The sequence below is a fragment of the Scardinius erythrophthalmus genome (assembly GCF_964197995.2).
Source record: "Scardinius erythrophthalmus genome assembly, chromosome: 1".
In the NCBI taxonomy this organism is placed as follows: Eukaryota; Metazoa; Chordata; class Actinopteri; order Cypriniformes; family Leuciscidae; genus Scardinius; species Scardinius erythrophthalmus.
Window position 1 is genome coordinate 18,922,343 of NC_138221.1, and position 144,179 is coordinate 19,066,521.

A 144,179-nucleotide genomic window follows, 5' to 3' on the forward strand; every position below is an offset into this window, starting at 1 on the left:
AAACAAAGGTTAGGTAAATTGAGTATTTAAACTAAAGATAACCTTAGAAAAGATCATAGAACGATTGAATATGACTATGCTTATTTTAGTTACAGTCCTAGGAGGCTGTTGAAAAGATTATTTGCTTATAGTGAGAGTGAAAGAGACTGCATGGGATGGTACTCTGTCTGTTCTTCTGTTATCAGTCAGCCAAAGAAAGCTGAAGCAAAGTAATAATTATGCACCAAAACAATCCAGCTGACTTTTCTAAAATCAGATGAATAATGAACAGACATGCTTTGAAACTGGTTAAGAGGCCATAAAAACATTAGATAAAAGATACAGGAAAATGTAAGGTTAAAATGTCATTTAAAATTTAAATCTTTTTAGAGAAAAGATATGAATAAGAAATATGAGCAGTTCATAGTCAGGGATGAGTGTGAGTGTTAATTCATGTTTGTACAGTATGTGTTAGTTTAGGACAACTATTCTGTCTGAATAGTGTGTATAAATTTGTCATTAACCTCTGGAAAGAGTGTTTTAGCATTATAGATGGGTTAAGGCGAATGACAAATTTGAAAATAAGCTGAGGATTGTGAGTCAATCTGATGAGAAGGCAACACAGAACATAGGATGAGCTTTAAGTTGATTGATCATCGAGCTCTGTCTATTAATTATTATTTTGGTCATTTATGATGTGCAGTAGATTTGAATTACTTTCTGGACAGGTTTAAGTATTGATGTGTAAATTAGAATTGTGAAGTCGTAGATAGCCGTCAGTCATGTGTTGAGAAAAAGTTATAGATTTGACAGCAACAAACACGTAGGCTAAGTAAATATCAGATTATCCAGAGAGCCCTTAACAGTTATGTATTGTAAAAAAGGGGGAGATTGCTATTCGACTGACGTTGACGAAGTTAGCACACCACGACCTGACCTGACCAATTGATGACCTGGAGAATGTTCGTAGATGACAGTTGCTTAAGAGACCAAACAATAGGCCTGAAAAGCAAGAAACACTGTGAAACTAGGGGCCGTTGCCTTAAAACAATTTGATAAGAAGATGAAATTGTGGCTTTAAGTAATATTTTTATTTCAGAGGCAGAGAAAGATGTCTAAAAGAAATTTGGCTTAACCCTCTGGGGTCCTTCGGGTCCAAATGGACCCGAAGCGTTTAAATAAAAAAATGTAAAAAATCATAGCTTCATCGGAATGATCCGAAATTTGGTGACTTTGTTGGTACTTGGTATATGAACACCCAAAAAAATTGGGGACAGGATTTGAATAGTCTAAGTGGTTGTAAAAAAAATAGTCACACTCAGGACCTTCGGGTCCAAATGGACCCGCCATAGGAAATGAATGGGAAATTGGCAAAAATGTGACAATACAGAGTTTTTTTGTGCGTACAATCTACAAATGAGCCACGATCCAGAAAAAAAGCACACAACAGTGAAGGGGTGAATCTATAAAACATAAAGAGTGCAAAACAGACACATCCACACACACACACACACACACACACACAAACACACTTTTATACACATACACACTAATAAATTCAGATTACAAAAATCTGTTTTGAATTTTTAAAAATCACAGCTTCATCGGAATGTTACGAAACTAGGTGACTTTTATGGTATTAGGTATGTGAACACACAAAAAATATTGAGGTCATGATCCAAGCATGCTAAGTGGTCATCACACTTCTGCTCTTTGGTCAAAAATGACCCCCATAGGAAATGAATGGGAAATTGTCAAAAATATGAAAACACAGAGGTTTTTTTGCGCATACAATCTACAAATCAGCCAGGATGCAGAAAAAAAGGACTCAACAGTGAAGGGGTGAATCTCTAAAACATCAAGAGTGCAAAACAGACTAAATCTGTTCAGGCAAAAATCACTAGAATTCGCAAGCCTTTCTACAGAGAGCTGTAAATCCACTAGTGGTAAAAATGTGCTATTGCGTGATAAAAATGCTCAGTGTGTCCACCAGTTGGCGCCCATCTCATTTCAAAAATTGCTTTCATGAGGCCTAGGCTTGACTCTAAAATGAAATACAGCTTTAATAAAAATAAAATAAAAATTATATATATATAAAACATTTCTATTATATTCAATGGGAAAAAATGGGTCATAATTATTGCATAAATATTAATTATAAATCATAAAATTATCTCAAAACACCAAAAAAGAAAAGAAAAAATATTATAAAAAACAAGTAAAAAAAAAAAATGTAAGATTTTTTTATATATATATTAATCCCGCCCTCCGGGTCCATTTGGACCCGAAGGTGCCAAGTGTGACTGTTAAACGAAGGACCCCAGAGGGTTAAGGACAACGTTTGGGTTAGCAAACTTTATCCAAACAAATGTTACCAAATAAATATTAACAAATATTGCAGGTTTTTCTATAGCTCAAACAGTAGAGCGTTAGCGCTTGTAACACCAAAGTCATGGGTTCAATTTCCGAGGGAAAGCAAGAATTGATAAGAATGTAAATGTGTACCTTGAAATGTAAGTCGCTTTGGATAAAAGCGTCTGATAAAAGTAAGAGAATTTTATTATGTTAAATTTATGCACGAGATGAGTGTTGTGCATCAAGAGGAGGATGAATATGCTCATGGCGGGAACAAGAGAACGCACAGTAAAACAAGTGGTCAGATGAGTCTTTGAACTTTTTAGTATGGATAATTTGTATTCAGGCCACAAACAAAGACATTTCGGCCTCACAGGTGGGAAAACAGTAAATCCAGGGGGGGAGGGCTAAACCCATTGTCTTCACAGCAGGCTGAGAGGTTATCTAGCTTTGACCTCATCGGTATATGAGGACAGTAAAAGTCCAGGAGGGGTTTATTTGAAGAACTTTATTTGTATTAACCAGCTAGATCTGGTTTACTAAGGGGTTCACATTTGCTGAAAGCCATCGCACAGGTGGGAAGATAAATGTTGGGAGGACATTGGGTTTAATTGTGTGCATTGTTTGTATTTTAAGTGTGCTAATAACAAGAATTGTTTTGACAGGAAACGCCGGAGCAGATGTGGCAGCACAGCAGACAAAAGAAAACTATGTGACAATAACCTCAACATTTGTTTTTCTTTACAGAAGATGCAGACTTTTGCGCATGGCATGAGCAAAGTGAAGAAACAGTGCCTAACCCTGTGTAATGCCTAACTTAAAATTTTCATTTTGCAGGATGTCAGGATGGATTGAACCAAACAGAACTGATTCTGTATTGTTTTGTTAACATGAACAACATGGGTTGAATGTTTTTTTCAGGGAACAAGGACCCTGAGTGCTATTCAATGAGCAAGAAATTATCCGGTGATATGTTTCAGGTTGAAGATTTCACAGGTCACACCAAAGGGACGACAAGACACGCGCTCACTAACAAAATCACTTAAGGCCTCCATTCGCAGGTGACAGTAGACAGTAAATGACTCATTTCAGTGGGGGTGCGATCGTGATCAAAGGGAAAATCTTGTAAGGATTTGAAAATGATTGAAGGATGTTAGACCTGGGTCCAAGCATCTGACCTAAACTATACCAACCAACATCAACAACCTCACACGCCAGCGCAAAGAATAAAGTAGGGGATCAATGATATGTGCTAGAAACATATCTCCCCTGCCAACGTTGAAAAAAAAAAAAAAAAAAAAATCCTCTCTACGGCATGCAAAGTGTCATATTGGTGAAGATGGAACGTCCATGAGGCAACGAGATGATCAACATATCTGGAGAAAATGTTGACCAATTAATGGTTGAAGAAAAGTTTTGCGATTTTATTTGATTGAATCAAATTAGGGCTTAGTATTGATATACATGAAGGGTATAACTGTTCTTGAATTAAGACTTGAATTAATTCTATTCTTAAAGATTTAATAGTATAATGGGTTTGATTAGAAAACAAGAGTGAATTTTTTCTATGTTGTTTTATCAGAGAATGATAAAGAGGAGGAAATGTTGTGGAAAAATTCATCTTTTCTTTAACTTTATTTTCAACGATTTAACAAACGAATGCCATGCGTTCTTTGGCTGTATTTTGAGTTTCTTTTATGATATTGATACAGCTGCAGGGTGTGTGTGTGTGAGATTTCAGAGGTAAGGAGATTCCCGTGCTGGGGAGGGGTCAAGGGGGGTCCCTTTTGTTCCTTGTGCTGTGAAGGGTGACAAGAGATAACACTATAAAAATGCTGGCCAACCTCTGCTCTGGGTCTCACTCCACCTGCAGCTGGACTGTGGATGGACTGGGAACATTCTTGCAAGAATAAATATCTTTTAAGGACAATTTGAATCCTGATGTCTCTTATGCCTGATGCTATTTTGTTAGTTACTTGTTTTTGCCTCAACAGTCCCACTCTACATAGTGTTAAAATTAACACTGAAGCAGTGTTGAAGTTAATGAGATAATTAATTCAACACTGCTTCAGTGTTAACTTAATTATCTCATTAACTTCAACACTGCTTCAGTGTTAATTTTAACACTAACAAGCAGACTCACTGAAGGAAAGAGAAACAAGAACAGAAAAAAGAGAAATACAAGAACTACTGACTTCGAGCCATTATTGCACTTATTATTTTACCAGTTTGACTTTATTTCTGTCATACACATGGCCTTATTTAGATTCAACAGAAGTTTAGATGGTAATGTTTTATGGAATGTTTCGTTTCATGTCACCATTATGGTGGTCAGTGTTTGCTTTAGTTGGGCTGCTCTTGACCCTTTACTTTTAAACATTAATATTTCTTTGGCTGCTCCAACTCTGTGTTTATAAAGCATATGTGTTGTGACAAGAGAAACTGCGACTTTGGCTGTGTTTCCTGAAAGCATCGCAAGCCTAATTTGATTGTACAGACCATTTGTTGCAGTTGGTCTGCAATTAAGTAAGGCTTAAGATGCTTTTGGAAATGCAGCCTGGTTATGGTTTGATGATGAAATTACTAGTGACCTGATTCAATGATGGCACCCATCATTGTAATCTAATTATCCACATGTTTGATTAATTTTTCACTACAGTAGTTATTTCCAGCAATATTTTAATGATCTGAAAGTTTTAAAATCACACACAGACTTCAAGAATCTACATATGAATCTCAACAATGGTGACAATCAAACAAATGCTTAATGTTGCAGTGCATGATGGGAGCCACCAATCAGAACGCATCCATGGCTCCCATCATGCATTGCAGCATGAATAAATTATGCAGCTGAATTGTCCTGTAATTTTAATTGTTTTTTTCTGTTTGCTTTTATTTTGCTATTGTTTTGTTCTGACTTTAGTAGCTTGTTTTGTGATGTTCAGAGTTGATCTGTTCGTCACTAGTTTGTTTATTGTCACCATTGTTGAGATTCATATGCTGATTCTTGATGTCTGTGTGTTTAAACACAATAACTTCTTTGCACAAAGTATTTTCAAAATTTTTCATATTGCTGTTGGATCTCAAACTGTAGAATCTCAGAACTACAACCACCAATACTAAAATGAGGCATCAAGCATAGTCAAAGATTTAGACTCTGAATGACATCAGTGAATCAGGACACTACATGATGATAATGTCATTATCATCAAAACATATTGTGAGCAGATCATGTTTTCTCTTGCAGTAACAAATGTGCTTTATAAACACAATGATGGAACAGTCAGAGAAAAACTAATATTAACAAAATGAAAAGAGTCAAGAGCCCAACTAAAGCAAACACTGACCACCATAATGGTAACCTGAAAAGAAAACTTCCATAAAACATTACCGTCTAAACTTCTGTTTAATCTCAAGAACTTTTGTCGATGTATGACAGAAATAAAGTCAAACTGGTAATAATAAGTGCAACAATGTGTAATGACTCGAAGTCAGTAGTTCTTGTGTTTCTCTTTTTTCTGTTATTGTTTTTTCTCTTTCCGTCAATGATTCTGCTTATTAACATCAGGTGTCACCATTAATGGCCAATCACTTAATTAATCACTTAATTATCTCATTAACTTCAACACTGCTTCAGTGTTAACTTAATTATCTCATTAACTTCAACACTGCTTCAGTGTTCATTTTAACACTCTGTAGAGTGGGACCATATGTACTCTGAGCAGTGTTGATTTAACACTGGGTTTTTTGCTGTGCATCGCGTCCCGCCGAAATAGGCGTGGCCTAGGGCTAGAAATATAGCGTCGAGAGGCTGGTTCACTGATTTTCATCTCTTCAGCGGAGCTCACGCATCGCTGGACCCTGAGAGAAGCCGCATTTGCAGAGGAGGACAGCTGCTCTATCCTAGCGTCAGGAAGTGAGGATTGGTCGAGCTCTGTGGATCTCGCACCCCCTGCTCGTGAGTCGTCTGGGAAACGGGCTAATATTGAGTCAGAGCTGACTCAAGCTCTCTCAGACTGAGAGAGCTGCTCAGACTGCTCTCTCAGGCCGTTGAGAGCCTCGGCCTCGAGTGGTCGGCGCCCGTAGAGCCAGCACACAACCGACTGGATGGCTGTTTCCTCAAAGGGGACCATGTTGCAACACCGTCTAGACCCGCGCCGTTTCTTCCTGAGCTTCACGAAGAACTCGCGAAATCCTGGTCTGCACCCTTTTCAGCCAGAGTGAAAACTTCTGTTTCTGCAGCATTCTCCGTTGTCGACGATGCTAAAAACAGAGGATACCACTCTCTTCCTGCAGTAGAGGAAGCTGTAGCTGCTCATCTTTGCCCGCCCTCCGCTGGACGGCGCGCTAAGACTGCGCTCCCCTCTAAAGCCTGCCGCACCACTTCAGTTCTGCACGGCCGCGCTTACACCGCCGCTGGACAGGCTGCAGCTGCATTGCACACAATGGCCACGCTACAGGTTTTCCAAGCCAACCTTCTCTGCAAACTCGATGAGGAAGGACTGGAAGCTTTAAGCATTTCAGATTTGAGAAGCGCTACAGACCTCGCTCTTCGCGCTACTAAATCTGCTGCACAGGCCATAGGGCGGATTATGGCCTCTCTCACCGTTGCTGAGAGACACCTGTGGTTAACACTTTCTGAGATGCCGGACTCGGAGCGCGCTGCGTTCCTCGACGCTCCCATCTCCTCTGCTGGGCTCTTTGGATCGTCTGTCAAAGATTTCGCGGACAGATTCGCTGAGGTACAGAAAACATCACAGGCCATGAAGCATTTCCTGCCAAAGCGCGCTAGCGCCGCAACAGGTCGCTCTAAACAGCCGTCTGCTCGAAGCTCACAGCCGCAGCCACCGCCCGCCGCCTCACAGCGGCAACAGGCCCGAAGCTCGAGACCGCGCTCTCGCTCTGCTGGCCGCCGTCCTCAGCGTGGACCCCGGCCAAAGATCGAAATCAAGCCCGAGGCCTCAAAGTCGTCCTAGCCCTTCTAGGAAAACGACGGTGTTCAAGTCCCGCTGCGGCCAGACTTCCACCAAAACTACCAGCTCGCTCAGTTCCAGAAAATGTGACTGTTCCAGCTTATTTAGCAGTAAACAAGTCGGTAACACTGCCCGCTTGCCTGCTTACAAATGCCGTTTTCACGGCAACCCAGATGTATCCCTCAAAGAGTGTATTTCCTGGTATTCCAGCCATGGCCGATGGTGTTATGAGTGTAGAAAAAATGCCCACTATCACGTGCTCATTCCTACACACAAACACAGCTCATCACACAGAGCTCGCGCTCATAAAGTCGACTCAGGTCGATTGCGCATTAAATGTAGTGAATGTGCCCACAACTCAGTGCCCACAAACACTGCACACTGCATGTCTTCCGATTTCTGTAAAAACGAAACCAAAACACATACGGTCACAGACCAAAGGTGTATTCAGTGCTTCTCATGTGCCCGCTGTGTCGCGCCCACATGCACTCCCAGACAGGTCAAACCCTGAGGGGTTTCGCCCGCTCGCCTTCTCTCAGCTACTCGCTATAACAGAGTTAAGCGCGAGCAGGCTGCCTGCTGTCATCAGCGCGCCCCCTGCCTCGACTGCCGCAAGCACGGCACCTATGTCTCAGCACATAAGAGCTCTTCAGCCGCCACAATGTCACGGCCAGGGCGCAGATTTCATTCAACCCCTAGCTATTCATGCGGATGCATGGGCACAGCTTCCCGGGGTATCAGAATGGGTGCTGAACATTATAAAAAGAGGCTATTCGCTACAGTTCACTCGACGCCCTCGCCGTTGCGAGGCGCGAATCGAAACTACGGTAAAGAAGGAAGTAGCACATCTACTTCGAGCCGAAATAGCGAAACTTTTGAGCAAAGGGGCCATAGAACCCTTATCTCAAGCTAAGAGCGAAGGGGGCTTGTACAGCAAATATTTCCTGGTACCGAAAAAAGACGGGGGTCTCAGACCCATTCTAGATCTAAGACGGCTGAACAGAGCGCTTTCAAAGCACCCTTTCAGAATGATCCCTACCAGACAAATCCTCTCGCAAATTCGCAAGGGGGACTGGTTTGCGTCGATAGATCTGAAAGACGCGTATTTCCAAATACAAATAGCGTCACGTCACAGGCAATTTTTGAGATTCGCCTTCGAGGGCCAGGCATATCAGTATACAGTCCTACCGTTCGGCCTGTCTTTAGCACCCCGTACGTTCACGAAGTGCATGGACGCGGCCCTCGCTCCCCTGAAAATTCGGGGGGATGGGAGTTTTGAACTACTTGGACGATTGGCTAGTTCTGGCTCAGTCTCGGACAGAGCTCATAGAACACATGACCATTTTACTCGAGCACCTCGAGAAATTAGGTCTCAAAGTCAATTGGGCGAAGAGTTCGCTGTCTCCCAGTCAGAAAATATATTTTCTGGGCACAGACCTGAACTCGCTGTCTATGACAGCTCAGTTATCGCCACTACGCAGACAAAGGTTCAGCGCATGACGGAAAGCTTCCGCTGCGGCGCTGTGGTCCCGCTCAAACAGTTTCAAAGGATGCTGGGCCTCATGGCCGCAGCATCGCCAGTGCTTCAGCTGGGCCTCCTTCGGATGCGCCCTCTACAGTTCTGGCTACAAGCGCGTGTGCCGCGCCGAGCGTGGACTTCCGGTCGTATTCGCCTCAAGGTTGATCAGAAATGCGTTTCAGCTCTGAAACCTTGGACGGCGACCGACTGGTACCGGTCAGGAGTAAGCCTGGGGACTTCCTCGAGTGTGAAGGTGGTGTCCACGGACGCCTTCACCTCGGGATGGGGAGCGCTGCTCGAGGGCAGACCGTTCTTTGGCCTATGGTCAAAACGGGAAAAGCTTCTACACATAAACTGCCTGGAAATGATGGCAGTCGACAAAGCGCTCAGGCGCTTCTATCCCCAGATAGCAGGACACCACGTTTTAGTGCGTTCGGACAACGTGGCGGTGGTGGCCTTTCTAAATCACCAGGGAGGTGTCAGATCCCGAACCCTTCACAGGCTGACGGAACACCTCCTGGTCTGGGCCCAGCACAATTTGCGCTCACTGAAAGCAGCCCATGTGCCCAGCCACTTGAATTTGGGACCAGACAGACTGTCCAGGAACAATGTTCCAGCAGGAGAATGGTCCCTACATCCACAGACAGTCCAATTGCTGTGGAAGAAGTTCGGCAAAGCGGAAGTAGACCTGTTTGCATCTCAAGAAAACGCTCACTGCCCGATATACTTCTCCAAGAGCAGGGATGCGCTGGCTCACGGATGGCCCCGCTGCCCGCTCTATGCTTTTCCCCCCATTGCGCTCATAGCTCAGGTAGTAGAGCGGATCAGGGAAAACGGATACTCAGTGCTACTAGTAGCTCCGTTCTGGAAAAAACAGGTTTGGTTCCCAGTTCTGATGCAGCTAGCGAGCTCTGCCCCATGGCCAATACCTCTGAGGAGAGACCTCCTCACCCAAGCCAAGGGCTCGATTTGGCATCCTCGCCCGGAGCTTTGGGCCCTACACGTATGGTCCATCAATGGGTACCCAGGTCAGGTCCCAGGTCATTTCCCTGTCGGCCTTACCGGTTCCTGACGAGGAGAAGGACGCCAGTTTGCTCTGCCCGGTCAGGGCATTTAGAGCTTATGTGTCTCGCTCGTCTGTTTTCAGACAGACAGAGCAGCTATTTGTTTCGTTTTACGGGCGCTCTAAAGGGCTAGCTGTGACGAAACAGACCCTATCCAGGTGGATAGTTGATGCCATAGCGCTGGCATACACCTCTAAGGGCCTGCAATGTCCATTAGGTGTCAGAGCGCACTCCACAAGAGGCATGGCCTCTTCGTGGACTTGGTCTAGTGGGATTTCTTTACATGATATCTGTATGGCGGCAGGCTGGGCCTCCCCGTCTACATTTATCAGGTTTTATAACCTGGAAGTTCCCGCTTTACAAGCTAAGCTGCTTTCGGTCTAATAAGCCAGTACTATCTGCCCCGATATCGGCTCAGAATACTGGGAACTGCTCGAGCAATGCTCGCCGATCGATCATGCAGCCCTGAGGGCAATTGTAAGACCCATAATCTTCATCCGATCAGGCCAAATTTCGCCCTGACTGTATGGAACACTATTATCTTAAAGCACCCTGGTGGGATGCTACTTATTCAGGAATGATGCTTTTAGCCTCTCTTCTTGGACTCTCTGTGAGTCCCTGATGGTCATGTACCATATGGACCCCGGGCACGTGCCCTTGGGACTTTGGTATTGGATCTCAGCACGCACAGCGTTTTACATTGTGTTCCCCAAGCGTAAGTCTTACGCAGTACGAGAGAACCTCTCGTAAGAGAACGTACTCGGTTACTAACGTAACCTCGGTTCTCTCTAGAGAGGGAACGAGTACTGCGTACCCTTGCCGTGCCTGCAGTTCGCTCTGGTTTGCTCCGGCGATGAAAACCAGTGAACCAGCCTCTCAACGCTATATTTATAGCCCTAGGCCACGCCTATTTTGGCGGGACGCGATGCAAATGGGCGCGAAGCACCCCCATTGGTCAAGGCGTCAAGAGGGCCTTCTCGATAGGCTGCTGCAGTTGCCACAGGGCAGCCAAATGGCTTCAGTATCTCGCGGAAAGAGACTTTCCCCCTAAGCGTAAGTCTTACGCAGTACTCGTTCCCTCTCTAGAGAGAACCGAGGTTACGTTAGTAACCGAGTACGATTTAATTGTGTACTTCCTCAGAATGTAGGCAGACAATTTTTAGAAACACCTCCAGTATTACCCATCAATTCAAGTTAGATGTGTAGTTATCCTAGGGTTATGTTGGTAACAGTCCATGTTTATTTATTACTATCTTGAAATTAAGACGGTAGTTTCCAATAAATTACCTTGTCTTACATAGTTGTTGTTCATTGCTACACCCATTTATAGAGGGTTTATCAAATAATACTTACCTGGTAACTACCCCGCAGGAACAGTTTTCCCTAATGTCATGGCACATCTTAAATACTGGGTATGTTCTTGCAGATGTTTTTACAATTTACTCAGTAAGTAAAGTGCAACTGTACTGTGTAATAGAAATTTTACATTTAGATGTGTTCTTTTACTTTTAGATGTGTTTTTACTTTTAGAAGTGTACAACTTGTATTAACATCTTTCACTTTATTTTTACTCATAAGCATTTAAAGAAATATATTCATATAAGCTAAAGCACGTTATTAAAGATATGTAATCAAGTGTTTAGAAAAGCATAAGTTAAGACAAGCTTGCAGGGACAAAAATGTCCTGGGTGATAGACGACTTAGTAGCAAAGAGACTAAGAGTACTCAAGTGACCTATTGTTGGACTTCAAGTGTGAAAATATGTGCGCAGCTCAGATCAAAATAAAGATAGACAAAAGGTGTGAATTTTGAGCAGCAGCTAAAAACAGGAACTTGTAGTAGACGTGATATTGTTCTGTCTAGATATAATTTATGCCAGACAAAGATTTTGAGATGTATCCTTTTAAGGTAAACGAATGGTGAAGCCTAACCAGGATGTGTTTTGTGTATATAAGCTGGGCAAAAAGCAGAAGTCGGGGCCTTCTCATACCAGATGCGTTCTGTATGTGAATGTCAATTTCTTGCAAGAAATAAAGATCTTTATTAACCTTTGAGATGTCCTACTGTCTTACAATTATTATTTAAAGTTGAGAAAGAATTTCCACGACAACTGTAAAAGGAAGCCTTCACTGAAAAAATATTTTCATTCATCCAATTAAAAAAATGTAGGGTAATGGTTGAGCCAATGACTTGAGCCAATGAAAAATAAATAACTTGCCCTTACCAATATTTTCTATGTCAATGAAAACTATTTTATAACACTTGGCACAAAGCATATTTTTCTTATTGAAAAAAATCAATTAATTAAATTCTATTTTTGATCTAAACAAAAATATATAGATTTAATCAAAACAAAAATTCTCATTTAATAAATATGTATTAGAAATTATTTGTTTTCTCCAATTAAATATATATTGATTTAATAATACAATTATTTCTCATTTTTAAAAATTACAAGTTAAAGGTACAATATGCAAGAATTTTATATTAAAATATCCCATAATCTCAAGGCCAGTGTTATATATTTTGTTAAGTTGATTACTTACAATATCCCAAATGTTTCCAACTATTTTTAAATCGTGAGAAAATTGCGATTTTAACCAAGGAAACGGGGCATTAGAGCAGGGGGAAGCTGGGAGTCGCAAGTCAATTGCGTCATATCCGCGTTACCCTCGGTTTCCGCTCGTACTGCGTGGAGTCCTGGACAAATGCGGAAGTTGTAGTTGTAGCGTCTATCAAGCAACAAACGTTAGCTTGTTTCGTGCAGTCGTTATGGAACACAATTATTCTTTACCGATTGCAGCTGGTTCTGTCGACAAAGCATGCTTAATTTTATATTTTCCAAATGTAGCATTCGGTAATAGTTATGTTTATGTAAGGGAAGTATTATTGCTTTAGATTTGTGTTTAGTTTATTGACATTGTTTATCACATCTGGTGTTTATGGCCATGTAAATAAATATAGCATGTGTTATACATAAAGATTAATCAGTATTTTGGCAAATGATGTGGGTATGTTCGAATGTACTTTTACAACAATTGTTTAGAACACGTAAAACTGCGCCGCGTTATCACAACAGTGAATTCGACATACAGTAACATCTATGATAACCAATGTAGTATTAAAGGTGAACTAAGTAACTTTTTTACCTTAACTGAACAGCTTCGGAGTCATTGGAATGGTTATATTACTTATTTCGGGTTGAATGGTGGTCGTTTCGCACCCCCCTGGTGCCCGTGAGCGGAAAATTCGCACTTGCAACTTTGAGACGGCGGGCCGCCGGCAGCCGCGGCAGGAAGTATCGCGTGATATCAGGTCTCGCGATGTAAACAATTGCTTTACGGCCAAAAGAAATCTGCTCAAATACTGTCATTATTGCGCTCCCTCACGCTGTTCGAACCCGAATGAAGAAGACGTTTTAAAGAATGTCCCATCTGCTTTGATGTCGTTGATCTACTAGCCTCTGGTGTCTGAGAATCACCAAAGAGTTTTTACAACAGTGTTGTCAAATATCTATTCCGAAGCTGTGGGGGGAGCTCTAGAGAGAAACCTGCGAGCAAAAAGCGAGAATACAGCGAAGAAATCCCGAAGCTACTGAGTGCTGCTTTAAACCTTACTTTTCTTGCGGTTAATTCATTTTAATGAAATAAAAGTGTGATGAGGTTCAAGAGTCAGGAAGGAAGAAGACAGGGGTCGGCGTGACTGGGACTCGTACTTTATTAAAATAAAGCAAAACAAACAAAAGTCGTGCACAACGCGCATTCACCGTGACAACCGCGACGGCACAAAACAGTTCAAAAATGAGAGCTCGGATCCACCGGTTTTCTTTCTCTGCGTCCAATTTTCTCTTCGGTCTCTTTCTCCTTCCAGCGCGGCTTATAAGCGGTCTCTCCACGTGGATCACAGCAATAAGACACAGGTGTTTGTCATTTGCACTTGACCTACAACGCTCGTCTCTTCTCTCTCCCATTACAGATTGCGCTGAATCACGCCCCCCTTGCCACAAAAAGCATGTCATTATAAAAACAGAACTTAGCCTCATCCATGAACATGATTTTTCGATTCCCGTCTGACTGATTTACATCCACAGTGGAGTTTAAAATGACAGTTCCCATCATTCCACGCTCCTTCATGTCGTCATCAAGCTACGCCGTTGTTGTTGTTTGGATGCAGCGCCCTCTAGCGGCAAAAAAAATCTTGCATATTGTACCTTTAATAGAAATTATTTATTTTAAACAAACAAAAAGATATGGATTCAATAAAACATATTTCCCATTAAGGAACATTAATTAATCTTGTCCAAAATCAAATAAAAAAGACACATCATTTTCATTAAATCGATATTTATTGAATTATTATATACATTACTTCCACACATCCACAATTTCGTGTCAGATTTTTAACATTTGCGACAGACGGCAAGTCCCTCAGAACCTCTTGACCCTCAAGTATGATTCCAATGTTTGTGGGAATACAGCTTGTGCATCTTTGATGACAAAGATTTCCATGGTTTCTGCTGAAGAGTTGTTTCAGCCTCTTCCTTCTCCAACACCTGGAAAATAATTTAGGAAGGAGAAAAGAAAAGAAAAAAAGAATAAGGAATCAATACAGCTTGGGTTTCCCCCCAAATTAGTTTACATAATACTAATACTTCTAACTAAATATAAAATTTACTCCAATTTGTTGTTGACATAAATATAAGTTGCACAAACTTTCCAGCACATGGGACTCTGATTTTAGCTGAAAGTAATTGTTTCTATATTTGAAATTAGCCTTCAGACTGTTTTCAGACTTATATCTGAACATAGTCTGATGGCTAATTTTGAAGTGGACAGCCATATCTAGCGTTTTCACATCTCTAAAGTAATCTGGCCTTACCAGGAAATCGTTGATGAGGGTCCTCCACTGTTTCTCCCATGTAAAGGATGAGATATTTAAGTGCTCTTTGTAGCGGTGTCAGTATCCTGCATCAAGATAGTACAAATTTGGCATGAGGGTACATTATGGTCAAAAAACTTTAGCACAATATACGTTATCAGTTGATATAATAATCATCACAATATATGATTCAATAGTGTGTCAATCCTATTACTAACACCACGAAAAAATGTCTGCCCCCCCCCCCCCCCCCAGTGTCCTCTGGCTAGTACTACACTTTTTTGAAAACCAACAGACATCAACCGATTGGCGCCAATGCAGCAATACTTCCATAAATAAAAAGCATACAATCCATAAATAAATGACCATTGTGAGTGTCGACAGTCATAAGTGTTAGTTAACGTTACCATTAATCACAAGTCAAGTGAACGCCAGTCCTTTTACATGTAAGTTAATGTTAGCTCCTTAGTTGTTGATCAGGTTTCTACGGTTTTAACCAGAGAACGTCATTCTTATGACGCTGCATCGAGATAACGTTATGTTCAATGATTAAACGTTCACGTTAATTACCATTGTAAAATCAAAATAAGCCAGGGGTAAACGTATATGTTCCCTTTTGCAATCGGTCAGGAATTGATTAACGTCGACACATTAACTTTAACTTGCCTAACGTTAGTGTAAACTAAGCTAGTTAACACATTTTTAAACTAATGTAAGTTACATAACGATATCTACCAGATAAATTCGGAGCAACATGTCTTGTACAGGCTACTAAATATACAGCAGCACATTTAAATGGTTGTTTGTTTCACTTACTTCAGTTTATCCGCGATGAAATCTGATTCTCTCTGGAGCAGCAAAGTGATCCATGGAACGTAGAAGAGCGGTTACAGCGGTCTGCTGACGACTCGTGGTCGACGAGAAGATTTGTGTTTAATGCCCATGCGCAATCCTGTGTGTAACCTTGAAATTGTACATTCGTCGAAACAAATATTTCTTATTTGAGCTCTTAATGAAAAATATTTATATTTAACTATGTTTTGACCGAAAAAAAAATTATTTGAAAAATAAAACAAATAATGGTAAACTGAATTGAAAGACAAATAATTAATTGGATGAAATACTGCTTGAAAACCTTTTTACAGTGTTGTTTATTTCCATGGTATTACCGGAATTGTACCATATACTGTAACCTGATCATTCCCTTTTCCATATAAAAAGCCTGCGCTGACAAACTGGCCCCAGTCTTCACGCAGATCTTCAACAGATCATTGGAGCAGTGTGAAGTTCCCTGCTGCTTCAAACGCTCCACTATCATTCCGGTTCCCAAAAAAACTAAAATCACTGGACTTAAATGACTACAGACCTGTCGCTCTCACGTCTGTGGTCATGAAGTCGTTTGAAAGACTGGTGTTGGCCTATCTGAAGGACATCACTGGACCCCTGCTGGATCCCTTTCAGTTTGCTTACAGAGCAAACAGGTCTGTGGATGATGCAGTCAACATGGGACTGCACTATATCCTGCAACATCTTGACAGACCTGGGACTTATGCACGGATCTTATTTGTGGACTTCAGTTCGGCCTTCAATACCATCATCCCTGATCTTCTCACAGCCAAACTGACTCAGCTCTCCATGCCATCCACAATCTGTCAGTGGATCTCCAGCTTCCTGACGGACCGGCAGCAGCGAGTGAGACTGGGGAAACTCACATCCAGGACCCTCACCATCAGCACTGGTGCCCCCCAAGGGTGCGTTCTCTCCCCACTGCTCTTCTCCCTGTACACTAATGACTGCACTTCTAAAGACCCCTCTGTCAAGCTCCTGAAATTTGCAGACGACACCACTGTTATCGGTCTCATCCAAAATGGTGACGAGTCTGCTTACAGACTGTCTGGTGCAGCTATAACAACCTTGAGCTGAACACACTCAAAACAGTGGAGATGATCATGGACTTCAGGAGAAAATCCCCAGCACTCCCTCCTCTCATCATCATGAACAGCACTGTGGAAGCAGTGGAGTCATTCAGGTTCCTGGGCTCTACCATCTCTCAGGACCTGAAGTGGGCAAATCACATTGACTCCATTGTGAAAATCCCAGCAGAGACTGTACTTCCTTCGCCAGCTGAAGAAGTTCAATCTGCCACAGGAGCTGCTGATCCAGTTCTACTCAGCCGTCATTGAGTCTGTCTTAAGCACTTCCATCACTGTCTGGTTTGGTTCAGCTACCAAATCAGACATCAGGAGACTACAACGGACAGTCCGGACTGCAGAAAGGATTATTGGTGCCCCCCTGCCAACCCTCCAGGACCTGTACTCTTCCAGAGTGAGGAAGAGAGCAGGTAAAATCATCACAGACTCCACTCACCCTGGACACCCCCTGTTTGAACTGTTACCGTCAGGACGGCGACACAGATTACCTTTAACACTCAAGAGTGTTAAAGGTAATGAGCTCATTAAGTGATTCATTGAGTGATAATTGAGCATTATTGAAGACACCTGATGTTAGCAAGCAGAATCACTGAAGGAGAAAATCTAATTTTTTAAGGCACCGCGATGGTGATCAGTGTTTGCTTTAGTTGGGCTCTTGACCCATAAAGCATTAACTTTAACTTTTGTTTGGCTGTTGTATCTGAGTTACAACTCTCAGATGAACAAAGAGAAAAGGTGATTAGGTGATGTTGGTTATGATTTGATAATCATAATTTGACCTGAATATCAACTCTCATTTAGAGAGTCAGGTTTACCTTGTTGATTATAACAGCCTGTGATTCTACAGCAAGTTATTTTTATCATCATCAATATAATCCAAAATATTTCTTAAAAATTGTTCTGATAAAAATACTTAGAAAATTATTTTGTTTAGACACACTGACATCAATAATCAGCCTGTGAATCTCAACAATGGTGACAATAATAAAGCATGTTGCAGTGCATTCTGGGTGCCACCAATCAAAACTCATTCATGGCTCCCATCATGCATTGCGGTATGAATAAATCATGATCTGAATTGTCTTACTAATTTCCTTTTCCTAATTGAATATTCTGTTTGTCACCATAGTTGAGATTCATACACTGATTCTTGATGTCTGTGTGTGCCTAAAAGAATGATTTTGTTTTATCAGAACAACTTTTAAGAAATCCTTTAGACTAGTTAGAAAAAAAAAGATATTATGCTGTAGATTGTGTAGAATCACAGTGATGCTGTAATCAACAATATACATTTAAGTCAGAGATTACACTCTAAATGAGTTCAGTGATTCAGGTGAAATTATGATTAAGTCAAAACATAACCAACAAAACCTGATCAACTTTCTCTTTGTTCATCTGGCAGTTATAACTCAGATACAACAGCCAAACAAAATCTAATGTTTACAGTTTATGGGTCAAGAGCCCAACTAAAGCAAACTGATCTGCATAACGGTGTCTTAAAAAATTAGATTTTCTCCTTTGGTGATTCTGCATGCTAACATCAGGTGTCTTCAATAATGCTCAATCATCACTCAATTAATCACTTAATTATCTCATTAACTTCTACACTCTTGAGTGTGGACTCATATACACTCCCAGGAGTGTTAATTTAACACAGGAGTTTTTGCTGTGTAGAAAGAGCCGTAGTTAACTTACAAGCTGAGCCATATCGCATTAATTATCGCTGCCGATACGTCCGCGATATTGATGCGATATGGCTCAGCTTGTCAGTTAACTACGGCTCTTTGTAGTAAATGCCGCTCCATCTGAAAGCAGGTGATGGTGATTTACTACTAATCAAGGAACCGGCTTTACTGACGAGATGCGCATAACAATGTGATGCGATATATCGCCCATCCTTAGAAATAAACAAGGCTTCCTTTTACAGTACAGTTGCACTTTACTTACTGAGTAAATTGTAAAAACATCTGCAAGAACATACCCAGTATTTAAGATGTGCCATGACATTAGGGAAAACTGTTCCTGCGGGGTAGTTACCAGGTAAGTATTATTTGATAAACCCTCTATAAATGGGTGTAGCAATGAACAACAACTATGTAAGACAAGGTAATTTATTGGAAACTACGTCTTAATTTCAAGATAGTAATAAATAAACATGGACCGTTACCAACATAACCCTAGGATAACTACACATCTAACTTGAATTGATGGGTAATACTGGAGGTGTTTCTAAAAATTGTCTGCCTACATTCTGAGGAAGTACACAATTAAATCTGAGTTATTACCAACCTAAACAGGTAACACGTACACAGTACTTTGTTGAGTTGATATTTAACAGTGGTGTTTTTTTTTCCCTGGTATTTTCTCTGTAATTGCATACTAATCACCTTAAGTAATTACACACTAAAATACTATAATTTACCATGCTTACCAGGTAAATACTTAGTAAATAGATTGTAGTTTCTCTGCATTTACATACTTGTTACCTGTGGTAATTACCAATAACTAACTATAACTTACCATATATTTACCAGGTAAATGCCTAGTAATTAGGGGACTGTAAAAGGAAGGGTTACCAAAATGTGTTGAAATAAATGAATCATTTCATAATAATCAGAGTTGTATAGTCCAGGGGTCAAAAAGTAGAAGTCCTGCCATAGTTTATTCCACCCATGACTTCAGTCAGCTGATTTCACTAATTAGTTCTCTCTCCTGTCTGAATTAGAAAATCCAGGTGATTGGAACAAAATACTGAGGAGGACAGAGAAAAATGTCCAGGGTTTTTCTCTTTGATGAAATTTGTAATGCAACCTCCTAGTGGATCTTCTCTGTATGTGCATGTATTTTGTCATTCAGGTGTTTCTAATTAGCACCTATAAAAGAGGAAAGTGTTTGATTGTAAAACATACCCTGAAGAAGGCTGTTTGTGCCGCTACGCGTGGATTGTTTTTTTTTTTTTTCCCATGTCTTTTAAATTTTCTAACATGAAATAGCCAGTCAAATAAAGGCTTTTTATTAATTTCTAAAAGAAGAGTGCCTTGGATTTTCTTCTATTATTATTCACTGAATTCCCGACCCCAAAGAGCACCTTCTAAAAAAACTTTTTTTGAACTCCTTGAGCACCCTGGACATTTTTCTCTTTCCAATTATTAAGCACTAGGGACGTGCTTTTTCTGGAGTTGCTCTGCTCGGATCCAGTGGGCATGGTGGAGTCGTATTATTAGCTCAAGATGGAGAATGGAAGATACAATGCAGCATTCTCATATTCGAATGAGCAAGCCAACAACATCATTGTAACTCAGTCTTTACTCGATGACACAACAAATTCTCCAGGAGCTGAGCCAGATGTGAGTAAAAAATATTTTGAACTCAAAAGAATGGCAGAAAAAGAGATTAAGCTTCATTGGAGTATCGTTAATCTGTCTGATTACTGGCGTGAGGGCCGCATTCCAAGAGGCCTTAGAATAAAAAAGTTCCCCTCGTTTGGCATAGAAGACACTGATTTCAGATCAAAATGGGAAGCCATTTTGAATAAATGCTCATTAGATCTGATTCTGCTAATCATTGAACATAGTAAGAAAGAAAAAGAAGTGGTTCAAGAAAAAATCAATGAGATAAAAGTACAAATCTCCGGCATGAGTAATGATGACACAAAACTGCCATTTGAAAATAAATTGAAACAGGACCTTGAGAAACTTGCAGATTGGGTCAGACAACAAAAGATCAAGAAATTCAAGAGAGATGAAAACGACTATAAAGATGACAGAGTGTACAAGTGGACTAGACCTAATCACAGAGATAGACAAAGACAGAGATCTGTGTCCTTCAATTTTACTACGAGCGATGAAGAATCCACTTCGATCTCCAATATGTCTTCACCAGTTGCTTCTACCATGTCTGATTTTTTGGACGAAAGACCCAAACCTATAAAACCCAACATAAAAAGAAGAAAACAAGGAGAGGCCGAAAACGGTCAAGGACAAAGACAACAACCATGGACTCTCAGGGACCGGAACAAGAACAGACGGTAATCAACCTATCAAAAACATCTCTTACCTCTGACCATGTGAGTGTGTTGTCCAAAGGACTTTCTTTTTCTCCCACTTACCACACTAATGTGTTTAATACCAAGGTGGATCTATTTAGATTCTATCAAAGTCTCCACCTTAAAGTTTGGTATCATCAATATAATCAGAGGAATGACTGCACAGCACAAAGATCTTCCTTTAGACCAAAATCATACTTCATGCCTCCAATTTCGAATGCGACTTTGACTGCTTTTACAAAAAAGGTGGATTATGATATTGAAAGATTATTTCTATCATCAAACCAAACAAGTAGGGAAAATTTGACCAAATCCCAGAAACTTGCAATAGATCATCTGGCAAAGAATGAGTCTATAATCATAAAACCGGCTGATAAAGGAGGAGCAGTTGTGATAATGGACAGAGATAAGTATGTTGAAGAAGCCTTACGACAACTTAACAATCAAGACTACTATCAACGGCTGCGGTTCAATCCGATAGACAACATAAGAGATAAATTAAAAGCTCTGTTGCTCACAGCGAAGGATACTGGGTGGATTTCAAAACAGGAGCATGATTTCCTCCTATGTCAGCATCCTAGAATACCCACCTTCTATATGCTCCCAAAGATCCACAAGTCTCTCGAATCTCCTCCAGGCAGGCCCATCATATCGTCCAATGGTTCTCTCACAGAGCCAGCTTCGCAATTTATAGACTTTCACATTAAGCCATTGGCTCAACGACTTCCTTCCTATATACAGGATACCACTCATGTGTTGAAGGTCTTAAGCAATATGAGAGTTACAGACAATTGTTTTTTAGTCACATTTGATGTGGAATCTCTGTACACAAATATTGCTCACAATGATGGACTAAAAGCTTTACAACATTTCCTGGTGAATAGACCTTCAGACTCTTTGCCTCCCTCCGAATTCATCGTTCAGCTCACGGAATGGACACTTAAAAATAATGTTTTCCTTTTCCAGGACCTACTACATATTCAGGTTCGGGGCACTGCGATGGGTGCATGTTTTGCCCCCAACTATGCTAACCTTTTTTTAGGTCTGTGGGAGAGGGATTTGGTCTATTTAAACAGTTACAGTGACAAGATAAAATGGTGGGGGAGGTACATCGATGATATTCTTATGATCTGGGGTGGTTCTTATGATGAATTGTTACAATTTTATGATCACTTGAACAATAATGATAGGAATATAAAATTGTGTTTGGAACATTCCAAAACTAGTATTAACTTTTTAGATCTAACCATTTCTATTGGCAAAGATAAGAAACTCCATACTACTGTATATCGTAAAACAACAGATAGGAACACGATGTTAAAAGCAGATAGTTTCCATCCAAATTGGCTAAAAAACAATATACCTTTTGGCCAGTTCCAACGCCTTAGACGTATTTGTGACACTGATAATGAATATGAAGTGCAAGCTAAAGTCCTGTCGAACCGATTCTTGGAAAGGGGTTATCACACAGAAATTGTACAAAATGCTTATAAGAAAGCCCAGTGTATTTCTAGACCAGAGCTATTCCAGAAGAAGACAAAACGACCCTGTTTACAAAATCAGGCCTATTTTGTGACAGAATATAGCTCTTTGGCTAATCCCATAAAAAGGATCATACACTCAAATTGGAATCTCATTGAGAGTGATCCTGTTCTCAGAGAAGTGTTTTCTGCATCTCCAAAAATTAGCTTCAAGAGGGCTCCAACTCTGCGAGATAGGCTAGTATCTAGTCATCTTCCTGCCAAAAAACAGACCACTTGGCTTAAAAGACAGTTAAAAGGTACTTACAGATGTGGGTTTTGTAACCATTGCTCTAGTATTAAAGAATGTAAAGACTTCTGTAATTTCAAGACTGATAAGAGGTACAACATAAAGACATTCATTAATTGCAATACCACGTTTGTGGTATACAGGTTATCATGCAAATGTGGATGCTTTTATGTTGGCCGGACCAAGAGACGTCTCAAAGACAGAGTATCAGAGCATAAGAATGCCATTAGAAAAGCTAATTTAGATTACCCCATGGCAAAACATTTCTTAAATGTGCACAATAGCAATCCAGAAGGCCTAATGGTTGAGGGTTTAGAAACGATCGAAAAGAGTATTCGGGGTGGTGACCGTTTAAAATTACTTTTACAGAGAGAAACATTCTATATATATGAGTTACAGGCCACAGTATACCCTGGGTTGAATGAAGAAATAGATTTTAGTCCTTTTTTGTGAAGTGTTTTTTTTTTTTTTTTTTTTTTTTTTTTTTTTTTTGTGTGTGTATAGGCCTATGAGTATGTTTATGTATGTACACATGTGTTTTTTTTTTTTTCTATCTTCTTCTTCTTCTTCTTTTCTCTTTGATGAAATTTGTAATGCAACCTCCTAGTGGATCTTCTCTGTATGTGCATGTATTTTGTCATTCAGGTGTTTCTAATTAGCACCTATAAAAGAGGAAAGTGTTTGATTGTAAAACATACCCTGAAGAAGGCTGTTTGTGCCGCTACGCGTGGGTTGTTTTGTTTTTTTCCCCATGTCTTTTAAATTTTCTAACATGAAATAGCCAGTCAAATAAAGGCTTTTTATTAATTTCTAAAAGAAGAGTGCCTTGGATTTTCTTCTATTATTATTTACTGAGGAGGACTTTTACTTTCTGAACCTGGACTTTACACCTCTGACTACATGTCAGCCAAGAGTAAAGAAATAAACCAGAACTGGACCTTATCTGAGCCACAAAATCTGTGTATATTAAATATGGAGTCATCTCAGCCTTAATAAACCTGTTAACAAGCAGAATCACTGAAGGAAAGAAGAGAACAGAAAAAGAGACGAGCAGAAACACAAGAACTACAACTGACTTCAGACACAGCCTTAGATGAAATCAACTGAAGATAAAAGAAGACATTAAATCTGTGAAGATCTCAGCAGAGGAGGATTAAACAACTCCACAAACAGCATTACCAGCTTCACTTATTACTAACCAGACTGACTTTATTTCTGTCAGACGTCTACAAAAGTTTTATTGAGAATTAACAGAGGTTTAACTCTAATGTGGTTCATTTAAAGTCACCATAACAGTGATTAGTGTTTCCATTAGTTGGACTATTAACTCTGATTATATCTTTTGTCTTTTCTGGCAGTTGTGACAGTGTGTTTGTTAAACACATTTGCAGCAGCAAAGAAAGCTAAAGTGAAATGATATCAGGTGATGATGGTTACCTGTTGATGGTTTTATAATCATCATGAAGTATTCTGCTCCACTGACGCTTTTCAAATCTAACGATTGTATTCCAATAATATTTTCACATCATAAACCCTGAGGTACTTCATTAAAAGATACAGCAGTACTATAAGAATCAGTTAGAAGAATTTTATTAACTTAGGCACTAAATGTTACTCTACTATGATAAACATCAATAATCAGCATATTAATCTCAACAATGGTGACAATCAAAAATACCTTGCTGCAATGCATGCTGGGTACCAGCATAGTCCAAAACTCCCAGCATGCATTGCAACATGAATAAATTATGCAGCTGAATTGTCCTATTGTTTTGTATCATTTTAAATATTTGCTTTTCTTTTTTGCTGTTGTTTTTGTAGTGACATTTAGTAGCTTTTTTGTAATGTTCAGAGTTGATCTGTTTATCTGAATATTTTTGATTGTCACCATTGTTGAGACACGCGCTGATTGTTGATAAGTGTGTGTGTCACAATATAGGTAACTTTTATTCTCAATGTTGTTTAAAATTCTTTGTTAAAATATTTAGAACTGATAGGTATAATATTGCTTGATCTCATACTGCAGTAACACAGGGTTTCTGATTTTATTTGAACAAAACAACTTTATTATACAAATTACATCAGTGATTCAGGTAACAGCATTATAATTACAAAAGCCATCAACAGGTAACCAACATCACCTGCCCTGATTAATTTTAGTTTTCTTTGCTGCTGCAAATGTGTTTGACAAACACACTGTCACAGCAACCAAAAAAGACAAAAATAAATTTAAGAGTTAAGAAGCCCAACTAATGGAAACGCTAATCACTGTTATGGTAACTTCAAATTAAACATCTCAATAAGGAGTTCTGACAGAAATAAAGTCAGTCTGGTCAGTAATAAGTGAAGCTGGTAATGCTGTTTGTGGAGTTGTTTAATCCTCCTCTGCTGAGATCTTCACAGATTTAATGTCTTCTTTTATCTTCAGTGGATTTCATCTAAGGCTGTGGCTGAAGTCAGTTGTAGTTCTTGTGTTTCTGCTCGGCTCTTTTTCTGTTCTCTTCAGAGGTGTAAAGTCCAGGTTCAGAAAGTAAAAGTCCTGCTCAGAATTTTGTTCCAGTCACCTGGATTTGCTAATTAGCAGTTTTTCAGCCAGGAGAGAGAACTAATTAGTGAAATCAGCTGACTGAGTTCATGGGTGGAATAACCATATGGCAGGACTTCTACTTTCTGACCCCTGGACTATACAACTCTGATAATAAACCTACACTGTAAAAAAAAAACCCGTAAAAAAACGGTAATTTTCTGGCAGCTGGGGCGCCAGAAAATTCCTGTTAAAAAACGGAAAAATACTGTATATTTAACATTGGATTTCGGTACTATGATATAATGTTAATTTACCGTCCTATTGAAGTATTAATATCTGTTTTTTACACTGATAACCACCAATCACAGCAGTGATGAGAGTCACATGATCAATCAAAGCTCAACATAAGCAGTTCTTCCACAAGAGAGTTAAAACTAATATATATAGAAGCTGCACAGTGTCATTCACACAAACATTAAACACCATCATGGTAACACATGAAATTTTAAAAATGCAATAAACATTAATTTAACAACATTAAATGTAACATAAACCCCTAATGTACATAACTGATTAGAAAAAACAAAGAAAATTATGAAGAAACAAACATAGTGATTTCAACAAAAATACATCAAATGTGAAGTGTCACAGGGAATTGTGGGAATGTCAATTTACGGTTTTTCACTGTAAATGATACAATGAGTTGTTTTTTCACTTTCAAAAACTGTAAATTTAACGGTATGTTACAGTAAAATTACATTAAATGTACCGTTAGATCTATCACAGTTATTTACCGTATATAGTACGGAAACTTTCTGTTAACCAATTAACAGTTTTTCACTGTAGCATTTTTACAGTCTTTTACCGTTAAAATTACGATAATTTTTTACAGTGTAGGGGCCGTTCACACAAAGCGCACTTCTTCATTGAAATGCGTTACTATTACATTGTTTTTCTATGAAAATACTAGTCTGATGTGCAAAACTGTTCCGCTTGCTACTGCTAAGTCACATACAATAATCCATAAACCAATTCATGTCCTCATAAACCACGAGTAAACACACACAAATGTTGTAAAACGCGCGCATGACATGGTGTTCTAAAAACACTGCGCTCAAGTTAAAATCATTTCTACTTTTAAAAAAACTCTCGAGACCTTGTGTTTTTCCCCCATTTCACTGCCCATCTCACGTTTTTCTAAGCAAAAACGCGTTCTGTATGTATGCTCGTGATTCTTTAGCTCCGCCCACACGGCACGCCTCCAGCTGCTCGATTTTGTCCGGAAAGACTCGGTACAGCCTATCTTTCTTTTATGAATATAACAAAACTAAATACTTTTTGGAGATATGAAAGATGCAATACTACTCTATAGGTACTCAAGATTAACATGAAACTGAAACTGAGTGTTTCACCCCCCCTTTAAAACCCAATTTATTGGGTAAAACTTAGTACAAAAATCCACTTTAAACACCCGTACAGACCTCCGTCCTAATAACAACAAAACCGTCCAGTTCTTAGTGGACGTCCCATCTAAACATCATTTGAGTGCAGATCTGCCGGACTTGTCTGTCTCTAAAAACATGATCGATCAGAGGTCATTGATGTCTAATCTCTCCAATAATGTTCTCAGAAAATGAAAGTAGCAATAATGGATCTTAACAATAATATTGTTTTAAATCTGAAATGAAAGTAGAAATGATTGAGAGTGTTTGTTCTGCAACAGCAATGTCAAAGTCAGTTTCAGTTCAGTTCAATGTCAAATACTTTATTGGTGTGATTGTGTCTACAAACAATATTTTGAAATCATTACTAAAAAAAAAATGAATAATGATAAAAAATGAAATATACAATATAACAACAACAAATATCAAAGTATTAGAATAAGGTGTTAATCAATGAATAAAATACTATAAAAAACAATATATATATGTCTGTAATGTAATGTATACTGTAATATAGACATCAAGACAAGAACAAACTCAGTATTTGGTTTTCTCCATCACCTCTTTATATTTGTCTGTCTTGCAAAACAAACAGAATTAATGCAAACATTTCAAAGGAAAAATAGAGAACGATAGAAACATGAGCAAATAACTATTAATATCTCATTGAATGCTGTTCACTCAGATACACATTTGGAAACTCATTATATTTTTCCACATTTAAGAATTATAAACTAAGAATAATAAATATAAATTGGAAAAATTGGAGTTATGTAGGAACTAAAAAAAGGTGAAATAAATCAAAATGGTTATATTTTAGCTTCCTCAAAGTATCCTGCACTTTACAGAACTGTACAGTTTGCTTTTCCTCAAGACAATATCATAATGTCTCCACATGGGATGTTTTTTTACACAATATTGGAGCATGTTGAACACACATGACCGCTGCTTCTCTATGGTATTTGTTATGCATTTAGAAAAAGTAGTAGTAATAATAAAGAAAAGTTTCATGGACACTTGCACTTGTATGGTCAAACAAACGTTCCCTCTTTTCTTCTACAGATGATCATCCAAACACACCCGTAAAAGAAGATCAAACTCGACTCGCTGTGTTCAGTGCAATACAGCACGATCACTGTGATCAGTGTATGAGCCGCTCACTTTCACTATCCATTCATTTTTCCAAGATTCATGGTTTTTGTCTGTCCATTTCACTTTATATGTTTCGTCCGTTATTTCCTCTTTGATTTCCTCTTTGAGCCCAGAGTTTGTCTGATTATCTTTTCTATCCTCGAAGATCAGCCCAGATTCTGTCTGGATTTTTTTGATTGTCGCTTTGAATGGTTCCATTTTAATTAGAGATCTCTTTATGGCCTCTATCTTCTTCATTTCATCTGAGTTTTTACTGGGCATCGTATACCTGTAGCTTTGTAATTCCTTGCCATTGGGCATCTTATTGCGTTGTTGATCTAGTTCTTCCATGTCATTAGGCATCTTATAGCATTGTGGTGCTAGTACTTCCCCGTCATTATTCTCCACAATTATCACCTTAAACAAGTGAGTTGGCACTGCTTTCCCTCCCAAACACTCGAATTTCATATGCTTTTTGCTTTTCTTTTGATCATTATGATTTGCTTTCTCTCCCTCAGTGTTTTCCTCAGGCTTTTTTCTTTTCACTTGATCATTATGATTTGCTTTCTCTCCCTCAGTGTTTTCCTCAAGCTTTTTTCTTTTCACTTGATCATTATTATTTGCTTTCTCTTCCACAGTGTTTTTCACAGGCTTTTTTCTTTTATTTTGATCATTTTTATCCTCTGACTCTCTGTCGCTTGATAGGTACAGTGGTCCAGTGTACACATGGACGTTACGGACTTCTTTTTTCTCAGCTATTTTCCGACAAAGCTTCTCCAACGTTAACCAGATGCCAGAGTTAAAACCACCCTGCTGTGGTACAGCGTTGCTTATGAAATAAGTGTCTTTATAGGCTTTCTGACACCAGCTGTGATTGTGAGCCGCAGCGAGATGACCTCGGTCGTATCCCGTTTTCTCATACGTGTTCGTAGATGGCCGGAAGAGTGGATGAACTGAAAGATCATCTTTAAATTTCTTATCAGTAGTATCTACATTATTATTAGCTTTAGTACTCTTGTTCAATATCTCATACACCCATGCAGCATTCCTGGTTTGATTGTCATATAACGTAATGTAAAACATTTTGGGGAGTATTTGAGTAGGTGAAGGAACTTTGTCTATTAATTTGTATACCACTTTATTCTGACAGCTTTCAACGATGTCCATTGCATCTGTTCCTGAGGCCTTGCTTTCTTTGTTCTTTTCATATGTATCTGAGGTCTTGCTTTCTTTGTCCTCTGCAACTGTATCTGATATATAGCATTCTTTGCCATCAATCATCTCTGAGAATGGGATGCGTATGTAGACTGTTTCATTAGCACTGGGATCTCCTCCAGACTGCTGACTCTCCTTCTTCACATCAGTCTGTGCTTCTCTTTCACGCTCATCATAACCCTGACTTCTTTTCATCACCTGGAATAATATAGCAAGTGACCAGCATTTTTTTCCTCCTGAGAATCTGTGCATTTGTTTTGTTTTTCTCCAAGCTATGTTGATGAATTCCACTGGCCAGCAATCAGGCAGTGCATCAGCAGTAGGATAATACTTTTTATATGCCTTTGTAATATCTTTTTCATATTTTTTATAGTGAGAAAACTTTTTCAAATATGATGATACGTCCTCGGCTATTTCATTTAGTAGCTTTTTTGGTAACTTTTCTTCCTCTTTTTCGGAAGCTTTCTTTTTATCACTTCCAGAAGATTTAGGATTAGATGATTTACGTTGGTTTCCAAGCATCTTGAGACAGATGTAGAGCTAAAACACAAGCTCTTCAAGATCTTCTCTTCAGGCCGGGATAAAATAATGTGTGCTTCTGGAAGAGAAAAAAAAAAACTTTGTTTCAAAATTCTCCTCAATTTCAAGACTTAATTTCATTCAGAAGAAAGGGAAATATTTACTCACGTCAACAGCTGTAATCTGTCAGATAAACAGAAACTTCTGCTGCTCTGATTTCACTTCAGTTCTTCTGTTCTACACACAACAAACACAAACTTATTACGTATTAAAGCAGAACAACTTTAAAACTTGTTATGAAGACCAAAGCAGTTACTGAAAGTGCCACCATGAATATTATTGTGTGTACAGTTACCTTCCACATTATCACCAGTGTTTAGTCAAGTCACCTTTATTCATAATGGGCCCTATCATACACTCAGCTCAATGCGGCTCCAGGCGCGACGCAAGAAAAGAGCACGTTAGTAATGTGCGCCTATAGGCCTATATTTGACATTAAATGCACAAACCTCTTTATGTGTCGTTATAGGCTATTATTTGTCACAAGTTCACAACATGAGCATACACAGCAAAAAGTCCAGTGTTAAATTAACTCTCCTGGGAGTTTATATGGCTCCAGAGTCAGTGTTAAAATATGAGTGTTAAATTAACACTCAAGAGTGTTAAACTTAATGAGCTCATTAAGTGATTCATTGAGTGATGATTGAGCATTATTGAAGACACCTGATGTTAGCAAGCAGAATCACTGAAGGAGAAAATCAAATTTTTTAAGACACCGTTATGGTGATCAGTGTTTGCTTTAGTTGGGCTCTTGACCCTTAAACTGTAAACATTAGATTATCTTTGGCTGTTGTATCTGAGTTATAACTGCCAGATGAACAAAGAGAAAGTTGATCAGGTTTTGTTGGTTATGTTTTGACATAATCATAATTTCACCTGAATCACTGATCTCATTTAGAGTCTAATCTCTGACTTAAATGTATATTGTTGATTACAGCATCACTGTGATTCTACAGCATAAGAACTTTTTTTTCTAATTAGTGTAAAGGATTTCTTAAAAGTTGTTCTGATAAAACAAAATCTTTCTTTTAGGCACACACAGACATCAAGAATCAGTGTATGAATCTCAACTATGGTGACAAACAGAATATTCAATTAGGAAAAGGAAATTAGTAAGACAATTCAGATCATAATTTATTCATACCGCAATGCATGATGGGAGCCATGAATGAGTTTTGATTGGTGGCACCCAGAATGCACTGCAACATGCTTTATTATTGTCACCATTGTTGAGATTCACAGGCTGATTATTGATGTCAATGTGTCTAAATAAAGTAAGTTTCTAAGTCTTTTTATCAGAACAATTTTTTAGAAATATTTTGGATTATATTGATAATGATAAAAAATCATTTGCAGTAGAATCACAGGCTGCTGTAATCAACAAGGTAAACCTGACTCTCTAAATGAGAGTTGATATTCAGGTCAAATTCTGATTATCAAATCATAACCAACACCACCTGATCACCTTTTCTCTTTGTTCATCTGAGAGTTATAACTCAGATACAACAGCCAAACAAAATCTAAAGTTAATGTGTTATGGGTCAAGAGTCCAACTAAAGCAAACACTGATCACCATAACGGTGGCTTAAAAAAATTGATTTTCTCCTTTGGTGATTCTGCTTGTTAACATCTGGTGTCTTCAATATTGGTCAATTATCACTCAATGAATAACTTAATGAGCTCATTAACTTTAACACTCTTGAGTGTTAATTTAACACTCATATTTTAACACTGACTCTGGAGCCATATAAACTCCCAGGAGAGTTAATTTAACACTGGACTTTTTGCTGTGTAGGCTATAAGGAAATAATATTATCACATAATACAGTCAATTAGGGAGACATTTTACTTACACATTTATTCATATTTTTCAAAATTATATGGTTAAAAGTATCATGAACTAACATGAACTAATAGTTTATATTATCCATTAACATGGTAATTAAAAAAAAAATCCTCATTGTACATCATGATATCTTATAAATATATGCACAGAAAAGTGACTATTTAATAGTATTGTTGTTAAATATTGTAGAAATAGATCCAATCAAAATCCACGTGAAAATGGCTTATATTTAACAAAAGAAAATTATGTGTGTATGGGTAGTGCAACTATGACTGTTTAAGCCCCGCCCCTGCAGTGTTCAGGAGTTCAGTTCTGCAGTGGTTTCTACACAGCAAAATCCCCAGTGTTAAATTAACACTGAAAAGTGCGAATTATATAAACTCTGAGCAGAGTGTTAAATGAACACTGAAGCAGTGTTAAAGTTAATGAGCTAATTAAGTGATTAATTGAGTGATGATTGACCATTATTGAAGACACCTGATGTTAACAAGCAGAATCACTGAAGGAGAAAATCACACATTGTAAGTTACCATTATGGTGATGGGTGTTTGCTTTAGTTGGGCTCTTGACCCATATGTTTACTTTAATTTTTGTTTGGCTGCTGTTAGTGAGTTATAACAGCCAGATGAATAAAGAAAAAAAGTGATCTGATGGTTATGTTATGACAATCATCATTTGAACTTGATTAACTTCACTGAACTCAATGAGACCCTTATTTCTGACTTAGATTTATGTTGTTGATTACAGCATAACTGTGATTCTGCATATCTAGAATTTTAGATATAGTACAAAGGATTTCTTTTTTGAAAAAAAAAAAGAAAATCTTTCTTTTAGGCACACACAGACATCAAGATTCAGTCTATGCATCTCAACAATGGTGACGAGCAGAATATACAATTAGGAAAAGGAAATTACTAAGACAATTCAGTTCATAATATATTCATACCGCAATGCATGATGGGAGCCACTAATGAGTTGTGATTGGTGGCAGCCAGAGGAAAAGTTATTGTTACCATTGTTGAGATTCACAGACTGATTATTGATGTCTGTGTTTCTAAATATATTTATTTAAAAGTCTTTTGATCAGACCAATGTTTATTTATTTTGGATTATATTAAAAATATAGAAAATCTTATGCTGTAGAATCACAGAGCTGCTGTAATTAACAAGTTAAACCAAACTATCTCAATAAGTTTCATTTTTCAGATCATAACATGATTTTGTCTAAACATAACCAACACCATCAGATCACATTGTCTCTTTGTTCATCTGACTGTTATAAATCAATAACAGCAGACAAGCAAAATTTTAAGTAAACATATGGGTCAAGAGCCCAACTAAAGCAAACACTGATCACCATAATGATGACTTCAAAATGTGTGATTTTCTCCTTCAGTGATTCTGCTTGTTAACATCGGGTGTCTTCAATAATGCTCAATCATCATTCAAATATTCACTTAATTAGCTCATTAACTTTAACACTGCTTCAGTGTTCATTTAACACTCTGCTCAGAGTTTATATAATTCACACTTTTCAGTGTTAATTTAACACTGGGGATTTTGCTGTGTACCTCACGTACAACACATACGGAAAACTTAATGTGATCAGTCCAGTTGAGCACTTAATCCATAACACTGCTTCTCAATCAAAACGTATGATGTACAAAACACGGCAAAAAAACAAACAAATCTTTTCAATTGTCTCTAATCAAGCAAATTTGTACTTTATATGCAGTCCGATAATCATCCTTATTGAACGAGCTTCTCAAACACAACACAACACAACACAACACTATATAAATGGGCTCGTCTGGGCTTATCTGCTTGCTGCATCGATGAGGTGTATCCTACGGTCTACTCTAATGCATTAAAACCCGTTCAGCGCTTCCACATTTAGCATTTTAAAATCTCTAATCTGCCTATAACCTGCGTGAGACACACATGCACGTCATAAAAAAACAGGATACATTCTGAATAGCCCAAAACAAAACAAAAAAACATTCCCGGAAAGTGCATGAATTAGAAATGATTAAATGTTTTTTTTGTAAAAGTGAAATAATAAATAAATGTAAATGTGTAAAAAGTCAAACCTGAGAAAATGTGTGTTCCAAACAGCAAACTGTGTTTTTTTGCTGGAACTATAAGAGATGTGTCTTGTTTTCTTGAATTCTTCTGCTGTATTCTTTTGCCGTTACGTTCTGGGCTTAAATAAGTGTACTCATGATGCATGCCAGCCAATCAGGATCTGCATGTTACTGATATGTCAGATGTCTGCTCTCTCGATCCAGTAAATCACATGACTTTCAGAAAGAAAAAGAAAAAAACACACAGTATGGGTCTGGGCGGGAGAGTGTGAGGCAAGACACATAATCTTCTGTGTATACAAACCAAATGACTACTGAATGTTTGTCATTTTTATATCATATAGCTATACATTATTGTCATTTTGACACTGATTTGATGCTGTGGGAAGGATGTGCTTCTCCAGTTGAATCAGCTCACTCATAATATTCCCCCGCCCGCAGGTTGAAGCCTTTCAGGAATGATGGAAAAGACTTTGTGCTGCTTTTTTTTTGAGGTTCAGTTTGTAGTTATACAAACCATCCTTCCTCTGTCATTTACGCTGTTGTCTTCTTCTAGCACTCTTGCTCACTGTAGTCTTCGTCGGTCTGGTAGTTTCAACTTGTTCTCTTCACCCCTGTGTTTCACCCCCAACCTCTATGTTTGGTTAATAATACTACTAATAATAATTCGTTACATTTATATAGCGCTTTTTCTGAGACCTCAAATGCGCTTTACATTATCTACACTAATGTGCAGCATTCACTTGGATGATGCGACGGCAGCCATATTGCGCCAGAACGCCCACCACACACTAGCTTACTGGTGGAGAGGAGACAGTGATGAAGCCAATCAGTATATGAAACATTAAGTTCAGAAACATTAAGAAACATAATGTTTCTTAAGAAACATTAAGTTCAGGAAACTAACTTTCACAACTTTGCTTATCTCATCCTGTTTTTCAAAAAAAAGAGGAAGTCAAATGCATTTGTTTCTACTTTAACACCATTTTAAGAATTGCTGGTTCTTTCCTAGCAGCATTACATTTTTATATGGCATTCAATCTTTATATGGCATAAACTTAAAAGCAAGCAAAATAATATTTCTTTTAGACAGGTAAATAGCAATATCAACATTAATATCCAAAACAAGTTTTTCAGCTGGAGAAAATATAGTTCTGAAAGTAATTCCAACAATATCGTTTCTCTGTGTGGTTATCTGTGGAGTGAACTGTGCTATTCTTTAACCCCTTGACGCCTGAATTTATTTACAATTATATAAAAAAAAATTATTATGTGTGTTTCTGGCTTCAAGCTGATGCTAAATTAAGTTGAGATTGTTAATTTGTCAATAGCATATACACAGTAAATTCCACAGTGTTAAATCAACACTGCTCAGAGCAAGTATGGTCCCACTCTACAGAGTGTTAAAGTAACACTAAAGCGGTGTTAAAGTTAATGAGATAATTAAGTGATTAATTTAGTGATGATTTAGCATCATTGAAGACACCTGATGTTAACAAGCAGAATCACTGAAGGAGAAAATCACAAATTGTAAGTTACCATTATGGTGATGGGTGTTTGCTTTAGTTGGGCTCTAGACCATTATATGTTTACTTTAAATTTTACTGTTGTTTGTCTGCTGTTATTGATTTATGACAGTTAAATGAACAAAGTAAAGTGTGATCTGATAGTGTTGGTTATGTTTTGACGTAATCATGCTGCGATCTGAAAAATGAAACTTTTTGAGATAGTTTGGTTTAACTTGTTACCAGCAGCTTTGTGATTTGAATAGCATATGATTATCAGTACTAAAATATTTCATAAACATTGTTCTGATCAAAAGACTTTCAAATTAATTCATTTAGAAACACAGACATCAATAATCAGCCTGTGAATCTCAACTATGGTGACAATAATAAAGCATGTTGCAGTGGCTTCCACCAATCACAACTCATTAATGGCTCCCATCATGCATTGCGGTATGAATAAATTATGATTTGAATTGTCTATGTTTACTGTGTAGAATATAAATTTAGGTATGATGCAAATTAGCGACAAGAGGCATTTATGGTATTTTTTTTTTTTTACAAAATGGTAAAATTAATAAAACACATTTTCCCATCTCAGGTAGGCCTATGTAGATTTTATTCATGTCACAAAGTTGTTAGAACTTTTAAACTTGAATTGACAAATTAATGAATCTTGACAACAGCAAGATTGTGCCTCTCATACTCCCTAACATTGACTGTAGTTTTTATACATTCCATGTTACACTCTGTTTATCTCTTCCCTGTTTCTCCAGTGCATAAGTGAACAAAAAAAACACACTATAATAAATAAATTACAACCACTTAACTGTCACCGTCCCACAGGTGGGACGTTTGCCCATATATATTTAGAACAATAATATCTTAGTAAAAACCTAAAGTAATATTGACAAACTATATATCATTTGAAAGCTTACAATCTCTAGTTTTCATATTTGGTGACTGTTTTTTAAAATAAATTACAGAGGAGCAGTAATTTATCAATTTGCAACAAGAATATTTCATATTCATTAGGCGTGTTTAGGCCTTTATTTTGAAATAGAAATAAACATGAAAAATCATGAAAGATTGGTAGAAACCTCAGTTTGTTTTCATGCCAAGAGTTCAAAAGATTAAATGTTATGAGAAAAAAAGGTCTGAAAATGTTTAGAATATAAAGAAAAATATTATGGATTCTCGATTTGTGATGCGGCACGCAGCGGCAGCGAGCTATAATGCACATATGTGCTCTTTTTATGTTTATTAGAGGTTGAAATCAAATAAAATACTGCCAAAACACCCATACTATTTCTGAATAGGATGTATGCTTCATAAATTGTATGAAATTATGGAAATAAATGGTTCAGATCACTCAAAACATATATGAAAATGGAGACGCCCTTATATGGTTAGTAAGGAAGCTGGCTGTCCAACTAGTGAAAAAGTTTGGTACTGCGCCCAAATAAAATCTTACTGAAAGCTCATTTTTTGAGATATCAACCTAAAATTTGGAACACAACTTGTTTAGATTTTTGGCTTTAATTTTCTAGCAGTTTTAGAGTAAAATATATTTTGTAATATATATATTTTATATAAAATATTAATAATTATATTTTTACATTCTATATTTTCATAAACTCAAACTTATATAACTTTTTTTCTGTTTCACTTTCAGACCAACCATATGTCTATATTCCAAAGCATTCTTGAACTACAACCATTTAAGTTTGTATAGTGATTTTTTTGTCTATGCGAAAAAAGGGGGGGTGACAGTTAAAGGCTTTCCTTGTTTCTCCAGTGCATAGTGAACAAAAGAACACACTATAATAAATAAATTACACTCTGTTTGTTTAACTCTTTCCTTGTTTCTCCAGTGCATAAGTGAACAAAAAAACACACTATAATAAATAAATTACACTCTGTTTGTTTAACTCTTTCCTTGTTTCTCCAGTGCATAGTGAACAAAAGAACACACTATAATATGTAAATTAACAGCTCTGGAGAAAGGGTGGATGATTTAAAGTGTTGCCTAATGTGCAAGTTCAGATTGCCTAATGTGCTTATTGTGAGATTGATTTGTTTAGCAGATACATGAAACAGTTAGTGTTTTGCATGAGTCACTCGGGCAGGGTTTCTCAAACTTTACTGGCCTGCTTTTAGATTTCAAATTTCTCAGGATACAAACAATTACTGAACTTTTCATCTGTCATGTGAAACTGGGTCATGTGGAAAGTGACCATGTCACTTGAAGTCATCCCCTTGGAATTATAAGGTTCTATCTGACATTTTTGTCAAAATTTAGTTATTCACATATTCTTATTCTGTGACCACTTCTTTACATTATGTGATGTTGTTTTTTAAGTTGTGTAGGCTACATTTTGGAACTTTTTATTTAGAAAATAAAAAGGTTCTTTTCTACACAGTCGAATGGAATGCAAAAACTTTAAAGCTCAATATCTCAAAACTGCTCAGAACGCAGATAGAACCTTATAATTCCAAGGGGACGAAGTGTCTTTGCATGAAATTCACGAAAGCAGTCCTTGTTTTTGTTGAGGCACAGGTGAACGGTGCACTTTGCACATTTGATTACAGTCTGACCCTTGCAATGTGGGAGTTTGCAGCGTTGTCGCTCACTTTCAACCACTTGCCAGTGACCCACAGCATCTGAACAGACTTCATGTGTCGGCATAACAGTAGATGGACCTCGATGTTTCTTCTTCTCAAACTCCCTTTCAACATCCAATGAAGGCCACCCCCTCTTCTTCTTTGACAGATTCTTGCCTTGCATGCAGAGTGCCTGTGCAATAGATGTTCTGAAAGCAAGCAAATCCTTCTGCTTCTTTCTTGGGACTGTCAGTGACTCACCCACTTACATATGTGTAACAGTAGCTGCCTATTACATGTGCGTAATTACAATCTGTAAGTACAGGCTGTTCCATAACTTAGTTACATGTTAATTACATTTTGTTATATATTTTACAACGTCTACTACTAAGTAATTAATTAAGTAATTACTCTGTAACACAGACACCGTAAAATACAGTGTTACCTAAAAGGGTCTATAGTACTTTTTTGACCTTACGTGGATGCGGTAATATGCAATCAGTACATCAAGAGCATCAACGCCGCCATTGAACTTGTTGTACAGGCTAATGATGCTTGGGCATTCCACAGTCACTTTCTGTTTCAGATCTTTATCCCATCTTTCAATGTTGGAAACAGGCTGTGCACTGGCAAAAGTGCTTGCAACGATCACCCCTCTGTTGTCAAACCATTTGACTGCTCTTATTTCCACATTGTCAACAACAACCTGTTGCTCTTCAAGTGTGCCTCTTCCCTTCTTCTTCATTTCTGTGTCTGCACTGAAACTGCACCCTCGCAGGCGACACTGCCGTACAGTCCCAAGAGCTGGTATCCCATTGTTTGCAAGAGCAACAAAGAAATCCAAGGAGGAAAACCAGTTGTCAAAGTACACCAGATGATTGACAGCACCATGGATAACTTGTGCAAGCTTTAGCACAATGTTTCCACTTGCCACAATGTCTGGTAGTCCTGGTACAGGCTCAATTTTCCCTGCAAAGATGTCAAATGAATGCACCAGGCCTTTTGTGTCGCAAAGCACAAATATCTTGTATCCCCATTTGTATAGCTTATTGGGGATATATTGCTTGAGACTTGATTTTCCTTTGAATGGCGAATCAATAAGTGAATCAATAAGTGACCTGACTTTGAAAAGTCTATCACTGTTGTTGGGTACCATGTTGTCATTGAAATGAATGAAATGTTTAAAGGTGATTTAAAGGTGATTTAAAGGTGATTTCTCCTTTGGTGATTCTGCTTGTTAACATCACGGGTCTCTTTTATAAAACTGTGCGTAGGATCCTTACTAAAATTGTACGTGCGCCTGAAAGCCAAAAATGGCGTAATATTCAAACTTATAAAACCGTTTGTACGCCAGAACCTTCGCAAAATACACTTTATGAATCCTAGTCAGTGGACGATTGTGCACACATGCGTATCCTCCCTGAAATAACCATATGAGCTTACAATGCCTAGTTTTACTATGCATATACTCATCTGCATATCATTTGCATTGCATGCATCCACATGATACCACATTTAATGGTACAAGACATTAGGAAAATATGAGATACGGATGTGTCATCACATTACATTGATAAAAATAATTTGGTAGCCTATCCTTGCCTTGGTTTTGAATAAATGAATCAAATAGTATAAAATATATTTCAGAGAAAGTTTTTCTCAATCTTTTCCACTGGCCAAATTGTATTAATTGATTTATATCTTTAATGGAAACAGATAGGCCTTGGGCATTATTTGAACGAAAATATTTTCTCAGACAATCTGCTGTTATCATGATAAGCAATTCTCTCTGTAGTTAAAACATTAAAACACAACATGCCAGAGGAAAAGTGTAAAAAAGCATGACATCCACTACAAATATTTATATTTATTGAATATATATATTAGGATAGATTGTGTTTATTTATCTATTTATTTATATTGACTATGCTACATATGACATGATCTATACATATATGTTTTGTTAGTTTGTATATGTTTTTTTTTGTTTGTTTTATTATTTATATATAATATGTTCATGCTTTGGCAACATTGTGTTACACAGTCATGCTAATAAAGCTCATTTGAATTGAAATTGAATTGAATTGAATTGAATTATATATATATTAGGGCTGGGGGAATTAACGCGTTAATCTTTGCGATTAATTTGAGATGTTTAACGCGTTAAAAAAAAAATAACGCATTTAACGCAGCACTTTTTTTTTTTTTTTTTTTTGCCTCGTTTTAATGATTTCCTGTTGCGGCTGCTATTGAAAAGCCGAAAATATGGGGATCGGTTTCATTCTCGTGCAGCTTTCATGAGCGGGTCTTTTCCGCTCCGTGTGCGCCGCCGCACTCTCCGTTCCGTGTGTGTGTGTGTGTGTGTGTGTGTGTGTGTGTGTGTTTGTGTCGGCGCGCTGCACTCTCTGCTCAATGTTCGACTCCGTGTTTGCGCTGCACGTTCTGCTCTGTCGTTAACGGTCCAAACGCTCCAGTCATGTACCGATCAAGCACTGTAAAAGCAAAGTCCGCTCAAATAAGGTGAAATTTCTCTGTAGACTTCTGTTTGCTGAGCTGGTATAGTCATGGGCAACAATGTTAAAGGGACTTGAGGGAGAGTAAATGATGACAGAATTTTCATTTTTGGGTGAACTATTCCTTTAAAATGACCTGCTCTGATCACATGCTCTGGTAATAATAGCTTTGTAGGACTATAGTTTATATTTATAATTAGTAAAAAAAAAAATTGGAAAAAAATCTTACATTGATGTTGATTGATTATTGAAAAAGAATCATACATTGATATATTGATGTTTAATATTATTTTAATATAGGGCTATTTTCTGTTCCTTTTTTTCCAGTGTTTCATTTAATTAGGTGATTCTAAGTTTAATTATTGATGATTACAAGCTTGGAGGAAATGCAATTAACTGCAATTAATTACAGCAAATTGTGCAATTAATTAGTTAAAAAAATGTTTTTATTGATTCCCAGCCCTAATATATATATATATTAGGGATGGGCGATATATCGCACGATATTGTTATGCACATCTCGTCAGTAAAGCCGGTTCCTTGATTAGTAGTAAATCACCATCACCTGCTTTCAGATGAAGCGGCATTTACTACAAAGAGCCGTAGTTAACTGACAAGCTGAGCCATATCGCATTAATATCGCGGACGTATCGGCAGCAATAATTAATAGGGCTGTGCGATATATATCGTGAGATTGTTATGCGCATCTCATCAGTAAAGCCGGTTCCTTGATTAGTAGTAAATCGCCATCACCTGCTTTCAGATGGAGTGGCATTTAGGGCTGAGGAGATAATTAAGGGCCCTTTCACCTACCTTGTTTGGTCCGGACTTTCAGACTTTTCAGTTTGAGACGAAAACAGACGAAATTTGGTCCGATGAAAAGAGGTGGTCTCGGTCCGGATCAAACTGACCAAAGGTTTGGTTCGTTTCTAGTGTGAAAGCATTTCTGTATGGTTCGGACTTTCGGACCATTTACAGGAAGTTCCGGTGGTTCCCGCATAGCCGAAAAAACAGAAGATGGCAGGAAAAATGAGCCGTGGTAGCACATGGGGAGAGGAGGAGACGAAGTTTTTAATTGAAGTATGGTCTGATGACATAATAAGAAGTCAACTGGAAAAAACGCACAAAAATGCAGACACTTTCCAAATATTTTCGGAGAGGATGAGAGAGAGAGGGTATGAGAGGACGGGAGAGCAATGCCACCTGAAGATAAAGAAACTGCGGCAGCAATATACAAAGGCGCGCGATGCCATGAGAAAAAGTGGTGCATCGACAAATGCGAAGGACACATGTCCTTTTTATGACGACCTGGATAGCATTCTGGGCACTCGCCCAACAAGCTCACCCATTAAGGTGGTGGAGTCTTCCCCATCAGCTTCAACTCCAAGTGCTACTGATGAGTCCAATACTACAGTAAACACTTCCGAAATTGGTGAGTAAACGTATCTTTTCCATGTTAATCAGAGTTTTTGTCCTAACTAGCCGCGACGGCGACACACAACGATTCTATTTTGGAAACGGTTTCTATTTTTCTGCGACGTCGCGGCTGGAATAACAAACTGTGCCACGATAATCTCTGGTACTGTTTTATGTGCTTTATTTAATGTTAAAAGCGTGTAATGTGACTTTGAATATCATTTAGTTCTCCCAGCTTTGTATATGTAAAAGCAACAATGGATAATTCACCTTAGATCTTGAAATTAAACAAACGTTCAAATGTGAACAAACAAGTGTATTCTTTGACAAATATTGTTTTAGTAACTCAGTAGCTAAAAAACACTAATAAAAATGTTGAAAACAATTAATGAACTATCCAACAAGATGGCTTGTATTCTAGTATAACGTTAGATTAGAGCTAGACCAGTAGGCTGGCTATCATACGTGTGCATGCATTTTTTATTTAACATAACAAGATTTCATTTTACAGGAGGAAATGCCAGCCACGAAGAGGAAGCTAGCCCAAACACTGCAACTCCTTACCGTAGCAGAAAGAGGAGGGCCAATGATGCTGGAAGAATTCAGGAGTACAAGAGGCTGCAGGATGAGTTCAACACCGCAGAAGACAGGAGACAGGAGAGGGAAAATGCCACGCTGGAAAAGTGGATGAAAATGCAGCAGGAGACTGAGGAGAGGCGCTTCAGGATGCTGCAGGAGGAGCATGCAGCCACAAATACTGTGTTCATGAATTTGATGCAGACCTTAATGCAAAGCATGTCTCACCAAAACCAAGCTCTACACCGTTCAGCATCCTGTGCTCCCCAAAATCCTCAATACCATCCACCACCTCCAGCTCCCGGTGACTGGGTTGCACAGCGGTCTCCGCACCTACCAACTATGCAGGCCCAACCCACAAACCCCTTTGATCTGACCCCACGCGCCCTGTATCAAAATGATAGTGGTGAACCAAGCGAGGAGAAGCAGATTTTTTTTAAGTTGTACGTTTTTTTATTTTCAGTTATGCAGTTCTAATTTGTTTTACTGAACAGCACCCAGCACTTTTAATTTGTATGATTTGTTTATGTTTGGGTTCTACTTTTCATTTGACCTATACGGTAGGGCTGTGCGATATATATCGTGAGATTGTTATGCGCATCTCGTCAGTAAAGCCGGTTCCTTGATTAGTAGTAAATCGCCATCACCTGCTTTCAGATGGAGCGGCATTTACTACAAAGAGCCGTAGTTATCTGACAAGCTGAGCCATATCGCATTAATATTGCGGACGTATCGCTAGCGATAATTAATGTGATATGGCTCAGCTTGTCAGATAACTACGGCTCTTTGTACACAGCAAAAACTCCAGTGTTAAATTAACACTCCTGGGAGTGTATGAGTCCACACTCAAAAGTGTTTAAGTTAATGAGATAATTAAGTGATTAATTTAGTGATGACTGAACATTATTGAAGACACCTGATGTTAACAAGCAGAATCACTGAAGGAGAAAATCTCAAATTGTAAGTTACCGTTAGCAGTGGTTAAATTGGCTTTTGTAGGGAGGGGGAGCCCATATTTACGGTGGTCATCATTAAAGATCGCGCCATAAAATGACTTGTTTTACACCAAAGGGGCTATTTTCCAGTATTAATATGAAAGGTTGAGTAGTTATTCAAACAAAGATAAATACTTTACAATTTTTTTTTTTTTTTACCTTTAATGTTAACAAGCAGGCAAGGGATTTCACCCTCAGAAAACGTATGAAATTGAACATGTTTGAAAATATTGGTTGGCAAATACACTGTTAACCCTTGCTTAAAATAAGGCCAAATTCTGACAATATCATACCATTTTCCATTAAAACAGTAATATACCGTAGAAAACAAAAATAGCCTACAGAAATATACTGTGAATTAACAGTGCTCAGAATCGACACTCAGAGGCTGTTTTCACAATCACACCATATACCCTCTATACATAACTATATATAACTATACCCTCATTCACTATTCCCTACATTATTCTGTTTCTCTATTTTCTGTTTGTGTGATCCTCTTTCCTTCAGTGATCCTGCTTGTTAACAGCAGGTGTTCATCACTAATGCTCAACAATCACTTATTTCACTTATTCACTTAATTATCTCACTGCAACACTGTGTCAATGTTACTTTTTACTCTTTGTAGTGTGGATTTTCCTGTGGGGTTGAAAGGGTTAACAGTGTAAGATAAAAAGTCACACCCACGAAATGTATTATAACAGTAATAAACTGTAAGTTATAAAACAGGTTTACTGTTTACTGTAAAATTTAGTTTTTTGGGTCACCATTGTGCAGAAGAGTAGAGTCTGTGCTTCAGTCCAGGAGAAGATCTACAAACATTGATGATTTGCTGCATGTTGCTTTATTTAACAGACGATGACTGTGTACACTCTCAGAAAATAAAGTACATAATTGTACCTTTAGGGGTACAATTGCTTGTCACTGGGGCTGTACCCTCAAGGGTACAATATTGTACCCTTGGTATAGGGTACATATTTGTACCCTTGTGATTTGTACCTTAAGAGACCAGTCTTGTACCTGTGGTGACAATTTTGTACCTTTATTTAACATTAGAAAAATGGAACCTTCAAAAATGGTACAAAATTGGCTTTGACAGGGTACAATCGTTGACTATAATGATATATATATATTACACACGCTGAATTAAAATCAGAATTTATTAAATCCTTTTCATTTTCACATTTTCCAACATTTCATTTTAAATTCAATGTCTAACTGTGACATATAAATTATTATCATCTGAGTAAGTGTCATTTGCCTGAAAGTCCATTTCATCTCCTTTCATCTCGACGCCGGTTACTTCTATGCCTGCTTCTGATATTTTCTGAAGGACCTCCTCGGTTGAAAGCCCTGTAAGAACCATGATTAACCGTGCTATGACTTCTTCTCTACCGATGGCCAGAAGAAAGAAAGACCGCAAACTGGACGTTCTTTTAAATTGAGATTCAAGCAGCCAATCAGGGCTGGCTCTACATACACTCTCAGAAAATAAAGTACATAATTGTACCTTTAGGGGTACAATGGCTTGTCACTGGGGCTGTACCCTCAAGGGTACAATATTGTACCTTAACCTTTAAAAGAAACGGTACATATATGTAACTTTTAATGCTTTTTGATCCTCAAAAAGTTACATATATGTACCTTGAGGTCCAACAGCAAAAACTCCAGTGTTAATTGAACTCTCCTGGGAGTTTATATGACTCCAGAGTGTTAAAGTTAATGATATAATTAAGTGAATCATTGAGTGATGATTGACCATTATTAAAGACACCTGATGTTAACAAGCAGAATCACTGAAGGAGAAAATATATATTTTTAAGACACCGTTATGGTGATCAGTGTTTGCTTTAGTTGGGCTCTTCACCCTTAAATCAATAGCTTTAGATTTTGTTTGGCTGTTGTATCTGAGTTTTAACTGCCAGATGAACTAAGAGAAAAGTTGATCAGGTGGTGTTGGTTATGTTTTGACATAATCATAATTTGACCTGAATCACTGAACTCATTTAAAGTCTAATCTCTGAATTAAATGTATATTGTTGACTACAGCAGTCCTGTAATTCTACAGCAAATGGTTTTCAGCATTTTCAATATAATTCATAATATTTCTTGAAAGTTGATCAAAAAACTTTGCAAATTACTTTATGAAGAAACACTGACATCAATAATCTGCCTATGAATCTCAACAATGGTGTCAATAATAAAGCATGTTGCAGTGCATTCTGGGTGCCACCAATCAAAACTCATTCATGGCTCCCATCATGCATTGCGGTATGAATACATTTTGATCTGAATTGTCTTACTAATTTCCTTTCCCTAATTGAATATTCTGTCACCATTGTTGAGATGCATACACTGATTCTTGATGTCTGTGTGTGCCTAAAAGAAAGATTTGTTTTATCAGAACAACTTTTAAGAAAACCTTTAGATTATTAAAAAAATTATGGATGTTATGCTGTAGAATCACAGTGATGCTGTAATCTACAATATACATTTAAATCAGAGATCAGACTTTAAATGAGTTCAGTGATTCAGGTCAAATTATGTAAAAAACATAATCAACACCACCTGATCAAGCTTTCTCTTTGTTCATCTAGCTGTTATAACTCAGATACAACAGCCAAACAAAATCTAATGTTAACAGTTTAAGGGTCAAGAGTCCAACTAAAGCAAACACTGATCTCCATAACGGTGTTTAAAAAAAATATATATTTTCTCCTTCAGTGATTCTGCTTGTTAACATCAGGTGTCTTCAATAATGGTCAATCATCACTCAATTAATCACTTAATTAGCTCATTAACTTTAACAATCTTGATTGTTAATTTAACACTCATATTTTAACACTTTAACAATCTTGAGTCTGGAGGCAAATAAACTCCCAGGAGAGTTCATTTAACACTGGAGTTTTTGCTGTGTTATAATGATTTAATATCAGTAAATTGACTAACAAAACTTTTATTTCTTTTATTTCAAGGCTACTCAAATATAGTGATAAGTTAAAATCTACCTTAAATGATTAAGGTATCATTAAAACCTTTAAAAATAAAATACTTAGCAGAGGCTGTCTTTTGATATTGTACCTTACCTTTAAAAGAAACGGTATGTACCTTTTAATGCTTGGGGACATATATGTACCCTTTTTGAACCTCAAAAGGTACATATATGTACCTTGGGGGACAGAAATGGACTCCTGCTGTACCCCTATTTCTGACAGTGTAGACTGCAAATGGAGGGTCAGAAATCTCTCAGATTTCATCAAAAAGATCTTTATTTGTGAACGTAAGTCTTACGGTTTGGAACGACATGAGGGTGAGTAGCCTAAATGATGACAGAATTTAAAAGTTTTGGGTGAATAACCATTTAACTAATGAAACCTTATTATAAAGTGTTATCACGTGAGTGAAATTAAGTTGTATGTTGCTTAAAATTGGTGATGAATAATGGTTATTTTTTTACCTACATTAATTTGTGTTAAGTTTATAACAAATGTAATGTTTGTTTGTATCCATATTACATGTCAGTCCATTAAGGTAAATGAGATCTGTTTGAAATAACAAAATGTGAGAGAGATTTAAGACTGTTGCTTTTAATGTATATTCTGACTTCCCATTATTTTTAAATGGAAAGTGTTGAAGAAGTTGTATGTTATATGAATGTAAGAGGGCTCTTTTGTAGTTCCTTTGTTAGTTTGAAATGTTAGTTTTTTGGTCAATAAAAAAGTAATAGATGAAATATCCTGTGTCTGGCCATTTTTAGGTAAATTTAACCATCTCTGAATAAGTAATGTTTAATTATTTCTATTGACTTATTATTATTATTAATACAAATTTAGTAGATGGACTTTTGCCTTCTAACAATAGAGTAATTATTACTCAGTAATTAGTTGTGTAATGTATTGAGAATTATTAGGTAGACTTTACCTAATTTTAGTTCAAAGATTTTCATATTGTCTTCTTAGTAATTAAAATTGGATAGTTTTCTTCTAGAAAGACAAAACGTTCAGGTGGAGAAAAAAAAAAAAACTTTTTCTTTACCTTGACATGTTTCGACTGCAACCTGCAGTCTTCCTCAGAAGCGTCATCTGACAGCTGTGACGTGTCGTTTATCAGCTGTTATTTCCTGGGCGTGGCCAACCCGGCGGACCTGTCAGTACCGCCGGGCTGGCCACGCCCTGCCCCCCCGTCGCTCGATGGTCTCTGGAGAATGTTGTTCCATGTGTGTGAGAGCATGTAGGCTCCCTCGTCCCGGTTGATGGTGTCCTTGGCCCGCTTCCTGATTTCAATCGCCTCCTTTATCCATCTTCTGTATCTGTTTGGTTCCGATCTGATGATGTGTCCGTTGTCCCAGTCCATAATGTGGTTATTTCGTTTGCAATGATCTGATATAGCTGATTTTAACTGTTCCTGTTGCGCTTTTTCCCTTTCTAGTGAGTCGTCCTGTTGTTTCTTTTTCACATTCTTTTTGATGTTCTTTCTTTCTTGTGTTGAATGACCTGCCTGTTTCACCTTTTGTAGGTGTAAGGTTGTAAGTGAAATAACAGCTGATAAACGACACGTCACAGCTGTCAGATGACGCTTCTGAGGAAGACTGCAGGTTGCAGTCGAAACATGTCAAGGTAAAGAAAAAGTTTTTTTTTCTCCACCTGAACGTTTTGTCTTTCTAGAAGAAAACTATCCAATTTTTACCTAATTTTGTTTAGTATGTCATAGCCATTAAATGTAGGTACTCTTTATTCAAAAATTTGGGTTGAAATCTACCCAAACAAAGTGAGTGCAAATTGTTACCTCAATTTTATTGGGTAGATTCTATAGGTTTGTTTTTACAGTGTAGAGCTGTCAGTAGGCTGTCATGAATATTTAATTTTAAATCTTAAATGTTGTTGTTCTATTTCTTTGCACGGAGACATGAATTAGAAAAAAAGACACAGTTATAAATCACCCGTGACAACTCGTCTTTTGAAACAGACGGCCAGTATGGAAACATATTGCCACTCACCTTGGTCTCTCCCCAAATGAAGGTGCCAGAGCTCGCATGATTGCTCGCAGTCTTCTCCTCCTTTCCTGCCGGCGACGATAAAATGTTCGCACGACGAGGACGTTAATTTGGCGAATTTGAACTAGCCTTGTGTATAGTTGGTGCTGCAGGTAATAATGCCATAAAAATAGCAATATAGTTGCAACGATATGCGTCTGTTCATTCATGTTGTCAAAGTTACCCGCCGAATTGACAGCACGCTGACGTCAGACGTACGTCCGTTTACAAACCAATCAATGTCAAGATGCAGCCCACATAGATGATGACGACAGGACGCAAGTACGTAACGTAAAGTTCTTTAGTGCGCTCGCATAATTGCAGTGTGAAACCAAACCAAAACTTTCTGAATGTATAAAATGTATCAAAACGTGAACTTTGGTTCGGACCTTGGTGCGGACTTTCAGGTGTGAAAACGCCCTAAGTGATTAATTTAGTGATGATTGAGCATTATTGAAGACACCTGATGTCAACAAGCAGAATCACCGAAGAAGAAAATCACAAATTGTAAGTTACCATTATGGTGATGGGTGTTTGCTTTAGTTGGGCTCTAGACCATTATATATTTACTTTATTATTTACTGTTGTTTGTCTGCTGTTATTGATTTATAACAGTTAAATGAACAAAGTTAAATGTTATCTTATAGTGTTGGTTATGTTTTGACATAATCATGCTGTGATCTGAAAAAGGAAACTTATTGAGATAGCTTGGTTTAACTTGTTAGCAGCAGTTTAGTGATTCTTCAGCCTATAATTATCAGCATTTTACTTATAATCCAAAATATTTAATAAACATTGTTCTGATCAAAAGACATTCAAATAAATTCATTTAAAACACAGACATCAATAATCAGCCTGTGAATCTCAACAATGGTGACAATAATAAAGCATGTTGCAGTGGCTGCCACCAATCACAACTCATTAATGGCTCCCATCATGCATTGCGATATGAATAAATTATGATCTGAATTGTCTATGTAATTTACTTTTCCTAATTGAATATTCTTCTCATCACCATTGTTGAGATGCATAGACTGAATCTTGACATCTGTGTGTGCCTAAAAAAAAAGATTTTTTTTTAAACAACTTTTAAGAAATCCTTTATATTATATCAAAAATTCTGGGCATTTATGCAGATTCACTAACCAACAACATAAATCGAAGTCAGAAAGAAGGATTTTAATGAGTTCAATGATCAAGTTCAAATGATGATTGTCATAATATAACCAACATCATCAGATCACTTCTTTCTTTGTTGAACTGGTGATAATTCAGAAACAACAGACAAACAAAATCTAAAGTTAATAATATATGGGTCGAGAGTCCAACTAAAGCAACCATTGATCGTCATAACGGTGGCTTACAATTTGTGATTTTCTTCTTCAGTGATTCTGCTTGTTAACATCAGGTGTCTTCAATAATGCTCAATCATCACTAAATTAATCACTTAATTATCTCCTCAGCCCTAAATGCCGCTTCATCTGAAAGCAGGTGATGGCGATTTACTACTAATCAAGGAACCGGCTTTACTGACGAGCTGCGCATAACAATATCGCGATTTAAATCGCCCAGCCCTAGTATGAATTATAAAAACTCTGAGCAGAGTGTTAAATGAACACTGAAGCAGTGTTAAAGTTAATGAGATAATTAAGTGATTAATTGAGTGATGATTGACCATTATTGAAGACACCTGATGTTAACAAGCAGAATCACTGAAGAAGAAAATCACACATTGTAAGTTACCATTAAGGTGATGGGTGTTTGCTTTAGTTGGGCTCTTGACCCTTATAGGTTTAATTTAGTTTTTGTTTGTCTTCTGTTGTTGATTCATAACAGTCAGCTTATAGTTAAGTTAATACTTAATCACTCACTCATCAATGGCCAATCATCACTTAATTAATCACTTAATTATCTCATTAACTTCAACACTGCTTCAGTGTTAATTTTAATACTCTGTAGTGTGGACACATCTGTACACTGAGGAGTGTTAATTTAACACTGGGGATTTTGCTGTGTGGAGGGAAAAGTCCGCTGTGCGCGGGTGCAAAATAGGAATGACACATGTGTCGGTTGCGCTGGGTACAAAGTCAATTGTGCTGGGTGTAAGATAGGGCCCTACAAGTGTTAACATCTTCACAACATGTGTTGTCCCTGAGCATACACACTACAAGTGTTAAAATCTACACAACATGTGTCATTTTTAACACAGCTCTTTTTATGGGTTGTGGTGTTAAACCAAATGTAATAAAATAAAATAAAATCTGAACAAAATGGCTTCTTTAAAAGCAAAAATCAGTTTCTAGAGTGACCTGGATTTCATCCAGTTTCTCAAAGAAGAAACTCTGAGAATCTTCTCATCAGATTTTTTAAAAAGTTTTCTTGGAACAGAATCCTTGTAAAACAAACAGTTTGTGATTTTCACTTCAGTTCTCTAATACATGTTGTTTCACTTCTGCATCTGGAGCGGAAGCAGGTTTTTTCATCCACTGAGTGATTCAGGGCAGGTTTCTCTCTTAGTGAGCGGGGGGCTGGAAATGTGAACCCTGGAGTCATTAGAGAGCACTTTGAACAATCTCTGCTTACTGTTCATCTCTGTGTTTCTTAGTGAACTCGTTTATTTATTTATTTATTTTGGTGGAGAAAATATACACAAACTACCGAGTGGTGTCTCTGGCTCTATATTTCTGATGGAGCAAAAGCGATCACTTGCTCAACCCAAAATGAGGGCTAATAGAAACAACTCTACAAAGAGCCGTAGTTAACTGACAAGCTGAGCCATATCGCATTAATTATCGCTGGCGATACGTCCGCGATATTGATGCGATATGGCTGAGCTTGTCAGTTAACTACGGCTCTTTGTAGTAAATGCCGCTTCATCTGAAAGCAGGTGATGGTGATTTACTAATCAAGGAACCGGCTTTACTGACGAGATGCGCATAACAATATCGCGATTTAAATCGCCCAGCCCTAATTCACACTCTCACTGTTAATTTAACACTGTCAGTGTTAATTTAATACTCTCAGTGTTAATTTAACACTGGGGGATTTTGCTGTGTGGGATATTTTAATGCAAAATTCTTGCATATTGTACCTTTAATGTGTTCATAACATCAATCTGATGTTCGCAACATTACTGGAGATTGTGCTGTGGAATGATAGGGCTGCTATATCAATAACGCACGATTACTGCAGTGATAAATTACAGCTGAAGATGAATCCAGATATGACGCATGCTTAGCATGAGTAAAGAGCCTCAGGGGGAACCAAACACTGGTTTATTTAAGAATATGCATAAGTGCGGTTTCATATCCTGATGCAAAGATTCTAAGAAAATCTAATTATATCTGATTGGATTATGAAAGAATAGATGGTTAAAGGTCTCCAGACAGTCGCATAAAAAAATTTAATAATTGAATTTGATTTAAAGGTGCTCGAATCGATGCCACGCGTTTCTTAGGCCAAAACATTTTTTGTCACATACAGCAAACATCTCCTCACTATCCGCTAGCTGCCTGTTCCCTGAACACACTGTAAACAAACGCGGTCTCTGGGTCTAGGGGGTTAGTGCGCGTGCGTATGAAGTGGGTGTGGAGTAGGGCTGGGCGATATATCGCACGATATTGTTATGCGCATCTCGTCAGTAAAGCCGGTTCCTTGATTAGTAGTAAATCACCATCACCTGCTTTCAGATGGAGCGGCATTTACTATACAGCAAAAACTCCAGTGTTAAATTAACACTCAAGAGTGTTAAAGTTAATGAGATAATTAAGTGATTCATTTAGTGATGCTTGAGCATTATTGAAGACACCTGATGTTAACAAGCAGAATCACTGAAGGAGAAAATCACAAATTGTAAGCCACCGTTTTGGCGATCTACGGAGCCCGGGAAGTGACCTGGGAGAAAAAAAAAAAAATCTGTGGCGATGGTTTTGAAATCCGTCCGCTCAGTTTATAAACCGTACTCACAAATCCTCAAACTGTTTTCTCGGTTTAACAAATCGTGCCCACGGATTAATAAACCGTACCCACGAGTTTCTAATCCGTGCTCTCAGATTTGTAAACCGTGCCTTCAGTTTTTGCAATCTGTACCCACAAATTCACAATCCGTTCCCACGCTTTCGCAATCAGTTCCCACGGGTTTGTAAACTGTACTCACGGATTTGTGGCTCGCCCTCATTTTAGAAGAACACGTTGTTAACGAATCTTATTGTATATTGTTTTAAATCAAATTGTCTTAAATGCGTCTGCATGCTTAAAGTGATTGTAGCAGGTATGGGGTTGAATATACGAATTAATATGAATGACATGCATCAAAATCTTTTGTTTATTTGTGATAATATCGTGCGATATATCGCCCATCCCTACATATTACTGTCTTACGTGAACTCATTTATAGTTATAAACTCGAATAATAATAATAATAATAATAATAATAATAATAATAATTATTATTATTATTATTATTATTATTATCATCATTATTATTATTATTACATTTTAGGCTACATATTTAGACTAAATATGTAGACTAAAATGTAGTAATAATAATAATAATAATTATTATTATTATTATTTGCGTTCACTTAGTAATACAGTAATATGTTTGTCATAAAATAATTTATCAATGCTTTATTTTTATAGGCCATAACCTAACCTTTTACAGTTTTGGATAAAATAGGCCTACATTTTTTGCATAATTTTTGCTTAAAAATAAAGCATTCATAAATTATTTTATGATAAACATATTACTTTCTTACGTGAATTCATTTATAGTTATAAACTCATTAACTTCATTAACTCATTAACTTTAACACTCTTGAGTGTGGACTCATATACACTCCCAGCCCCAGGAGTGTTAATTTAACACCGCTCCATCTGAAAGCAGGTGATGGCGATTTACTACTAATCAAGGGAACCGGCTTTACGAGATGCGCATAACAATATCGTGCGATATATCGCCCATCCCTAAAATATATATATATATATATATATATATATATATATATATATATATATATATATATATATATATATATATATTAGGGCTGGGCGATTTAAATCGCGATATTGTTATGCGCATCTCATCAGTAATGCCGGTTCCTTGATAAGTAGTAAATCGCCATCACCTGCTTTCAGATGAAGCGGCATTTACTACAATGAGCCGTAGTTAACTGACAAGCTGAGCCAAATCACATCAATATCGCGGACGTATCGCCAACGATTTTTAATGCGATATGGCTCAGCTTGTCAGTTAACTACGGCTCTTTGTACACAGCAAAACCTCCAGTGTTAAATTAACACCCCTGAGTGTATGAGTCCACACTCATGGGTGACACTCACTAAGTGTTTAAGTTAATGAGATAACTAAGTGATTAATTTAGTGATGATTGAGCATTATTGAAGACACCTGATGTTAACAAGTAGAATCGCTGAAGGAGAAAATCACAAATTGTAAGTTACCATTATTGTGATGGGTGTTTGCTTTAGTTGGGCTCTGAGCCTTTCATGTGTACGCTACTTTGGAATTTGTTTGACGGTTGTATCTGAGTTAAAACTGCCAGTTGAACAAAGAATAAAAAGTGATCTGTGTTGGATATATTATGACAATCATCATTTGAACTTGATCACTGAGTTCATTAAGATCCTTCTTTCTGAATTCGATTTATGTTGTTGGTTACAGCATAACTGTGAATCTGAATAAATGGCCAGAATTTTTGATATAATATAAAGAATTTCTTAAAAGTTTTTAAAAGAAAAATCATTCTTTTAGGCACACACAGATGTCAAAATTCAGTCTATGCATCTCAACAATGGTGAGGAGCAGAATATTCAATGAGGAAAAGTAAATTACATAGAGTCATAGTCAATTCAGATCATAATTTATTCATACCGCAATGCATGATGGGAGCCATTAATGAGTTGTGATTGGTGGCAGCCACTGCAACATGCTTTATTATTGTCACCATTGTTGAGATTCACAGGCTGATTATTGATGTCTGAACGTCTTTTTGATCAGAGCAATGTTTATTAAATATTTTGAATAATAAGTAAAGTCCTGATAATCATAGGCTGAAGAATCACAAAACTTCTGCTAACAAGTTAAACCAAACTATCTTAATATGTTTCACTTTTCAGATCACAGTATGTTTATGTCAAAACATAACCAACACTATAAGAACATTTTACTTTGTTCATTTAACTGTTATAAATCAATAACAGCAGACAAACAACAGTAAATATTAAAGTAAACATATAATGGTCTAGAGCCCAACTAAAGCAAACACCCATCACCTTAATGGTAACTTACAATTTGTGATTTTCTTCTTCAGTGATTCTGCTTGTTAACATCAGGTGTCTTCAATAATGCTCAATCATCACTAAATTAATCACTTAATTATCTTCTCAGCCCTAAATGCCGCTCCATCTGAAAGCAGGTGATGGTGATTTACTACTAAATCAAGGAACCGGCTTTACTGACGAGATGCGCATAACAATATCGCGATTTAAATCGCCCAGCCCTAATATATATATATATATATATAGTAACTTCTCAGTAATGATTTCATGTTCTAATTTAAGTATTTAACTTCATTAATGAGAATGTTTAATCTAAATGTTTATATCAGAAGTAAAACATAGTTTAAATCATTATTTTATTTATTTAAACTGTTATTGTGAACATGCATTGTATTTATGATTAGGACTCATAATGAAGATTTACGTTTTTTCTTCATCTGCCGTTAGATAAATATGCGTCAGTTTCACTAAATGGCCCAACGCTCTCATTAGCCCGGACATTTAAGAAAGTATAGATGTTTGCTTCATGTGATAGGCTTGGTGAGTAAAATTATATTTGTATTATCTTTCTGTACATGTATAATTTTCTTAAAATGTTCTGTCTAAAAGTGACCAAAAAGACACTTAACTCCAGCTCACCATCGGTGTCGCCAAACTGCCCCATCTCCAGATGTTCGTATACGCATGGGTTCGTACGCAGAGTTTGCATGCAGGTACGCAAATTTTCTCGTCAAGTTTTGTTTTTATAAATCACTGTGAATGTCCTGATTTGTGTGTACGCAACGGTTATAAATGAGGCCCCAGGTGTCTTCAATAATGCTCAATCATTGCTCATTTAATCACTTAATTATCTATACCTTTAACACTGCTTCAGTGTTCATTTAATAATCATATTTTAACAATTTAAGACTCATGAGTCTGGAGCCAAATGAACTCCCAGGAGAATTAATTTAACACTGGAGTTTTTGCTGTGTATTAGAGTTGTTTCTATTAGCCCTCATTTTGGGTTGAGCAAGTGATCGCTTTTGCTCCATCAGAAATATAGAGCCAGAGACACCACTCGGTAGTTTGTGTATATTTTCTCCACCAAAATAAATAAATAAATAAACGAGTTCACTAAGAAACACAGAGATGAACAGTAAGCAGAGATTGTTCAAAGTGCTCTCTAATGACTCCAGGGTTCACATTTCCAGCCCCCCGCTCACTAAGAGAGAAACCTGCCCTGAATCACTCAGTGGATGAAAAAACCTGCTTCCGCTCCAGATGCAGAAGTGAAACAACATGTATTAGAGAACTGAAGTGAAAATCACAAACTGTTTGTTTTACAAGGATTCTGTTCCAAGAAAACTTTTTAAAAAATCTGATGAGAAGATTCTCAGAGTTTCTTCTTTGAGAAACTGGATGAAATCCAGGTCACTCTAGAAACTGATTTTTGCTTTTAAAGAAGCCATTTTGTTCAGATTTTATTTTATTTTATTACATTTGGTTTAACACCACAACCCATAAAAAGAGCTGTGTTAAAAATGACACATGTTGTGTAGATTTTAACACTTGTAGTGTGTATGCTCAGGGACAACACATGTTGTGAAGATGTTAACACTTGTAGGGCCCTATCTTACACCCAGCACAATTGACTTTGTACCCAGCGCAACCGACACATGTGTCATTCCTATTTTGCACCCGCGCACAGCGGACTTTTCCCTCCACACAGCAAAATCCCCAGTGTTAAATTAACACTCCTCAGTGTACAGATGTGTCCACACTACAGAGTATTAAAATTAACACTGAAGCAGTGTTGAAGTTAATGAGATAATTAAGTGATTAATTAAATGATGATTGGCCATTGATGAGTGAGTGATGAAGTATTAACTTAACTATAAGCTGACTGTTATGAATCAACAACAGAAGACAGACAAAATCTAAATTAAACCTATAAGGGTCAAGAGCTCAAGTAAAGCAAACACCCATCACCTGAATGGTAACTTACAATGTGTGATTTTCCTCTTCAGTGATTCTGCTTGTTAACATCAGGTGTCTTCAATAATGGTCAATCATCACTCAATTAATCACTTAATTATCTCATTAACTTTAACACTGCTTCAGTGTTCATTTAACACTGCTCAGAGTTTATATAATTCACACTAGGGCTGGGCGATTTAAATCGCGATATTGTTATGCGCATCTCGTCAGTAAAGCCGGTTCCTTGATTAGTAGTAAATCGCCATCACCTGCTTTCAGATGGAGCGGCATTTAGGGCTGAGGAGATAATTAAGTGATTAATTTAGTGATGATTGAGCATTATTGAAGACACCTGATGTTAACAAGCAGAATCACTGAAGAAGAAAATCACAAATTGTAAGTTACCATTAAGGTGATGGGTGTTTGCTTTAGTTGGGCTCTAGACCATTATATATTTACTTTAATATTTACTGTTGTTTGTCTGCTGATATTGATTTATAACAGTTAAATGAACAAAATAAAAAGTTATCTTATAGTGTTGGTTATGTTTTGACATAATCATACTGTGATCTGAAAAAGGAAACTTATTGAGATAGTTTGGTTTAATTTGTTTCCAGCAGTTTAGTGATTCTTCAGCCTATGATTATCAGTATTTTACATATAATTCAAATTTTGTAATAAACATTGTTCTGGTCTAAAGACATTTAGATAAATTCATTTAAAACACAGACATCAATAATCAGCCTGTTAATCTCAACAATGGTGACAATAATAAAGCATGTTGCAGTGGCTGCCACCAATCACAACTCATTAATGGCTCCCATCATGCATTGCGGTATGAATAAATTATGATCTGAATTGTCTATGTAATTTACTTTTCCTAATTGAATATTCTGCTCCTCACCATTGTTGAGATGCATAGACTGAATCTTGACATCTGTGTGTTTTAACAACTTTTAAGAAATCCTTTATATTATATAAAACAATTCTGGGCATTTATGCAGATTCACTAACCAACAACATAAATCGAAGTCAGAAAGAAGGATTTTAATGAGTTCAGTGATCAAGTTCAAATGATGATTGTCATAACATAACCAACATCATCAGATCACTTTTTTTCTTTGTTCAACTGGTGATTATAATTCAGAAACATCAGACAAACAAAATCTAAAGTTAATAATATATGGGTCAAGAGTCCAACTAAAGCAACTATTGATCGTCATAACGGTAACTTACAATTTGTGATTTTCTCCTTCAGTGATTCTGCTTGTTAACATCAGGTGTCTTCAATAATGTTCAATCATCACTAAATTAAACACTTAATTATCTCATTACCTTCAACACTCTTGAGTGTGGACTCATATACACTCCCAGGAGTGTTAATTTAACACTGGAGGTTTTTGCTTTGTACAAAGAGCCGTAGTTAACTGACAAGCTGAGCCATATCGCATTAATTATCGCTGGCGATACGTCGCGATATTGATGCGATATGGCTCAGGGTCCGTGTACGTTTTGATAGTTTGTTTTTTCGTTTGAAACACAAAACAAAATAACGAGAAACCACCTGTTTTTCGTTTGTCGTTTCAAACCAAAAACAAAGAAACGGTAAAAAAAGAGCCGTTCTCCCGTTTTTGGTTCTGAATCCAAAAACGAAAAATGACAAAACCAAAATCAAATAACGGTCCGATTTTGGTTTTTTTAAAGTCCGAGTCGACTCTGGACTCGAGTCCGACTCGAGACTCTATTCCCTTGACTCGTGACTTGACTTGGACTCGCGGACTAGTGACTCGTGCTTGGACTCGGACTCGAGGAGATTTAAAATCGGACTTGAGCATTCATCAAATGAATGACGTTAGATTAAGTTTCTGACCAAATAGGTTATACAATTTTGATTTAAGATGTCACACGTTTGCTGTTTCGTGCTCCAAGACCGTTCCCGAGCAGAGAGAAAGCCCCGGCCGCGCGCGCACTACATCTTCAAACAACACGAGCGCTGTCTTACTCCCTCTCCCTCGCGCATATTAATCAAAATCAAGACACGATAGTAAAAGGTCGAAAGAATGAAGTTTCACGTGGAGCATTCAGAGATTTTTTCTCCTGAGTTACCGCGGGGTGTGAATTGTTCTAAAAAAAAAACGTTTGCCTTATCTTCTCTGAAAAGCGTTCCACACATTCAGCTGACATAAACAACAATTTCAATAAACGAAAAAAAAAACCCTATCCAGTGATGAAATGTTTTCTGTGTTGACACAAATCTTGTGCGATGTCCTAAACTGCCGAGATAATCACACAACGCGTGCCATAGGCTATACGTCCATTATTGACACGTCCGATTCGCGAACTAATGACTCCTTTGAACCGACTCACTTTAATGGAAGGGTTAAAACAACTGTCCATCTGTCCAACAATGAATTCACGAGACGTCTGAATTGGTGTATAACAAATCTGTAACACTTTACAATAATGTTCCATTTATTAAACTCTAGTTAACTTCATTAGTTAACATTTAGGCTACTATTAATAAACTGCACTTCTACAGCATTGTTAAAGTTTATTTCAACATTTAGGCAACTAATAGCCTACACTATTGAAATCAAAAGTTTTATTTGTTAACACAGCAGTGTCATTTTTGTTTAATGTAGACCCTCTTTTACAATTATATCAGCTCTTTAAAGGTGCCAGAGTGGAGAAATGTAGGCAGCCTTGAAATATAACAGACTCAACCTTGATGACTCGACTCGGACTCGAACACTGGGGACTGGGGACTCGAGACTCGACTCGGACTCGAACTCAGGTAATGGTGACTCGACTCGGACTCTTCTTTGGTGACTCGGACTTGGACTCGGACTCGAACACTCGGGACTCGAGACTCGACTCGGACTCGACATTGGTGACTCGACTACAACACTGGTGTGTGCTTAAAAGAATGATTTTTTTTTTTAAACAACTTTTAAGAAATCCTTTATATTATATAAAAAATTCTGGGCAGAATTTATGCAGTTCATTTATGCAATTCATTTATGCAGATTCATTAACCAACAACATAAATCAAAGTCAGAAAGAAGGATTTTAATGAGTTCAGTGATCAAGTTCAAATGATGATTGTCATAATATAACCAACACCATCAGATCACTTTTTTTCTTTGTTCAACTGGTGATTATAATTCAGAAACAACAGACAAACAAAATCTAAAGTTAATAATATAGCCTATGGGTCAAGAGTCCAACTACAGCAACCATTGATCGTCATAACGGTAACTTACAATTTGTGATTTTCTCCTTCAGTGATTCTGCTTGTTAACATCAGTTGTCTTCAATAATGTTCAATCATCACTAAATTAATCACTTAATTATATCATTAACTTAAAGGAGTCATAACCTGCAATTTTCACTTTTCCACGAGAATCAATATATGTTATGATCGACTAACGATTATACACTGGCCGGGAAGCCGATATTTAAAAGTGAAGCGTTTGTTTACCTCAGGGTAAATAAACCAGCGCGCGTGCACGCGCACTCAAGTACGAGATTTTGATTTCAGCTCCCTTTTGACGTCATGAGGTAGTAGGATATACCATATATGGACACCGCAGCAGGAAGCAAGCCTCCCCTCCCCCTCATAGTCAGATCAGTCGAGAAAGATGGAGAAACCGAGTGCACACCGGACTTGCTCTGTGGTTGATTGCCATAAAAAACATGTAAATGTGTTTTATCTCCCAAAATCGGACGAAACTATCAGGGACCAATGGATGAAATTCATTTTTAATGACGCTGTCCCAACAACCCTTTCAGCTGGCGTGCAGAGCCATATAGAGCGTCCACGACAGCCAAAACATCGCATTGATCTCGCGAGACAATAATGCCTTCAGAAATAAGGGTAAAAGTAGGTCTGTGTTTATTTTTTTTCCACTTTTCTTTTTTAGAAGGGCCTGAAAGACTATAATACAGCAGTAGGTATCCAATGTAATACTAGGTTATGACTCCTTTAAACACTCTTGAGTGTGGACTCATACACTCCCAGGAGTGTTAATTTAACACTGGAGTTTTTGCTGTGTACAAAGAGCCGTAGTTAACTGACAAGCTGAGCCATATCGCATTAATTATCGCTGGCGATACGTCGCCGATATTAATGCGATATGGCTCAGCTTGTCAGTTAACTACGGCTCTTTGTAGTAAATGCCGCTCCATCTGAAAGCAGGTGATGCCCAGACACCAAAGTTGCTGTGGCCCAGATCCGGCCCACACTTGACACTTTCATCTGGCCCACATACCGCGCGGAATGATGGCACTTGGGCGGTCCGCTCCTGTTTGCCAGATGTGGGCCACAATTAAGCCATAACAATGCCGCATGTCAGCCGTAAACAAAACAAATGAAGCCGAATTGGCCCACATCAGGCCCACACTTGACTGTGGCCCATATCCGGCAAACAGGAGCAGACCACCCAAGTGCCATCATTCCACACGGTATGTGGGCCAGATGAAAGTGTCAAGTGTGGGCCGGATCTGGGCCACAGCAACTTTGGTGTCTGGGCCAGATATGGGCCAGTTCTGCTTCATTTGTTTTGTTTACGGCTGACATGCGGCATTGCTATGGCTTAATTGTGGCCCATATCCGGCAAACAGGAGCGGACCGCCCAAGTGCCATCATTCCACGCGGTATGTGGGCCAGATGAAAGTGTCAAGTGTGGGCCGGATCTGGGCCACACTGTAAAAAATTAAATCGTAAAAAAACAGTCATTGACTGTCAGCTATGGCTGCCAAACAAAAACCGTAAAAATAAAGTAAAATATCCTAATTTAAATTAAGTGCAAAAAACTTTTACAGAAATTTTCCTTAAATGTTTTACGGAAAAACAGTGTTTTTTTACAGCTATTTCCTGAATTATTACGATCAATCACCTTCATTTTAAAAAAATCCCATAAAAAACAGTCAAATGACTGTCAGCAATGGCTACCATACAAAAACCGTAAAATTAATGTAAAATATCCTAATTTAAATAAGTGCAAAATACTTTTACAGAAATCTTCATTAATCTTTTTTAACAGAAACACAGTTAAAACACAGTTAATTCACATTTTTTCTGATTTTTTACTGAAAAACATGCAGTTAATTATATGCATGATTTGCTGTGACTATACGTCACTACATCAGCAACTACACAGTTACTGTCTGTTAAATAAAACAACATGCAGCATATCATCAGTGTTTCTGTGCTCATCCTGGACTGAAGCTCAGGCTCTACTCTTCAACACAATGGTGACACACGAAACACACCATACAGAAACACTTTAAACCCCAACAGAACATTAAACACTATCAGGATCTCAGCATCTTCACTTATTACAATCCAGACTTTATTTCTTTCATACTAACATTCTTATTGATAATTAACAGAGGTTTAGAAGTTGAAGTTTTATTGAAAAGAATAAAGTTTGATGTCACCATGATGGAGATCAGTGTTTGTTTTAGTTGGGCTCTTGACCTTTTAGTGTTTAACTTTAAAGTTTCTCTGGCTGCTTTAACTGTGTGTCTCTGATGCATATTTGTTATGGTAGAAATCCAAGAGAAACTCAGATCAGATGATGTTGGTCTCTTTTTAGTGACAATAGTCATCATGTAGTGTCCTGCTTCATTGGTACCACCTGAAGTGTAATATCTGATTAAGCAATTAAATATTAGTTGTTAATTTTTGCATGATGAAACTGCTATATAAGATCCTGCAGTGATGTGATACTCAGATTTTATGTCATTATACAGAAAATGTTTTGACAGGATCATATCGACTCACTCAGACATCAATAATCAGCGTATGAATCGCAACAATGGTGACAACGAAAAAAAATCTGAACTGCTATAAAGTCACAAAAAGGCTTTGTTGGTTGTCACCATTGTTGAGATTCATATGTTGATTCTTGATGTCTATACTACAAAAAAAAAAAAAAAAAAAATTAACCAGATCAAAACTTTTTCCATATAATACATATCTTTTTAAATTTCAGATTATTACAATATTGTTGCCAAGGATCATGTGAGAAATTATGACATTATAGACTTTGTATAAAGCTAAATACAATCTACATTTTATGTAATCTAAACTAATATATTCAGAGATTTGGCTGTCATATCAGTGAATCAGATCATCACGATGACTGTAACATCACTTATGAATGATCAAGATCATCTGATATTTCTCCTGCATTTATTGCTATAACAAATGTGTATTAAATACACAGTTAAAGCAGCCAGAGAAAACTAATGTTAAAAACTCACGGGTCATGATCCCAACTAAAGCAGACACTGATCTCAATCATGGTGATATCAAATTTATTTTAAAGCTGCCAGCTGCGGCTGTCAAACAAAAACCGTAAAAATAAAGTAAAATATCCTATTTTAGAAGTGCAAAAAACTTTTACAGAAATTTTCCTTAAATGTTTTACAGAAAAACACTGTTATTTTAAAGCTATTTCCTGAATTATTACGATTTTAAAAAATGATATGCATGTGAGAAATTATGACATTATAGACTTTGTATAAAGCTAAATTCCATCTACATGTAATCTAAGCTAATACATTCATTTTTTGACTTTCATATCAGAGAATCAAGCCATCATATGATGACATCATCAAAGAATGACCAAAAACATCTGAAATTTTCTCCAGCATTTATTGCTATAACAAATGTGCATGAAATACACAGTTAAAGCAGCCAAAGAAAACCATCAGTTAAAAATTGAAGTCATGAGCCCAACTAAAGCAGACACTAATCTCAATCATGGTGACATCAAATTTATTTTAAAGTTTTTTACAATTTATTTAAATTAGCATATTTTACTTTAATTTTAGGGTTTTTGTTTGGCAGCCGCAGCTGCCAGTCATTTGACCCTTTTTTACGATTTTTTTTACAATGAAGGTTTTTGATCGTGATTATTCAGGAAATACCTGTAAAAAAACAGTGTTTTTCAGTTTATTTAATTTAGGATGTTTTACAGTTTTTTGGGGAGCTGACAGTCATTTGACCATTTTATCATTTAACTGTTTTCTTTCTGTTAAATTACAGATTATATTTGTAATTTTACATACATTTTTATGTAATTTAAGAAAACAGAAAAAATACTGTATGAAAAATACAACAAATGTTCTGTATAAAAAGTGTGAATTACTGTAATTTGTCATTAATGTCACAATACCTAAAATAACAGCTGAATTTTTATTTTACAGATATTTTTTGTAATTTTACAGTGTTTTAAATACAATTTAAAATGAAAGAAAATGATCGTAAAAAAATCACAGTTATTTTCTGTAAAATTTGGATTTTTTTTACAGTGCAACTAATGATGTTACGAATCTGCACTGTTAGACCTTACCGGGTTTTTTTACAGTAAAATACTGGCAACACTGTTGCCAGTAAAATACTGTTAATTGTACAGTTCTTTACTGTAATCTAGTTTGTTTCTGTAAAAATGCACTAAATTCTAATTCAAGTTAACTAATTACACTTGCAGAAACCGACTGCCTTAAATTGACCAACTGTCATTTAAATATTTTAACTAAAATTTATAATGCATTAATAATGTGAGCAAAGTATTACTGTGAACTTCTTTCATTTAAGAGCACTAAAAAACTATTGAACATAAAAATATTTCCACTGGACCAGCAACTACACAGTCACCGCCTGTTAAATAAAGCAACATGCAGCATATCATCAATGTTCGTAGATCTTCTCCTGGACTGAAGCACAGGCTCTACTCTTCTGCACAATGGTGACCCAAAAAATACATTTTACAGTAAACTACTGGCAACAGTGTTGCCAGTATAAACCTGTTTCATAACTTACAGTTTATTACTGTTAAAATACATTTTGTGGGTGTGTCTTTTTATCTTACACTGTTAACCCTTTCCACCCCACAGGAAAATCCACACTACAAAGAGTAAAAGTAACGTTGAGACAATGTTGCAGTGAGATAATTAAGTGAATATGTAAGTGATTGTTGAGTATTAGTGATGAACACCTGCTGGTAACAAGCAGAATCACTGAAGAAAAGAGAAACACAAGAACAGAAAATAGAGAAACACAATAACTACGACTGACTTCCAGCCATTACACATTATTACACTTATTATTAACCAGTATGACTTTATTTCTGTCATCTACAGAAGTTGTTATTAAGATGTTTAATTGAAAATGTTTGTTTGAAGTTACCATTATAGAGATCAGTGCTTGCTTTAGTTGGGATGCAGATGCTAAAACATTCATTTGCTTGCATCATGCTGCTTGAGCTGTGTTTTACAAGTCACACTTGTGCACACACAGTTTATGAATGATTGCGGTTGTAATGCTTATGATGACATAATCATCATATTGCCTGTTCATTCACTAAGGAATAAATTCTTATTCTTTCAGAGTTTTATCCTCGATCAAAAGTGTTACATTATCACCACTGTGAAACTACAGCAATAAATTGCTCATTTTTTAACACATCATGCATAAACCAAAAAAAAAAGCGAGACAGAGATATCACAATTGAGCACATTAATCTAAACAATGGTGGCAATATTTTTTCTTTTTTTTTTTATTCATGCAGCAGTGCATGCTGGGAGTTTTATATTATCCTGGAACCCAGCATGCATTGCGACATGAAACTTTTCACCATTGTTGAGATTCATATGCTGATTGTTGATATCTGTGTGTCTGAGCCAAGCAGGAGTAAAATAAAATTGAATGCACTATATGATTGTTATTTTTCAGAAAACATGATTACAGAAATTTTGATTTCATTTTGTAGATACACAGATTTATGCTAAATATGAAATAACTATAATTTCAATGACTATATACAGGAAAAATCTGAAAATCAGGCATGTCCAGGATGATTGTGACATCATCACAAAAAATAAAATAAAAACACCTAATCATCTTCCTCTTGACTTTTTCGTGCCATAACAAATGTGTTTTATAAACTCACTGTTACAACAGTCAGAGAGAGATGAAAGGTAAGAAGTCCAGGGACAAGAGCACAACTAAAGCAAATACTGATCTCCATCATGGTGACAACAAATTTTATTAATAACTAAATCTCTGTTAATTCTCAACAAGAACTTTTGTACATGTATGAAAGAAATAATCGTAAACTGGTTTGTAATCTGGTTTCACACTCAGTGTGGCTGGAAGTCAGTTGTAGTTTTTGTGTTTCTCTTTTCTCTGTTCTTGATTCTCTGTCCTTCAGTGATTCTGCTTATCAGTGTTCCTCAGTTTCTCAATTCACTCTCTTCTTTTCATTCAAGTGGACTATATTAGTGAACTAATGTAGAGAATAGTGAATGAGGGTATAGGGTGTGATTGGGAAAACAGCCTCTGAGTGTCGACTTTGAGCACTGTTAATTCACAGTATATTCCTGTAGGCTACTTTTATTTTCTACGGTATATTACTGTTTTAATGGAAAATGGTATAATATTGTCAGAATTTTACAGCAAGGGTTAACAGTGTGCCTGGAAGAGGACGTGTGTCTATATTGTCTTAATGGACGGTGAGGAGGAGAGTTTGAGTGGCCAAAGACTCTCCAAGGATCACAGATGGAGAATTGCAGAGATTACTGGAGTCTTGGGGTCAGAAAGCCAAAAAAAAAACCTACATCTCCACATGTTGTTTGGGAGGGTTTCAAGAAAAATCCTCCTCGCTCCGCTAAAATTAAACTCCAGCATATTCAGTTGTCAGACACGACTGGAACTTCAAAAGGGACCAGATTCTATGGTCAGATGAAAAAAAAAAAAAAGGGGGCTTTTTGGCAGCAAACACACTAGATGTGTTTTAAACTGTAGGCTATTTTATTCCCACCCGCAGTTTTCTGTAGCAAATCACATTGACACATGTTATTAAGGTGAAAACATCCTGACTCAAAACATAAAGCAGGCCAACTTATGTTAATTTTATAATTACTAGGGTATAATAAAAATGTGAAATACATAGAGGAATAGCCTAATACCTGACCCGACTTTTAAATAGTCTACCTGAACCCAAAACATCTATTATTGTTACTTTGTAATCAAGCTTTTATTGTAAGAAAAAGCATGTAGTTTTTTTATTTATTTATTTGTGCATTATTCCTAGGGTTAATGAAACATTGCTGTCACAAAGTAATACAACTAGTGCAGTATTATGTCCAATGTATATAAACATGAATGTCAAATTACACTATATTATTTTTATTTTTTTTCATTGTTGTGCCAAAATAAGACACGAGTTTTAAAATACTTTAACCGTGCAGAACTGACTAAAGGTTGGGAGAGTGATAACATGAGCAAATCTAAATGTAACGTTAATGGCGCGCCGAGCAATCGATCCCAGCCAGCACAGCCATGTGGGGCCCAAATGGGTTTGACCTGGGCTATCTAACTGGGACCCAGCCAGTTTTGTCCTCGGTTTCCATGTAGGCCCCACATGGGTTTGCCCAGATAAAATGAACACTGCTTAGTGTGCACAGTACAGGCTGTTTAATGTAACACTGAATCAGTGTTGGAGGTAATGAGATAATTAAGTGATTGAATAACGATAGTGCATTATTGATGAACACCTGCTGTTAACAAGCAGAATCACTGAAGGAAAGAGAAACACAAGAACTAGGCCTACTTCCAGCCACTGCCTTGGATGAAATCAACTGAAGATAAAATACATTACATCTCTCAAGATCTGATTAAACAACTCCACAAACAGCATTACCAGCTTCACTTATTAGTAACTAGACTGACTTTATTTCTGTCAGACGTCTACAGAAGTTCTTATTGAGAATTAACAGAGGTTTAGATGTTGATTATTTATTTGAAAGTAATAGTTTGATTTGATGTTACCATTGTGGCGATCAGTGTGTGCTTTAGTCAGGCTCTTGACTTTTTAACATTAGTTTTTCTCAGGCAGCTGTGTCTGTTTGTTATGGCAAGAACAGCAAGAGAAAATATAATCAGATGCTGTAAGCTGATTGATGATAAGAGTGTAATCATCATGTAGTGGCTTAGCTCATTGATTATGTGTGAGGTTTATACGGGTAGTATGTCATTCATTTTGTTTTATTGCTGTGGTTCTACAGCAAGAGAATGATAGAATTTAATCAGAACGTCAAATGATTTTTAACACACCATTTACATATTTTGGGCTCCTGTAAGATTTACTCGCACACAGATATCAAGAATCAGCATATGAATCTCAACAATGGTGACATGCTTCATGGTGCAATGCATTCTGGGAGCTATGGATAAGTTTCATATGATGCACTCAGAATTAGGGCTGGGCGATTTAAATCGCGATATTGTTATGCGCATCTCGTCAGTAAAACCGGTTCCTTGATTAGTAGTAAATCACCATCACCTGCTTTCAGATGAAGCGGCATTTAGGGCTGAGGAGATAATTAAGTGATTAATTTAGTGATGATTGAGCATTATTGAAGACACCTGATGTTAACAAGCAGAATCACTGAAGGAGAAAATCACAAATTGTAAGTTACCATTAAGGTGATGGGTGTTTGCTTTAGTTGGGCTCTAGACCATTATATATTTATTGTTGCTTGTCTGCTGTTATTGATTTATAACAGTTACATGAACAAAGTAAAATGTTATCTTATAGTCTTGGTTATGTTTTGACATAATCATGCTGTGATCTGAAAAAGGAAACTTATTGAGATAGTTTAGCTTAACTTATTAGCAGCAGTTTAGTGATCCTTCAGCCTATGATTATCAGTACTTTACTTATAATTCAAAATATTTAATGAACATTGTTCTGATCAAAAGACATTTAGATAAATTTATTTAAAACACAGACATCAATAATCTGGCCCTGATATGTTTTAAGATAACTGGGCCACATTTGGATCATCATATGTGGGCCACTTTTGGCTCACACCCAGATGAGCAAGTGCTCACTGAGCCATATCTTTGCCAAAACTGGCCCAGATGTGTTTTAAGATAACTGGGCCACATTTGGATCATCATATGTGGGCCACTTTTGGCTCACATCCAGATGAGACAGTGCCACTGAGCCATATCTTTGCCAAAACTGGCCCAGATGTGTTTTAAGATAACTGGGCCACATTTGCTGAAACATATGTGGGCCACTTTTGGCTCACACCCAAATGAGCCAGTGCTCACTGAGCCATGTCATTGCCAAAACTGGCCCAGATGTGTTTTAAGATAACTGGGCCACATTTGGATCATCACATGTGGGCCACTTTTGGCTCACACCCAGATGAGCAAGTGTTCACTGAGCCATATCTTTGCCAAAACTGGCCCAGATGTGATTTAAGATAACTGGGCCACATTTGCAGCATCATATGTGGGCCACTTTTGGTTCACACCCAGATGAGCCAGAGCTCACTGAGCCATATCATTGCCAAAACTGGCCCAGATGTGTTTTAAGATAACTGGGCCACATTTGGATCATCACATGTGGGCCACTTTTGGCTCACACCCAGATGAGCAAGTGTTCACTGAGCCATATCTTTGCCAAAACTGGCCCAGATGTGATTTAAGATAACTGGGCCACATTTGCAGCATCATATGTGGGCCACTTTTGGTTCACACCCAGATGAGCCAGAGCTCACTGAGCCATATCATTGCCAAAACTGGCCCAGATGTGTTTTAAGATAACTGGGCCACATTTGGATCATCATATGTGGGCCACTTTTGGTTCACACCCAGATGAGCCAGAGCTCACTGAGCCATATCTTTGCCAAAACTGGCCCAGATGTGTTTTAAGATAACTGGGCCACATTTGGATCATCATATATGGGCCACTTTTGGCTCACACCCAGATGAGCAAGTGCTCACTGAGCCATATCATTGTCAAAACTGGCCCAGATGTGTTTTAAGATAACTGGGCCACATTTGCAGCATTATATGTGGGCCACTTTTGGCTCACATCCAGATGAGACAGTGCCACTGAGCCATATCTTTGCCAAAACTGGCCCAGATGTGTTTTAAGATAACTGGGCCACATTTGCTGAAACATATGTGGGCCACTTTTGGCTCACACCCAAATGAGCCAGTGCTCACTGAGCCATATCTTTGCCAAAACTGGCCCAGATGTGATTTAAGATAACTGGGCCACATTTGCAGCATCATATGTGGGCCACTTTTGGCTCACACCCAGATGAGCAAGTGCTCACTGAGCCGTATCTTTGCCAAAACTGGCCCAGATGTGTTTTAAGATAACTGGGCCACATTTGCTGAAACATATGTGGGCCACTTTTGGCTCACACCCAAATGAGCCAGTGCTCACTGAGCCATATCATTGCCAAAACTGGCCCAGATGTGTTTTAAGATAACTGGGCCACATTTGCAGCATTATATGTGGGCCACTTTTGGCTCACATCCAGATGAGCCAGTGCCACTGAGCCATATCTTTGCCCAAACTGGCCCAGATGTGTTTTAAGATAACTGGGCCACATTTGCTGAAACATATGTGGGCCACTTTTGGCTCACATCCAGATGAGACAGTGCCACTGTGCCATATCATTGCCAAAACTGGCCCAGATATGTTTTAAGAAAACTGGGCCACATTTGCTGAAACATATGTGGGCCATTTTTGGTTTACATCCAGATTAGTCATTGTTGATTGTGCCACGTTTTTGCCATAGGTGGCCCACATTTGGTTTGTGATATTTGGGCCATATTCATTATTTATCATATGGGCCACTTTAGGCTCACATTCAGATTACACAATGCCATAAGTGCCACATCTTTGCCTAAAAAGGCCCACATGTGATTTAAAATATTTGGGCCATATTTGCCATTTTACATGTGGGCCACTTCAGGCTCAGACACATTTGGTCCGGGCCATAAGTAGGCCTGAAGTGCTGCATCATTGCCTGAAGTGGCCCACATCCGTCTGCTATCTGGGTGGCGATTTACTACTAATCAAGGAACCGGCTTTACTGACGAGATGCGCATAACAATCTCACGATATATATCGCCCAGCCCTACTCAAGAGTGTTAAAGTTAATGAGATAATTAAGTGATTAATTTAGTGATGCTTGAGCATTATTGAAGACACCTGATGTTAACAAGCAGAATCACTGAAGGAGAAAATCACAAATTGTAAGCCACCGTTTTGGCGATCTACGGAGCCCGGGAAGTGACCTGGGAGAAAAAAAAAAACAATCTGTGGCGATGGTTTTGAAATCCGTCCGCTCAGTTTATAAACCGTACTCACGAATCCTCAAACTGTTTTCTCGGTTTAACAAATCGTGCCCACGGATTAATAAACCGTACCCACGAGTTTCTAATCCGCGCTCTCAGATTTGTAAACCGTGCCTTCAGTTTTTGCAATCTGTACCCACAAATTCACAATCCGTTCCCACGCTTTCGCAATCAGTTCCCACGGGTTTGTAAACTGTACTCACGGATTTGTGGCTCGCCCTCATTTTAGAAGAACACGTTGTTAACGAATCTTATTGTATATTGTTTTAAATCAAATTGTCTTAAATGCGTCTGCATGCTTAAAGTGATTGTAGCAGGTATGGGGTTGAATATACGAATTAATATGAATGACATGCATCAACAGTCAAATGAACAAAGAAAAATATGATCTGATAGTGTTGGTTATGTTTTGACATAATCATGCTGTGATCTGAAAAATGAAACTCGCTGAGTTTGATTTACCTTGTTCGTAGCAGCTTTGTGATTCTACAGTATATGATTATCAGTATATTTCCTACAACCCATAATATTTAATAAATATTGTTCTGATTAAAATACTTTTAAATTACTTTTTTTTTGAAACACAGACACCAATAATCAGTCTGTGAATCTCAAATTCTGGATGTTTATGCAGAATCACAGTTATTCTGTGGTCAACAACATAAATTTAAGTCAGAAATAAGGAGTTCAGTGATCAAGCTCAAATGATGATTGTCATAATATAACCAACAACATCAGATCACTTTAACTTACAGTAACTTACAATTTGTGATTTTCTCCTTCAGTGATTCTGCTTGTTAACATCAGGTGTCTTCAATAATGTTCAATCATCACTTAATTATCTCATTAACTTCAACACTCTTGAGTGTTGACTCATACACCCCCAAATCACTCGCGCCAGACGCTCTATTCGCGTTTAGTGTGAACGCAGCATGACGGTGCGTGTCCACTGGCACGGTGCGAGCGGAGCGGAGCGAGCGTTTTCAATGAATTCCTATTCCTATGGAAGTCGAGCTTCACGCTCGCGCAGTGCATTTTGGGATTGACAGCGGACCGGAGAAAGCGTTGAGAGCGACCGAGAGCGTCAAAAGGTTGGGCAGTTCTCGACTTTATGCAAATATCAAGCGAAAAACGCGGTCGGCAGCCAATTGCTGTGAGGTTCGGGATGTGACGTCTGTTTTGAGAGTTTAAAAATATGCAAATTGAGCCGGAGTTTATGCTGGATTTAGTGCGTAAATCATTTTGTTTACAAATTAGACGCTTTGTAGTTGTTATATATATGTTAAATATTTTAATTTGGATGTGTTCATTGTGATTTATATTGGCTGGGTTTATAAAAGTTTATAAAACTGAAAGGATATCTTTGCTTGTTGCATTTGGAAACAAAGCTTATCTATTTCTAAATTTAATCGCGTGCATCGCTTGATTATACTGTCCGTGTGTTGAAAAAAACTTAGATTAAACATACTCGCAACAGACACACCCCAAAGCGGAGACGTTACAGCGTTGCCAGCGGCACTGAGCGGAGTTTTGCCGGTGTAGTGGACACGCACCGTGAGGGTGAGGGCGAGAGAGAGAAAGAGTGCCTGCGAGTGCGAGTGAGCGAGCGAGCGAGCGAGAGTGAGGTCTGCGATCTTGGCCATTAGTTGATTTACTTGTTTTTGTGTAGGTAATAATAGTACGTTGCCAAATATGTTTAAACTTAAATAAACTACCTATACAAGTAGTTAGGCCTATATGTCTCTTTGTATTAATTTGTCCTGTTATTGATGTAATGCGCGTCATTGACAAAATGCACAACCAGATGTTCGAATAGTTCGAATATAGGCTATGTGTTTTTTTTAGAGGGAATAATTCGAACGTCATTGATTTTTGAGCAATTTTGACAGCCCTAATGAGTATTACATGCACACAGTGTTGCCGTGCACTTGCCCGCTAGTGACCTACAACAAAGAAACGAAGAGACAGCTAGCTGCCCTGCTGGAGTTACGTCGTATGCCGGTGGAGCTATGTGGCGACATGTTACATGGTTTTATTTAAAAAAAGAGCTTTACACACAACCTTATCAGTGCTAATGATAATGACCTGTATTGTTATATATTTATGTAGTCTTGATTTGGGTGTGTACAGTGGTTTTACATTTAAAAGGGTTGTAAATCTAGTTCAAGTAAATTTTAGCAGGCCATAGTCAACTTTTATCAGGTAATTTCACAACAAAAAAAATGTGGCTAGTAAAAATGCTGTGTGGCTAGTAACTTAGTGACCAAAAAAGTTAATGTCAAGCCCTGTTTACGAACACAGTCTTTGATCTGTGGAAGAAAATAAAGTGGAACAAATGTTAGCTGGCTTAAGGCCAATTCATACCGCACAGACAAACGCCAACAAACACATTTTGTCCTAAAGTATGTGCACATTTTGATCCTGTAAGAAAATATTTATTTTACTTATGTAAATAGAGGAATGATGTGGGACTTTGGTCTGAAAGCTGGGTCATGTCTGTTGCTGAGTGAGATCGGGACTCTTATTATGAAAATTAACTGAGGACTCTTATAACGGTAGAGGAGCAGCTGCGCCGGCGACCTCACAGTTACTGGGGATTATGATTACGCTGACACGTTTGCTCCTGTTTTTACAGGTATGATACAACAACTTAATATGCACACGAGTCCTGTCATTCCGATGTATATGTTCATGCTGCAAATATTTTGTGTATTAATGTTCTGGGTTGTGAAGATCTATGTGCAGACCGTCCGCCCTTTTGTGAACGCTGTGACGTCGTGAAGTGCATTTAATGGCCTTTTGCACAGGGGCCTGTAACAGATGCACTCTCGACATTTAACAAAATATAAAACGAGAAGAAAGTTGTGTCTGAAAGCTGCAATCTTTTACTTGTATTGGTTAAAATGAATGAATATCTTGTGTTTGTCCGTGGGTGCTTGAGTTTGTCGGTGTCTGTTGGGGCAGTGTGAACATGACACTTATTTTTCATAACATTCTGAAGGTGCGGTAAAGTAGGTTTTATGTTGGACATTCGTTAGACATTCGCCAAGCAAATTAAGGGACTGTCTCAAAACTGCACACACACACACACACACACAAATAAGCATTCCAAGGTGCGAAACCACGCAAAGCATACTAATAAAATGTAAAGATGTGAATTAAGTGGACAACCTATTTTTTTGTCAAATAGGCTTAGATAGTTTTAAGCTGTGCATGGGATATTCACTATGAATGGGTACATGGTTATTACATTGTACTCCCAAAATTTCATTTTATCTTATAGAAACAGGTGATGTCACACCACCTGGAATTTGTTCACCAACCGTTGGAGCACACCATACACAACTTGAATTTGGAAAATGTCATTTAGTCTATTTTTAATGAATTTTTGAAATACGCAAATCTATATAACTTCCTGGTCATGTGACCTGATGATGTCACACCACTTGTAATGTATTCACCAACCCTTGGAGCACACCATACACGACTTGGATTTCGAAAATGTCATTTAGTGTATTTTTAATGAATTTTTGAAATACGCAAATCTATATAACTTCCTGGTCATGTGACCTGATGATGTCACACCACATGTAATGTATTCACCAACCCTTGTTGCACACCATACACGACTTGGATTTAGAAAATTTAAATTTGTCTATTTTTAATGAATTTTTGAAATACGCAAATCTATATAACTTCCTGGTCATGTGACCTGATGATGTCACACCACTTGTAATGTATTCACCAACCCTTGGAGCACACCATACATGACTTGGATTTCGAAAATGTCATTTAGTGTATTTTTAATGAATTTTTAAAATACGCAAATCTATATAACTTCCTGGTCATGTGACCTGATGATGTCACACCACATGTAATGTATTCACCAACCCTTGTTGCACACCATACACGACTTGGATTTAGAAAATTTAAATTTGTCTATTTTTAATGAATTTTTGAAATACCCAAATCTATATAACTTCCTGGTCATGTGACCTGATGATGTCACACCACTTGTAATGTATTCACCAACCCTTGTTGCACACCATACACGACTTGGATTTAGAAAATTTCAATTTGTCTATTTTTAATGAATTTTTGAAATACGCAAATCTATATAACTTCCTGGTCATGTGACCTGATGATGTCACACCACATGTAATGTATTCACCAACCCTTGTTGCACACCATACACGACTTGGATTTAGAAAATTTAAATTTGTCTATTTTTAATGAATTTTTGAAATACCCAAATCTATATAACGTCCTGGTCATGTGACCTGATGATGTCACACCACTTGTAATGTATTCACCAACCGTTGGAGCACACCATACACGACTTGGATTTGGAAAATGTCATTTAGTGTATTTTTAATGAATTTTTAAAATACACAAATCTATATAACTTCCTGGTCATGTGACCTGATGATGTCACACCACCTGGGATTTATTCACCAACCCTTGGAACATTTTTACAGGTTTTCTAAAGTTTTCTATTTTTTTATTTTTCTAATTGATATTAAAAGAGGAATTTGACAAAGCTGTGAAATTAGATTGATTTCACAAGTAATGACCATTCACATTAAGAAATACATGTTTTGTCATATTTTCATAGAAGAAAAAGAAATTAAGTGCATACAGTTAGCTCATGACATCCCTTTATTGAAGAAAACATACAGAAGTTAAACAATCAAGAGTTTTATTTAATTTTCGTCTGTTTCTTTAAATATTAACAAATGTGAACTTATGGTATTGGGATTTTGTAATATCACCATTATGTAGGCTAGTATAACAGTGAAAAAAGTAGTTGCATGTCTTATAACTGTAAAACCAAATGCTATATTTCAAAAGGCACCAGAGTTTTTACTAAAATGCAATTTTGATGTTAATAACATACACTGTAAAAAATTTTACAGAAAATAACTGTGATTTTTTGACGATCATTTTCTTTCATTTTAAATTGTACTCAAAACACTGTAAAATTACAAATAATATCTGTAAAATAAAAATGCAGCTGTTATTTTAGGTATTATGACATTAATGACAAATTACAGTAATTCACATTTTTTATACAGAAAATTGATTGTATTTTTCATACAGTATTTTTTCTGTTTTCTTAAATTTAATCTGTAATTTAACAGTAACAAAACAGTTAAATGACAAAATGGTCAAATGACTGTCAGCTCCCCAAAAAACTGTAAAACATCCTAAATTAAATAAACTGAAAAACGCTGTTATTTCACAGGTATTTCCTGAATAATCACGATCATACACCTTCATTGTAAAAAAAAAATTGTAAAAAAAGGGTCAAATGACTGGCAGCTGCGGCTGCCAAACAAAAACCTTAAAATTAAAGTAAAATATTCGAATTTAAATAAACCGAAAAAACACTGTTATTTCACAGGTATTTCCTGCATTATTATGATCAAATACCTTCATTGTAAAAGAAAATCGTAAAAAAAGGGTCAAATGACTGCCAGCTGCGGCTGCCAAACAAAAAACATAAAATTAAAGTATAATATGCTAATTTAAATAAAGTGTAAAAAACTTTAAAATAAATTTGATGTCACCATGATTGAGATCAGTGTCTGCTTTAGTTGGGCTCATGACCCTTGAGTTTTTAACTTTAGTTTTCTCTGGCTGCTTTAACTGTGTATTTAATACACATTTGTTATAGCAATAAATGCAGGAGAAAATATCAGATGATCTTAATCATTCATTCATTGATGATGTTATAGTCATCATATGATGATCTGATTCACTGATGTATCAGTCAAATCTCTGAATATATTAGCTTAGATTTCATAATATGTAGATTGAGTTTAGATTTACACAAAGTCTATAATTAATGTCATAATTTTTCACATAATCCTTAAAATATTGTGGCATCAGTATTATAACACTCTGAAAAATATATATATATATATTATACAGAAAAAGTTTTGAGCTGGTTCATTTTTTTAGTAGTATAGAGACATCAAGAATCAACATATGAATTTCAACAATGGTGACAACCAACAAAGCCTTTTTGTGACTTTATAGTGGTTCAGAGTTGATCAGATTTTTTTTTTCATTGTCACCATTGTTGTGATTCATACGCTGATTCTTGATGTCTGAGTGAGTCTACATGATCCTGTCAAAACATTTTCTGTATAATGAAATCTGAGTATCACAGCACTGCAGGATCTGCTATAGCAGTTTTATCATGCAAAATGAACAACTAATATTTAACCATTTAATCAGATGTTTCATTCAGGTGTATTAACAAAGCAGGACACTACATGATGATTCACTAAAAAGTGACCAACATCATCTGATCTGAGTTTCTCTTGGATTGCTACTATAACTAATATGCATCAGAGACACACAGTTAAAGCAGCTAGAGAAACATTAAAGTTAAACACTAAAAGTTCAAGAGCCCAACTAAAGCAAACACTGATCTCCACCATGGTGACATCCAACTTTATTCTTTTCAATAAAGCTTCAACTTCTAAACCTCTGTTAATTCTCAATAAGAATGTTAGTATGAAAGAAATAAAGTCTGGATTGTAATAAGTGAAGATGCTGAGATCCTGAGAGATCTGTTAGTGTTTAATGTTCTGTTGGGGTTTAAAGTGTTTCTGTATGGTGTGTTTCGTGTGTCACCATTGTGTTGAAGAGTAGAGCCTGAGCTTCAGTTCAGGATGAGCAAATAAACATTGATGATATGCTGCATGTTGCTTTATTTAACAGACAGTAACTGTGTAGTTGCTGTTGCAGTGACGTATAGTCACAACAAATCATGCATATAATTAACTGCATGTTTTTCAGTAAAAAAATCAGAAAATAAATGTGAATTAACTGTGTTTTAACTGTGTGTTTCTGTTAAAAAAGATTTATGAAGATTTCTGTAAAAGTATTTTGCACTTATTTAAATGAGGATATTTTACATTAATTTTACAGTTTTTGTATGTCAGCCGCAGCTGACAGTCATTTGTTATTTTATAGGATTTTTTTACAGGGAAGGTGTTTGACTGTAATAATTCAGGAAATAGCTGTAAAATAACAGTGTTTTTCTATAAAACATTTAAGGAAAATTTCTGTAAATTTTTTTTGCATTTCATTTAAATTAGGATATTTTACTTTATTTTTACGGTTTTTGTTTGGCAGCCGTAGCTGACAGTCAATGACTGTTTTTTTACGATTTTATTTTTTACAGTGTACCAATTACACTTATGCACTCATAAATAGGTTTTACTTTGTGCAATAATAATTTCTTCCTCCACAAAGGATTAATGCACAATTTGGAATAGTAAATAAATCAAAGTTAGAAACAAAAACTTTTTTTAATGACAATTGGTTTGGGAAAACAGTGAAGTTTTAGATCATGACTTTGCTCTCTTGCAGATTCAATGTGACAGGTGTTGTAGGTTGTTTCACATTTTATGTGTAGGCCTACAGCTACCGTGCAGTAGTTCTGAAACGGAATGGTTCTGTGTGTTGTGCAGGACGCAGTAAAAAGGGACAAACAACAGGTAAACAGTTAGCCTATATGGTAAATATGTGACATGGCCCATCATCATTTTGAGTTGCTCCTTTGACCAAGACAATTTTTCCATTAAATCTCTGTTTTTTTGTGAAATTTAATTTTAGGCTTTTTTTTTTTTTTTTTTTTTTTTTCTGACACAATTTTTAAATTGCTTGCTGTCATTAACACTTTTTGTTCTTATATATACACTACTGGTCAAAAGTTTTAGATCGGTTAGAATTTTTATGTTTTTAAAAGAAGTCTCTTCTGCTCACCAAGGCTGCATTTATTTGATAAAAAACAAGAAAAGAAAAAAAACAGTATTATTGTGAAACATTATGACAATTTAAAATGACTGTTTTCTATTTTAATATATTTTAAAATGTAATTTATTCCTCAGATGAAAGCTGAATTTTCAGCATCATTACTCCAGTCTTCAGTCACATGATCCTTCAGAAATCATTCTAATATGCTGATTTTATGCTCAAAAAACATTCATTATTATTTTCAATGTTGAAAACAGTTGTGTACAATTTTTTTCAAAACTTCTTTGATGAATAGAAAGTTCAAAAGAACAGCATTTATTTAAAATAGAATATTTTCTAACATTATAAATGTCTTTACTGTAACTTTTGATCAGTTTAACTCATCCTTGATGAATAAAAGTATTGATTTATTTTATTTCTTTCCCCCAAAAATAAAATTAAAATTCTTACTGACCCCAAATTTTTGAAGGGTAGTGTTTAATGTGACAAAAGCTTTCCATTTCAGATAAATGCTGTTCTTTTGAACTTTCTATTCATCATAGCATCATGAAATAAAAATGTAAAAAACTGTTTTCAACATTGATAATAATCATAAATGTTTCTTGAGCATCAAATCATCAATGATTTCTGAATGATCATGTGACACTGAAGACTGGAGTAATGATGCTGAAAATTCAGCTTTGATCACAGGAATAAATTACACTTTACTGTATATTCACATAGAAAACGGCTGTCTTAAATTGTAATAATATTTCAATATTTCAATATATAGGGGAGAGCGGGGTAAGTTGTCACACGGGTAAGTTGTCACACTGTCCATAACTCCAACACTAGAGGCTCTATCTCAAAAATCGAATAGCCACTTTGTGACTTCTTCTTCTATAGTCAACTTCCTGTTCACATGTGGTCAAGATCACTGTAATCTGAGGTTAGCACAATTTTCTTGTTTTTCTGCTTAAAAAGTAAAAAAATCTCACTTTACATTTTATGCAATACAACTTTGTTAGGTATGAATGTTTAAAATTATTATTTTGCACAAAATAGAGGAGACAGTAACGTGTCTTTTGGTACTTTAGCTAAAGTGATATGTTGAGTTAAACTTGAGATTTAGCCAACATTAGCTCACATGTCAATATGGGGCAAGTTGTCTCAATGACTTTGGGGCAAGTCGTCACATGTGCCCCAGCACCAACCCTGTCCTGCCTAGCACGCCCAGTTATGCTTCTGCTATCACCAGCTCACCCTTACCCAGCAATACTATTGCTGGCAGTGGGCTACCAACTCCAGTGGACATCCGGCCATATCCAAAAAATGGCCCCCGAAAACCAGCCAGCAAAGGAAGAAAACGATGCAAATCAGCAATACTTACTGACACGCCAGTGAAGCAGCAACTAGAAATAGAAAATAATAAGTCTCAATCTAGCAAAAAGCGGTTTCAAAAGAAAAGGAAGCAGAAATCTGGACCTATGAAAAACAAGGCAGCTACATTTACATTTAGTCATTTAGCAGATGCTTTTGTCCAAAGCGACTTACAAATTAGGACTAATTTAAGCGAGTCATTGTGAAGAGGCAAAAAAAACACAACACAAGAAGTGCTCAAAATACGAAGTTCAGGCATTGTTCAGAGTAGCATATGCGTAAAATGTGTAAAATGCAACAATTGGGCCCATGATGCTTGCACCTCAGGCCAGGCAATTTATGTGTGTCAGAATTGTGACTCTGGAGATGAGTCCGATTAGTCAGATACAGGGCATCTGTTTTGTTCAGAGGTTAAGTTAAGCAGGTTATCTGCAGCATTCCATTCAGTTATCAGGATCTATGTGCAAGCCATAGAACGTTTGAGTTTAAAGTTCAAAGTAAAGTGGTTTTGCCACTTAATTGAAATGTGCATTATTTGGATTGAAATAATTGTTTTTCCAGATTCTCCAGGCACGGATGTTTATATTTCCAGTTCTGTTTTGAGTTTAAAAAACAAAATCAATATTCACAATTAAGTAGTTGTGTTCTTATTTTTAGATAATCTAGTGTGACAACTTACCCGCCGATGGGGCAAATTGTCACAAGTGCACACTCGCTATTCAACAGTCTACAACTCCGTAATGAGATAAGATATGAAGATGTTATGAATACAACATATGTGCCCAAGACTTCCTTCTTTCATTTGGTATGAGATTTATACCATTTTGATGTATGGTGCTCAGTAAATGTTAGACAGTGTGAAAAGTGTGACAACATACCCCGCTCTCCCCTATATATATATATATATATATATATATATATATATATATATATATATATATATATATATATAATTTTTTTTTATCAAAACAAAAAATCTAACATTTTTAGTCATTACTTTAGAGAAAGAGAATGAAGCATTATAAATAAACATTGTGATATCAAAATGATAGATCACGTCACATCTTATATGAATAGAGATGTCCTTCTATTTATATATTAATTTATTTTATTTGTTTGTTTGATGTATCAAAGACATTTTTTTCTCTTTTTTAGAAAACATCAAAACAATGTATAGTGGCAATGGATTTTTTTATTTTTTTTAAACATTAAATACATAATAATACTAAACAGTTGCATGGTTCGTATTGATTTTAAAGTTTTACTTTTATAAATAGTTTCCATATATGTAAATGTCAATTTTAAATTGTTTAAAAATATTTATTTTTCAATCCACTTTGGTTATAGGCCTAGTAATAAGCCATAATAGTTATGAAATCACATATAAATATTTATCTATATCAATTGTAAAACATTTAAATATCACTTTCTTCAAAACAATATCAGCTTCAATATGAGTGGCTCATGGGCATAAAATATACAATTGTCTTCCACATCAACTTTAAAGCACAAGTGTCGAATGAGTGTAGGCCTAGTACTCAGTGTTATGTATCTTATATGAAAACTCATTAACTTTGTTCGTTATAGAATATCTATGAGGTGTCATCTATAATTTACTCCAATCTAAAACATGTTTCTTGAACAGAGAGTTCAATGTATTTGTAACATCAAGAATATATTTTGTTTAGACAATGGAGCATAGGCAATTATTACATCCGTAACTTAAAAAATGTTTATTATTCAGCCTAAATTGGGAAGTACTCCAAGTGTCTCTAATCCAATAAGCCTCAAAAGTTCTCTGGGAATTGCATACAATTAAATATTAGCTAAATATTTGTAAGTTCTATAAAACTAAAGATACCATCATCTTTAATCAATTTCCACAACCAAAATTCCCAAACCAATTGTCATTAAAAAAAAGTTTTTGTTTCTAACCTTGATTTATTTACTATTCCAAATTGTGCATTAATCCTTTGTGGAGGAAGAAATTATTATTGTACAAAGAAAAACCTATTTATGAGTGTATAAGTGTAATTTGTATGTTATTAACATCAAAATTGCATTTTAGTAAAAACTCTGGTGCTTTTTGAAATATAGCATTTGGTTTTACAGTTATAAGACATGCAACTACTTTTTTCACTGTTATACTAGCCTACATAATGGTGATATTACAAAATCCCAATACCATAAGTTCACATTTGTTAATATTTAAAGAAACAGATGAAAATTAAATAAAACTCTTGATTGTTTAACTTCTGTATGTTTTCTTCAATAAAGGGATGTCATGAGCTAACTGTATGCACTTAATTTCTTTTTTCTCTATGAAAATATGACAATGATTCAATGATATGATTCTTAATGTGAATGCTCATTACTTGTGAAATCAATCTAATTTCACAGCTTTGTCAAATTCCTCTTTTAATATCAATTAGGAAAAAAAAAAAATATTTGAAAACCTGTAAAAATGTTCCAAGGGTTGGTGAATAAATCCCAGGTGGTGTGACATCATCAGGTCACATGACCAGGAAGTTATATAGATCTGTGTATTTCAAAAATTCATTAAAAATAGACAAAATTATATTTTCCAAATCCAAGTCATGTATGGTGTGCTCCAAAGGTTGGTGAATAAATCCCAGGTGGTGTGACATCATCAGGTCACATGACCAGGAAGTTATATAGATTTGCGTATTTCAGAAATTCATTAAAAATAGACGAAATGACATTTTCCAAATCCAAGTCGTGTATGGTGTGCTCCAAAGGTTGGTGAATAAATCCCAGGTGGTGTGACATCATCAGGTCACATGACCAGGAAGTTATATAGATTTGCGTCTTTCAAAAATTCATAAAAAATTGAGGAATTGACATTTTCTAAATCCAAGTCGTGTATGGTGTGCTCCAAAGGTTGGTGAATAAATCCCAGGTGGTGTGACATCATCAGGTCACATGACCAGGAAGTTATATAGATTTGCGTCTTTCAAAAATTCATAAAAAATTGAGGAATTGACATTTTCTAAATCCAAGTCGTGTATGGTGTGCTCCAACGGTTGGTGAATACATTACATGTGGTGTGACATCATCAGGTCACATGACCAGGAAGTTATATAGATTTGCGTCTTTCAAAAATTCATAAAAAATAGACGAAATTACATTTTCTAAATCCAATTCGTGTATGGTGTGCTCCAAAGGTTGGTGAATAAATCCCAGGTGGTGTGACATCATCAGGTCACATGACTAGGAAGTTATATAGATTTGCGTCTTTCAAAAATTCATAAAAAATTGACAAATTGACCTTTTTTTAAATCCAAGTCGTGTATGGTGCGCTCCAACAGTTGGTGAATACATTACAAGTGGTGTGACATCATCAGGTCACATGACCAGAAGTTATATAGATTTGCGTATTTCAAAAATTCATAAAAAATTGACAAATTTACATTTTTTTAAATCCAAGTCGTGTATGGTGTGCTCCAAGGGTTGGTGAATACATTACATGTGGTGTGACATCATCAGGTCACATGACCAGGAAGTTATATAGATTTGCGTATTTCAAAAATTCATTAAAAATAGACAAATTGTCATTTTCTAAATCCAAGTCGTGTATGGTGTGCAACAAGGGTTGGTGAATACATTACATGTGGTGTGACATCATCAGGTCACATGACCAGGAAGTTATATAGATTTGCGCATTTCAAAAATTCATTAAAAATACACCAAATGACATTTTCCAAATCCAAGTCGTGTATGGTGTGCTCTAAGGGTTGGTGAATACATTACATGTGGTGTGACATCATCATTTTTCACCAATCTAAGTTGTGTATTATATGCTGCATGTGTGTATAAATACATTGTTGGTCATTTGAGGTATTTACATAAAACAACCACAAAGTTAAATAGCCTAGATGTATTTAATTTAAAATTGGCTTAATCTATTTTTAATCCATTTACTAACATCAACTACATACGTAAAAGGATCACGTTTTTAGTGTTTTTGTGGAATAATGCACATACTTTACCAACTTTGTTGCCGATTTGGCACTTTTGAGACACTCCCTATCTTGAAGTGCCCAAGTGGGGATAGTTGTGAGGACTTTTTCACTTCCAATTCTTAAAACAATTACATCGTCGAATAATATTAAAATTCACATTTGACATTATGCTTTACAATGTGACCTAGACGAGATACAGCATCATCCACGACTATTAAGCCATTACATATCAATTAATGCTGCAGAAAAGATCGAATGTCTAACGAATGTCCAACATAAAACCTACTTTACCGCACCCACCTCGGTGCGACTCGACGCTGAAACTCAAAAGAGCGAGCGGTGACGTCATCGGCCTCCAACGCACGCGCGTACGGGACACCCCCGCAGCCAATCAGGGCCACGCAGATTCAGCTTCCTAGTAGCCTTCCATCCATTATTTTTATTGTAGAACTGAAGTGACTCCAGTTACTAAAGGTGAAAGGAACTTTTTCAAGTGAAGCACAAAATAGGAGGATCGCCTCCATCCAGTCTGAAAAGTGTTTAGAATGGTCTATACAGCTTATTCTGCCGAATAGAATAGAATAGAATAGAATAGAATAGAATAGAATAGAATAGAATAGAATAGAATAGAATAGAATAGAATAGAATAAAATAAATCTTTATTGTTCACCAGGGTGGAATTTTTTCTTTGGCTCACCAAACATACAAGACAGATAAACATAGCCTACAGAAAAAAATGTACAATATAAAATATCATAATGAAAACAAATATAGGCTACTTAAATACATTAGGATAACAACTCATTTGTTGTTGTCACTTGGTTTGGTTATGGATACTAATGGCATTTGGGATATATATATTAAAGTAGCCTACTAGCGCCTCTCAGACTTCAGAAGCTCAAACAGGCCAGAAAGAGGGTGAGTATACAATCTACAGCGATTTTCCTAGCTTTCTTTCTCATTCTGTCAGTGTATATTTGGGTCAGGTGTTTTGGCGGTTTTCCTACTATTTTACTAGCAATCAACACTATCCTGTTAAGCTTGTTCTTAAGTTTGCAGTTTAAATGGTCAAACCAAGCAGAGAGATGAAAGGTTAAAACACTTCCAATGTAAAGTCCTTTTTCGCCTGTAAAGTCCGGCTCGGTATATACTGTAACGTCCTAAGACAAATAATAATGCCATTTTGGTAGATTAGCACCTGTAGAATTTCCTTTTGTTGAAACCCCAGATAAAAGTAAAAAGCTACTATTATGTTTAGATCCATGTCCGAGGCAGTTCGACTAGCGCATTTCCTTACTAAAAAAAAAACCTTATACATTAGACTGTATTCTCGTAATTTTTACTTTATTCTACTAAAAGCTTCTAATTACATCTTCAGCAGTGTAATAAGATTACTGTACCAATTTTTTTTACGAGTAAATCCTTATTTTATTATTAGAATAAAAAGTAATTAAATTACAGTAATTCGTTAATTAATAAGTTAGTATTGCATTACACCCAACACTGATTATTTTATTGTATTTTAATGACTATTTAATATTACCTTTAAACTTTGACTAGGCTAGTGTGACGGTTTTGCCTAGGCAGAAACAAAACGTGGAAATAACCAATGCATAGAGATAAAATCAGTTCCACAGCATGTCACGTTAGTTCTGCTGTTTCTTTAAAACAATTTAAAACTCATGAAATATTTTAGTTTTGTGGTTGTATAGTGGATCATTTTTCGAGGTGAGAAGTTATAATAAAATGTTTTTTTTTTGCCTCTTCACGATGACTCGCTTGTTTTAGTCCTCAGTTGTAAGTCGCTTTGGATAAAAGCATATGCTAAATGACTAAATGTAAATGTAAGTCAAATGGCACCGTCAACTGTCTGGTTACCAACATTCTTCAACACATCATCTTTTGTGTTCAGCAGAAGAAAGAAACTCATACAGGTTTGGAACAACTTGAACCATTTTTGGGTGAACTATCCCTTTAATATATTCTTAAAATGGAACCATATAAGTGTATTATAAGAAGTGCTTTAGAATAGCTGACAGGTAATGCCCTAAACTGAGCCATGTTTTTATTTAAAAAAAAATAATGGTTAATAAAAACAACATCAAACAGATCATTGAAAATGTTAACAACAGCTTAGAGTTATAGGTGATTACCCTTTCACCAATTTAAAGTGAACCAATCAACTACAGATTCGAACATACATACACATTCATACTAGACATGAATGAACAAATGAATAGTCTTACAAACAGGTTTGGAACAACTTGAACCATTTTTGGGTGAACTATCCCTTTAATTGTTTTTAGGTGGCTCATTTAAGGGCATAACCTCTATGTTTTTATATTTACTTTTATAAATATATTAGTGGCTCAGTTTTGAGCATAATGCAGTGCAAAGGCAATGTAGGATTATCCTTGAACAGTCCATTTCATATGAACCCAACACTGCATTCCACAGTTCGGAACGATTCCCCATTGAACCATTAGTAAGTCATAAAACACAGTCATGGTGCTGAGATGGCTAAAGGAGATGTCACCCCCCTTCCCCTTTTTGTGCGTGTCTAATCTCATACCAGCGATGCCAGGACAGCAGGAACAGATTTCTCTTTGTTCCCCAAACTTAAGACCAAATGGCCAAGAAACCCTGTGGTGACCCCAATGCATAAATCCACAGCCTTATCAGGAAACGAAGGATGCTAAAGCATTCCTATGGCCCAGAATCACCACAAACCCTAAACCAGGGGACACCTCCTTCCTGCAGCAGTAAATTCCAGAGACTTTTGTCTCCAAAACCAATAGACTGAAATTAACCCATTGTGGTTTAATACAAACAACGGTCTCAAAATTGCTTCCAATAAGTTGAATTGATCACCAGTATTTACCTCACATATATCTTAAGTATCATGTAGCCTATGTTTTATATAACCTGTGGAGTTCTTTCTGTGTGTTTAACTTTCATTACAGCCTATTCGTAGGGTTTTCTACCTCAGTTATAGGAACTATAATCACCAGAAGTTGCCTCATACATGTGTATTCTCTGTATTATGTATGCTTTATATTACTCAAGTTAATTTTGTGTGTTAAACACTTATCAAAGCTAAATCCTTATTTACTTCCACCTCAACTATGGGAAGTATGTATTTTGGTACCTACTTGATGGGTAAATGATTTCTAGAATTTTGATATAAAGTAGATGTGTGTAGGATGCACCATATTTAAACTATTAAGTTTGCTTATTAAAGCGTTTAACTAAACTCTCACGAGTTTGGGCACACGCGATCACGTGGACATTACCCTAATTACATGCAAGAACCGGAGAACGGCGCGTAGGTCCCGCCCAAGACAATATCTGATTGGCTGTCGCACTGAAGGACGGGTCAGATGGACACGCTTATAACCCAATGACAAGCAGCTATGCTTTGCTTTTTGCCTTGCTTTTGCAGTGACTTTTGCTCTTGTGTATGTTTGTGCTGACCTTTCCATCGTCCAGCGTGTACGCTTACATACTCTTCAAACCACCAAGAGCTCACTCAAAACTCATCAACTCTTCCGTAAGATCCTTCGTTGAACTTCGTCAAAGAAAACCCTCTCAGAGTTGCTCCAGACTCAGAGGAAACTCCGTTGCATAGCAACCCGCAATCCAGGAAATCCCGCGTACGAAGCGCCACCCGGTAGGGCCAAGCAACCACTCACCATCGAGTGCTGTCCCTCAGAACGCATCATCGACCGACTGCCAGCCAATCAGCGCCAAAGAGATTCCCTCTCCAGCAACTTCGTCACAGAAGGGAACGCACGCAGGAGCATCCAAACGCAAGTACACAATATCTCCTAATTCTGGCTGAACTGGTGCAAATCTTATTCAGAAAACAAACTAAGATTAAAGTGCTAGTAGATTGATTCTCTCAGGTTGCGGTCAAGAAATAGTGTCTAACGCTAGACATTTGGGACTCCATTCACCCTCCGTTAATAACATCACTTTTCTCTGTCACTTTTTGAATGAATGTTTGTGTGTTTTCGTTAGTTTAGTTTGTGTGTATTAGAGTAGTTCAATAAAGTCTTGGTTGATTTTACATACAAGCGTCTTGTGCTGTGTGCTTACAAGTTACTGCCTTAAACTGTAGATTCTGTTACCTTGCTCATAATGTTATCATAATTTTATGATATTATTACCGTAGGCCACGGGATAATATTCTGTCCAGAATTGATCAAATAATCTCAGTTTATCGGTGGACGAATAGTTGATAAAGTGTTAAATATTAATTCTGAATAATTTGCATATTAATTCGGTATAATTCCCTTATTAATCTTACAGCAACTTTGCAAAAAAGACTGTTAATGGAATGGATGTTAAGTCTGTCAGTAAATGAAATTCATTGACACAACAAATATGAACAGTTTGTAATGATTTCTCAAAGTTTGTAATATGGAAAATACTGTTAGCATATAAAATTAATTAATGTTAATAAATATGTCTAAATTATTTCTAAAGCAATTTGAGTATTGTGTTATTGACCTAGTGAAATTAAGTTGATAAAATGTATTAATTTTACTTATTTTTTAGGTGTTACCAATTGAGGTAATTTTTTTAAAGGTCCCATGACATGAAATTTCCACTTTCTGAGGTTTTTTAACATTAACATGAGTTCCCCTAGCCTGTATATGGTCCTAAAGTTTCTAGAAATTTTATCGGTGTAAATCGAGCTTTTGCTATTTTTCTCTGCCTTTGAGAAAATGGTAGCTCAACCGGGCTGATCTTGAATCTCCTCCTTATGACGTCATAAGGAGAAATGTTACCTCCCCTTTCTCAGCTTTGCCCGCCCAGAGAATATTTCTCGCCCATGAGAAAATGAGCTAGGAAGTAGAACGCGCACGATTTTAGTTTGTCCACGAGAGATATCATGGCTTTTGAGCGAGCGAAGTAATTGCTCAATAATTGGATGTACAAATGAACACCGAAGGGTACACACAGCTACACACCTCGGACAAGTAAATCAACTAATGATATATAAGTGTGTTGCTTTACTGTTTATGGTTACCTAGCTTGTTACACGTAGAATGTGGCTGTAACATTAGCTATGCAGTTTATGTGTGTGAATACACACACTGTTACGCGAGTGTTGTACATTTCTTTGTTATTTGGATAACCGTTTTCCTGTTGGTTATATGGCATGCGCGATATCCGCATTTCAAGATCGCAGAGCTTGATGTAATTGTAATAAGATAAATTACAGACATTACAGATCTCTCACGAAAAGGCAACAGTAGGTTCACGTTAGCTACATGAAAATAACTGTAAACCATCTGAATAAAGTACCGTATCCAGACATAGCCTAATATTTTAAACTAACCATTCGCTGGAAACGTCCTGCTGGAGCTGCTGAGTTGCAACTTCTTCATCCGTTGCTTCTCCATCTGGATCAGATTCTGGGTCAAACTGAAATTCTTGAACGACTGCGTGTCTTCGTGCCATTGCAATATATCCAACATAAACAAACATGCATGGTACCGTTGCGCAAGATGGTCAAGGCCACACCCCACCCTCCACCTTGCGCCGCCTTTCTCCTCCTCATTATCATTTAAAGGGATAGTTCACTTTGAAATTAAATTTTGGTATGTTTTAGCTTACCTGAAGGGCATCCAAGATGTAGGTGTCTTTTTTTCCTCAGTAGTTTCAATTTTGATATTTTAGGTCAAACCGTTCTTGTCTGTCAGTCATATAATGCAGGTCTATGGTCACTGTCTCAAAGAGCATGCACAAGTCCAAATTAAAACAATTCCCCATCGTCCAAATGAAACAATTCCCCATCGTAAGTACACTTTGATGGCCTAAGACACGAAACGAGCGGTGTGTGTGAGAAAACGAACCGTATTTATATAGTTTTTGCCTCTTGAACAAAGCCGCGTCCAACTGATCTGACGGCGCGGGCGGGTATAGATATATACACTGATGTCGCCTTGGCTAATGAACTGCAATAGCGAAGGCGACATCTAGTGTTTCTATATCTATATCCGCCCGCGTGCGGTTATAGAAACACTAGCACTAGATGTCGCCTTCGCTATTGCAGTTCATTAGGCAAGGCGACATCAGTGTATATATCTATACCCGCCCGCGCCGTCAGATCAGTTGGACGCGGCTTTGTTCAAGAGGCAAAAACTATATAAATACGGTTCGTTTTCTCACACAAACCGCTCGTTTCGTGTCTTAGGCCATCAAAGTGTACTTACGATGGGGAATTGTTTCATTTGGACGATGGGGAATTGTTTTAATTTGGACTTGTGCATGCTGTTTTGAGACAGTGACCGCAGACCTGCATTATATGACTGACAGACAAGAACGGTTTGACCTAAAATATCAAAATTGAAACTACTGAGGAAAAAAAGACACCTACATCTTGGATGCCCTTCAGGTAAGCTAAAACATACCAAAATTTAATTTCAAAGTGAACTATCCCTTTAAGGCTACAGACACCGAAACGGCCCGTCTGAAGGAAGCTCATTCTGGGACTGGCTTGTAGTCGCTATAATTCTGCACCGAGGCTGAATTTTTGGAAAGAGATTTCAGATACAGTACTAAGGACCACTAAGTCCTATATTAAAGCCTACAAAAAGTAGCATGTCATGGGACCTTTAAGTTAATCCAACTGTAGGAAAAATTAATACATTTAAGTTGGAATGCAGTGAAATTAAGTTAGACTAATGTAAATAATAGGATTGAATGAACTGAAATAATATAAGTGTGATTGACCTAGTGAAATGAAGTTGATAAAACGTGATAATTTAAGTTGAGAAAAATTCGTTGTTTTTTTTGTGTTACCAATTGAAGTAATTTAAGTTGATCCAACTGTTCACTTTTTACAGTGTACCCGCTTTTTGCCGTTGTAGAGGAATTTACACTTAAAGACTCATGGACCAGATATGATTGATGAAAACATGGTAGAAAATTTTATTGGAGATAGTTTCATCAGGCAGAAGTCAGCTTCAAGACTCACAAGGAGTTCGTAGGCCGCTCTGCGTACATTCACATTTCCATAACAAGATAGGCAGAAGCATATCGTCTATCATCAATTATCCAGATCACCAAGACCCTGGTTTAGGCACAGAGTTGCCCAGCAAGGTCAAGTCTGCATTTCAACATTTTTTCAACATTTAAAGGGTTAGTTCACCCAAAAATGAAAATTCTGTCAGTAATTACTCACCCTCATGTTGTACCAACCATGTAAGTCTTTCGTTCATCTTCGGATCACAAATTAAGATATTTTTGATGAAATCTGACATATTTCTCACTCTTCCATAGGCTTTCAGAGGGACCCAAACTCGCCGGCCCAGAATAGTTGTTAAAAACATCGTTAAAATAGTCCAAGTGACTACAGTGGCTCTACATAAGGCCCGGTTTCACAGACAGGGCTTAGACTAAGCCAGGATTAGACCATAGATCAATTAGGACATTTAAGTAATTTTTATAAACATGCTTAGAAAAAAACATTACCGATGTGCATCTTAAAACTAAAAAGGCACTGATATATTTTTAAGATCAGTCAGTGCAATTGTATTTCAGTGGAAACAGCTCAGACTTACATTTTAGTCTAGGACTAGTCTTAACCCCTGTCTGTGAAACCAGGGGTAAGTTTATCATGCGACGACAATACTTTTTGTGCGGAAAAACAACAAAAATAACGACTTTATCCAACTATTAGTGTTCTTCAATGTGGGCCTCTGACGAGAGTTCACGGGAGCGCCGGGACGCATGCGCAATAACTGAGATTACAGCATTCTTCTTCTACTACTTGTTACTGGCTCCTCACTCCTTGGGAGTATTACCGCCATCTACTGTACAAGATGACGTCCCGACATTGCCGGAAGCGCAAAACGGTCTGTTTATAAGCAGAGGAAGACGAGCACTGTATATAAGCTATTGAATTCGACACTCGATGATGTCGGGACCAAAGTCCTGCACGGGTCCGATTTTGTAAATCCGCACCCGCCCGTACCCGCAGTGCTTCAAACCGCATCCGACCCGTTATCCGTCAACAGCACTAATTAAAATCCGCACCCGACCCGATTAAAATAGAACCGACACACATTTGAAAAATACTGTTCGATTGAACTGCTTGGTTTGTTACCACAGTTATCTGCGTGCTTCCTCGGCGATGAAGTTCCACATTTGCGGCTATCCAACACGAAAATGCATGAAGCAAAGCCTTTCACAAGATGTTTTCTTCAGATAACTCCAAATTTCTCCACACACACTGGACTTTATTTTTGATGACGTATTGTCGACAACTTTACAATCTCCACTATCTATTCTTTTCTTCAACTCCTCAGCATCCATCTCGACGACTGCAGTGCAAGCAGATTGCACGCGCGCGCGGTTATGAGGAATTTTTAAAACTGAAAGTAGGTAACGTCATAGACTCCTGGAAGGCGTGGCGCGTGGCTGCCTAACCCGTGCAGGACTCTAGTCGGGACGTCATCTTGTACAGTAGATGGCGGTAATACTCCCAAGGAGTGAGCAGCCAGTAACAAGTAGTAGAAGAAGAAGAACGCCATAATCTCAATTCTCGCGCATGCGTCCCGGCGCTCCCGTGAACTCTCGTGTTTTTTAGGAAATCAGACATGGGCTGCTGTAAAAGGTTGTAATCTAAAAATGAAATCTATGATGTCTGAGGATCACAACCTGGGTGGACAACCCGGTCAACAAGCTGCTGGAAACTTGTAATTAGGGTCAAAACAATGCTACCTCAAATTCTGCTTTAACTCCCCGGAATCACCCAAACATGCTAAAAAGGTTTAATTATATTCATGAATCCTGGGCCATATCTCCCTGATACTTTATGCTAGAAACAGTGGAAGATAGGCTTTCATCTCATGCCTTGATATGAGAATATTATCAGAATGAGGTCATTGTCAGCAATGCCGGTGTAAATCAGTAGCATGATCTAAATGAAGAGCTGCAAGCTGCTCAAATGACTTAAAGTTATACCGCCAGAGGAATAATCGTAATACATGAATTTTATTTTTAAATGTCCTATGTTTTATTGTTGCAGAATGTTTATTATAATCTCCAATTTCTGTCTACAATACCCAGCGGGCATCTTGATGTCAAAATTACGTCAAGAAATAGGTCAAAAATGAAAGTCAAATTGACGTCAAAGTGTTGATGTCAATTTGATGTCAAGATTTGACCTCTGCTGATGTCATTTTGCCAAACAAAAAGGTGAAATGCATGGCCGTACACTTATTACCAGCTTCACTTAAAACTAACCAGATTTACTTTATTTAATTTCCGGTTTAAATAAATATAATATTTAAATAGTTTAAAATATATTAAACATATTTTGATGACACCATGATGGTGGTTAGCGTTTGCTTTAGTTGTGCTCTTGACCCTTGACTCTTTAAAATAAAATTTCTCTGATTGCTGTAATTGTGTGTTTATAAAGCACAACTGTTGTAGCTAAAAAAGCCATGAAAAAATGAGATCAGGAGATGTTGGCGATTTATTGAAAGTGATGATATTATCATCATGTAATTGCCTGAATCTCTGATCTTATTCAGTGTCTGATGTTTGATTATATGGGACTTGTGATTTTAATGTTGTATTATAATAGAAGCCATTTAATTTTACAGCATGAGTATTTTTTTTTAATTAATAAAGGATTTTAAAAACATTTAATGCATTAAACTCAACATTATTACTTAGCTATCAAGAATCAGTGTGTGACTCTCAACAATGGTCACAATCAGTGAAATGCTTCATGCTGCAGTGCATGCTGGGAACCACCAATCAAAACTCACCCACATCTCCCAGCATGCATTGCGGCTTTAATAAATTATGCAGCTGGAGTTGATCTGATTATCTGGATATTTTGTTTGATTGTCACCATTGTTGAGATTCCTATGCTGTTTCTTGATGTCTGTGTGTGTCTAAGTACTGCCATAGATGAAACGTTTTTGTGCACTAAATAGTTATTAAAAACCAAGTATATTATTTGATAACATTGCTAGACATGCTGTAGAATCAAATTACTTTTATCATGAATAAAATCACTTTTATACCACAAGTCCTATATAATCAAAGCATTAGACACTGAATAAGCTCAGGGATTCAGGCAGTTACATGATGATATCATCAATAAACCGCCAACATCTCCTGATCTCAGTTTCTGATGGCTTTTTTAGCTACAACAGTTGTGCTTTATAAACACACAGTTAAAGCAGCCAGAGAAATTTTTATGTTAAAGAGTAAAGGGTCAAGAGCACAACTAAAGCAAACGCTAACCACCATCATGGTGACTTTAAAATACAAAATATGATTTCATTAAACTGGAAATTAAAGAAAGTAAATCTGGTTAGTTTAAAGTGATGCTGGTAATAAGTGTACGGCCATGCATTTCACCTTTTTGTTTGGCAAAATGACATCAGCAGAGGTCAAAATCTTGACATCAAATTGACATCAACACTTTGACGTCAATTTGACTTTCATTTTTGACCTATTTCTTGACGTAATTTTGACATCAATTTGATGTCATATTGATGTTAAATTGACATCAAATGCCCACTGGGTAGGATAGAGTGGGGAGTGAAAAATCGAAACAAATGAGCGAATTTGCGAAGCACACACACACACAGAAACTCACTTAAAATACTGTGGTAAAAAATTAATGTTGAGTTTTTTATATTTATAACATGATACAGTAAAGGAACATCACACGAGTAAGATTGCTGAATACATCATGGTTGAAAATGTGACACTGATTTCAGTTAATATTAAGTCACATTTTAGACACGATATAGACTCTTTTTGATCTGTTTCAGCAGTGAAAATAGTTCTAAACAAAGATCACAGCAGAACCATAACGCATCTCACAGAAACACTCAAACGTGTTTTCATTGCTGAATGATTCAGTGTTTTGAAGGAATCGTTTGAATAAATAACACACTCATTAAGACACGATGGTCTGTTATTATCTAGTGTGTTATGATTAGCACCGCTAAGCGCATGTTCGCGAAATGTCCCACCCCTGCGGGTTCTGCTCTATTTGTCTAAATTTGCTCTAATCGATCACAAAATCATGGATAATTTTCCTAACGGGCTGTGAACAGTCTTACAAAAGCTACAGTAAACACTACATCAATACTGTTATGTTAGACAAAGCTTGTTTACAACATAGCAGCTACATAAACCTTATAACTGGAACAGTTAATAAAAAACACAACAAATAATAACACATTCTTATAAGTTGAGATCCATAAACAGATTGTCACGACAAAGTGGGAACTTCTCTATTTCAGGAGAAGCTTTTGTGTGTAGCCTGCATTTCACTCTCATCCTTCATGAAATGTGCAGCGCACAGACAAACGTTGAAAGAACAGCGACAACACTCTTAATCTTCACTAGTGCAACTCAAACAGGCCTTCTCCTCTGTTGGAGTAGATTATTTAAATGAGTAAAATTATGACTTCACAAGATCCAGAAAAAACGTGTCGTAGTCCAAACGAGCAGTTCGTTGTAGTTCTTGATTACAAAGCTCAAAGTCCGATCCAAAGGGATATTTTATGTAACAGAATTCACTTTCCTAACAGATTTTTGTAATGCTTGAACAACAAATTTACACACTAACTAAAGTTGGAAAAGGGAAAAAGCATAATAGCACCCCTTGAACAAGTTTTTAATTAATGATTTGTATTAGAATTATCTGTGTTAAACGTTTCACTCAACTGTGTCTGATGTTCCTCCTTTTAAAAACAGAGCATTTTTTTAATTGGGAATAAACACCAACCTCTTTGTTCTTCAGGATCTTCAGTGTGTTTCATTCTGCAGGGTTCTGGATCACTCATGTTTTCACTGTCCTCTTTAATAAACTCAGTCTTTGCAGATTTCAGCTCTTCCTGATGCTCTGATGCTCGTCTTCACTTGTAGCTGATGGGAATTTACAGCATTTATTGGAGAATTGATGTGGGAGGAGCTTCACTGATGATGTGATTGACATGGGAGGGGCTTTACTTTGTTTGTTTTAATAGGGTAAAATACCGGATTTCAAGTTATTGTGTCTGTATCTGATTTAATTTTTGAATTAAATTTACTATTTTTTTTATAAACAGAAAACCCATTCAATGTAAAGTGTCTATTTTACAGTTTTTCACAATTGCTTAGACACAACTCCATTCCCTGAACTAAATTCTCAATAGTCTAAATCAATTTGTTGAATAAATCACTCTTTCTGCAAAACCTTAAACAAGTTCAGGCAGTTAAAACACTGTTTGCAAAACTCTAAATACATTCTCACGCACTAAAACACATTTGAAACTGTGATGCATTTGTGAAATGTGTCGTAGAAATTGTGAAAAACTATAATGTTTCAAATAACCTTGGTGAAAACAAAATGTCAAAATATGGGTGAAATAAAATATATTTATGTAAAAATAAAATTACATAGTTATTCTTACCTGTACTTATTGAAATATATAAAATACGTGATCATACTAAATTGTATTATATTTTAAATTATATTTCAAACCTAGTGGTTTGAAGGAAAGTATAAATACTTCAATTTACAATGAATGAGTATTTTTTGGTTTAACTATGATCCTTAAATACAGTCTTTGAATATGTCATCAAATAATTATTCTTCTTAATATGCCTGAAAAGATTTTTTTGCAATATTTGTCTTTGACCTATAATACTATTTGACACATTTAAGCATTTATATCAGTCTGTCTGTCTATTGTAAAGCAACTGATGCTAATTCACAATTCTGTATTTTCAATTCTAACATTATTCATTTTCTTCGTTAAAATAACTGCAGATATCTAGAAAAGTGTTAAAGAACTGCAAAAAAAAAAAAAACATATGAAAACGTAAAAACACAGAAATAAACACATATAGTAGCCAACAAATCCCCTCAGTCTGCTGACACCAATGAAATGAGCTTTAAGTGTCAATTTACAGGAGATCTGAAGACATCAGCATAATAAATGAGGTGAAAACAGGAACTATTGTCATGAAATAAAGAGTGTTTTCAGCAGATCTGTTAATATTGATGAGCCTCAGACTATCAACACTCATTCAACGAGCCATTCAGGATCATCAGCAGATCATCTCACTTTATTCTGTTTGCTGTTAGAAACACATATAGAAGACACAATAGATCCTGTTTTCACCTCATTCATTATGCTGATGTCTTCAGATCTCCTGTAAATTGACACTTAAAGTAAAATAAAATGTGGATCATAACATTGTCCTCCATCGTCTACACTCCAACGGGTTTTCATCCTACCTCACTGGGAGAGCTGAGCATGTTGCCTTGGGAGACGCTAAATCCTTGACACACAACGTTACCTGTGGTGTCCCTCAAGGCTCGGTGCTCGGCCCCACCCTGTTCATTCTCTATATGCTTCCCCTCGGCCGTGACCTATGCAAACCTCCAATTACTAAATATGTCAAATAAAACATACAATTGTATGCATTCAATCTTATTGACCAATGTACTTGCTTCTTGATGATTCAGTTAAACCAGAAGTAAACCAAGTAAAAGCTATAGATTTTTTATTTTATATTGGTAAAGTAAGTGTTAAACTTTCTTCTTCTGCATCCTATTTTTATGTTATCCAGAACAGCAGCAGCTGAAAGGTGTTTGAGTGGCGCCCTCTACTGTACAGGAGTGAAAATGCATTTTTTTTCAGCCTTTCTTCAGGCGTATTATTTCACTTTTGGTGTGAAAGTGTCTGTTTTTTTTTTTTTTTGTTATAAAAAAACAAGCCCAGCCCAGTTAAAAAAAAGTAACGCAAAAGTAACGTAACGCATTATTTTTCTAAAAAAGTAACTAAGTAACGCTATTAGCTATTTTTAAGGGAGTAACGTAAATATATTATTTTTATTTTGGGCAGATCAGCTCCTCCCACTAAAATTTACCATTACTGAGGCCCCTCCCATGTAATTTACATCACCAATGAATCTCCTCCCACATCAGTCACATGGTCATTGAAGCCCCTCCCACAGCAATTCACCCATAAATACTGTAAATTCCCATCATCCTACAAAGGGAAGGCGAGCATCAAAGCATCAGGAAGAGCTGAAATCTGCAAAGACTGAGTTTATTAAAGAGGACAGTGAGAACATGAGTGATCCAGAACCCTGCAGAATGAAACACACTGAAGATCCTGAAGAACAAAGAGGTTGGTGTTTATTCTTCATTCATTCATGATGCTGAAGAACATTCATGTTAGAAACATTCAAGCACTACATCACTTTTAGATAAACAGTTAAACTGTGAAATGGGACAGGGAACACTTCAACAAATGTTCAGTAAAGGGGAAACTTTCATATTTATTGTCAATATCAGGTCAAACGAAGTAAAATTTTAGCTCTGGTTTATACTTGGTTCGCAATTTTTGTTGGACATTTCTCAATATTTTTATAATTATTAATATATTTTTTAAGCAATAAACAATAAACTGTATTAAGGAAATTACATTTCCAGGATGGCTGACAGGGTTGTTAGCGTAACTTAAGCGATTATTTGTATAACTTGTATTAATTAATCATAAATGATATAAGTTATACCGTTATAGAGATCATTCTTCTTACAATAACTTTGGTAAAAGGGTTGATGAATACAGTCAATGCTACAGTTTGTGTAAAAATGGACTGGGATTATTTTCTGGAATGATGAATTGGAGTCATTGGAATTAAAAGTCTAAAAGTCCAGTCACAATTACAGTGTGACTGGACTGTAATAAAAGTTTTAAATAAAATAAGTTTTAAGTAAAATAAATTAAATATCAATCTAAACATTGGTATCAACATTATGACACTATTGTATAATTTTTAATGCTAATAATACATAATTGTGTCATTGATCAAATATATTTAACAGTTCTTGCTACAGAACATGGGATTTGTGTCTATAATGTTTTTTAAATAATTATTAGAAGATCAATGTACCTCATTTATGGAAAGTAGTTTTTGTTATTACATCAGGGGCCGTATTCACAAAGAATTTTAAGGCTAAAAGTAGCTCCTAACTGGCGAATTTAGGAGCAACTCCTAAAAATAACGGGCGTGTCACTCGTAACTTTAGGACTCCTAATTTTTTTTACTAAGAGTAATTCACGAAGCATTTTAGCCCTAAAAGTAGCACCTAAGCCTGTGACAGCTTAAAAGAAGTTGAGAGGGCTCCTAACTCACTAAGACCTATTCACAAACCGCTTTTTGTGGCATTTCACGTTGCGATGTTTTGAAATGCGTATGCGGCGGCTACATGAGCTTCCAATCACGAGGGAACAATTTTGCATTGTAGGCATAACTAGGGATGCAATAACGCCACCAACAACAACCAAAACTAGGCTACTCATTGCATGTAAACTAATTGTAACATTTCATTGTGAATCAAATTAAAATGTTCTTCTCTTTGCAAATGTAGGCAAAGGCATATAGTGACAGATTAATTCAATAATGTTGCAAAGATATTGCATCAATCCATATGTTTCATTAGGCTACTAGGCTATTTGTTTTGCCTTACTCTTTATTCATTTAGGCTATTTATTCAGTTATTCATCATCTTCCGTCCTTCGCACTACTTGTGTAGCGCACGCATTCTCAGACCTGTCACCTGTCACTCATCATCGTAGGGGAGGTGTTTGGAATCATTCCCGCGTTACAATCATCAGCCAATCAAGGTGGTCACTTCAGTCAAGCTCGTGCATGAGTAATGACGTCATCCATAGCAACGAAGACTCGCTCTTAGTTTAGGAGTTGTCATTTTTCTTTACTAAGAGTAGGTCTGAAAGGTGTTGTGTATAACTTTTAAGAGAAAACTCCTAGCTAAAACCTTTTAGTGCGATTTAGGAGTACTCCTAGTGGTAAGATAAAATGCTTTGTGAATACGGCCCCAGAGCTCTTTTTATGTCCTTTCACTTCATATTCCTCTCTTTGAATTATTTTTGTTGTACTGAAAATGTAATTACCTTTTCTCTTTGATTTCAGGCCTGATGGAAGTGAAGGAAGAGACTGAAGAACTGAGTGAAGTGAAGGAGGAACATCATGTCCAACCTGGAGGAAAACCTTTGAGTCACTCAAAGACTAAAAATATATTTTTTAAGAAAACAAGAGCCAAGAAATCTGCAACCTGCACTCAGTGTGGAAAGAGTTTCACAACCAAACCAAGTCTGCATTGAGTGTGAGAAGACTTTTATTACAGTGGACAGTTTAAAACTGCACCAGAGAATTCACACTGGAGAAAAACCTTACAAGTGTTCACACTGTGACAAGAGATTCAGTCGGTCAGCAACTCTGAAAACACATGAGAGGATCCACACTGGAGAAAAACCTTACAAGTGTTCACAGTGTGTCAAGAGATTCAGTCTGTCAGGACATCTGAAAAAACATGAGAGGATCCACAGCAGAGAGAAGCTGCACACGTGTGATCAGTGCGGGACAAATTTCTCTTTTAAAAGTCACCTGAAGCGACACATGAAGATACATGCAGTGGAGAAACCACATCACCGTAGTCTGAAATCATCAGTTGATTTCTAACATTCCAAGAACATAAAAATGTCCAGTTTCCTGAATGTTAATATAATGTTATTTAAAGGTTAGCATGAAGTTCCTGAAACCCTGTCATGTTTGGAACCATCCTCAAACAGAATTTGATGGGTTTAAAATGACTTTTGAACTCATCAGTGATCTTGACTTATGGCTTCACTTTTTATTTCACATTTTTTCTCTCATTTGAAATGTCACATGATTTAAAGTTTCTTTTAGACCTGATGGGAGAACCAGATTTCCAGATTTTCCCCTAAAATCAAATACTGTATTACACTTTTCAAAGGATACCCAGTCAACACTTTGATCTCACAGTGATGTCACCATGTGGTCACACCGTCAGCAATCTGAGTTCACAGTGATCTAAAAGTGTAACCTCACAGCGCTCTCACTGTGTGCTCAAACTGTGGTCACACCTAATTCTTGACATCCGGCACAAGAAAGGAATTGAAAACATTACTGCCGATGACAGGTAAAATGTTTGATGATTAAATTTAATTAATCTGTTTTTCTCTTGGTTTACTTGAAATTTGCTAGTTAATTATTTTTTTCTTTATTTGTGGGGTTAGTAGGGAGGTGGGTGCCATTTATTTTGAACTTGACTTTTGCTCCTGTTTATGTTAGCAAGCGAGTTAGCTTATTTTGCTGTACAATTCTGTGTCTATATATATATATATACTGTATATATATATCTTCATTATTAAAAAAAAATTACTGGCAGCTACGGCTTCCAAACAAAAAACATAAAATTAAAGTGAAATATGCTAATTTAAATAAAGTGAAATTTGATGTCACCATGATGGAGGTCAGTGTTTGCTTTAGTTGGGCTCATGATCCTTGACTTTTCATCATGAGTTTTTCTCTGGCTGCTTTAACTGTGTTTTTGATACACATTTGTTAAAGCAATAAATGCAGAAGAAGAATCTCATCAGATGATGTTGGTTATTTATTGGTTATGTTAAAAGCATCACATGTTGACTTGATTCACTGATATGGCTTTGAGTCAATTCTCTGTATATATTAGCTGAGGTTACACAAAATATGCAGAGAGACTTTAGTTTTATTCAAAGTCTATATTAATGTCATACTTTATACACATGACCCTAATTATATTGTTCTGATATGTAAAATAAATAAATACTATACAGAAAATGTTTTGGGCTGGATTAATTATTTAGCAGTAGAGAGACATGAGGGATCAACATATGAATCTCAACAATGGTGACAATCAGCAAAGCTTTTTTTTTGTGACTTTAGTAGTTTGTATTGTGACAAGGTCAGAGTTGATCAGATTTTTTTCATTGTTGCGATTCATACGCTGATACTTGATGTCTGAGTGAGTCTATGTGATCCTGTCAAAACATTTTCTTTATAATGGCTTCATAAACTCTATCAGAGTATCACAGCACTGTAGGATTTTCTGCACCAGTATTGGCATGCAAAATTAACAACTAATATTTTACACATTAATCAGATATTAGACTTCACGTGGTATAAATCAGGCCACTACATGATAACTATCACCACTGAAAAAGTACCCAAGTTCATCTGATCTGAGTTTCACTTCCTTGATTCCCACAATAACAAATATGTATCAGAAACACAGTTAAAGAAACCAGAAACAAAATAATGTTAAAAACTGAAGGCTCAAGAGCCCAACTAAAGCAAACACTGATCACCATAATGGTGACAGCAAACTTGATTATTTTCAATAAAACATCAACTTCTAAACCTCTGTTAATTCTCAATAAGAATGTTAGTATGAAAGAAATAAAGTCTGGATTGTAATAAGTGGAGATGCTGAGATCTTGAGAGATCTGGAAGTGTTTAATGTTCTGTTGGGGTTTAAAGTGTTTCTGTATGGCGTGTTTTGTGTGTCACCATTGTGTTGAAGAGTAGAGCCTGAGCTTCAGTTCAGGATGAGCAGAAAAACACTGATGATATGTTTTATATGTTGCTTTATTTAACTAACAATAACTGTGTAGTTGCAGATGCAGTGATGTATAGTCACTGTAAATCATGTATGTAGTTCACTGCAAGAGATTAACTTTTTATTAGTGATGGTGAAATGAAGCACCAGGGGCCTGATGTATAAACGTTGCGTACGCACAAAATGGGCATATGCGTACGCATTTTTCCACGCACATATCGGGATTTATAAAAAATAAACTAGGCGTAGATAAGTGCGCACCGTAAGGATGCTCTTGACCGTGCGTCAAGAGCATTTTAGAAGAGTATGTGTTTTGGCGACACCAACTGGCCCAAATAGCAATAACTATTTAAAATGAAAAACTTCTAAATTATCCTATTACATCACCCAATAAATCAAATTGCATCAACCCGAATTATCATTATGATATGATTATGATGGAGTTTGATGGATTCATTGATTTTAATAAAATTTGGACTCTATTTCATTATAGCTCTGCACTGGTGTCTTGCAGAAGATCACTTTTAGACAGAAAATCTAAAGAAATACAAGATAATACAAATATAATTTCGCTCACCAGCCTGTCACTTGAAGCAAATATCCATCCCTTCTTAAATGTCCGCGCCAGCGAGCGCGTTGGGCCGTTTAGTGAAACTGATGCAAATAACAGTTTAAATAAATAAAATACTTCTGATATAAACTATGTTTTACTTATGATATAAACATTTAGATTAAATATGCCATTCAAATTAATAGAGAACACTTAAACATGAAATCATTACTGAGAAGTTACAACATTTTTTATATTCAAATTCAATCAATAGAAATATTTGTTGTGGATGCGATGTTTTTGAACACGTTTCCTGTGGCGTGCTGTGTTTAAATGTTTTAACCACAGAGATAATTGCTTATCATGATAATACCAGATTGTCTGAGAAAATAGTTTCGTGCAAATAATGCCCAAGGCCTATCTGTTTCCATTAAAAATATAAATCAATTAAAAATACTATTCGGCCAGTGGAAAAGATTAAATGTATTTTACACTATTTGATTTATGTATTCAAAAACAAGACAAGGATAGGCAAATACATGATTTTTATTAATGTAATGTGTCTTGTACCGTTAAACGTTATCACGTGGATGAATAATCATATGCAAATGATATGCAGATGAGGATCTGCATAGTAAAACTAGGCGTTGTAAGCTCCATATATGGTTATTTCGGGGAGGAGACGCATGTGCGCACAATCTTCCGCTGACTGGGATTTATAAAGTGAATTCTGCGCAGGTTCTGGCGTACGGACGGTTTTATAAATCTGAAAACTTTTGTGCGTACGCAAATTCTGCCTTATGTGCGTACGCACACTTTAAGGATGAAATCTACGCAAAGTTTTATACATGAGGCCCCAGGGCTTTCCCCCTCAAATGTATAGTAAAATGGTTCATTATTCAAAGCTTTTCAACATGTTGCACACTAATGACATCTTGTGGTCAAAAGGTGGAAAAGCTGCCTTTCTGTCCCAGAAGACACTTTTTGTTTTATTGTTTCATTTAATAAATCACTTTGTGCTCTGTAAACCACAAAGCAATACAATTAATCCTCATAATTCATGTGTTAGTGTTGATGTTGTTCTTACACAATATATGAACAAACAACTGTATGAATGAATTTATATAAAAATAAATAATAATAAATGGGACTAATTACCTTGTACAGAACAATTCTTATGAATCTGCTTTGATCAACAAATGCAGCATTATTCACATAAACTTTAGCCTCAGTCCTAATCCTTCATAGGCAAGGTTAATGTAGGCATATATAATCCAAATAAAATAAATTTGTTGTGGAATGGTGAAGTGTGAACTGGGGAGCTACCATTTTATTTTGTGGGTATTTAATAAATGAAAGATTTTTATTAAGGAACAGGACTTGTTCAACAGTGTGAGGGCTAAGTCTATTTCTTTTTTTATTTACCACTACTGAAGGGCATGACACTCGAAACCTGCTCAAGGGGTTTGCGCTATTTTTGAATCTGTACACAAAGCAGTCACATGACTGTGTGTGGAAACGAAGCTTCGGACGGCACAGATCACGTGGTTATGGCAAAAAGTAAAAATCTAAAATGACTGTGTTTCTGTTAAAATGTTTAATGAAGATGTCTGTAAAAGTATTTTGCACTCTTTTAAATTAGGATATTTTACATTAATTTTATGTTTTTTGTATGGCAGCCATTGCTGACAGTCATTTGACTGTTTTTTAAGGGTTTTTTTTTTACAGTCACAGTGAAGGTGTTTGATCGTAATAATTCAGGAAATAACTGTAAAATAACAATGTTTTTCTGTAAAACATTTAAGGAAAATTCTGTAAACGTTTTTTGCACTTTATTTAAATTAGTATATTTTACTTTATTGTTTGGCAGTTTAGCTAACAGTTTTAGCTAACAGTCATTGACATTTTTTTTTTTTTTTACACTGTATAGATAGTAATGAAACTGAAAGATGAATACCTGTGTACACTCTAAAAATCCACCTAAAAAAGTTTAAATTTCATTAAAAAAATGATGAGTTAAAGTAATGTAAATGCATACGTTTTTCAACCTTACCTAAGAATATTGTTCTTTTTGCGTTTTCTTTTTGAAAACATACAACTCTTCTAACTATAGGCTTTTTATATATCAGTGAACATCACATGGATTTTGTATGTGTGAAACCCGGTTGTTTCTTGTCTGTGCTTCACAATAGCTTCACTAGATCTACTGGATCATCTGAGGGATTCGACTGAATCAAGATGCTGTTGATCATTGAGGCTCTTCTTCTCATTTCTGCTGCTGTAGGACAGGTGAGCTTGTGTTTGAGTATGAATATTACAGACATGAATACTGATGACTGATCATTATGATTCCTGTTACTGCAGGATCACAGAACTGCTGCTGAAGGACAGATATTTCCACTGGATATGGCAGCGAATTCAGTTGATGACCAATTTCACTGGTGTTTAAAGAAGATGGATCATCGAGTGCAGACAGAATTTCTGAAGAAGGAAATGTCTAACCCTGCACAGCAAAAAATCCAGTGTTAAATTAACACTCCTGGGAGTATATATGAGTCCACACTCAAGAGTGTAAAGTGTTAAAATATGAGTGTTAAATTAACACTCAAGAGTGTTAAAGTTAATGAGCTAATTAAGTGATTAATTTAGTAATGATTGATCATTATTGAAGACACCTGATGTTAACAAGCCGAATCACTGAAGGAGAAAATCACAAATTGTAAGCCACCGTTATGGTGATGGGTGTTTGCTTTAGTCTGGCTCTTGACCATTATATGTTTACTTTAGATTTTGTTTGGCTGTTGTATCTTATAACTGCCCGATGAACAAAGAGAAAAAGGGATTTGATGGTATTGGTTATATTATGACAATCATCATTTGAAATTGATCACTGAACTCATTAAGATCCTTATTTCTGACTTAGATTTATGTTGTTGATTACAGCATAACTGTGAATCTGCATAAATATCCAGAATTTTAGATATAATACAAAGGATTTCTTAAAAGTTGTTTTGAAAAAAACAAACAAAAATCTTTCTTTTAGGCACACACAGACGTCAAGATTCAGTCTATGCATCTCAACAATGGTGACGAGCAGAATATTCAATTAGGAAAAGTAAATTACACAGACAATTCAGATCATAATTTATTCATACCGCAATGCATGATGGGAGCCATTAATGAGTTGTGATTGGTGGCAGCGACTGCAACATGCTTTATTATTGTCACCATTGTTGAGATTCACAGGCTGATTATTGATGTCTGTTTTTCTAAATAAATTCATTTGAAAGTCTTTTGATCAGAACAATGGTTATGAAATATTTTTGGATTATATGAAAAATACTGAAAATCATGTGCTGTAGAATCACAGGGCTGCTGTAATTAACAAGTTAAGCCATCTCAATATGTTTTGTTTTACTGATCACAACATGATTATGTCAAAACATAACCAACACCATCAGATCACATTGTCTCTTTGTTCATTTAACTGTTATAAATCAATAACAGCAGACAAGCAAAATTTAAAGTAAACATATAAGTGTCAAGAGCCCCACTAAAGCAAACACCCATCACCTTAATGGTAACTTACAATTAGTGATTTCCTCCTTCAGTGATTCTGCTTGTTAACATCAGGTGTCTTCAATAATGCTCAATCATCACTAAACTAATCACTTAATTATCTCATTAACTTTAACACTCTTGAGTGTTAATTTAACACTCATATTTTAACACTTTACACTTTTGAGTGTGGACTCATATACACTCCCAGGAGTGTTAATTTAACACTGGAGTTTTTGCTGTGTGAATTTGCAAGAGTTTGGAAAGATGCTGAAAAGAATCACAAACCACCAGGAGATCATTTGTCAAAGAATCATTCAGTTGCCATTTATGCGTTCACTAACTCAGCTTTTAAGCTATTTGAGAAATTCAATAATGCTGTTCGTACTGATAAACAAAAATATAAAGACGGGAAATATTCATGGTATTCACTTCACTTTTGGTTGACAGAAGCGATACAGATTCTGAAGAAAACACAAACTAAATGCTACAATACTTACCGTGGTACTGGAGTTGAATTTGATAAGAACGTTAAGGGCAAAGAAGTTCGTTTTGGCCAGTTTGCTTCATCCTCTCTTGATCGTACAGTAGCAAAACGGTTTGGAGCTAAATCTTGTTTTGAAATCTACACTTGTTCAGGTGCTGATCTGACAAAATATTCAAAGTTTTCTAAAGAGAAAGAGGTGCTGATTCCTCCATATGAGACATTTACAGTCAGTGATGTGCAGCCAAGAGCAAAGCAGAAAGATCCCTGGTGTGATACAGTGTACATTTTGAAAAGATATACAACAAGAAGTGACCTGAACTGTGCAGCAAGCGGTGGAAACCAAGTTGCTTTTTTAAATGTTTTATTAATTTTAATCATTTTTTTGCAATGTGTTTAGCTACTAATCAGATAAACACTGCATGTTTCTTGTTGTTATTAAACATCAAATTAATTGTCATGCTTTATTGAATCAAATATTCATGCGCTGGTGGGAAAAGTCAAAAGAGCTGATTTAATATCCCAATCAAAGGTGCGATACCTGTCATCTATGAGAAAGTATTGGCATTATTGTCTATTTTAGATGTTTTGTATTGTATGCAATTTTATGTTGGTTGTTGTATGTTTTCTCTCTAATGGACATTGAGTCTGGAAATAAAGTTGAATATGAATATGAAATATATTGGAAAACTGATATTTGAATCTATGCAAAATATACAGATAATACAACTTTTAAAATCATTTGAATTATATTGTCTCAACCAAATGTAAAACTTGTTTATAATATGTGCAATAAATATTGTGATTTGTAAGGGTTACAGTGATAACCTGAACACATTCAGAACAAAACTCAAGATCAAGAAAGTATGTGAAGTTCAATGATCTGCGATACACAGCAATCAGGTTTACAAGATTGACAACAGGTGTAAATATGATGATGATGACGGACAGATATTTCCACTGGATATGGCACTGGATTCTGTTGATGACCTTTATGTCGGTTGCAAAAAGACCATGAAATGTCTGGTTGAGGGAGAATTGCTACAGCATGAACTCGATAACTCGCCTAAATTCAATGTGTCCAGTCAAATAGCTGTAAATAATTTTAAGCCTCCAGCAAATAACTTGATGGAGAATCATTCAATAGCCATTTATGTCTACACTAGATTACTACATTATTGAGGAACAAAGGTTGAATTTGATGAGAATGTTCTGAACACAAAGGTTCGTTTCGGCTCATTTACATCCTCCTCTCTTAATCTTAGAGAAGCAGAAGAATTTGGAACTAAATCTTGTTTTGAAATCAAAACTTGTGAAGGTGATGATGTGATAAAATATTCAAGGTTTCCTGAGGAGGAAGATGAGCTGATTCCTCCATATGAGATGTTTAAAGTTACTGATGTCAAGACGATAAGAGATCATGCAGGTCTCTGGTGTGACACTGTGTTCGTGTTGGAAAGCATTGGAGTAAGAAGTGTACTGAACTGTGATCTAACAATAAGATCAAGATTTAGGAAGTATCGGTTTGGTAGACGCTTACGAAGACAGCGATTAACTTCGCATTCAAGGTATAGAGGCATGCGTTATCCAGTTTACGAGGAATTTATGAGGACCCCATGACCTTGGCACTGCAATTCTGCTCTTCAGTTTGAGCTGTATAATACTTATATATTAATAAACATATATTGAGTGCTGATTTACACACAGCAAAAACTCCAGTGTTAAATTAACACTCCTGGGAGTGTATATGAGTCCACACTCAAGAGTGTAAAGTGTTAAAATATGAGTGTTAAATTAACACTCAAGAGTGTTAAAGTTAATGAGCTAATTAAGTGATTAATTTAGTAATGATTGATCATTATTGAAGACACCTGATGTTAACAAGCAGAATCACTGAAGGAGAAAATCACAAATTGTAAGCCACCGTTATGGTGATGGGTGTTTGCTTTAGTCGGGCTCTTGACCCTTATACATTTACTTTAGATTTTGTTTGGCTGTTGTATCTTATAACTGCCTGATGAACAAAGAGAAAAAGTGATCTGATGGTGTTGGTTATATTATGACAATCATCTTTTGAACTTGATCACTGAACTCATTAAGATCCTTATTTCTGACTTAGATTTATGTTGTTGATTACAGCATAACTGTGAAACTGCATAAATATCCAGAATTTTAGATATAATACAAAGGATTTCTTAAAAGTTGTTTTGAAAAAAACAAATAAAAATCTTTCTTTTAGGCACACACAGACGTCAAGATTCAGTCTATGCATCTCAACAATGGTGACGAGCAGAATATTCAATTAGGAAAAGTAAATTACACAGACAATTCAGATCATAATTTATTCATACCGCAATGCATGATGGGAGCCATTAATGAGTTGTGATTGGTGGCAGCGACTGCAACATGCTTTATTATTGTCACCATTGTTGAGATTCACAGGCTGATTATTGATGTCTGTGTTTCTAAATAAATTCATTTGAAAGTCTTTTGATCAGAACAATGGTTATGAAATATTTTTGGATTATATGAAAAATACTGAAAATCATGTGCTGTAGAATCACAGAGCTGCTGTAACTAACAAATTAAGCCATCTCAATAAGTTTTGTTTTACAGATCACAACATGATTATGGCAAAACATAACCAACACCATCAGATCACATTGTCTCTTTGTTCATCTGACTGTTATAAATCAATAACAGCAGACAAGCAAAATTTAAAGTAAACATATAAGTGTCAAGAGCCCAACTAAAGCAAACACCCATCACCTTAATGGTAACTTACAATTAGTGATTTCCTCCTTCAGTGATTCTGCTTGTTAACATCAGGTGTCTTCAATAATGCTCAATCATCACTAAATTAATCACTTAATTATCTCATTAACTTTAACACTCTTGAGTGTTAATTTAACACTCATATTTTAACACTTTACACTTTTGAGTGTGGACTCATATACACTCCCAGGAGTGTTAATTTAACACTGGAGTTTTTGCTGTGCATGATTGCATCTGATTAGGAACGCTTGATGAACACTTTTATTTTTTTTTATATGTTTTTTAACAGCAAAAATGCAGTATAATTTCACAAAATATATATTTTTTACCAGAATAAAAATGCATGCATTTACACAAAATTTACATTTTCCAGTTAGGTGACGGAATGTGTGTTAAAGGAAAGAATCCTTCAAAATAAAGGCAAAAAATAAAGGACCACAAAACCAGTCACATGGGTCAATTTTTTGAAATTGAGATGTATACATCATCTGAAAGCTGAATAAATACGCTTTCCATTGATGTGGTTTGTTAGGATAGGGCAATATTTGGCCGAGATACAACTATTTGAAAATCTGGAATCTGAGGATGCAAAAAAAATCTAAACATTGAGAAAATTGCCTTTAAAGTTGTCCATTTATGTTCGCGATAGTGCTGCATTCACTCACAACAAAAAATGTTTTATATATTTACAGTAGGAAATTTACTAAATATCTTCATGGAACATGATCTTTACTTAATATCCTCATGATAATTTTTACCCAAACAATGTACACAGCAAAAACTCCAGTGTTAAATTAACACTCCTGGGAGTGTATATGAGTCCACACTCAAGAGTGTAAAGTGTTAAAATATGAGTGTTAAATTAACACTCAAGAGTGTTGAAGGTAATGAGATAATTAAGTGATTAATTTAGTGATGATTGAACATTATTGAAGACACCTGATGTTAACAACCAGAATCGCTGAAGGAGAAAATCACAAATTGTAAGCCACCATTATGGTGATGGGTGTTTGCTTTAGTTGGGCTCTTGACCCTTATATGTTTACTTTAAATTTTGCTTGTCTGCTGTTATTGATTTATAACAGTCAGATGAACAAAGAAAAAATGTGATCTGATGGTGTTGGTTATGTTTTGACATGATCATGCTGTGATCCGAAAAACTAAACTTATTGAGATAGTTTGGTTTAACTTGTTAATTACAGCAACTCTGTGATTCTATGATTTTCAGTATTTTTAATATAATCAAAAATATTTAATAAACATTGTTCTGATCAAAAGACTTTCAAAAGAATTTATTTAGAAACACAGACATCAATAATCAGCCTGTGAATCTCAACAATGGTGACAATAATAAAGCATGTTGCAGTGGCTGCCACCAATCACAACTCATTAATGGCTCCCATCATGCATTGCGGTATGAATAAATTATGATCTGAATTGTCTATGTAATTTACTTTTCGTAATTGAATATTCTGCTCGTCACCATTGTTGAGATGCATAGACTGAATCTTGACATCTGTGTGTGCCTAAAAGAAAGATTTTTTTTTTAAACAACTTTTAAGAAATCCTTTGTATTATATCTAAAATTCTGGATATTTATGCAGATTCACAGTTATGCTGTAATCAACAACATAAATCTAAGTCAGAAATAAGGATGTTAATGAGTTCAGTGATCATTTTCAAATGATGATTGTCATAATATAACCAACACCATCAGATCACTTTTTTTTCTTTGTTCAACTGGCAGTTATAAGATACAACAGCCAAACAAAATTTAAAGTAAATGTATAAGGGTCAAGAGCCCGACTAAAGCAAACACTGATCCCCATAATGGTAACTTACAATTTGTGATTTTCTCCTTCAGTGATTCTGCTTGTTAACATCAGGTGTCTTCAATAATGATCAATCATCACTAAACTAATCACTTAATTAGCTCATTAACTTTAACACTCTTGAGTGTTAATTTAACACTCATATTTTAACACTTTACACTCTTGAGTGTGGAGTCATATACACTCCCAGGAGTGTTAATTTAACACTGGAGTTTTTGCTGTGTATTGTTGGCTATTGCCACAAATATACCCGTGCGACTTGTGACCATTACAAAAAAATAAAAAAACTACAATTTTCTTAGTTTATTAGTTAGTTAAAATTGTAATTTTCTACAATTTTAGGAAAATAAATGTATTTTTTTCTTTTACAGAGAACATGCCGTTTCATTTAAACTTTTTTCTTTTTCATAAAACTGTTAAATTCTTCTAGAAATGCAGATATTCAGACCACTGAAAAAAACCGGCCTTCTTCTTTACAAGTAAAACATTATGAAGTTTAACCTGAGATGTGCATAAATAGGCCTATAATTAAGTGATAATGCTGTTAACAAGCAGAATCACTGAAGGAAAGAAGAGAACAGAAAAAAGAGACAAGAAGAAACACAAGTTATAGGATGCCCTCTTGTGGTGAATGTTACTACACAGAGAGAGTATTTGTCATCACCATGAAGCTCACCTACACAACAGGAGGAAAAAATAAATGAAAGGAATAGAGAGGAGAAAACAGCCAGAGCAATAGTAAGACATGATTGTAAGACTTCCTGCATAGATGGTGTTTGTTCATTGTCATTAATTGCGCCTATTAGTGAATTAACATGCAACCAAATGAAGAAATTTATGAAAGTGACGTGTAGCATACCCATCCAAGTGCACACACACAGTACATTGCGCAAATTTTAAGAAAACCTTGGATTCCATTGAAAATGCTAAAAATATTATGCTGTATAAAGACAGTGCTGCTAAAATCAATAAAATTAGCCTCTAAATGAGTTCATTGATTCAGGCCGAAAAATGATTATGTTATGACATAACCAAAACCATCAGATCACCTTTTCTCTTTGTTCATCTGGCTGTTATAACTCAATTACAGCAGCCATATTAAATCGTATGTTAATAATGTAAGGGTCAAGAGCCGAACTAAAGCAGACACTGATCATCATAATGGTGACTTACAATTTGTGATTTTCTCCTTCAGTGATTCTGCTTGTTAACTTCAGGTGTCTTTAATAATGGTCAACCATCATTCAATTAATCACTTAATTATCTCATTAACTTTAACACTGCTTCAGTTTTCATTTAACTCTCATATTTTAACACTTTAACACTCTTGAGTGTGGAGTCAAATAAACTCCCAGGAGAGTTCATTTAACACTGGAGTTTTTGCTGTGCATGACTTTACTAAGATTAGAATCACTCATCACGATTTCCCACTTACTTTTTATAATTTTCTGAATTCTGTTTGCCTCTGAAGACGTTCATGCCTCCGTTCAAGGTTAAAAACTAGTTCAAATGTGGTCATTGTGGACATATTTTCAACGTCATTTAAGGTACCATTTATACATAATTTATACTATTGCAGATAATATAACAAATAAATAATTATTGAAAGGCCTTTTTGTTAAAAGCTGTTTCTGGATCTAGTCTACTCTAAGGTTCATTACTCAAAATTACACAATGCGCATTAGTGACATCGGGTCACTGGTCATCACTAACACTTGTTTATCTCCTCCTTATACTACAGGGCCGTTGAATGCTTGAATCTGATTGGTTGACGAACGTTCTAAAGTGTGCAATTATTTTCAGGGAAACTCGTGCTAAAGTAGTTCCAGCCAGATCTTGACCACATTACAGTTCCATATCACTTTGCGTAGTTGACTGTAATAACGGAAAATAGGATACAATTCATAACAAGAAAAAACATGCAGCTCCACGCGCTGTCGTCAATTATTCCTTACATATCTAACAAATCACAGCAGAGCAGAAAAAGCATGTGACCAAACTGGGATCAACACAGTTCTATCTAATCTCATCTAAAGTAATCTGTGCCAATGAGACCACAACTTGTGTGATGTGTAGGTCAACGGATTCACATATTGATCAATACACTCTCAGAAAATAAAGTACATAATTGTATCTTTAGGGGTACAATGGCTTGTCACTGGTTAAAGTCAGTCTGGTTAGTAATAAGTGAAGCTGGTAATGCTGTTTGTGGAGTTGTTTAATCCTCCTCTGCTGAGATCTTCACAGATTTAATGTCTTCTTTTCTCTTCAGTTGATTTCATCTGAGGCTGTGTCTGAAGTCAGTTGTAGTTCTTGTGCTTCTGCTCGTCTCTTTTTCTGTTCTCTTCAGAGGTGTAAAGTCCAGGTTCAGAAAGTAAAAGTCCTGCTCAGAATTTTGTTCCAATCACCTGGATTTGCTAATTAGCAGTTTTTCAGCCAGGAGATAGAAATCAGCTGACTGAGTCCATGGGTGGAATAAACATATGGCAGGACTTCTACTTTCTGACCCCTGGACTATACAACTCTGCCGGCTTGCCTGCGCTTTTTTCTCTCCTCCTCTCCTCACTCATATTATAAAGCGAATGGCTCCCAGCATGCATTGCAGCATGAAGTATGTCACCATAAGCTGATTGTTGATGTTAGTGTGTGTGTCTTTGCGTTGTCTTATCTCGCAATGTATTTAGAAATTAAAATTAAGAATGTTTGATCTTTGACAAAAAAAAAAAAAAGTATTGATGGTAAAAATCTGTTAGTAACAAATAACCTCTTTTGGTCAGTGATAACATTTGTCAATTTTGTTTTCTTCATGGTGTTGAAACAAAAAATATTATTATTATTATTATTATTTTTGTTTCTTTGCAACAAATTGTATTTTGGTAAACACTGTTACAGAGACAACAACTAAAATAAAAAAATATAAAGAGTCAAACCACCCAACTGAAGGAAACACTGATCACCATTATGGTGACAAACCATTTTCAATAAAACATCAACATATAAAACTGTTAATTCTCAGAAAGACCTTCTGTAGATGAATGACAGAAATAAGGTCAAACTGGGGTGCGTTTCCCGAAAGCATCGTTGGCCAACTATGGTCGCAAGTTCATCGCAATGTCCATTGAACTCTATTGGTAACGACGGAACTTGCGACCATAGTTGGCCAACGATGCTTTCGGGAAACGCACCCCTGGTTTGTAATAAGAGTTTCATCTAATCTTTCATAATTAGATTTCATCTAAGGCTGTGTCTTGAAGTCAGTTGTAGTTCTTGTGTTTCTCTTTCATTCAGCGATTATGCTTGTTATCATCAGGTGTCTTCAATAATTGAACAATCATCACTCAAATAATCACTTAGTTATCTAAATAACTCTAACACTGCTTCAGTGTTACTTTTAACACCCTGCTGGTGGTTCCCATATGAACAACAAGCGGTGTTAAATTTAACACCAGGGATTTTACTGTGTGTAGTTTACACAGGACTGGTGAGAAATGCGCACTGATATACCTTTATTCTAGATGTTATGTTATGTGGTTTATTTCGATAGGTGAACTGTCTTTGTAGTGTTAAGAGAAGGAGAGCTTTGGGCGAATATCTTTTTTTTTTTTTTTTTTACCTCCGCGGTGCATCCCTGGTCTTATTTTGTGAGTTATTTTAAAGCTGCACTGTGAAAGAAGTGCTTAACATTAACAAAATATAGAAACACAGTCTTTTCAGCTTGCCACTGTAAATCGCAATTTTTCTGCACTAAAATAGTGCATTTAGCCAATATATATTCAGAGATGATAGATGTTATAGAATAATAAATGAATGAAAACCCAATTTTGACAAAAAACACTGACATATTTCGATCTATTTTTAGACCTTACTGAAAACATACCAGTGCGACATACGACGGGTTTTCCCAGATCGCATCACATTTGTTTGTTAAAATAATCCACAAAAGTGTTAATGAAATATAAATGCTTAGTATAGAAATACTTGATTCAGCTGAATACAAATCATGGCCATATGTGTAAGACTTCTCAAAAATGCTGTGACGTAGAATGGAAGAAGTTAGAAACCTATGTGAATCACACTTATTCTTCAGTCTAGAAATAAAGTAATAAATAGATGTGAACAAAAACACTTCACTTGCTAATGTAAAATCAGTTCTCAGTTCCTGTAAGCAGCGAGACTTCAGAGCAGCTTTCCTGGCATCAAGAGATCATATTGAGCAACTGACTCAAACCTCAATGACAGTCGACGTTAATAAAAACGGCAGAGGTCACAGAGCAAACAGCATTGAGTCTTGTATTTCGAAGGGGCTCATATTTGGGCTTCTTACCTCGTCAGGTGTGACCAGAGGTGGGAAATCCAGGGCCCAATGAGTAGAAGTCGTGCCATATGTTTATTCCACCCATGAACTCAGTCAGCTGATTTCACTAATTAGTTCTCTCTCCTGTCTGTATTAGCAAATCCAGGTGATTGGAACAAAATACTGAGGAGGACTTTTACTTTCTGAACCTGGACTTTACACCTCTGCATAGCAATGCCACATGTCAGCCAAGAGCAAAGAAATAAACCAGAACTGGACCTTATCGAAGCCAAAAAAAAAGTAATTTCAGCCACAGCCTCAGATGAAATCAACTGAAGAGAAAAGAAGACATTAAATCTGTGAAGATCTCAGCAGAGGAGGATTAAACCACTCCACAAACAGCATTACCAGCTTCACTTATTACTAACCAGACTGACTTATCATATATCATAACACTGGAGTTTTTGCTGTGTACTTTGGGTTAAGGTAAAACGTTGTGTTGGAGTCAAAATTTATAGTTTTAACTAAATCATAAATACAATTAGAGAAAATCTAACAAAATTAGCTGTAACAAATTACATCAATTGTCTTATATTAATCCAAAGTATAATTTTTAATTTAACTCTGGGGATTTTGCTGTGATGACCAGTTCTGTGTGGGTTAAGATGTCAGTTCCTCTTCTTTCTTTCTTCATTAACCACACGCGTTCCTCTAAAAACATCTGTGGTTAAACTAACTGAGTTCTCACACTCACCAGTAACATGTTCCCAAACCTCAACAGTGAGTTCATGTAATGTGAAAACATGAACCACACTGTTAACCCTTGCTGTAAAATTCTGACAATATTATACCATTTTCCATTAAAACAGTAATATACCGTAGAAAATAAAAGTAGCCTACAGGAATATACTGTGAATTAACAGTGCTCAAAGTCGACACTCAGAGGCTGTTTTCCCAATCACACCCTATACCCTCATTCACTATTCTCTACATTAGTTCACTAATATAGTCCACTTGAATGAAAAGAAGTGAGTGAATTGAGACACTGATGAACACCTGATAAGCAGAATCACTGAAGGACAGAGAAAAAAGAACAGAAAAAAGAGAAACACAAAAACTACAACTGACTTCCAGCCACACTGAGTGTGAAACCAGTTTACAAACCAGTTTACGATTATTTCTTTCATACATGTACAAAAGTTCTTGTTGAGAATTAACAGAGATTTAGTTATTAATAAAATTTGTTGTCACCATGATGGAGATCAGTATTTGCTTTAGTTGGTCTCTTGTCCCTGGACTTCTTACCATTCATCTTTCTCTGACTGCTGTAACAGTGAGTTTATAAAACACATTTGTTATGGCACGAAAAAGTCAAGAGGAAGATGATCAGGTGTTTTTTTTTTTGTGATGATGTCACAATCATCCTGAACATGCCTGGTTTTCAGATTTTTCCTGTATATAGTCATTGAAATTATAGTTATCTCATATTTAGCATATATCTGTGAATCTACAAAATGAAATCAATATTTCTGTAATCAGGTCTTCTGAAGAATATTGTAATCATATAGTGCATTCAATTTTATTTTACTCCTGCTTGACTCAGACACACACAGATATCAACAATCAGCGTATGAATCTCAACAATGGTGAAAAGTTTCATGTCGCAATGCATGCTGGGTTCCAGGATAATATAAAACTCCCAGCATGCACTGCTGCATGAATAATAATAATAATAATAATAAAGAAATATTGCCACCATTGTTGAGATTCATGTGCTAAATTGTGATATCTCAGTTTTTCTAAAACACAGTGTAGCTCTGTTTCTCTGGCCATGCATCATGTGTTAAAAAAAAGAGTCATTGTATCTTATTGCTGCGTTTTCACAGTGGTACTAATGCAACACTTTTGATTGAGAATTAAACTCTGAATAAGTGAGAATGAATTCCTTAGTGAATGAACAGGCAATATGATGATTTTGTCATCATAATCATTATAACTGCAGTCATTCATAAACTGTGTGTGCGCAAGTGTGACTTGCAAAAACACAGCTCAAGCAGCAAAAGAAAAACTAACGTTTTAGCATCAGCATCCCAACTAAAGCAAGCACTGATCTCTAAAATGGTAACTTCAAACCAAACATTTTCAATTAAACATCTCAATAACAACTTCTGTATGACAGAAATAAAGTCATACTGGTTAATAAAAAGTGTAATAATGTGTAATGGCTGGAAGTCAGTCGTAGTTATTGTGTTCCTCTATTTTCTGTTCTTGTGTTTCTCTTTTCTTCAGTGATTCTGCTTACAATCACTTACATATTCCCTTAATTATCTCACTGCATCGCTACTTTTTACTCGTAGTGTGGATTTCCCTGAGGGGTTGAAAGGGTTAACTGTGTAAGATAAAAAAGACACACCCACAAAATGTATTTTAACAGTAATAAACTGTAAGTTATAAAACAGGTTTATACTGGCAACACTGTTGCCAGTAGTTTACTGTAAAATTAATTTTTTGGGTCACCATTGTGCTGAAGAGTAGAGCCTGTGCTTCAGTCCAGGAGAAGATCTACAAACATTGATGATACGCTGCATGTTGCTTTATTTAACAGACAGTGACTGTGTAGTTGCTGATCCAGTAAAAATCTTTTTATGTACAATAGTTTTTTAGTGGTCTCAAATGAAAGAAGTTCACAGTAATACTTTGCTCACATTATTAATGCATTATACATTTTAGTTAATACATTTAAATGACAGTTGGTCAATTTAAGGCAGTCGGTTTCTGCAAGTGTAATTAGTTAACTATAATTTAGTGCATTTTTACAGAAACAAACTAGATTACAGTAAAGAACTGTACAATTAACAGTATTTTACTGGCAACAGTGTTGCCAGTATTTTACTGTAAAAAAACCCGGTAAGGTCTAACAGTGCACCCACGAACACACTCTCAACTAGGACTGGGCGATATATCGCATGACATTGTTATGCGCATCTCGTCAGTAAAGCCGGTTCCTTGATTAGTAGTAAATCGCCATCACCTGCTTTCAGATGGAGCGGCATTTACAACACAGTGCCGTAGTTAACTGACAAGCTGAGCCATATCGCATTAATATCGCGGACATATCGCCAGCGATAATTAATGCGATATGGCTCAGCTTTTAGGTTAACTACGGCTCTTTGTACACAGCAAAAACTCCAGTGTTAAATTAACACTCCTGGGAGTGTATATGAGTCCACACTCAAGAGTGTTGAAGTTAATGGGATAATTAAGTGATTAATTGAGTGATGATTGATCATTATTGAAGACACCTTATGTTAAAAAGCAGAATCACTGAAGGAGAAAATCTCAAATTGTAAGCCACCGTTATGGCGATCAGTGTTTGCTTTAGTCGGGCTCTTGACCCTTATATTATTAACTTTAGATTTTTAGAACTTTAGATAGACTGCTAACAAGTTAAACCAAATATCTCAAGTTTCATTTTTCAGATCACAGCATGATTGTCAAAACATAACCAACACTATCAGATCACACTTTTCTTTGTTCATTTGACTGTTATAAATCAATAACAGCAGACAAACAAAATTTAAAGTGAATGTATAAGGGTCAAGAGCCCAACTAATGCAAACACTGATCGCCATAACGGTGGCTTACAATTTGTGATTTTTCTCCTTCAGTGATTCTGCTTGTTAACATCAGGTGTCTTCAATAACAATCAATCATCACTAAATTAATCACTTAATTATCTCATTAACTTTAACACTCTTGAGTGTTAATTTAACACTCATATTTTAACACTTTACACTCTTGAGTGTCGACTCATATACACTCCCAGGAGTGTTAATTTAACACTGGAGTTTTTGCTGTGTAGTAAATGTCGCTCCATCTGAAAGCAGGTGAAGGCGATTTACTACTAATCAAGGAACCGGCTTTACTGACGAGAGGCGCATAACAATGTCATGCGATATATCGCCCAGCCCTACTCTCAACATGTTTAGCCCAGGCTTGCAAGACCATGATTGTGGCCATCAATGATGACAGGAAACGACTGCATCCAGAAACAATAATGCTTGCAATATTAATAATGTTATTAATGTGATAATGTACAAATAACTGTTTTTATGTACTTAGGACTGAATAATAAGGACATTTTAAAATGTTTTGTATTATTCAGCATCCAATTAAATGTACCAGACAAATACTTGTATTTATCCATTAAATAAGTTATTTTTGTTTTAGCAGGTTCAGTCCAAACTGGGTTCAGAGATGATCAGTTCTGTGTGGGTCAGAGTTGTATAGTCCAGGGGTCAGAAAGTAGAAGTCCTGCCATATGTTTATTCCACCCATGAACTCAGTCAGCTGATTTCTATCTCCTGGCTGAAAAATTGCTAATTAGCAAATCCAGGTGATTGGAACAAAATTCTGAGCAGGACTTTTACTTTCTGAACCTGGACTTTACACCTCTGAAGAGAACAGAAAAAGAGACGAGCAGAAGCACAAGAACTACAACTGACTTCAGCCACAGCCTCAGATGAAATCAACTGAAGAGAAAAGAAGACATTAAATCTGTGAAGATCTCAGCAGAGGAGGATTAAACAACTCCACAAACAGCATTACCAGCTTCACTTATTACTAACCAGACTGACTTTATTTCTGTCAGAACTCCTTATTGAGATGTGTTTAATTTGAAGTTACCATAACAGTGATTAGCGTTTCCATTAGTTGGGTTCTTAACTCTTATCATGTTTTATGTCTTTTTTGGCTGCTGTGACAGTGTGTTTGTCAAACACGTTTGCAGCAGCAAAGAAAGCTAAATTTAATCAGGGCAGGTGATGTTGGTTACCTGTTGATGGCTTTGCAATCATGATGTTATTGCCTTAATTTCTGATGTAATTTATATAATAAAATTGTTTTGTTCAATTAATATGTTAATATCATAAACCCTGTGTTATTGCAGAATGAGATCAAGCAGTATTATACCTATCAGTTAAAATATTTTAACAAACATGAAACAAAAATTTTACATATAGTGTGACACACACACTTATCAACAATCAGTGTATGTGTCTCAACAATGGTGACAATCAAAAATATTCAGATAAACTGATCAACTCTGAACATTACAAAAAAGCTACTAAATGTCACTCCTAAAACAACAGCAAAAAATAAAAGCACATATTTAACATTAAAAAAAATAATAGGACAATTCAGCTGCATAATTTATTCATGTTGCAATGCATGCTGGGAGTTTTGTACTATGCAGGTACCCAGCATGCATTGCAGCAAGGTACTTTTGATTGTCACCATTGTTGAGATTAATACGCTGATTATTGATGTTTGTCATAGTAGATTAAGGTTAAGTGTTCAAGTTTATAAAATTCTTCTAACTGATTCGTATAGTACTGATGTATCTCATACTGCAGTAACTCAGGGTTTGTGATGTGAAAATATTAATGGAACACAATTGTAAGATTTAAAAAGCGCCGGTGGAGCTTATAAAAACTATAAATAAACTCATAATTATAAAAACATTGACAGGTAATCATCATCACCTGATATAATTTCACTTTAGCTTTCTTTGCTGCTGCAAATGTGTTTAACAAACACACTGTCACAACTGCCAGAAAAGACAAAAGATAAAATCAGAGTTAAGAGCCCAACTAATGGAAACACTAATCACTGTTATGGTGACTTTAAATGAAACACATTAGAGTTAAACCTCTGTTCATTCTCAATATAAACTTTTTTAGACGTCTGACAGAAATAAAGTCAGTCTGGTTAGTAATAAGTGAAGCTGGTAATGCTGTTTGTGGAGTTGTTTAATCCTCCTCTTCTGAGATCTTCACAGATTTAATGTCTTCTTTTCTCTTCAGTTGATTTCATCTAAGGCTGTGGCAGAAGTCAGTTGTAGTTCTTGTGTTTCTGCTCGTCTCTTTTTCTGTTCTCTTCTTTCCTTCAGTGATTCTGCTTGTTAACTTATTAAGGCTGAGATGACTCCATATTTAATATACACAGATTTTGTGGCTTCGATAAGGTCCAGTTCTGGTTTATTTCTTTACTCTTGGCTGACATGTAGTCAGAGGTGTAAAGTCCAGGTTCAGAAAGTAAAAGTCCTCCTCAGTATTTTGTTCCATTCACCTGGATTTGCTAATTCAGACAGGAGAGAGAACTAATTAGTGAAATCAGCTGACTGAGTTCATGGGTGGAATAAACATATGGCAGGACTTCTACTTTCTGACCCCTAGACTATACAACTCTGGTGTGGGTTAAGATGTCAGTTCCTCTTCTTTCTTTCTTCTTTAACCACACGCGTTTCTCTAAAAATATGTGTGGTTAAACTGAGTTCTCACTCGAAAGTGTCAGCGAAATTACAGTGTAATTGAGAAGGAAGTTCTAGCTTTGAAGTTTATCTGGGTGGAAGTGATAGCTCCATTTTGGTTTATACAGACCATAATCCATTGTGGTTCTTAACTCGCATGTCTAACACTAATCAACGTTTAATGCGGTGGTCTTTAATTGTGCAGGAATACCATCTTGACATCCGGCACAAGAAAGGAATTGACAACATTATTGCCGATGCCCTGTCCAGAACTCATTCCTTAGTAGGGCTGGGCGATTTAAATCGCGATATTGTTATGCGCATCTCGTCAGTAAAGCCGGTTCCTTGATTTAGTAGTAAATCACCATCACCTGCTTTCAGATGGAGCGGCATTTAGGGCTGAGGAGATAATTAAGTGATTAATTTAGTGATGATTGAGCATTATTGAAGACACCTGATGTTAACAAGCAGAATCACTGAAGGAGAAAATCACAAATTGTAAGTTACCATTAAGGTGATGGGAGTTTGCTTAAGTTGGGCTCTAGACCATTATATGTTTACTTTATTATTTACTGTTGTTTGTTTGCTGTTATTGATTTATAACAGTTAAATGAACAAAGTAAAATGTTGTCTTATAGTGTTGATTATGTTTTGACATAATCATACTGTGATCTGAAAAGTGAAACATATAAAGATAGTTTGGTTTAACTTGTTAGCAGCAGTTTAGTGATTCTTCAGCCTATAATTATCAGGACTTTACCTATTATTCAAAATATTTAATAAACATTGCTCTGATCAAAAAGACGTTCAGACATCAATAATCAGCCTGTGAATCTCAACAATGGTGGTGACAATAATAAAGCATGTTGCAGTGGCTGCCACCAATCACAACTCATTAATGGCTCCCATCATGCATTGCGGTATAAATGAATTATGATCTGAATTGTCTATGTAATTTACTTTTCCTCATTGAATATTCTGCTCCTCACCATTGTTGAGATGCATAGACTGAATCTTGACATCTGTGTGTGCCTAAAAGAATGATTTTTTTTTTAAACAAGTTTTAAGAAATCCTTTATATTATATCAAAAATTCTGGCCATTTATTCAGATTCACAGTTATGCTGTAACCAACAACATAAATCGAAGTCAGAAAGAAGGATCTTAATGAGATCAGTGATCAATTTCAAATGATGATTGTCATAATATAACCAACAAAGATTAATTTTTTATTTTCTTTGTTCAACTGTCAGATTTAACTCAGATACAACCGTCAAACAAAATCTAAAGTACACATGAAAGGGTCAGAGACCAACTAAAGCAACTACCCATCACAATAATGGTAACTTACAATTTGCGATTTTCTCCTTCAGCGATTCTACTTGTTAACATCAGGTGTCTTCAATAATGCTCAATCATCACTAAATTAATCACTTAGTTATCTCATTAACGTAAACACTCTTGAGTGTGGACTCATACACTCCCAGGGGTGTTAATTTAACACTGGAGGTTTTGCTGTGTACAAAGAGCCGTAGTTAACTGACAAGCGGAGCCATATCGCATTAAATATCGCTGGCGATACGTCCGCGATATTGATGTGATTTGGCTCAGCTTGTCAGTTAACTACGGCTCTTTGTAGTAAATGCCGCTTCATCTGAAAGCAGGTGATGGCGATTTACTACTAATCAAGGAACCGGCATTACTGATGAGATGCACATAACAATATCGCGATTTAAATCGCCCAGCCCTATTCCTTAGACAGTTAAAATGTTTGATGATTAGTGATTTAGTGCGTTGATTTATAACCAGTGGGTGGTTATATACAGTGGTTGGCGGGGGTGTTACGTCCAGAGCCGTAAGGTTTTGTTTGTGTGTGTGCCCAAGCTATGCTCTGTTTCTCTCTCTCTCCCTGTCTCTCTTCGTAGGAGAAATGGTTTCCACCTGATGCCAATAATCAATGCCCTGCTGTGATTGGATGCTGCGAGGGGAAGGAGAGTATTTAAAGGTGAACTAAGTAACTTTTTTTACCTTAACTGAACAGCTTTGGAGTAATTGGAATGATTATATTACTTATTTCGGGTTGGATGGTGGTCGTTTCGCACCCCCCTGGTGCCCGTGAGCAGAAAATACGCACTTGCAACTTTGAGGCGGCGGGCCGCCGGCCGCTGCGTCAGGAAGTCTCGCGTGATATCAGGTCTCGCCATGTAAACAATTGCTTTACGGCCAAAAGAAATCTGCTAAAATACTGTCATTATTGCGCTCCCTCACGCTGTCCGAACCCGAATGAAGAAGACGTTTTAAAGAATGTCCCATCTGCTTTGATGTCGTTGATCTATAGCCTCTGGTGTCTGAGAATCGCCAACGAGTTTTTACAACTGTGTTGTCAAATATCTATACCGAAGCTGCGGGGGGAGCTCTAGAGAGAAACCTGCGAGCAAAAAGCGAGAATACAGCGAAGAAATCCCAAAGCTACTGAGTGCTGCTTTAAACTGCAACCATCATCAGAGCCGTGTTGGTGGTGGCTTGACTGTGTGCAGCAGCTTTGAGGTCTCGTCTTCAACCCCAGACTTGATGTTTTGTTGAAGCCAGTAGTTGATAGTGTATCTCCACCTCATGTTGTGTTCTACTTATTGAAGTAGAGTCTGTCTCTCCTTAGTCTCTTTTTGGTCACACTATGATTTGAGATTTAAAAGTCAGAAGTGTGTTAACTTTAATGATGATTTATTGTATGGTTTTTTCTTGGTTTACTTGAAATTTGCTAGTTAAATATTTTTTTCTTTATTTGTGGGGTTAGTAGGGAGGTGGGTGCCATTTATTTTGAACTTGACTTTTTCTCCTGTTTATGTTAGCAAGCGAGTTAGCTTATTTTGCTGTACTCTTTTGCTGTACAATTCTGTGTCTGGAGACGGAGTGACTTCATGCTGTTGCACATTCATTTCACCACCATCCAGTTTTGCTATTGCTTTCCTCCCCTAGACCAATCAGGAAATCGTAACATCACTCTGAAAATACTGCTGAAAATATCTAGTCACACTCAAAGCCATGACACAACCCACATAGCAACATTGTTTCGGCCCAGATCCGGCCCACATCTGGGACTTGTGGAATACTGATCTGGCCCACATGCAGTGTGCACGGAAATAAACAGAACTGGAAATAAACCAGAATATGGACCTTATCTGAGGCACAAAGTCTGTGTATATTAAATATGGAGTGACCTCAGCCTTAATAAGCCTGTTAATAAGCAGAATCACTGAAGGAAAGAAGAGAACAGAAAAAGAGACGAGCAGAAACACAAGACCTTCAACTGACTTCAGACACAGCCTTAGATGAAATCAACTGAAGATAAAAGAAGACATTACATCTCTGAAGATCTCAGCAGAGGAGGATAGTTTTGTCTGCAGCAGTGCAGCCGGAATACCACACGACAATAAGTTATGATGCTTTTTATAGTGCAGCGGTATATAAGCTGATCAGCAGTCTGGGGTTGTGTCTGATACAAGTATAGCAGTTGTAGAATTTGAAAAGTACTGTATTACAAAATAGAAAGTGATTTGTAAAGGCCCACTGCATAATTTGGCTTCCAGATATTATGGGGTTATGTATTACCAGCGTAGGTGGCAAAAGATGAGATATGTATATAGTCTTTGTAAGGGACTGCTGCATTATAAGGACAGCCCTAAACTCTTAAGACGGCCCCAATTAAACCATTTAAAAGGTTTTGTTTCCCATTACTCTGGGCCACAATTCGGGTGAAGACGTATACGCATTTCTGTTATTTTTTTCCTTTTTGAATGATTGTCTTTGTATTATTCTGAAACATTTTAAGTAAACCAAAACCATTCTTTGGTGAGTATTTTTCATACAGTATATTTTTTTCTGTTTTCTTAAATTGCATAAAAATGTATGTAAAATTACAAATATAATCCGTAATTAAACTAACAAAACTGTTAAATAATAAAACGGTCAAATGACTGGCAGCTCAAAAAAACACTGTAACATTAAAGTAAAACATCCTAAATTAAATCATCTGAAAAACACTGTTATTTTACAGGTATTTTCTGAAATATATATATATATATACACATACATCTTCATTATAAAAAAAAATTACTGGCAGCTACGGCTTCCAAACAAAAAACATAAAATTAAAGTAAAATATGCTAATTTAAATACCGTAATGGAGGTAAGTGTTTGCTTTAGTTGGGCTCATGATCCTTGAGTTTTCATCATGAGTTTTTCTTTGGCTGCTTTAACTGTGTTTTATATATGTTTGTTAAAGCAATAAATGCAGGAGAAGAATCTCATTAGATGATGTTGGTCAGTTATTGGTGATATTAAAAGCATCACATGTTGACCTGATTCACTAATATGCCTTTGAGTCAATTCTCTATACAGAGATATTAGTTTCATACAAAGTCTATATTAATATCATACATATTATACACATGACCATAATTATATTCTGGCAGTTATAACATTATGATATTTAAAATACATATATACTATACAGAAATGTTTTGGGCTGGTTTATTTATTTAGGAGTATAGAGACATGAAGGATCAACATATGAATCTCAACAATGGTGACAATCAGCAAAGCTTTTTTTGTGACTTTAGTAGTTTGTATTGTGCCGAGTTCAGAGTTGATCAGATTTTTTTTCATTGTTGCGATTCATACGCTGATTCTTGATGTCTGAGTGAGCCTATATGATCCTGTCAAAACATTTTCTTTATAATAGCTTCATAAACTCTTTCAGTGTATCACAGCACTGCAGGATTTTCTGCACCAGTATTGGCATGCAAAAGGAACAACTAATATTTTACACATTAATCAGATATTAAACTTCACGTGGTAGCAATAAATCAGGCAATGATGACTATCACCACTGAAAAAGTACCCAAGTTCATTTGATCTGAGTTTCACTTCCTTGATTCCCACAATAACAAATATGTATCAGATACACAGTTAAAGAAACCAGAAATAAACTAATGTTAAAAACTGAAGGCTCAAGAGCCCAACTAAAGCAAACACTGATCACCATAATGGTGACAGCAAACTTGATTATTTTCAATAAAACATCAACTTCTAAACCTCTGTTAATTCTCAATAAGAATGTCCACCTATCCACCTAAATCCTAAAAAATCCTAAAAAATCCACCTAAAAATGTTTCAATTTCATTAAAAAAATTATGAGTTAAAGAAAGAAATAAAGTCTGGATTGTAATAAGTGGAGATGCTGAGATCTTGAGAGATCCGGAAGTGTTTAATGTTCTGTTGGGATGTAAAGTGTTTCTGTATGGTGTGTTTTGTGTGTCACCATTGTGTTGAAGAGTAGAGCCTGAGCTTCAGTTCAGGATGAGCAAAGAAACACTGTTGATATGTTTTATATGTTGCTTTATTTAATAGACAGTAACTGTTGACGATGCAGTGACATATGGTCACAGTAAATCATGTATAGTTCACTGCAAGAGATGCATTTTTTACAGTGAATGTGTTGATTAGTAAAAGTTCAGGAGATATATATGAAATGACTGTGTTTCTGTTAAAATGTTTAATGAAGATGTCTGTAAAAGTCTTTTGCACTCTTTTAAATTAGGATATTTTACGTTCACTTGACGGTTTTTGTATGGCAGCCACTGCTGACAGTCATTTGACTGTTTTTGAAGTTTTTTTTTTACATTGAAAGTGTTTGATCGTTATAATTCAGGAAATAGCTGTAAAATAACAGTGATTTTCTATAAAACATTTAAGGAAAATTTCTGTAAAAGTTTTTTTGCACTTTATTTAAATTAGTATATTTTACTTTATTTTTATGGTTTTAGTTTGGCAGCCGTAGCTGACAGTCATTGACCTTTTTTTTTTTTGTACACTGTATAGATAGTAATGAAACTGAAAGATGAATACCTGTGTACACTGTAAAAATCCACCTAAAAATGTTTAAATTTCATTAAAAAAATTATGAGTTAAAGTAATGTAAATACATACGTTTTTCAACCTTACCTAAGAATATTGTTTTTTTTGCGTTTTCTTTTTGTTATTTCTCAGGAGCTCAATAGCAATTCAGCCACAACTCTTCTAACTATAGGTTGGCTTTTTATATATCAGTGAACATCACATGGATTTTGTATGTGTGAAACCCGGTTGTTTCTTGTCTGTGCTTCACAATAGCTTCACTAGATCTACTGGATCATCTGAGGGATTCGACTGAATCAAGATGCTGCTGATCATTGAAGCTCTTCTTCTCATTTCAGCTGTTCTACAGGTGAGCTTGTGTTTGAGTATGAATATTACAGACATGAATACTGATGACTGATCATTATGATTCCTGTTACTGCAGGATCACAGAACTGCTGCTGAAGGAAAGATATTTCCACTGGATATGGCAGAGAATTCAGTTGATGACCAATTTAACAGGTGTACAAAGAAGATGGATCATCGAGTGCAGACAGAATTTCTGAAGAAGGAAATGTCTAACCCTGAATTTGCAAGAGTTTGGAAAGATGCTGAAAAGAAACACAAGTCACCAGGAGATAATTTGTCAAATAATCATTCAGTCGCCATTTATGTGTACACTAACTCAGCTTTTAAGCTATTTGAGAAATTCAATAATGCTGTTCGTACTGATAAACAAAAATATAAAGCCGGGACATATTCATGGTATTCACTTCACTTTTGGTTGACAGAAGCGATGCAGATTCTGAAGAAAACACAAAGTAAATGCTACAATACTTACCGTGGTACTGGAGTTGACTTTGATAAGAATGTTAAAGGCAAAGAAGTTCGTTTTGGCCAGTTTGCTTCATCCTCTACTGATCGTACAGTAGCAAACCGGTTTGGAAAGAAATCTTGTTTTGAAATCTACACTTGTGAAGGTGCTGATCTGACAAAATATTCAAAGTTTCCTAAAGAGAAAGAGGTGCTGATTCCTCCATATGAGACATTTACAGTCAGTGATGTGCAGCCAAGAGCAAAGCAGAAAGATCCCTGGTGTGACACTGTGTTCATTTTGAAAAGCTATAAAACAAGAAGTGACCTGAACTGTGCAGCAAGCGGTGGAAACCAAGTTGCTTTTTTAAATGTTTTATTAATTTTAATCATTTTTTGCAATGTGTTTAGCTACTAATCAGATAAACACTGCATGTTTCTTGTTGTTATTAAACATCAAATTAATTGTCATGCGCTGGTCAGCAGTGGGAAAAGTCAAAGGAGCTGATTTAATATAGAAGAATCAATCAAAATCCTAATCAAAGTGTGGTGTGATACCAGTCATCTATGAGAAAGTATTGGCATTATCGTCTATTTTAAATGTTTTCTATTGTATGCAATTTTATATAGGTTGTTGTATGTTTTCTCTCTAATGGACCTTGAGTCTGGAAATACAGTTGAATATGAATATGAAATATATTGGAAAACTGATATTTGAATCTATGCAAAATATACAGATAATACAACTTTTAAAATCATTTGAATTATATTGTCTCAACCAAATGTAAAACTTGTTTATAATATGTGCAATAAATATTGTGATTTGTAAGGGTTACAGTGATAACCTGAACACATTCAGAACAAAACTCAAGATCAAGAAAGTATGTGAAGTTCAATGATCTGCGATACACGGCAATCAGGTTTACAAGATTGACAACAGGTGTAAATATGATGATGATGACGGACAGATATTTCCACTGGATATGGCACTGGATTCTGTTGATGACCTTTATGTCGGTTGCAAAAAGACCATGAAATGTCTGGTTGAGGGAGAATTGCTACAGCATGAACTCGATAACTCGCCTAAATTCAATGTGTCCTGGCAAATTGCTGTAAATAATTTTAAGCCTCCAGCAGATGACGGATAATCATTCAATCGCCATTCATGTCTACACTAACTCGAATTTTGATCTATATCAGGATTTTAATGATGCTGTTCATAGTGATAAACAAAAATACAAAGACAGAACATACACATGGTATTCACTTCACTTTTTGCTGACAGAAGCAATACAGATTCTGAAGGAAACACAAAATGGATGCAAGTCAACTTATCGAGGAACAAAGGTTGAATTTGATGAGAACAGAGGTGGGAAATCCAGGGGCCAAAGAGTAGAAGTCCTGCCATAGGTTTATTCCACCCATGAGCTGCTGCAGTAACACAGCGGGCACCTTGATGTCAAAATGACGTCACGAAATAGGTCAAAAATGAAAGTCATATTGATGTCAAAGTTTCGATGTCAATTTGATGTCAAGATTTTGACCTAGAGCTGCTGATGTCATTTTGCCAAACAAAAAGGTGAAATGCATGGCCGTACACTTATTACCAGCTTCACTTAAAACTAACCAGATTTACTTTATTTAATTTCCGGTTTAATGAAATCATATTTTGCATTTTAAAGTCACCATGATGGTGGTTAGCATTTGCTTTAGTTGTGCTCTTGACCCTTGCCTCTTTAATATATATTTATTCTCTGGCTGCTATAATTGTGTGTTTATAAAACACATTTGTTGTAGCTAAAAAAAGCAGTGAGAAAATGAGATCAGGTGATTTTGGCTGTTTAGTGATGATGGTGATGATATCATCATGTAATTGCCTGAATCCCTGATCTCAATCAGTGTCTAATGTTTTGAGGACTTGTGTTTTTGATGTTATTTTCTAATAGAAGCCGTTTAATTTTACAGCATGAGAGCAGTGATGTTTATCAAGTAATATAAAGGATTTTAAAAACATTTAGTGCATTCAACTTTTTCCTCTACATTATAACTCAGCCATCAAGAATCAGTGTGTGACTCTCAACAATGGTGACAATCAATGAAATGCTTCATGCTGCAGTGCATGCTGGGTATCACCAATCAAAACTCACCCATATCTCCCAGCATGCATTGCAGCTTTAATAAATTATGCAGCTGGAGTTGATCTGATTATCTGGATAGTTTGTTTGATTGTCACCATTGTTGAGATTCATATGCGGTTTCTTGATGTCTGTGTGTGTCTAAGAACTGCCATAGATGACAGGGTTTTGTGCACTAAATAGTTTTTAGAAACCAAGTATATTATTTGATAAAACTTCTAGACATGTTGTAAAATCAAATGACTTCTACTATGAATAAAACAATATTAAAACCACAAGTCCTATATAATCAAAGCATTAGACACTGATTAAGATTAGGGATTCAGGCAATTATATGATGATATAGCCATCATCAATAAACAGCCAACATCAGCTGAGCTCATGGCTTGTTTAGCTACACCAAATGTGCTTTATAAACACACAATTATAGCATCCAGAGAAAATTTTATATTGAAGAGTCAAGGGTCAAGAGCACAACTAAAGCAAACGCTAACCACCATCATGGTGACTTTAAAATACAAAATATGATTTCATTAAACCGCAAATTAAATAAAGTAAATCTGGTTAGTTTTAAGTGAAGCTGGTAATGAGTGTACGGCCATGCATTTCACCTTTTTGTTTGGCAAAAAGACATCAGCAGAAGTCAAAATCTCGACATCAAATTGACATCGACACTTTGACATCAATATGACTTTCACTTTTGATCTATTTCGTGACATCATTTTGACGTCAATGTTGACATCAAGGTGCCCACTGGGAGGGTTTATGTTGTGAAAAAAATATTAATGTGACAACACAATTGTTAGATTAAAATGCCTCAGTGAATCAGTCTATTTCATGATGATTATAAAATCATCAACAGGAAACCATCATCACCTGCTCACATTTCATTTTACTGCAAATGTGTTTGACAAACACACTGTCACAGCACCCAAAAAAAGACAAAATATATATTAAGAGTTAAGAGCCCAACTAATGGAAACACTAATCACTGTTATGGTGACTTCAAATGAAACACATTTGAGTTAAACCTCTATTAATTCTCAATAAAACTTCTGTAGACGTCTGACAGAAATAAAGTCAGTCTGGTTAGTAATAAGTGAAGCTGGTAATGCTGTTTGTGGAGTTGTTTAATCCTCCTCTGCTGAGATCTTTACAGATTTAATGTTTATGTTAATGTTTACTCTTTGGCCCCTGGATTACCCACCTCTGGATGAGAATGTTCTGAACACAGAGGTTCATTTCGGCTCATTTGCGTCATCCTCTCTTAATCGTAGAGAAACAGAAGCATATGGATATACATCTTGTTTTGAAATCAAAACTTGTGAAGGTGCTGATGTGGCAAAATACTCAAGGTTTCCTGATGAGGAAGAGGTGCTGATTCCTGAGATGTTTAAAGTTACTGATGTCAAGACAATAAGAGATGCAGGTCTCTGGTGTGACACTGTGTTTGTGTTGGAAAGCATTGGAGTAAGAAGTGTACTGAACTGTGATCTAACAGTAAGATCAAGATTTAGGAAGTATCGGTTTGGTAGACGCTTAGGAAGAAATAGGGCTGGGCGATTTAAATCGCGATGTTGTTATGCGCATCTCATCAGTAAAGCCGGTTCACCTGCTTTCAGATGGAGCGGCATTTACTACAAAGAGCCGTAGTTAACTGACAAGCTGAGCCATATCGCATTAATATCGCGGACGTATCGCCAGCGATAATTAATGCGATATGGCTCAGCTTGTCAGTTAACTACGGCTCTTTGTACACAGCAAAAACTCCAGTGTTAAATTAACACTCCTGGGAGTGTATGAGTCCACACTCAAGAGTGTTTAAGTTAATGAGATAATTAAGTGATTAATTTAGTGATGATTGAGCATTATTGAAGACACCTGATGTTAACAAGCAGAATCACTGAAGGAGAAACTCTCAAATTGTAAGTTACCGTTATGGACTCTTGACCCATATATTATTAACTTTAGATTTTGTTTGTCTGTTGTTTCTGAATTATAATCACCAGTTGAACAAAGAAAAAAGTGATCTGATGGTGTTGGTTATATTATGACAATCATCATTTGAACTTGATCACTGAATTCATTAAAATCCTTCTTTCTGACTTCGATTTATGTTGTTGGTTAGTGAATCTGCATAAATGCCCAGAATTTTTGGTATAATATAAAGGATTTCTTAAAAGTTGTTTAAAAAAAAAAATCATTATTTTAGGCACACACAGATGTCAAGATTCAGTCAATGCATATCAACAATGGTGAGGAGCAGAATATTCAATTAGGAAAAGTAAATTACATAGACAATTCAGATCATAATTTATTCATACCGCAATGCATGATGGGAGCCATTAATGAGTTGTGATTGGTGGCAGCCACTGCAACATGCTTTATTATTGTCACCATTGTTGAGATTCACAGGCTGATTATTGATGTCTGTGTTTTAAATGAATTTTTTTGAATGGCTTTTGATCAGAACAATGTTTATTAAATATTTAGAATTATAAGTAAAATACTGATAATCATAGGCTGAAGAATCACTAAACTGCTGCTATCAAGTTAAACCAAACTCTCTCAATAATCTATCAATAAACTATCTCTGGACTTTTTCATATCACAGCATGATTATGTCAAAACATAACCAATACTATAAGATAACATTTTACTTTGTTCATTTAACTGTTATAAATCAATAACAGCAGACAAACAACAGTAAATGTTAAAGTAAACATATAATGGTCTAGAGCCCAACTTAAGCAAACTCCCATCACCTTAATGGTAACTTACAATTTGTGATTTTCTTCTTCAGTGATTCTGCTTGTTAACATCAGGTGTCTTCAATAATGCTCAATCATCACTAAATTAATCACTTAATTATCTCCTCAGCCCTAAATGCCGCTTCATCTGAAAGCAGGTGATGGTGATTTACTACTAATCTAGGAACTGGCTTTACTGACGAGATGCGCATAACAATCTCACGATATATATCGCCCAGCCCTAGTCCACACTCAAGAGTGTTTAAGTTAATGAGATAATTAAGTGATTAATTTAGTGATGATTGAACATTATATAAGACACCTGATGTTAACAAGCAGAATCACTGAAGGAGAAAATCACAAATTGTAAGTTACCGTTATGACGATCAATGGTTGCTTTAGTTGGACTCTTGACCCATGTATTATAAACTTTAGACTTTGTTTGTCTGTTGTTTCTGAATTATAATCACCAGTTGAACAAAGAAAAAAAGTGATCTGATGGTGTTGGTTATGTTATGACAATCATCATTTGAATTTGATCACTGAACTCATTAAAATCCTTTTTTCTGACTTTGATTTATGTTGTTGGTTAGTGAATCTGCATGAATTTCTTATGAGATTCACAGGCTGATTATTGATGTCTGTGTTTTAAATGAACTTATCTGAATGTGTTTTTATCAGAACAATGTTTATTAAATATTTTGAATTATAAGTAAAGTACTGATAATCATAGGCTGAAGAATCACTAAACTGCTGCTAACAAGTTAAGCCAAACTATCTCAATAAGTTTAATTTTTCAGATCACAGCGTGATTATGTTAAAACATAACCAACACTATTAGATAACACTTTACTTTGTTCATTTAACTGTTTTAAATCAATAACAGCAGACAAACAACAGTAAATATTAAAGTAAACATATAATGGTCTAGAGCCCAACTAAAACAAACACCCATCACCATAATGGTAACTTACAATTTGTGATTTTCTCCTTCAGTGATTCTGCTTGTTAACATCAGGTGTCTTCAATAATGCTCAATCATCACTAAATTAATCACTTAATTATCTCCTCAGCCCTAAATGCCGCTTCATCTGAAAGCAGGTGATGGCGATGTACTACTAATCAAGGAACCGGCTTTACTGACGAGATGCGCATAACAATATCGCGATTTAAATCGCCCAGCCCTAGGAAGAAAGCGATTAACATCGCATTCAAGGAATAGAGGCCATGCGTTATCCAGTTTACAAAGAATTTATGAGGACCCTATGACCTTGGCACTGCAATTCTGCTCTTCAGTTTGAGCTGTATAATACTTATATATTAATAAACATATATTGAGTGCTGATTTACATGATTGCATCACATTAGTTCCACATAAATCAATGTCGTACTTCACATTTATCTGTCTATCTATCTACTCATTTAACATATATTCATTTAATAACTTTAAATGTTCCGATTTTTTTCTATTGCTGTTTAATCTTAAGTTGTATGATGTGTCTTCACAAATAAGTTAGAGACCAGTCAATGTATCCTTATTAATGTTTTCAGTGTCATAAGATAATATTGTGAAACAATAATTAAAACTTTAATTCAATAAACATTTATTCAATAAACTCTGCTATTTTATTTATTTATTTTATTTTTTGTCATGACTTTGTCTCCTGCTTCCTGTTCTCCCCATTTGTTGGTCTCTGGTGTTGATGGAACGCTTGATGAACACTTTTATTTTTTTAATATGTTTTTTTTACAGAGAAAATGCAGTATAATTTCACAAAATATATCTTTTTTACCAGAATAAAAATGCATGCATTTACACAAAAGTGACATTTTCCAGTTAGGTGACGGAATGTGTGTTAAAGGAAAAAATCCTTCAAAATAAAGGCAATTTTCATGATTTTCATTTGCATAAATATAATGTTAACCTGATTTGTCCATTACAAAAAAAAAAAAAAAAAAAAAAAAAAAATTCTTAGTATTGGAAAATAAAAGGTTTTTTTTTTTTTTTTTTACAGGGAACATGTTGTTTCATTTCAACTTTTTTTTTTCTTCATAAAACTGCATAATTCTTCTAGAAATGCAGATATTCAGACCACTGAAAAAAACAGGCCTTCTTCTTTACAAGTAAACATTAGTTTAACCTGAGATGTGCATAAATAGTAGGGCTGCACGATTAATCGCATGAGATTGTTATGCGCATCTCGTCAGTAAAGCCGGTTCCTTGATTAGTAGTAAATCGCCATCACCTGCTTTCAGATGGAGCGGCATTTACTACAAAGAGCCGTAGTTAACTGACAAGCTGAGCCATATCGCATTAATATCGCGGACGTATCGCCAGCGATATTTACTGCGATATGGCTCAGCTTGTCAGTTAACTACGGCTCTTTGTACACAGCAAAAACTCCAGTGTTAAATTAACACTCCTGGGAGTGTATGAGTCAACACTCAAGAGTGTTAAATTTAATGAGATAATTAAGTGATTAATTTAGTGATGATTGAACATTATTGAAGACACCTGATGTTAACAAGCAGAATCACTAAAGGAGAAAATCACAAATTGTAAGTTACCGTTATGACAATCAATGGTTGCTTTAGTTGGACTCTTGACCCTTATATTATTAACTTTCGATTTTGTTTGTCTGTTGTTTCTGAATTATAATCACCAGTTGAACAAAGAAAAAAGTGATCTGATGGTGTTGGTTATATTATGATAATCATCACTTGAACTTGATCACTGAACTCATTAAAATCCTTCTTTCTGACTTCGATTTATGTTGTTGGTTAGTGAATCTGCATAAATGCCCAGAATTTTTGATATAATATAAAGGATTTCTTAAAAAAAAATCATTCTTTTAGGCACACACAGAGGTCAAGATTCAGTCTATGCATCTCAACAATGGTGAGGAGCAGAATATTCAATTAGGAAAAGTAAATTACATAGACAATTCAGATAATAATTTATTCATACCGCAATGCATGATGGGAGCCATTAATGAGTTGTGATTGGTGGCAGCCACTGCAACATGCTTTATTATTGTCACCATTGTTGAGATTCACAGGCTGATGGATGTCTGTGTTTTAAATGAATTTATCTGAATGTCTTATGATCAGAACAATGTTTATTAAATATTTTGAATTGTAAGTAAAGTAGGCTACTGATAATCATAGGCTGAAGAATCACGAAACTGCTGCTAACAAGTTAAACCAAACTATCTCAATAAGTTTCCTTTTTCAGATCACAGCATGATTATGTCAAAACATAACCAACACTATAAACAAACAGTTTACGTTGTTCATTTAACTCAGTTTAACAATGTTTCAGGATTACTAGATAGATATAGGCAGGTGAGTTTTTATCAGGGCTGAAGCTAAACTCTGCAGGACAGTAGCCCTCCAGGACCGAAGTTGCCTATCCCTGATTTAACTGTTATAAATCAATAACAGCAGACAAACAACAGTAAATATTAAAGTAAACATATAATGGTCTAGAGCCCAACTAAAGCAAACACCCATCACCTTAATGGTAACTTACAATTTGTGATTTTCTTCTTCAGTGATTCTGCTTGTTAACATCAGGTGTCTTCAATAATGCTCAATCATCACTAAATGAATCACTTAATTATCTCCTCAGCCCTAAATGCCGCTTCATCTGAAAGCAGGTGATGGTGATTTACTACTAATCAAGGAACCGGCTTTACTGACGAGATGCGCATAACAATCTCATGCGATTAATCGTGCAGCCCTAATAAATAGGCCTATAATTAAGTGATAATGCTGTTAACAAGCAGAATCACTGAAGGAAAGAAGAGAACAGAAAAAAGAGACAAGCAGGAACACAAGTTATAGGATGCCCTCTTGTGGTGAATGTTACTACACAGAGAGAGTATTTGTCATCACCATGAAGCTCACCTACACAACAGGAGGAAAAAATAAATGAAAGGAATAGAGAGGAGAAAACAGCCAGAGCAATAGTAAGACATGATTGTAAGACTTCCTGCATGGATGGTGTTTGTTCATTGTCATTCATTGTGCCTATTAGTGAATTAACATGTAACCAAATGAAGAAATTTATGAAAGTGACGTGTAACATACCCATCCAAGTGCACACACAGAGTACATTGCGCAACTTTTAAGAAATCCTTTGGATTCCATTAAAAATATTATAAATATTATGCTGTACAAGGACAGTGCTGCTAAAAGCAATACAATTAGGCTCTAAATGAGTTCAGTGATTCAGACCAAAAAATTATTGTTAAAACAACCAAAACCACCAGAGCACATTTTCTCTTTGTTCATCTAGCTGTTATAACTCAGTTACAGTAACCAAACTAAATCTAATGTTAATAACTTAAGGGTCAAGAGCCCAACTAAAGCAAACACTGATCACCATAATGGTGACTTAAACTATTGATTTTCTCCTTCAGTGATTCTGCTTGTTAACATCAGGTGTCTTCAATAATGGTCAACCATCACTCAATTAAGCACTTATTTATCTCATTAACTTTAACACTGCTTCAGTGTTCATTTAACTCTCATATTTTAACACTTTAACACTCTTGAGTGTTGAGTCAAATAAACTCCCAATTTAACGCTGGAGTTTTTGCTGTGCACGACTTTCCTAAGATGAGAATCACTCATCACGATTTCCCACTTACTTTTTATAATTTTCTGAATTCTGTTTGCCTCTGAAGACGTTCATGCCCCCGTTCAAGGTTAAAAACTAGTTAAAATGTGGTCATTGTGGACATATTTTCGACGTCATTCAAGGTCCCATTTATACATAATTTATACTATTGCAGATAATATAACAAATATATAATTATTGATAGGCCTTTTTGCTAAAAGCTGTTTCTGGATCTAGTCCACTCTAAGGTTCATTACTCGAAACTTTTAACACAATGTGCATTAGTGACATCTGGTGGTCACACTTGTTTATCTCCACCTTATACTACAGGGCCGTTGAATGTTTGAATCTGATTGGTTGACGAACGTTCTAAAGTGTGCAATTATTTTCAGGGAAACTCGTGCTAAAGTATCCAGGGCCCAATGAGTAGAAGTCCCACCATATGTGATGCGATCTGGGAAAACCCGTCCGATGTCGCGCTGGGCCGATTTCAGTAAATTCCAAAATAGTTTGAATGTCAGTTTTTTTGTCAAAATTTTTTTTTCATTAAATTATTATTCTATAACATCTTTTCTCTTATCTCTGAAAATATCTTGGCAAAATCCCCTTGTTTAGTGCAGAAAAACAGCGATTTATAGTGTCAAGCTGAAAATACTCTCTTTCTCTAATGCATTCTATGCGACCATTTTCTCTAACGCCTGGCAGAGGTGAAAAAAAAACAATCGCCGTATATCCCATGATACAACTGTCCGTCTCTTAACACTACACAGCAAAATCCCCAGTGTTAAATTAACACTTCTCAGTGTTTATATGTGTCCACACTACAGGGTGTTAAAAATTAACACTGAAGCAGTGTTGAAGTTAATGAGATAATTAAGTTAACACTGAAGCAGTGTTGAAGTTAATGAGATAATTAAGTGATTAATTAAGTGATGATTGGCCATTAGTGGTGACACCTGATGTTAATAAGCAGAATCATTGAAGGAAAGAGAAAAAACAATAACAGAAAAAAGAGAAACACAAGAACTACAACTGACTTCGAGTCATTACACATTGTTGCACTTATTACAAGTTTTACCACTTTATTTCTGTCATACATCGACAAAAGTTCTTGAGATTCAACAGAAGTTTAGACGGTAATGTTTTATGGAATTTTTCTTTTCAAGTTACCATTATGGTGGTCAGTGTTTGCTTTAGTTGGGCTCTTGACACTTTTCATTTTTTTATATTAGTTTTTCTCTGGTTGCTACAACTCTGTGTTTATAAAGCACATTTGTTACTGTAAGAGAAAACATGACCTGCTCACAATATGTTTTGATGATAAAAACATTATAATGTAGTGTCCTGATTCACTGATGTAATTCAGAGTCTAAATTTTTGACTATATATTTGATGTCTTGTTTTAGTATTGGTGATTGTAGCTCTGAGATTCTACAGTTTGAGATCCAACAGCAATATGAAAAATTTTGAAAATACTTTGAGCAAAGAAGTAATTGTGTTTAAACACACAGACATCAATAATCAGCATATGAATCTCAACAATGGTGACAATAAACAAACTAGTGATAAACAGATCAACTCTGAACATCACAAAACAAGCTACTAAAGTCAGAACAAAACAATAGCAAAATAAAAGCCAACAGAAAAAACAATGAAAATTACAGGACAATTCAGCTGCATAATTTATTCATGCTGCAATGCATGATGTCAGCCATTGATGCGTTCTGATTGGTGGCTCCCATCATGCATTGCAACATTAAGCATTTGTTTGATTGTCACCATTGTTGAGATTCATATGTAGATTCTTGATCTCTGTGTGTGATTTTAAGTCCTTCATATCTTAAAAACATTGCTGGAAGTAATTATTGTAGTTAAAAATTAATAAAATAATTAGATAATTTATATTGAACAGCATCAAAGTGCAACAGTACTTCATAATCACTGAAGTACATTCTTATGCATTGTGCAAATGGTTTTGAAAAGAGAAAGAACAGTCCTTTGGGAACCTTTAGGTTAGTCTTTTAGACAGAACGGTCATTCAGAAACCTTTAGACTAATCTATTGCTGTATTGGGTGTAAACATTCTTCACTCAAGCTCATAGTCTTTGAGGTATGATGGACGCTGGCGGTTAACTCGAAAAGGATACCTTGGTTTCACAGCAACAATGTCCTCATTATCAACAATTCTCTCATCCTCCTCATCCAGAGCTGTGGGCGCATCTTTTGTCTTGGAGATAATTTTTTTGAAGAAAGACGAATTCCGTGTTATGGAATGTCCATCTCGGGTTGCTGTGACCATGGAGCCATTGACCTCTGCCACAGCGTATGGCTTGATGTTGTATGGGGTAGTAAGTTTGTTGTGCTTGGGTTGTTGGTAGAGTACCTTGTCACCAGGGGTGAATGTGATTGGCTTAGCACGACGGCGCGCGTCTGAGTTGGATTTCATCTTTGCTTTTGCATTAGTGTCCCGCTCCCTGATGATGTGATCATTGTTGCATTCGCAGGTTGTGGTGATCAACGGGATCTTGGTGTGAATTTTGCGCTTAAACAACAATTCAGCAGGTGACGCTTCTGTGGTGCTGTGTGGTGTGGCGCGATACTCACGGAGAAACGTGTTGAGTCTCTGTTTCCACGGGGTGTTCTGCGTCTCTGCCACACGGATTGCTTTTCCAAGCGTGCGCATGAAACGTTCTGCTGTTGCATTTGCTTGAGGCCAGAGAGGTGTTATTTTCCGATGGTGGAAACCTAGATGGCCTGCAAACTTGGAAAACTGGTCACTGTTAAAAGGGGGCCCGTTGTCTGTTTTTAGAACTCTGGGAATTCCAAACATCGAGAACACTTTGTCGATGATTGGGATGACTGTGTTGGCTGAGACAGATCTTATAATTTCAACAACTGGGTAGCGAGAATATTCGTCTATGACAACTAGTAGATATTCTCCAGTTGGAAGTGGCCCGTGGAAATCTGCACTGATGTTAAACCAGGGGGCTTCTGGCAACTCAGACATTCTCAGTGGCTCGGACTGTGTTATAGGTGTGTTGGCTTGACATGCTAAACAGCTCTTGACCGTCAGTTCTGCTTTCTGGTCTATGTTAGGAAACCAGACCTTTGACCTGAGCAGTGTCTTAGTCTTTACAATGCCCTGGTGTCCTTCATGGGCTAGCTGTAACACTCTGTGCTCGAGGGATGCAGGGATGACAATTCTCGTACCTCGCAGGATGATGTCGTCGGTGTGGGACACCGTGAGCTCCCCACTAATCTGTCTGTACTTTTTCAGTGTTTCAGCATGTTGTGTGTCGCCTGTAATTTTGTGCCATGTGTTGTCTCTGATGTGGGCACTAACCTTTTGCAGGATTGGGTCTTTTAGTGTTTCATCTTTTATCTCCTGGAGAGTCATGGCTTTTGGTGTGGCATGCTCAGCTACAAAGTTGACATACTCCTCTGCCACTTTCACCGCTCTTGTGCTTTCGCTCATCTGCATCGGGATGGGGTGACGGGAGATGTAATCGGCAGGGTTGTCTGCACCTTTCCTGTATTCTACCCTGAAGTTGTAGGGCTGTAGTCTCAGTCCCCATCTCTCGATCCTTGCAGGTGGTTTTGAACGAGGGTTGTTCCATATGACCTCTAGAGCTTTGTGGTCAGTGACAAGGATGAATGGGTTGCCATACAGGTATAAGTGAAAGTGTTCACAGCTCCACACAATGGCCAGTGCCTCCTTTTCCGTTTGTGAGTAACGTCTTTCTACGTCGCTGAGAGCACGGCTGGCGTATGCAATGGTATGCCTCTCTCCCTTTCCATCCTTTTGGTAGAGAACAGCGCCTAGACCGACTGGGCTAGCATCTACCACGAGCTCTGTGTCTTTGGCTGGATCAAAGTATGACATTACCACGTTGCTGGTCAGGCTGTCTTTGATCGTCTGTAGTGCTCTGGCATGCTCAGGGGTCCAGTGCCATGTTGTGTCTTTTCTGGTCAGCTCACGTAGTGGTGCAGAGATGGAAGCAAAGTCTTTGATAAAACGAGCACTGTAGTTCGCCATTCCTAGCAGACTCCTGACTTCAGTCTGGTCTTGTGGATCACTCGCCTGCTGAATGGCAGCAATTTTTTTCGGGTCGGCTGAGATTCCACCAGCTGAAAAAATAAATCCAAAGAATTCAAGTTTACTTTTGTTAAACTCACATTTCTTTTTGTTGAGTGTGAGCCCTCTGTCTTTCAGTCTCTGGAACACAGCTCTGAGGCTGTCGTCATGGTCTTTCTGTGTTTTACCATACACAATGATGTCATCACTCAGATTCTTTACTCCTTTGATGCCCTGCAGCGTCTGGCAGATCGCATTCTGGAACACCTCTGCTGCTGAAGATATCCCGAAATTCAGGCGCTTATATCGTCTCAAACCAAGGTGTGTGGTAAAGGTTGTGATGTACCTGCTGTCGGGGTGGAGTTCTAGCTGATGGTAACCAGCAGTCAGGTCAAGCTTGGAGAAGACTGTAGCTCCATTCAACTCGTGAATTACATCATCCATGGTGGGAGTGATGTGGCGTTCACGCTGTATGGCGGTGTTGGCCTGTCTCATGTCGACACAGACTCTAACCTTGTCCGGATCCTTTGGTTTGGGTGGTGTCACGATGGGGGAGACCCATGGCGTAGGGCCTGTGACTGTCTCGATGACGTCGTCATCCTCAAGCCGTTTCAGCTCCTCTTCGACCTTCTGTCGGATGTGAAAAGGCACCCGCCTGTGTGGCTGACAGGTTGGGTGAATGTCAGTGTTGATGTGAAGCTTTACCTGAAAGTCTTTCAGCATGCCAATGCCCTCGAACAGCTCTGGGTGTTTCTGTACCAACTCGTCAGCTACTGTTTGACCGGTTGTAGCAGACACAGTGTTGATGATCTTGATGAGGCCTAGCTCTTTAGCGGTGTTGTAGCCTAGCAGAGAGCAGCTATCACCCTTCATTACATAGAACTCGGCTGTGGTTTTCTTATTATCTGTCTCTGTGCTACATGTGAATGCACCGGTTATGGGCAGTGGTTCAGTGTTGCCATATGGGAATATCTTTATATCAGCTGGGCTGAGCTGTGGGCATGGTCTCAGGGTACGGAGGACTGATTCACTAATAATGTTCACTGCAGCTCCGGAATCAATCATTGCTGCAATTTTTACACCATTAAGCCAAATGTGTGTGCGTGGTTGAGTGATATTCTTGTTGCTACTGGCAGCAAATACATAAACTTCATCACTACTAGACGAGTCATGTGTGGTACTCTGTGTTGTGCTGGTGATGTTGTACACTTTCTTGTGCGTTTTGTGTTGCTTACTGTTGTCTCTGTGTTTTATTTCAAAGTCTTTTCCAGGTGTTCTTTGTTTTGTCCTGCACTGCTTGGCGAAGTGATTTAGTTTCCCGCATGCTTTACAGTCTTTTCCTTTTGCTGGGCAGTTTCCGTCATGTGGATAATTTCCACCGCAATTCCTGCACTGGACGTTGGGCTTTGCTCTCCCGGCGCGTCGGCTGGTAGCTGTTCGCCCATTCTGATGCACTGCATTCACTGATGCAGCTACACTCTGCTCCATGCCGGCTGCTTGTTGCTCGGACAGTTCTAAAGTTCTCCCGTATTCGAGAAGGTCATCCAGGCTGTTTTCGGGCTCTCTAAGCGCTCTTCTACGTAGTCTGGTTGAACTGCAGCTTTGGATCAGCTGTGCTTTTATTTCATGGCTTACGTCGGCAAACTCACAATTCTTTGCTAGCATGCGTAGTCTGGTACAGTATGTGTCTAAGTTCTCGCCCGGCTGCTGTACTGCCTTTCGGAATATATATACTTGGTACTGGACATTCTTTTTAGGCGTAAAATACGTGCTTAGCTTCTGCTTAACATCAGCAAACTTATCTTCCTCTGCTGCTAACGTGTCATAGATGTCATGCACGCGCTCTCCCGCCAAGTGCAGTAATAATGCCTTCTGCCTTGCATCTCCGGTGATGTTCACTGCTGTAATATAGTTCTCAAACCTTTGCATCCATTTTGTCCAGCGTGGTCCTACTGAGCTCGGATCCGTTTCGGTATCGAAGGCTTGCAGAGCGACGGTGTTTCCCAGTGACATCTTTTTATTTTTTATTTTTTTTTTTTATCCTCGTCGCCAATGTGATGTTCTCATTCGAGTATTTGACA

The 144,179-nt window shown here is 36.5% G+C and overlaps 2 protein-coding genes across 2 annotated transcripts; one reads left to right on the forward strand and one right to left on the reverse strand.

The window, feature by feature from the left end:
- Window positions 1-26,785: 26,785 nt before the first annotated feature.
- Window positions 26,786-95,447, reverse strand: LOC308699940 (uncharacterized protein). The gene is made up of 4 exons (XM_081381131.1): window positions 95,312-95,447; window positions 33,345-33,554; window positions 29,517-29,585; window positions 26,786-29,427 (listed from the first exon to the last, which is right to left on the reverse strand). Exon 4 carries the CDS (start codon window positions 29,349-29,351, stop codon window positions 27,597-27,599), a length of 1,755 nt encoding a protein of 584 aa, XP_081237257.1. The 5' UTR covers window positions 29,352-29,427; window positions 29,517-29,585; window positions 33,345-33,554; window positions 95,312-95,447; the 3' UTR covers window positions 26,786-27,596.
- A 9,257-nt stretch (window positions 95,448-104,704) lies between these two features.
- Window positions 104,705-107,100, forward strand: LOC308695192 (ecto-ADP-ribosyltransferase 5-like). The gene is made up of 3 exons (XM_081373225.1): window positions 104,705-104,843; window positions 104,919-105,059; window positions 106,331-107,100. The coding sequence occupies exons 1-3, from the start codon at window positions 104,793-104,795 to the stop codon at window positions 106,994-106,996; spliced, it is 858 nt and encodes a 285-aa protein (XP_081229351.1). The 5' UTR covers window positions 104,705-104,792; the 3' UTR covers window positions 106,997-107,100.
- Window positions 107,101-144,179: the final 37,079 nt, after the last annotated feature.

Coding starts and splice junctions, on each gene's coding strand:
- LOC308699940 (XM_081381131.1), bottom strand. CDS start 29,351: ATGCTTGGAAACCAACGTAAATCATCTAATCCTAAATCTTCTGGAAGT.
- LOC308695192 (XM_081373225.1), top strand. CDS start 104,793: ATGCTGTTGATCATTGAGGCTCTTCTTCTCATTTCTGCTGCTGTAGGA. Junction 104,844..104,918: donor TTTCTGCTGCTGTAGGACAG/GTGAGCTTGTGT, acceptor CTGTTACTGCAG/GATCACAGAACTGCTGCTGA. Junction 105,060..106,330: donor AGAAGGAAATGTCTAACCCT/GCACAGCAAAAA, acceptor CCCAGGAGTGTT/AATTTAACACTGGAGTTTTT.